The sequence below is a fragment of the Gasterosteus aculeatus genome, chromosome 15, assembly GCF_964276395.1.
Source record: "Gasterosteus aculeatus chromosome 15, fGasAcu3.hap1.1, whole genome shotgun sequence".
Lineage (NCBI taxonomy): Eukaryota > Metazoa > Chordata > Actinopteri > Perciformes > Gasterosteidae > Gasterosteus > Gasterosteus aculeatus.
Genome location: NC_135703.1, coordinates 13877682 through 14021860, shown reverse-complemented (window position 1 = coordinate 14021860; position 144179 = coordinate 13877682). Strand labels below are relative to the sequence as shown.

At 43.4% G+C, this 144179-nt stretch overlaps 1 protein-coding gene and 1 long non-coding RNA gene across 2 annotated transcripts; one reads left to right on the top strand and one right to left on the bottom strand.

Annotated features, from left to right (window-relative positions):
• Positions 1 to 30458: 30458 nt before the first annotated feature.
• LOC120822754 (uncharacterized) lies at positions 30459 to 30957 on the bottom strand. The gene is made up of 2 exons (XR_005712737.2): positions 30920 to 30957; positions 30459 to 30689 (listed from the first exon to the last, which is right to left on the bottom strand). It is a non-coding gene; the product is annotated as an uncharacterized LOC120822754 (long non-coding RNA).
• A 9452-nt stretch (positions 30958 to 40409) lies between these two features.
• lrfn5a (leucine rich repeat and fibronectin type III domain containing 5a) lies at positions 40410 to 115085 on the top strand. The gene is made up of 10 exons (XM_078089806.1): positions 40410 to 41352; positions 75644 to 75751; positions 97756 to 97979; positions 98573 to 98701; positions 98786 to 98966; positions 99358 to 99513; positions 100604 to 100863; positions 102316 to 102783; positions 112841 to 113114; positions 113227 to 115085. Exons 3-10 carry the CDS (start codon positions 97783 to 97785, stop codon positions 114097 to 114099), a joined length of 2538 nt encoding a protein of 845 aa, XP_077945932.1. The 5' UTR covers positions 40410 to 41352; positions 75644 to 75751; positions 97756 to 97782; the 3' UTR covers positions 114100 to 115085.
• Positions 115086 to 144179: the final 29094 nt, after the last annotated feature.

The window sequence follows — 144179 nt, the reverse complement described above, 5'->3', positions numbered from 1 at the left end:
TCACCCGTTTGTGCGTACGCATGGGTCAGAGCTTGTGTGAAGGACCGCACATTTTTCCGTCAAGTTTGCTTTTTATGAATACCAATTATTGCGTAGAGAGGGGCGTACACCTTCTTTTGTGCGTACGCAACATTTATAAATGAGGCCCCAGGTCTAGTGTGTTTGCTGGTGCAATCTTAGCAGTGGATTTTGGGACAGGAGGTGATGCTGTGGGGGAGTCAGTATCAATGGAAAAAGGAGACATGTAAGCAACTTTCATTTTCTTCCATCCACTACTTGTCCTCCAATGGCCCTTTCTTGTTGGATTTGGCTCTTTCTTCACCTAAGCCATCTCCAGTCTTTGGCGAAGGATTTTCAGCAGGGTCTGTTCTTTAGTGGGGAGTGCCATATTTGATTGGTCCAACAGTCCTTTTGTTCTCCATTTCAGAATGTGCTTTCTTATTCTCCTCTCTGTCTATAGGTGTGTTGACATTCTCAACTTTCCTGTAAAATGTCATTAGTTTCAGCCCCTACAGGCACCGTAACTTACAGACTATTGTGCCGTCTAACAGAGCTTATCGAGACAACAGACAGTCGCCACTAGTCGGCAAACCGTCGCCCCCCCCAATGTTGGCAACGCGTTCACGGTCCCAACATGACACGAGGGTCTTAACTCTACTAGCACGTCAAACACTGTGCATTACCTAAGTAATCTATAAGTTATATGCAGGAATTTACGGTAGTTAAGCCGCTACTTTTTTTGACAGTTTGAGACTGCATCTTTTTCAACAATGTGGCTCATTGACGGATTTTTATAGGCTAACTACCTTCCCTGCCGCCAACACATTTAACCTAGTCATATCAGACCAATGAAATTACAGAACAAGTTACAGTGAACCAATAAAACTGTTTTGGCAAACTAACTCACACTTAATTCTTCACATCACCAATGTTTGCGCTTTGTGCACGCACCCTCATCACGGAAAAGACAAAGAAATGCATATGATGCAGCTTTCAAGTAAATTCGTCTGACTGTCAAAGAAGGAAATAGAGCTGCTGCACGTACGCTTGGCATCAATGAATCGATGGTGAGACGGTAGAGACGGCAGCATGAAGAACTGATTTGTTGCAAAAAGACTACAAAAGCATTCAGAGGCAAGAAAAGCAGATGGCCCGAACTTGAACACACAGAGAGTAGATGGCCGAGGTTTTTCTACCGTGCAGATCCTACTGAAAGCTAAAACAATTGCCACCGAAAAGAACATTTTCTTTTGAAGATTTTAGAGGTGGACCATCTTGGTGTTTCAGATTTATGCAACGAAAATTACGGCACGGACGACTGTCAGCAACTCCCTCCCGACATTACAGGTCATTTGGCTTTTATCGAAAGCGACCCACATTGCATTTTTAACCCATGGCTTTTACATTTTGCCCGGGGAGCAATCAGAGGTTAGGTGTCTTGCTCAGGGACATGGAGCAGCCGGGACTCAAACCGCCAACCTTGCAGTTCCTGGCGCTCCCTCTCTACCCTTGCGCCACTTCGAACGATCAGGAGAAAATGTCAGTGAATTCAATCAAAGAAAGATAGGCAAAAATTCAACCAGACGACATCATAAATATGGATGAAGTATGTTTGACGTTTGACCAATACCTCTCACTAGAACTGTTAGCAAAAAAGAAGTGAATTGTCCGTCAGGCCGAAAACAACTGGCCATGACAGAACGCATTTCACTTGTGTTCTGGGCTGCACAGCATCCGGACTAAAGCTTCCACCCATGGTGATTTTTAAGCAGATGACAATGCCAAAAGAAAAATTCCTGAAAGGAATCGGCAACAATCTGAAAGTCAACATGAAAGGGTGGATGATATAAAGCCTAATGATGAAATGGCTGAATGAATGCTATGGGAAGCGAATGGAGGGATTTTCTCACAGAAAAAGGCATTGCTTGTTTTGGTCAGCATGAGGGCCCATACAACGGATTCTGTGAAAGCAGCCATCAAGATGACAAACTCCAATTCCAGCTATGATTCCTGGGGGCACAACAAAGTATTTGCAGCCCCTCAACATTAGTGCCATAACCGTTCATTTAAGGTAGTACTCAGAGTTCAATGGGAGGATGACGAGCGTCGAGAAATCCTTTGAAAAAAAACTGTCCGCATTGTGAAGAGCAACTTTTTTCGAGCCTGCCAGTGGAGCAGTGTCAAGGAATCTATCATCACCAACGTGTTCCAAAAGGCTGGACTGCTGTGTGATGAGGACAGCGCAAGCTCAAGAGCGGATTTGCCTCGGGAGGAAAGTGACATTGAGAGTGCAAACGAAGGAGAGACTGAGTGCAACGAAGCAATTCTGAGGCGGTTTAATTCCGACACTGAAGAGGACTTCAATGGTTTTAGTGCACAGAAGGACGATGGCGATCAATGACTTTTGCTGGTAGGTTCCTACCATAGACAAGTGTGGCTTATTTATGTACAATTTCTTTGAAAATTTAGCAGGCGCAGCCTATATATAGGTGCGCTCTATAGTCTGAGAACAAACGTATACTGTAAATTCCAATCGGTTGAGGCTTATACTAGGTATCCTTTCATTCCTTCTATGACAACCAAGCGTTGTCGGTAACTGACACAACGTAGTCCTATCACAACGCCTATTCAGAGCTGAGAATTTTTTTTGCTAAAATTTAGTTTACCTCAAACCATTTTCTTTTATCCACTCACACCTAAATGTTCTATGATAAGCTATACAGCATTCACTTTCAAAACAACAGGCTGGTGGTTTACTTTTTTGATGGCGCTGTCTGAGTGAAGAAAATCCAACCGTCAGGGTCCTTTGTTCAGATCAGCTGTTCCTCCGTCCGTCGCTCCTCATCACTTGGGCGTCACCATTTGTTGTGTTCAAAATGAAGAAACTCTGGACGAGTTTCAAAAATCAAAAAGTTCTAATCAAAAGGGTGTAATAAAGAATAAAGCGTTGTGCGAGGATTTGCAGGCTTTTACAATCCACAACAAGTCCTTTTGACTACAACGTAGTTAACTGTCTACCGGTTCCACCCACGAATCCCGAGCAGGGGGACATGTAGACAATCGAAAAGGTGTACTGACTATCCTATTATGTCTAACAAAGTTTAGTCTTAGTCTTAAAAGCAGTAAAAGATAGGATAAGAAAATAAAAGGCTGTGTAGGGTTGTATACAATGGCAAGGGAAAAATACCGTAAAATTACATAAATTACATAAACAAGCATAAGATAAATCAAGTTTAAAAGTGAAGGACAGTAATATATAAATGAATAAAATGTTTAAGAAATAAGTGCTAAAAAGTGTAGGGTTGGTGTGGTAGTCCACACCTCTGAGCACATGACGTCTTGACTTTGAATTGGGAGTTTTCCATAGATAAAGTGGTACATTGAGAGATCACACTGAATGCTGCGTTCAATTGAATTTGGCTTTTGAATATCTGTCAATGTAGATTATTGTATTATGGATTACATGCATGCATTAGCTGATCACATTACATTTGATACAATAATATGTATGCATTGTTAATACTCAATTGATTTTGTTTTAGAATTACAGTTTTACACTGGCATTACATAATTCATGGAAAGTGGATAATCAGTTTTTGATATCCTACAGGACTCAGCCACCCCGCTGAGTTTCTCTAACTGACTGAACAGTTGATTCTCAAATTCTCCTCCTTGGTTGTGGTGGATACGAGACGGGAAGCCAAACTTCAGAGCAAAATCAATAAAGATCAGGTTTACAGCAGTTTTTCCTAATTTAGATGTGGTGGCACGACGTGTATTCCCAGGCCGATACTTGATTGTGAAGTGGAAATCGGCCAACTCTGCCATCCACCTGTGGTCGCGTTTAGTTTGGCAGTCGATAGGTGAGCGGGTTGTCATCACTATCGACGGTAAAGGTTGGAGCATCGTACAGGTAGTCGCAGAACTTCAGTGATTGCCCATAGACATCTGCAGCTTGTCGATACAGCCAATGTCGTCACCTGATCTTGAGAAGGAAAGTCACTCTTCTCGAAGCATCGGTTTCACTGTTGCTCTCTGATCCTCTGTAAGGTGGCTTAATCGTTGAGTCACTGGCCGTTCCTCTCTTTAATTAATTACTGTCCCAGCAGCATCGCTCCAGCTCGATGCCCCCCCAGGTTGCACGCTCTGCGCCGTCGTTGGGCTCCCTTGTTTTTCTCCTCCCCCCTGAGCCCCTCGGATTATTATACCTTTTTAAACATAAATTACATCTTTTTTTAACATAAAATAAACAATAATTTCAGGTTACAACCAAATTTTCCATAGGGCTACACAAAGATTGTCTAGTTTTGGGGAAACGGCAAGGTGCGTTCACTATTCTCTTGCAATATTTGTATTGGATTTTAATATTTCCAATGTTTTTTTCATTGTCAGAACCGTTTTCTGGCACCGTATGAGGTGTCCTGATTCCACCCACTCATGAAAATATCAGTTCATACACAACCAGGTCGAAGTCACATTAGAAAACACAGCGGTAATAAAGCATAGCAGAATGGAAGCTTGCCACCTTCATGTAAAATATGATTGTAAGCGAGTAATGCCACATGATATTCAAATGAATGTAATACCTTTTTAGAGTAGGAAGCTGCTATGCTTAATATATTCCGAGGGCATGCTCTAATTAAATGTTTTTCATTAACAGGTTCATACAGAACACTCTTTTCAGTTAATTACAAGAGTTTTGCTCTGATTAAATTATATGCAGTTATTGAGAATGAAGAAAGCTCTGGAATGATTTTCTTGTCTTTTAAGATTGAATGCTCAAAAAAGTGCAGTACGTTTTTCATTACATTGATAATGCTTCACTCAGCATTTTTTCTTCATTTCTAGAATCATTTACTTGAAGGGATTTAGATTATGAATTCCAATTTGGTAGTAATTGCATGCATGACTGGATGATAATGTATTCTTCATATTCCTGACAATGTGGTGGTTTACAGGATAACAATGTCGAGCAAACATTACAGATAACACAATGTTTTCACCACGTAGGGACCTAATTTAATGCCACATTACAGCTTGTAACCTCCTTATTATGTGCTTTATTTTCAGTGTTTCTGAGCCAACAACAATGTTCTGTTTGTAATTTGTATTTATTAAGCTGGCTTGTTGCTGTGCGGTGCCCTTTTCATCCAAAAGTAGAACCATTTTTTCAAAATGTTCAATTAGTTACAATAACATTGTGCTCAAGTAATTGCTCAAATCTGTGAGAGTTAGACATTTATTATATTCTGGAATGGATTATCAATAATACCGTTGTTATTGTCACAGTGTGGGTTTGTGTCCTGTTTTATTTTGTAGTTTCTTGCCTCTTGTGTCCCTGGTGATTGTTTCCACCTGTGTCCAGTCACCTGCACCTTCCCTGTGTATATTAACAATGTGTGTCTCTTGTCGCGTCGTTGATAGTCGTCACCCTGTTGGACTTCCGGATCCCTGTCGGATTTTGTAGTACTTTAGTTTGGAAATCTGCGATTTGAGTTCCTCTTTCCGCCACCCCCATGTGAGTTATTTTCTAAGAAAAACTTATACCCCCCCAAAATAAATTTTTTTCTGGTAACTTGTGATTTCTTTACACCTTGATGACAGCAATCAGAATTTTAAACTAGGCATTTAAGGGATTTTTTGCAACCACACAATTAATTTAATAATTCATCAACAATGAAAATAACTATGTTGCTGCCTCGGTGTGACGTGCACTGAGGATAAATGAAAATCCTCTCCACCAGTTAGCAGCAAAGATCTTTCCTCAACTGAATACAATGCATGGGAGACACACAAATATCAGATTTCCATGTTTTTAGTTGTTCTTGATTTTCTCACTTCTGTAATGGTTAAATTACGCTTTACTGGAGGACTGATTATCTTGATTAACAACTCCTAATATTTGCATAACAATTGTAAATGGAAACGCACACGAATTAATTCTCCTTGTTGTAGACATTTTCTTATGTATCTAACAATACTTCAGGGGTGACCTTTGAACTTTAGTCTCAACAACTCTACTTTGATTCATTTTGACTTTAGCTTTGCAGGTTTTGTAAAGAGATAATCCGTGGCTTCTTCAGTGGTACTATCTTTAATTAAATAGTTCAAGTGAATAAACACTCAAAAGGAACAAGTCATTAAATATTCAGCTAGTGTCTTTGTTTGTGAAAATAATGATCAGTAACCTCTCAGCTGTCTACATGAAAGAAAAAGGATGAAGGAGTTATGGTGATGAGCAACACTGCCTGGATGCTTTTAATCAGTCCTTCAAAATAAGACCGATTCTCTAAAGAAGTCTGGAATCTTGTACATCAGAAAAATAAGGTGCTTTGGCAAATAAAAATGTATTTGTCGTCGTCTTGTTTGGGTTTATTAAAATGGTTTGGTTCTCCAGCTGTTTTGCTGCAGAGCCTTTTACTGAACATCTAATTATAAGCTTGTATCAGATGGTTAGACTGAAAGCTTGAGTCTACTTGATCAGCATTTTCTATTTGTACATCAAAAATATGCTTTGGCCTTGCGCTTGGCTGCGGCAGAAAAGTTGGGTTTTCATCTTATCTTATTTATCAATTACTGTGTGCTTAGTTAACGGTTTTGATAATCTTTAAATCAGAATTTATTTTTATGAAGGGATAATACAACAATTCTGAAACATTTAATAGTTTTTAATTATTGAATAGCATCTAAAAAAATGTGATATTTGGTCCTTTTTTTCTGCTGATCTGATTTGTGGCTCAGAACTTCATAGCTATTTACAACTTATTACGAGTTTAATGGTGTTAATGCATCGATTCACTACGAGTGATGTGAAAGGGTCTTCTGTAGTGACCGACCCACATGGAGTTATTGCTCAACTGTTCAAACTGCTCCCAGCTCTGCAAAGGATTTGAGGTAGTCTTGTTGGTGTAACAGATTAAAGCTTTACCCCTAACTCCTGATTTATCACAATATATACCATGTCTGGGCAACAGTAGAAGGCTATTTTCAGAGAGCACCAAATTTAGTGACTACCTGGCGATCATAATAGCGCATGCGGCCGCTAACGAGCTATTCGCTGAGGAACCGGAGGCTTTAAGGCTGGCGCATGCTTCTGCGTCGTTGCGTCGACGCACTCGTTTCAATTCATGGTTCTAAAAGGCTTGCGTGTGTTGCAGAGCAATTCACCTCCAGAAAAATAGGTGGAGTAACGTGTTTTTGTTGAAAAAAACGTGTGTGGAAGTCGTTGGTTTATTTATCATAGACTTTATTGCCCCGTGCATCGCCACTGCTGCTTTTCATCGCGGACACATTTGTCCCTTATGTTCCTCCACAACTTTGTGCACCTCTCGACCGGCAAACCGGCGATCTCCCTCCGTGAATCCAACCCGCTTCTACAACCGGCCAATGACGGCTTGTATAAGCGGTCATATTTACGCATTTCTTCCGACAAAAGCTCTTCAATCTGATCCGTTCTCTTGTAAACATTTTTCGTTTTAATAATGGCGGTATTGGGCTATGAAAGCTGAAATGTGAGACTCCGTAAATGATGTAGTTAGCAGACCTATCACAGCCTTGTGCGCTGCGGGAGGCTTGCGTTGCTTGCGTCGAAAGCCTAGAAAAATGGGTCGACACACGCAAGGGACACGCAAGGGGGTCTTGCGTCTGCGTCGCTCTGAAAACGCAGAAGCATAAACCTAGGCTTAAGACTAAAAAAAGACACAAATCCATGTATGGGACACGAAAGTTCAACATTGACAAGTAAACGAGTTACCCGTGTTGAACAACAAAGACAACCTCTTTGCTGCACACTGGAAGTAATAAATTACATTTTACAGTTGTATTTAGTTTAATGGGAGGGGATTTTATGAAATAGTGAATGTTTATCATGCTATTAATGAGCATGATTTTATGTTAGAGTTCATTTCTTGCAAAAAGACATTTCTGAAAAGATTATGAAGCACATATGCATCAACATATTTGGCAACAAATACAACTTCAAGAAAGAAACAAAAAAAGAATGCATTCATGACTAAACACAGCAGGTGCAAGTAGCTCGTCAAACAAACCTGAAGGTCTAGTTCCTAGTAATAGTTAATTTTGTCCTCGCTCTCTTCCTCTTAAATCCTGGCTGAATTAACATTGTCTGTTAACAACAATGAGAACACTGCCAATGAGGGAACCAAATATTTAAATAATGTAACATTGCAGCGTTTTTAAATTGCTTTGATGGTTTCAAAAGGGAAATTATGGGACAAACAAAGTTAGAAAACAGCGTTCAAGTGGAGCCAAAGCCAGTTAGAGATGATGAAAGCGCATTCAATATGGTTTGTTAATAGGTTGCAAGGAAACAATTCGTATTTAATGTCTGGAACTTGGTATTTCTCCTGTCGCTTTGCTCACCCCTTTGATCGCCATGTAGGACCTGACCTTCTCACCTCACACACACCACACACACTGTGTCAGAGCTGCTCCTCATCGGTACAGCGGTGCACAACGGCCCGTTTGCACCAGCGTGACCAAAGGGTCCCTCACTTGCTTACGCAAGACGCAAATCATGCACGGCCCGGAGGACCGAGACATGAAAGAAGACAAACTGTGTCGGGCGTCTCGTTTGCTCCTTTCCATTATAGCCGGTTCTCCACGTCGCGCTGTGAAGTTTGTGCCGTGCCCTTGTTCTCGCCTCCTGTATCTGCGCTCGTTAACTCTGTTTTTCTCTCCTTCATCCTCCAAATACAACACCTCCTAATTTAACCTCCACACTCCTTTCCCTAGATCCTCCGCCCTTTCTGGCATTCTCTTTTTACTTTACTAATCTTTACATCAGCTGCCCTGCTCTCATCACCTCTCCCACTGTACTCTCTTCTTCTCCTGCTCCAAAGGATGGTGGTCTTGGTTAATAATTGATTACGGCAGTCACAATGTGCTGACATCGACAATAGCAGGGCCATTAAAAGCTCCTTGTCCGTCCTTTCTTCCTGTTTTTTTAGTTCCCCATTCACTTCGCTGACACATATACAAACTCTTGTTTTCTTACTTCTTTCTTTCTGACGCCCATCTTTCAGTACTCAAAGTACCTGAGAAAGGAAATCAGATGTACCTGAATGCGTGTGGCGGTTTGCTTTGCTGTTTTCGGTAGGGTTACCCCAGTGTTATTATAAGAAAGAGGTTAAAAATGAAGCCTGAACTTTAGTGTCTAAAAAATGCCTCGTTTAATCCCCTACAATCTCTAATATAAGATTTCGAATCCCAACGCGGAAGGCAACGCAAGTGGGGCTCAAACGCAGAGTTTTTGACAAAAACGATACTTTTCATAAATCCAAAATGCCAGGAGGGAACAAACAAAGACACAGAAAAACACAGACGGAAACCGGGACTTACATGACACAGGGACGAGTTTCAGGGTAGACATTTAAGGCAGAACATGCAGTGTTGAACAATCAATGACGCGACAAGGGACAAGAGACACGCATGGCTTAAATACACTGGGAAGTTGCAGGTGATTTGAAACAGGTGGAAACAATCATGGACAGGGCCGACAATCACAGGGGAAGACAGGAAGTGACGTTAACGCAGGAGCACCAGAGGCATGAAACTACAAAATAAAACAAGACGTGAACCCAAACCGTAACACTTTGAGCCTCACTTGCGGTGTTATCACTACAAAACCATAAGAATCACCACAGCAGTATGAGACATTATATTGTTTTCACGGCCAATTAGTACTAAAAAGTTATTAACCGGAATTTAAATTATTAAAATAATTAAAGACACAAATTGGTTATTGCATATTCCTCACGGTGTAATATGCCCCCCCCAAAAAAAAAAATATAATAAATATTTGCAGATTATTCACAGGAAAAACCGAGCCACAGTGTGTGAGCATGAAACAGCTGGATTGTCCCACTCGGCTCCACTTAAAGTAAGGTGTTGCCAGATGTTCTGATATCTTGATACTTGATCACGGAATATTAATAACCTTGGTTCACTTTGAATTGCATCATTCTCACCTTTCGCTAACGTCCCATTCTCCTCTCCCAATCACGCTCCTTCCTCCACGCCTTTTGTTCTTCAGCATTGCCTCCTTCTGGTCCTCCTTCCGGTTGTTTTCCACACGTCAGCAGCACCACACGCAGAGCGGCCCTAAAGCGCACGCGCACACGCACACACGCACATCCTCCACTCACAAGTTCAGGCAGAGGAGTAACAGCACTAATCTGTCACGCTCTGTCTCTCCCATTCATTGCCGGCACCATAATCCAACACACCTCCGATGTGATCAGCCTCCAATTAGAAATCCATCAAGCTCAAGGTGCGTTTAATTGCCTTGTCGGAGCTGCACATCCCAAACCGCCTCCCTTTCTCCCTCCCGACTCGTTACTTGGTCTCCTCCTCCCAGGCAGTAAGGTGTCATTTTGCATTGACAGTGTCGCACTCTTGCCTACGAGAGTGTTATCCATCGAGTATTTGTACTAACCGATACGTTTGGAATGAGCTGATTGAGTGTTGCACAGTGGTATAATTCAAAGCGTTACTTTGTACTTCCTGTGATCAGCCGTACTGACCAAGGTTCTGAATCTTGACCTGCTTTGTCAGGGATGCGTGGGGAAGGCAGGACTCAAAGTCAACGCCAAAAGACTAATAGTCGAAAAGGCAACAAAGCAAAAGGCCAGCAGGCAAAAACACATACAAGTACCGGGGGGAAAAAAGGCAGGCAGGAACAAGGAACATCCAGGACGATAGACAAGGAACATCCGGAACAACAGACAATGACAAACGATGACAGGACAAGGCAGGAGGTGAAGTTACCCAGGGAGACAAGAAGCAGAAAACTACAAAATAAGACGGGAAATAAAACCACACCGTGACATGCTTAAGCACTCTTGGAATTAGGAAGACATTATTTTGTCTTTAACTTTCCGTATCTGTTCCAGAAGCCAAAATCATAACATGTGATTTTGTCTTGCCTAAAAACGAGGACAGTATTACATAAAGCCTGACCACTGTATTAGAACTCATTCAAACTCCTGTTTAATCCCGATCAAATGTCCTCCAGTCCTCAACATTAAGGCTGCGTTTACATTGTGAAGCAGTGCAAAAAAAACGTTTGACTTTCTTTATGAGGTTCTGCAACCTTCAGATGTATGTATGCCAAAGTTCTAGCAAAACAAGCAGAGCGCCGAGCTGGTTGGTCCCATATCTGCCAACATCAATGCCACGATGGAGCTGAAGGACTCGCCTGGGGCTTCACTACCGAGAGACCAAAAGAGAGGGCCGTGCATCGGACGAGCAGGCTTTGATCCAAATTTTTAGGTTGTGTGCACAGAATCAAATCCAACATTCCAACACACATTCAGGAATCAGGAATCAGAAAACATTTATTGCCAAAATATGTCAAACATACAAGGAATTTGTCTTGGCGGTTGGTGCGTGACAGCAGACAGTGTAACAATAGACAACAAGACAGCAGTGTACAAGTAATCAACGTTATCATCCACATTTGCCAATCGGCATTTAGAGGAAAACAATATTTACCATAATTTCATTACAGATGAAAAACCAGACATGAGAGGTTGGTCGAACACAACATGCGACTATTACTTAGTTTATATAAAGCACTCGTGATTTGAAAATGTTCTTGCTGTCGCTCTTCATACTTCGAGAGGAGGAGGCCGAGTAGGGGACTGGTCGGCCTCAAGCAATGCAAACCGAGTCATATCCGTGTCCACGGGAGAGCAGATACTGTGGCTGTATGGAGCGTAAGAATACTACAGGAAGGCTGCTCCATCACCACTTACAAATAAGTCTGACGCTTTCAGTCTGTATGACAAAAAAATGCCCCAGAGACGCATTGGGTTGGCCAAAGTTTTCTGTTATTCTAAGAATGTTGAGGTTTGGTAGTTTTTCTATGTCCTGCGGAAGCTGACTCATCTTGACATCGTCTTCGGAGTCCTTATACTCCGTCTTATAAAACAAAGTATCACAATCATTTTAAAAATAGGTACTGACACTTGTTCTCTGAAACAACGTTAACTCCATTCTAAAAATTTGTTGTGATAAAAAACGATATATGGGAAATTGACAATGTTTTGTGGATAGGCACATAATCAGATAACTACTTGCTGTTGTGGTGAGATGACAGAAGAGAGACAGGTGTACAGACAAGTTAAATCCATTGCCGGAGGTGTAACAGACAGGTCCAGTATATCCAATAACGGCTCTGTTAAGACACTGAAAGCTCATTAGTCATAAAGCCGTTTTAATCTTGACACATGCAACCTTTTGACCCACCTACTGAGACGTATACACATCTTCCTTCTGGACGTGAGGCCACACAGACCCAAAACCTTCTCAATCAGCTCGAGCTCAGAACAAGACGACGGTTGGGGGGAATTTCCTGGGGGGGGAGGGGGGGTTGATGGCTCTGAAAAAGCGGAAGGAAAACACAGAGGGCCACACTTCAATGCAGTCAGTGAGTCAATACTGTGGTTTTTGAAGAGAATAAGCATCAGATTATTATCCGACAAACTTTGGTCACTTTAATGGCAGGTATTAGCAGGATACGAAGGAATGATTTGTTTGAATATTCAATTAATTTTATTTTGTATAGAAGAAAATCACATTTTCTGTCTGTACACATACGACATCCTCTGTCTCAAAACCCACACATCGGCACAGGGAAAAACTCCCCAAAAAACGAAAAAAAACCTTCAAAGAGTGAAAAAAAGGGAAGAAACCTTAGGGAGAACGTCAGAGGGATCTCACTCCCGTGATGGACAGACTACAATGGATGCCATGTTTACAGAATGAACAATGAGCAATTCTTATGACAGAAATTATTCAAGTAATTGTGAGTAGTAAGCCAGGCGCACAGCAGGACCAATGCAGGGACAACCACCATCCACAGAAGCCTGTGGGTAGGGAGAGCACAAATACTTTAGGAGAGGGTAATGTTGGTTTATGATTACTGACAAGGGCGTGTGGCGGAGCCAAATGCAGCACAACGGCACGGAGTGTTTGGTTAACGCTTTTATTGAACACGGCCTCACAGCAGGCGTTCGGGCACAATGAGAGGCAGAGCAGAGTGCGGTCCTCAGGATCGGGGAGGAGATGCTGGGAGACAGCTGGTGCGATCGCTGGGCCGGTCGGGGATCCGGAGCACAAGGGCAGAAGCGCCGGGCAGTCCAAGGGGCAGGCAACAGAAACCCGAGGCGCTCAGGCAGGACTCGTGGTCGGGGACAGAAGGCTGACGTGCTCACCGGGGCGGAGACAGACGAACGGGTCGGGAACAGGCAGGGTCGAAACCGGGAGATCAGTCCAAGGTAGAGTGCTGGAGAGACTTGCATGACGCGAAGAACAATCTGGCAATGACAGGCTGGGTGTGCAGTGCTTATGTAGCGGGGCTGATTGTAAATGCGAAGCAGGTGTGGAAGGCGGTGACTGATTGTGGATGCGGGGCAGGTGTGGACGATCGAGCTGGCAGGTGAGTGTGACAATTACAGTAATATCATTAATATTTCAAATAATAATGATGATTGCAGCAGCAGATGCCAGCAGGGCCATGGCAGGTGCCCGGACCAGAAGGAACTACGATCGACAGAGACCTGCTAGGGGAGAAAGCACAAAAAAAACCCGGAAATAAGCTGAATTAGCCATGTGCATTAATAAAACGTGAATTATTGTAGAATGAGAGCGTGAGAGAGGAGCTCGGTTCGCCTAAGAAGTCCCCCAGCAGTCTAAGCCTATAGCAGCTTAACTAAGGGCTGGTCCGAGCTAACCTGAGCCAGCCCTAACTATAAGCCAAATCAAAGAGGAAAGTTTTAAGCTTTACCTTAAAAGAGCTGACCAAATCTGCCCCCCGGACTGAAAGTCAAGCTCTTTAAGATAAGACGGTGCCTCACCAGCAAGTGCCTTGTAGGTGAGGAGAAGTTCCTTTTAAATTCTATTCCTGATTTAACAGGGAGCCAGTGCAGAGAAGTTAATACAGGAGTAATATGATCCCTTTTCTTAGCTCTTGTTAATACACGTGCTGCAGCATTCTGAATCAACTGTAGAGGCAGCCTGATAATAAAGAATTACAGTAATGCAGTCTGGAAGTAGCAAACGCATGAACAAATTTTTCTGCATCACTTTGAGACAGGAAGTTCCTGACTTTTTATATATTACGTAGAAGGCAGTCCTTGAAGTGTTCTTACATATGTATATGAGAGTTGAAGGTCATATCCTGGTCGAAGAGAACTCCCAGATTCCTGACGGTGCTGCTGGGTACCAGAGCAATTCCATTCATAAAAACTGTATCACGTGACAGCTGGCTTCAAAGGCGCTCTGGGCCAATCAAGATTACTTCTGTTTTTTCTGAGTTTAGCATCAGCAAGTTGCCGGTCATCCAAGTTTTGATGTCTTAGACATTCTTGAAGTCTAACTAGCTGGTCGGTCTCTTCTGGTTTGATCGACAGATACAGTTGAGTATCGTCTGCATAACAAAGGAAGTTCATGCGGTATGCTGATAAGATCGCCCAAAGGAAGCACATAGAGGGTAAATAAAATCGGTCCAAGTACATAACCTGGTGGGACACCGTGACCAACATTTGTGGTCTTCGATTCACAAGCACAAACTGGGATTGATCCGATAAGCTACCAATGTCAGATTTAATTCTACTTATTAATTGCTCACTGCTTTATTGACAAATGTTATGATTGTTGATAAATGTATTTCCAACAGATAATGCGTTCAATATGAGACGACGTGGAGTCTTTGTGTAAACACTTGTACTGTGTTTTGATGTAGTACTCAATCTGCCTTGTGGGGATTCAGTGTGGACACAAATCAATAGGATTTTTCAAGTAAGAAATGAGCTGAAACATGAACAAATAGGCTTTATGCTAAAAGCAGGGACATAATAGTCCCAAAATAGTTCAACCATTTGGTCCCATTCATCCTCATTAACTCAGTTGCCCCCTGAGTGCAGAATGAGGCTGGTCCTGTGGAAACACCATGATATAACAATTAAGAAGTCAGTCCGTTATGCTTCTCCCAGGAGGTCATGGAGTGTGAAACAGTAGCTTTGGCCAAGAATGGATCCTAAACACTGGTACACACAACATTTTTCACTTACGGAAACCGACGTTGATAGAGGTCTGTGCTCTCCAAGTGACCAGCTTGTAGTTGTAATTGAATTGCAGCAAGAGAATTTGCTTGAGGAGGCCACATTAATCCGGTCGCGTTTGGTTTGCTGAAATTTGCAAAACAAATGTGCAATGTTGACCCAATGGATCCTTTAATATATTGAAGCCAGTATGGATGGTGGTGTCAACATATCCATTTATAACACAAGTTCAGGTGAACATACTCCTTTTTTTAACATCGAACAATGATGTTCAGAAGAAATATGGTCTCTAAGTTACTTTTTACCTCTTAATGGCATAAAAAGAAGTCGGAGTAGGGAGGAAACCAATTAAATTCTCAATGAGAACAAAGAGAACCAACAGTGAGTGACAGGGTCAAGGCCGAGGAGACGCTGAGTGGTGAGGCAGAGGGACGGGCGAGAGTGACATTTTACACCGGCATCATGTTCACGAGACAATGCTCCTCGAATCTGCGCTCCGGACATCCCAAAGGCTCTTCTGTGAAATGCATGAGGTTAACTTTGTTAGAAATACACAGGGTTACTGATGAGAGATGCCAGACTAAAAATGTACAGCTCAAGTTCTGCAACGTGAAGCAGTACCTGAGCTAAGTACTAACCTAGGATTACTAAATGCTCTACTGACAGCCCTAATACTCTGATCATAAGCACGAGAAATTCTGTAATAGTCACCATCTTAGTTGATCCTACCAACATCTGCTAGAGCTAAACACAAAGCGTAGCAAAGTCTGATGATAAATAGTGTTTAATGTTTGCGATAGGTGTTGTCCTCTTGGATTGTCCTGTACGATCCTCTGTAGCAATGCATTCAACAGCTGTTGAAATACCAACAGGTCCCCCTCAGTCAACACATCCAAGCTGTCAAGTAGGAGAAAGAGGCCTTAACTAGCAAAACCTTGTAGCTTTCAGTGCCACGGCTTTTCTTTCGTGTCTCTAATTTGTATTCTCTGAATGAGAAGTGAGTGAGGCAGCACTGGAAGACTATTTGAAAAACTAGCATCCGTGTCACTGGGGGAGAGTTACATCATCTTTAATAGAAGGCAGCTTGAACCAGGCTGATGTGGCTTTCCACAGAAACATGCGTTATAAAAATGTGGAAACTCTGCCTGGTCCAAAGTCGGACAATAAAAGGCTGAAATATCTGGGGTCCGTTTTTTTTTTTAATTTGTAAAATAAGGATGCCAGCTCAGAAACAGTCTGGGCCTTAATGTTTTGATTTTCCAAGATTCACGGGAAAGCCACAAACATAATTTATAATACACGGAATTTTACACTGAGTAAGAACAGCGAATACCGTGTAGCAAATAGAGAACGTGATGAACGAGGATAATGATTTTTCCAAGAAACAGCTGCACAAGCACTTTCCTATATTGTTTGCAAGGTGTCAGCTCGGCCATTACCAGTGTGTGAGCAGTTGAAATGTGTTGCACACTTCAGTAATTACACTAAATAACATAGATATTAGTATTACACCTATTACCAGCTGGAGTGTTTAGTGGTAGTTTTATTGTCCACACAGTCGTTAGTCTAGTCAGTGAGTGCACATGGCGACAAAGACGCGTTTAATCGTATAGCTAGTTTTAACAACCACGCAATTCAAAGCACTTTACATAATATATTGAATATATATTTGGCTGACCAACTTCATGGAGACATTTAATGGCAATATATTCACTTATCTGTGCCGGCCATTTTGGAACATAACGAGCAGCCACTAAACAACAAAGGAAGAAAAAAGGCAGAAATTGGCATGCAGAGGCAAATTACTTCTATAAGTACAGGCCAAAGGCCTCATCTCAGTGCTTTGAGGTGAAGATCCTACATAAGAGATAACTGGACTTAATTAACCCTTAAAAAGGATTGGAGGGTGGGGGGTATGGATATTAACTAAAGGGTAAGGAAGATCAAATGTAGTAAACCTAGCAAGAAGCTGAGCTTATATCATATATCGTGAGTGTCATGGGGTGATAGCCAAAACGAAGGTTGAACTCAAAAGCAGGATTCAGAGGATAAGAAAAAGATTTTATTTTGGCAGCAGAGGGATTTAAATAGTTAATTCGGGATCCGTGGCTGGGGAAGACGCTGGAGAGGCAGACAGGCACAGGGGTCCAGGCGGCAGGAGCGATGCAATAGATAGAATCCACGCTGGAGGGAGAGGTAGTGATCCGGCTGACCGGAGGGGTTCTTTTGAAAATCAGTCTTGGGTGAGAGCTGGCCAAGTTACCACTAGGAGGGCAAAACGATCTGGCGAAAACAGGTGCTCCTGCTGTTCCTTAAGAGGGGTTCCTGACGATTGTATATGCAGGACAGGTGTGACAGCAGGCAGCCACCAGACTCCGCCCAGGTAACCGGGGAAACCTGCTCTCCCAGCCTGAAACTCAGAAACCACACCTCCAAAGCCAAGTCAGATCATGACAGGGAGAATATGTTTGTGCTCCAGTTTATCATCTTGTCCTTTAGTTTACAAAGCCAGCTTCACCTCAGGATAAGCTAGAGAAGAACATTATTCTATTATTAAAATTATTCTGAGACACATGTTGAGAAAGAAAATGATAATGATAGAACAGGAAAACTAAACATAATGAAATCAATATTTTGCATGCTGCTGCAAAACTACCGCAATATATATTTCGTGCGGTTTTACAAGAAGAAATAGCACATGAATTACTCTAACTGTGATTGCAATTCATTTAGTTATTACCACTATTCCCCAATGTCAAAATGCATTATAAAAATTACATTTATTTTTACCCAAACAATGGTTAACTAGAGCTAAAGAAGAGATATTTGCAATGATTTATTGCAGTTAATGATGGAATTTTCAAATGCCGATCTTTATGCTCTGTGTCACGGATTGACCAGGGGACCGACTGGAGTAAGTAAAACCGAGTTTATTTGACAACCATCCAACAGAGAGTGGAGCAACCCGACAGGACTTCAACAGGTAAAGAAGTGAAGCTCCTGGCAGTGTGTTCAGTTCTATTGAATATGTCTGTAAGGGTGCATTTGCGTACCATCATCCCTGACGTCTGTGTAGAACATGCAGATGAGCACCTGTCTGCCAAATTTCAAGTCAATCGGTCATCGGTGGCAACAAGTAAGCCAAATGGCAACAGTGCCAAATGTTTAGGGGGCGCTATAGAGCCATGTGTTCATACCCAGATGCGCCACCCCAAAAATATCTACATAGTTGATATTCTGATGGACTCAGGCCCATAATGCGTAGGAATAAGGAACACTAATTCCTCGAAATATGACATGTTCCTCTAAGACCACAATTAAAGTGTCGCAACATGCTGAAAATGCACACAAACACACACCTGCACAAACACACACACATAAACACCCACCAGTATTTTGATATCTAGTAATGACGAACAGCAGTGATTATCCACCGGGGGAATAATCAGTTTCACATCATAAAACATAATACGCACCTGATAGTCACTGCATTTTAAGTTGTGTGTTTTGATCTTGGGCACCACGGTGGTGATCGAGGACACTGTCGCCCATATCAGGAGCCCCTGGGGCTGAAACCGCCCATGTTCTCCCCGGCTTCTTCCCACAGTCCAAAGACTTGCTTCTGGGGGGGTTAGGTTAGTTGGTGGTTCTAAATTGCCTGTAGGTGTGTGGATGTGAGTGTGAATGGTTGTTTGTCTCTCCATGTTAGCTGTGATTAACTCCAGCCCCCCAGCAATCCTGTATGAGGGATAAAAAGGTATAAGAGATGACTGACTGTTTCCATCTTGGCATGGAATGTTTCATAAATACGTTCTACGGAGACTGAGAAAATGCAAAATTTGCGTCTCTGATGCTTGACTGATATCTTCACAAACTTTATTAATTGTTTGATCAGGGTCTCCCTGGACTCATCACATTGACTCATTATCTCCAATATTTCAAATGTGTTGTTGGAATGGAAAGAAAAACAGTGATTGTGGTAGCAACAGAATTTAGATATGGAATAGAGAAAATAGTTTCCATCAAATGACTAAAGGAAAATATACGCAAAATATTACAATCATTTTCATTTTGTATTAAAAAAAAGGAATCTGCAACTTTCAATCACTTTGTGATTAATATCCCTGGATGAATAAACACATTGGTACCGGTGGTAAATATTCAGATGAAAAACAGTCCACTCCATTGGTAATGACAAGCATAGCCCGGTTTGTGGGTCCATGCTGGCTTATCTTTATGAACTAACACACATGGCCCATTCGGTTTCAGCCAATTGGACCTAGGAGGAATTTGCTAATTATCAGGCAGCATTTACCTTGCGGGGATTAAAACAGTTTTAATTACATTTTAAAAATCAGCACTCAAACGCAGAACCAGACAAACACACACTTACACACGCCAGCACTGCTCTACATACTAATGCATCAGACCAGGTTTAATTTGACTCTGAGGCCTGAGGGAATCATTGAGAGTCAGGTTATTCAGCACACATCCTCTTTCATGTGCTCAAAATAATGAAGATGATAATCTAAAACAAATTTCTTCCCTTTGCCCAATGGTTATGGAAGGGTGTGCTTCTGTATATGGGCATGAGGTTTGAGATGGCAAAGGATAGATGGTATTTCTCTCCCCAGATGCTGATTTATATACAGCAAAGCAGAGGCCAACATGTTGGGGTAAGGGCATCCGGGTAAACCTTGCAGCTACGAGTATCGTGCACACATCAAACATTATCCTGAGGGCAAAACAAGCTTGAAAGACTTGCTCCGTCTACCTTACAACAATGTTAAACCACGATAGGCAATCAAAGTGCATTACCATTATGAGGCTGTTATTCCATTCCGTCCAGAGGGAGACTTAAACGTTCCCTCCCGCAGTATAAACAACTTCTCATAAGCACAAATTGCTATTCAGCAATACTTATACTTCAGAGTTATACAGTAAGCTCACGTTGTCCACCTGCTAGTTGCTATGCTGATATTATGCAGTGAAAATGCATACAGGAGAGTGAAACATCTGCTAAATGAAGCTCTTTTGGCCAGTATGCCGTATATTTTTTGCTAACCTATGATTTTGAACGTGTGTTTTGCAAGATGGTTCTTTGTGCCATTAATGAATTATTCATGGTGCAGTAAGAAAGCGACTCTACCACATACCATCACTCCCACACATGTTTTAAGGACACTCTTGAAGGTGCAATGAGTAATGGCTCCCCATATGCTCCAAGAAATATGGGGGGCAGAATCTTCACCTCTACTGTATAAAATCCACATTTACAGTTAGTTGATTTTTGTTTCAAATAATGGTTAACTAAACATTAGGCAGGCAACAATTTGAAGTTTTGAGAGCCATTCAAATTAACGACACTTGATTAAAGTCTTCACGTGATCGCTCAGCATGCTCAGTTTAGACTGCAGGAGAAAGAAAGCAGAGACATTAATCACATTAAAGTGAGTGTATAACAGTTGAGTTTTGTGAGTGAGGGAGAGTGGGAGAGTAAAACCATTGTGCGGTCAGACAGGTTAGTCTTTGTTCTTTGACATCCTGGGTGTCGGGATCTTTTTTCACAAAAGCCATTAGTTATTGTAAGTGACTTTGGATGGAAAGCTTCAGCTAAATGACAAATTAACTGTACATGTAAATGTCACTATAGCAGTCAGGTGAAGTAGTTGTGGTCACAAGGAGGCCGATGGGGTAAAAGGAGCAGAGGTCGATGAAAAACGTATCTTCACAAATGTTTGATTACAACGTAGTAAAAACATTACATCAAGTTATGAGGTATCCTGTGGATTCATTCATGAGGTTCAGATGGAGAACTCTTAAATTGACAACTGTTAATGGCATGTTGTTGCTACCGAAGTGGTGAGACAATCCAAAGGTAGAACATCGCCCCCCGGGTGAAATACTGCATTTTGCAAACTGAAGACAAGATGTACCTTGAGTGCCAGAATACTTTTTTCAAAGAAATCCCAAAAAATGTTTGGTTTCCCCACACATTTCTCCTGATTCCCTTTCTGTCTCTAATCTTTATTTTCTGTGTTTGCTTTCCTGTGTTCTCTCATGTCCATTCGTCATCCCGTCCGCTTGGAGTGGCAGACAAATGAAGCCTGGAGTGTCATGCAAGCGTGAATAATGTAGTGTAATAGTGTTTTCCTTCCCTGTGCAGACACCTGCAGCTGCTAATCTGCACACCAACGCCAAAATGCACCTCGAGGCTAACGCACACAATTATCCAGAGACAATGGAAACAAAGTCCTGAGCAGATTCATAAGCAGCTTTATCTGACTGTGGCACATCTTTCTTCTCCTCTGCAGCGTCCTCTCCCTCTCTCCTACCCTAGATCCCTCTCCAGAGACACGGAGTGGGCTTGAGGTTGTTGCGACACAAAGGAAGATGGAAGACATTGGGGTGAAAGGAGAGTTAGCTTGCTAGACCCAGTAAGGAAATAAAGCAAGAGCCACAAATAGCAAAAGAGAGAAGGATTGGATTTGTTATTTTCCCTTCCCTTCCCTGCCCAGTAACCCGTGGGACTGGAACTCACCCCAGCATCGCAACCCTAGAGACTCTAAAGTCATTGACTGCAAGGGGCTAGGAAATAAAGTGAATGACTGTCCATCTTTTGATCCATATGGCTTCTAGTGTTTGTACTTTTTAACATCTTAACTAAAAAATAAACACATTTTACCAAAAGGAGCCGTATTCTGTAAAAATGTTTACAAAATGTACAATGTACCGTGCAAAAAAAGGTTGCCATGCACTTTTACTGATCGGCCTAGAAATAGAACGGGAGGAGATAGATGCCTGTTGTATACCTATGATGTGCAATATATAATATAATGGGCTCAGAAACTTAAACTATGTACACAAAAGAATAACTATTTCGTTGTGTAGCAATATCAAACTTTTGAACTTGTAAGTGCACATTCACATTCAAAAACTGTTGCGGTTTTCCTTCTACATTCTCAAAAGAGATATATTCCAATAAAAAGAAAACTAACTAAGATAACTTGTATATGATGAGTTGATGTTCATTTAAATCAATTTTGTCTTAATGTTTCCAAATTAAACATCAACCGTTTGGGACATCTGGCATTGAGTTAAATAAAGTCACCTGAAAGCAGCAAATAAGTGATTCAAAGCCACACCTGTTCTGTAGATCATTTACATTTTGAGACACACAGAGAGAAGAATCTAATCATCTGCTGCAATTTCACTAAAACCTTTGCCATTGGATGTTATTCATTAAGGAGATGCATTTTTGTTTCGATCCAATGTGATGCACAGAGAGATAACAAGTCTTTTTCAGGATTCAGTCAACTGAATTAAGAAAAGACATCCGTGTCCTCGTTATTAAGTATTTTATTTCAGCTGTCATTAAATATTACCAAAGTAGGACAGCCATTCAACGAGATAGGATAGCTGTTTGTTTCACTGTGTTCACACAAGCTTCATCTCCCAAGAGAATCAACTGTTGATATCGTCAAGAAAGGTGAAAAAAACCTTGACATACCTGATAGATCTATGATTGTGATGTCGGTCCTTCGAGTCTTCGCACCTCGACACGGTAAGATTCCTCGACATAATTAAAGGTTCAATACACATGATTCACAGCAAAAATTATAATATCAATTAACTGTTTGCAATGTCAGTAATGGCATCCCTAAGCGGAGAATTACGTGTCTCTCCCTCTGTGTGTTTTCTATCTAAGCTACTCTGCGTTGTTTAAATTGCTATGCCTGCAGATTGTGCATTTAAATCTTGGATCTGTAGTAAGAACTGTATTTGGACATTTTTCCAGCGGGAGGATCGGGGCTTCCTCTGCAGGCACCAAAGTCATTTCTGAATCTTATTTTGATTGATTGATTTGTTTGTTTTTTTTCATTTGAGATTTTATGTTTGCTAAAGTTTGTACAGTCATCATTATGTTGAGATTACAGGAGGAGCAGGTGTGGCCAATAGGAGAAACACTATGGTGGATATTCAGTGGGCCGCATGCGCTGCAGCGCGACCCTGCAGCGCGACCCTGCAGCCAGGATTTTTGCCATATAAGCCAGGAAAGCAACTCTGAAATGTAGCAAAGAGGAGCTACACTGACTTTTTTTTTTTTACCCAATACCTCCTCTCCAGTGTCAAGACGCCTGGAAGGACTCACCAAGTTCAATTTGAAGAAATATTACAAAGAAAAGCACTTTGTTTCTAGTAGAACCAATTTAAAGATTGTGCACATTCTTCTGTTTTTTATATTTTAATATATTTCTCTGGCAGGCAACGACTACGGTATCGCCAATGTTTGATCCGGTTGTGCTGAGCTGAGCCCAAAGATTAGGAGCTCAATTTGACACCAATGAACCTTGATGCAATTTGTATCTCGTGCTTTATGTATTTAGCTTCCACTCAAACTTTGCACCTTCATTTAACTGAGAAACTGTTTAAGGGTGGAAGGGGCGGGCATTGCTGTTGGAGAGTGCGATTTTGGATTACTTTGCACTTTGTTAATGGGTCATTCAGTCGCGACGTCTGAAGGCGGGAAAAAATCCCTGCATAAGTAGAAACCTATGACACGAGTTGGAGGAATGGATACACCAAAGAAAAAATATACGATGAAAAAATGAAAATATTTCTATTTAGTGCACTGGACATGATGAGTTTCAAACATTGTGAAAATAGCATGCATTGTTTGTACCATTGCAAATGGTAGACGGACTGCATCGGCATTCAACTTTTAAACACAAAGGAGCTTTATAAATTGCCTCCACCCAGTGGAGTTCAGTGTCTTTCTCAAGGACACATGCAGATAGATGGAGCAGGGCATCTGATTTCCAACTGTGAGCTTTCAATGCCTTGGTTCGACTGCTGTGTGTAGAACTATGAAAAATCTGCCTCGTGTACGTGTTTTTATCGTGTCCAGCTTGCCAACTTGCATGTGTTGTAATAAATATCAACTTTTCTTCTATTAGCCAACATCACACATATTAGTAGTTTTCTGATGTATTCATCTATAATGTGATTTTACTGGTTGTGTGCTGTAAATCAACTTTTGTTTTGTAAAAAGCAGCTGGATGTGGTTTAAATGTTAAAAAATGTTTTGTCTTTAGTTACAGATACGTTACTGCAGCCATGTGTTGTTGGTCACTTACATTCTTATGTCAGACTGTTAAACAAAGTACTTCTTCTCAGTTAAAAGTCCTCCGTCCATGTAAATCCCAAAATCAGAACCTGGTCATGTCTTTTTTTGGCCTCTGCTTTGAAAATGGCGCACCTATGATAAAAAGTGAAATAACTAACTACTTTGTCTATCTATACATTTTAACCCCTGTTAGCGTTTTCATTATGAATAATGGGTTTATATCTTACTGGTAAAGAAATAAATAATATGGCACACAAAAAACAAAAAAACAATCGCCTGAAAAAAAAAAACAGCTAACAGGGTATTCAGCCCCATATAAAACATGGAGATGCCAGGCAAGACATTGGGTTTATTAGTATTTTTATACATAAATGTCATTCTTCTTTCAATTCTTTCAATTATGTACATGACATAAAGTGTATTATGTAACCCAAATGAATGGAAATGAGATATGCAAATAAAATACATAAATCCTGATTACTCGTCCTAAATATTTCTGTGAGTGTTTGTGAAAAAAGACCTTAATAGCAGCCGTTCCTTTATTTTCATGAATATCAGATTATTGGTGCATTCTGTGGTTTTATCTTCATTGCATCTTAAGTGCAGGATAATTCAGTTTAGAACGAGCCTCTTTCCGTCCTCAGGACAAGGACACTCATGGAGAGGACTCAGGTGAAGTATCCTTCTTTTTTACTAATTTTGACTTATTGTGACATGTTAAAATGTTAAAAAAAAACTTTTCACAAAATATGTAGAGCGTGATTTCACAGTTTTCAGTATCAACCAATCAATGTGTCAAATTTGCTCTCCACAAATGCAATTCTCAAATCAGCTGCAACCTTAATAAATTTATACTATCTATAGACCATTTGGAAATATAATGATGGTGCAGAGTCAATGTGAGAGCCAAAAATGGTCTTATTGATTTATTGCCTTTACGCATTAAGTTTGTGTGCGTGTGTCAGTAGCTTAAGTTGTGGCCAAATTTAACTTTTGTTCAATTTGTAAAGTTGAGAAATTTGTGGTCTTAATTTTTTAATTTTAATTTAATTTTTTTTTGGTTACTTTTGCATTTTCTGCAAGCAACATTTGTCGACCGTATTGGTTCGTCCAGCCTGATGAGCAACAAATGTTTTTTATGAAGCCTCACAAGTTTTATTCAAGACCATTACAATATTTCCTTTTTATAATTAATTTAGCTTCAGTGAAGCATTTTCAACAAACTCAAGGGGCCAACGTTAGCTTAATTACAGTTTATACAAATGAGGTATAATGTGACGTGTGTTTTCATCAGCTCTTTTGCGTTCCTGATATCTACAATTGTTAGCATTGTCCAGTGCGTGTCATTGTGTAGTACGTTACAATACCTTGAGGCGCAGCCATTTATGAGTCATGTTTTTGAATCAATTTACAGTCATAGACAAAGACAGAGAAGGGAAAAGAGACCCTGACGTTCTGAGCATAGCAGCCCCACTTTTGTAATGGCGGTCATACATTTTTTATTTTCTAAATGATTTATAGCAAATTTCTTAATGGATAAACTGTTAGAACTTTGCTAAACTCTCATTACAACAAAGGTTAAAATTGGTGCTAAAATCCCCTGCCGGTGTTAGCCATATTTGGCGAGTATGCCCTTTAAAAACCTCTCATATTTGACCTTTAACAACAGTAAAACAGACAGTTAAGGACAGTGGGGACTTTGTGATTCACCAAGCAGAATAACATCTCCCAAATGTGTACAATCTTGGAGGAAAGGAAGATGAAGAAAGCAAAAAATAATTCAGGTTGGATGCTTTAAACACATGTTTTACCCTGGTTGAATATTTGCCTTGGAATGAAAATGGCAGATAGAAAGAAGAGAGGAGAGCAGAACGGAGAAACTTCTTATCGATCACATCTTTATTTAAACCGCCAATAACCTTATTATCAGTAGTCTGAACAGTGATTATTCTCACAAATATATGTGCAAACAATGAAGTCTAAAGGCCCTGATGTAAATGTGGACAGCATACAAGCATTTCATTCTGTTTATATCACATTGTATTTGATAAGTCTGCTCATTCAATTTCGTATGGCGGACCTATGGAGGCAAATCACTGTCAAAATTCAAGAGCGCAAACCAGGTTGATGCGCGCGTGTAAATCAAACATCCGCGAGCAAAAATTCATCTTGCGTGAGATATTTGCTCCCTCGCGAAACGTGAACTTCCTCGCTCGCGGGGTTAGTCTCTGCTTGCGCTCGAAGGTGTTTTCTACACGCTCGCTGTTGTTCTTTCTGACAGTGAGGGGGCGGAGCCAGTGACCATGGTCTCTACATCTGCATGCACTCACACAACTATAGAAGCCAATTCTGCACTAAAGAAAGGGGATAGAAAGTCGAAATTATGAGATAAAACGTGGTCAAAAAACAAACGCCCCGCTTCGGTAATCGTAGTGGGCCGTAGATGACAACCAGCTACAACCATCATTTACCATCATTGCCGGCACATTAAGAGCAATGCGTCCAGCTCCCTGACCGGTCTGTCAGTCTGAATCTGAATATCTTGCCAACTTTACCGAACTATGGAGAAGCCTGCGCATATCGTGTATATCACATATCACATTCACTATAACCTCATTATTTTATTTTTTCAAAAAGTCGATCCGTATTGAAAGTTGGCAAGATATTCACAGATTCAGACTTTTTCCGGTATTTTACAAATACGGACCGGTCGACTTTCTATCCCCTTACATTAGTGCGGAAATGGGGTTCTATAGTTGTGTGAATGCATCACTCCAGCCAATCCAAAGACGGGGTTTGTAACCAATCAGATGTAGATACCATGGTGACTGGCTCCGCCCCCTTACTGTCAAAAAGAAAAACAGCGAGAGCGTAGAAAACACTTTCAAGCGCGAGCAGAGATTCTCCTCGCGAGCGAGGAAGTTCACGTTTCGCGAGGGAGCAAATATCTTGCGCGAGATGAACTTTTGCTCGCGGATGTTTGATTTCCGCGCGCGCATCAACCTGATTTGCGCTCTCAGATTTGACAGTGATTTGCCGCCATACAGACCGTTGGATACGAGCTGAGAGTTGGGTTACAGGTTGTGCTACAGCTGTGTGAAATTTGCACTTAATGTACATTTTAGTTAGAATAACCTTTGTTGTTTTTCATGGGCCTTTTTCCGAACAACTGGGACGTTTTTTTTTTTTTTTTTTCCCTTTCTAATAAAACATTTGCATTGCCATTTATTTGGAGAAATTGAAAGTAACGTATTCTTTTTCACATATTTCAGGGCTAAGGGCTAAATTTGAAAAGGTTTTCAAATTTTGGACATGAAAATGCGAGAAGATGAAAAGGATTGTGGCTGACTGACTCACACAGACGTAATGACAGATATAGTGACAGCATGATCGCACCATGGAAACACTCGTCTTTGAGTGTAGCATGATTGACAGCTGTCAGTGAAGCTGAGCTTTCGCTGCTGTTTAAAGGGCTCGCTGTCATTAATGGTGAGCATCGACAATAAAGGCTATTATTATTCAATCAGTTATTTAGTTTACATTTTCAAGGCTGTTGGAAATCGTTTGTCAGATAACCCTTTGTTGGAAAAGAAATTTGGGTAAGGAAATAGGATAGATAATAGAATTTTTTTTAAATGAATGAAGTTGAAAAATGCTTGAGTTCCATAATCTGCTTTCATCTCTCAGTTCAGGATTCATCCCTAAAATCAAGTCTGCCTGATACGGGATCACCCCCTCTCACGCACAAAGGGTTCTCCAAAGTCTACTCCGCTTTTTCTGCAGAGGCATTGTGAATGTGTGTGTGTACCTGTGACAATCATTTCAGAATCATTGTGTCTCTCTGTTATAGCTTAGGTTTTATACCTATAGCCCAGATCAGGAACACTTTGAATTAACCTTGTTGTCAAGCATGCACTTTCATTTAGAGGCAAGCTGTTGTGTTATTTTCATCACTACACACTCATACAGTGATAGGATGGGGAAGTTTTCACAAAATGTATGAAGTCCAATATACACACTTGAATGTTGCCATAAACATCTGTATGGTCTTTCTAATTGTGTTTTCTTCAACCGTAGGATATTATTTGGAAAGGAAGTACAGTAGTTTTCTTGCGTAGTCAACCTCCAGGAGTCATTTCTGTGAAGTTGCTGGGCAATGGGCTGGGAATGAAGCCACTGCGTCTGGCAAAGAAATGCTCTTAAAGTGTAAGATGCGTTTTTGCACATGGCTGAAAGACCGTCTAATAAGCACTTTTGTTTCATGCTTTGCTACTTTCTCTTCTTTTCATTACTCAGCCCCAATACACCCTCTGACTGCACAAACAGGAGATAAGTGGCACTTAGTTTTTACTTCCAGAATTTCAAAGCTACTGGTTGCCAAGCTAAGAATACATTCTAAATATCATAAACACTGTGGTTTGTAACCTGATTATGTTAAAGGCAGAATAACCCCAACAGCCAATCAAATATTTGACTTCCCCTGACCAGAAAGAACATCATGCTTTTCTTTGGGAGCAGACTGGTAACTCCACTGCACCTGTTAAGTGTCTCCTTAAAGCTTGTACAAGATGGCCTACAGTCAGAGAGGATTTACAACGTGAGAGAGGCAGTCTACCGTTATCCTGTCATGGAGAAAATACAGAATACAACTTGGAAAGGGAGAGGAGAGAGATGAGGAGAATGTCTACTAGTTTAATTTGCTATCTCTCTTATCCCTTAATGACCCCACAGCTTCTCTTATCTCAGTCAGTTCAGTTATGAATATAGATGGACCTTTAATATATAATCCATAAGGCACCGCCTAATGTATTAAACGGCAGATAATGTTCATCCATCCGCCACAGTGATAACCGCAGCGGATCAAACTCCACAGTTACGTATATTTACATTACGGGGCAGTTCTGCTGTGATTAGCAGTGTAACAGAAGCATGATATTGTTTTTCTGACTGTGTTTGAGAACTGTGACAGGTTAGTAACCTTTGCCAAGTGCATCTTTGCATTGATATCTAGTGGTTTGAGTCTGATTTATTCACACAACTCTACAAAGTCACAATGGAGGTTTTTTTTGCTCCCATTGGCCTCTAACATGAGCTCAAGTTCAACAATGATGAGCCGGGTTGTTATTTCTAAAGAGCAGCTGTGCAAGCTCAATTCTTAACAAAACTTCAACCAATGCTGTTCTCCACATCAGGTGTATGCAAATATCCTGGTATTACTGGTAGGCTCAGGCAGTTAACTGATATTTTAGGCAGGGAATGGGGGAAAGGTTCGGTGCAGTACTGGTGGTTGTTTCGGTTCTCATGTGATTCGGATTTGATTAAAAGATTAAGCATGGCGGTAAATGTCAGAGACCAATGACATCTGATGAAATGAGTACCATCCTCCTCAGCTACTTTGGAAGATTATGTTTAGCCGACAACTTTTACGTATTCTTTTTGCTCCTGAAGAGCCGTTTGTCACATTAGTCCCAGACCTAACTAAATGGTTGAATGTGCCTATTTCTAACTTGCTGTGAGAGACGCTCATTTGAAAAGACACTGTGCATGTATGACTGGAAACAAAGTCTGTGTGTTGTTTACATCAGGCTTTAAATGACCTTGTAGCTTCAATAAAGTGGTGAAAGACCGAGTTTAGAAGCATTGTAGTAGCCCTTACGTTGGGAAGAATCCTTAAGGACTACAGCACAACATTTTTGACTTTAAAAAAAGACACTTTCACAGTGATTAGCTGTAAAACGAGAACCATCCCTGGTTTCAACAGTGTTACCTCAGCTTTTTACACGTATTTCAGCATCTTTTATGCAAATGTATCACTGCTTCTTTTGTGCACTATTTTATTTCTGTCAACCACTGTATTCATTTATTTTAAAACAGAAACAAACGCTTTTTTAATACTACTGAGGGTGCTTTGAGATTTGTTTCAGTTTGTCTTTGCTACAGAGGCTGAAGCACAGTTAGCCGACTCACTCCATCCTGTTCTCCCACTCACTGCCTCCTCTGTATCTCGGGCTTACTGCCTCTGTGAAGCGTAGCAAAGACGCAGCAAACCTACGTGAAGACAGAAGCCTTCTGCCCAATCGTGATCGCCACGCTCGGTTGGAGTTTGTTTCACCTTCTTCATTATTGAGGTAAATGCAGGAAAGGTTCAAACTTTGTTGTTTCGAACTTGCATTTCTAGATACTGAATTGACTTCTAAACTTTCCCCACATACAACAGAAGTGTAACGCATCACAAGAGACAGGAGTGAAACCCAAGCGCAGAGCGCAGCTTTATTGTGGAAGTACAGACAAGGGTTAGGCGTGGTCGAGTCCAGTAGGCGGGCAGAGGGTCGAAAGCCAGGAGAGCGGGGATAAACAGAGGCACCGTCAGGGGGTCAGGCGTGGTCGTATCCGGAGTACAGGCGGGTGGTCGAAAGCCGGGATTACGTGGAGTTAGACAGAAGTACCGTTGAGGATCAGGCAGGCAGGAACGAGGTCTGGGACAAACGAGAGGTCAATAACAGGCAAGAACAGGAGATCGGGAAAACGCTCGGAATGTGATGGAACATGCACAAGACTTGGCAAGGAGCTTTGGGGAGTCACAGGCTTAAGTACAGGGCTGGCTCTGATTAGTGACGAGCCCCAGGTGAGTCGGTGGGCTGATCCCAGATGGCACAAACCATTATGGCTCAAAACAGAGGGGTGACTGAGGTCCCGATCTTCGCACCTCAATATTCCGGGGACGGGGAGCGTCTGCCTGTGACAAGAAGTCAGCTACGATTAGGTTGTGTATTGTTTTGCATTGTTTTGTCACACAATGTATTTAATTAACGTGACTTTTAAATCATAAATTATGTTTTCAATCAAACTCAACTAACACCAAACCCAACACTACATCTCGGCCCGTTCACGTACAATTTCATTGAATATTCATTCCTACTGATGATAAAAAAGACAAAGAGAAAAATAAACGTTAGTGGAAAGGTTCTCCTCATTGAGGTAGAATGTTTATTTGCACCACATTATCCCTCCTGGAAACAATGAAGGACGCCCGGCAAGAACTGCAGTAGGCCGTTAAGGATCATGCATTCAATTCAAATTCATTTAGTATTTGTTAAATGATTACCCTCATTCTTCCCCGTATTGTGTGAGGCAGTGATTACTGCCCATTAGCCAAAACAAGCCATGCGGGGAAAGCGGCCGTTTGGAAAGCTTATTTTGTCACCATTTCCCCTTTTTGTGATTTTTGAGTTTGAAAAGGCCTGCTCAGCATCAGAGGGATTTGTTTTGGGAGTTAGTTTTTGTCTTTTTGCCTCAAGTTGTAGCATGAGGGCCACCTCAGGACTACGCTCAGAACGAGATGTGGACGTGGAATATTGGTTGCGTCTGTGATTCCCTATGATGTTATGTGTATATACACATTACGTGTGTACACACCGTCTCCATGAGCAGCTACACCTGAATGTGTGAAGGACTGAGGAACTCCTTATTTAAAGACACAATAATCCAGTCATCCAGGAACTCTCATTCACTCCCCAAATTCTGCTCCCCGTCTACAGAGATCTCCCAGAAGGCATCCTCCCTGGTGTAGCATGTCGAACCACATGCTACTTCACCACGCTCGCTCTTATTGATGCTCCGTCACAAGGTTGATAAAACCTAAAACGTGATGGAACTCGTTTTGAAGATCATGGCTCGAGAATCACACCCTTCCTGTCGTTCCGGGACATATAGAAAATGTCCTTATAAAGCTACATTGTGAAATACAAATCCGTTTTCAAACAAGAAAGCAAACTGGTCATATATTCACGATTCACAATGAAACGCCACATGAAAGAATAACATACAAATGATCTCACCTGTTTGTAATGAAATGTGAAGTAATGACACGTCTTGAAAACGTTGTTTCGTTACTGTTTGCAGCCTTCGCCTGCAATGGTTTATTGTTAAACTTCAATTCCTCCTTGTGCTCGTTGCCCATGTTGTGGCAGTCATGGTCTGTCTATCACACGGTCTGCATACGGCCATCCAAAGACAGATTCTCTCTTTCTTCTGTCTCGTTCCACTCTGGGAATGTGAAAGCTTTGAGGGCTTTCAATGTGTCGGCCTTGCCGCTATGAGCCTCTTTGAAAACCTCCTGAATTCACTTCTCCTATCGCATCGTGGAAGCGCAGTTTATTAGTAATGCCAGCCTCGTTGTTGTTCGGAGCTGAACGAATAAGAGTCTTGCAGGGATGGCTTATCTGTCAGGCTGCAAACACACACATGCACAAACACACTCTGAAGGAACAGACATCCAGCACAATACAGAAACACACAATCAATAAAAAAAAGCCTTGACACAAAACCCAGGAGAGCAAGCATGATGTAAGCACGGACGGTAACGCACCCTTCGACGCACACTTAACACGTGTTAACGACAGCAAACCCATAAACATGCGTGTGCACAAGCCCACTTTGGTCATGCTGATGTGTAAGCAAGTAAAAGAGGGCTTCAGTGTGATCGGGGCCTTGTCTTGTTAGGCGCTGCATGAATAAGAGGCTTGCAGGGAAGGCTTATCTGTTAGGAAGTGCACACACTCCCTCTCACACACACACTCACAGAGACGCAAACTAACACACGCGGCTATACACCTTTTTAGGAGCTTTATCTGAGTCAGAGAAGATAACATTGCGAGAGTAAGGAGCACATCGCACCATGAATGGAACATGCACCCTGCTGTGCAAACCGCCGGAGCCAAAGACACACACGCACAGTCCTTCGGGTTACACAGCAGACGTTCTGACCTGAAGGCCTGTCGCTGGAGAAAAAGCAAACATGATTAACGGCGCCGTCGTCCCGGCAATATGTACGCGCAGAGGAAGGCGAATGGTAGGGGTGACTGATAATGAGAGAAGTGTTTGGGGAGAAATAAATCTCACGGTAGCAATTGTCGTACAAAACTGGAAGCGGCTAAAACTCAATCAGTCGACAGCAATTGGTTACTTTAGAAATGGGCGAGGTAATGTAATCTGGGTTTTCTCATTCTACATTAGAATGTCTGACTTGAAGAAAAAGTATTTTGTGTGTCCTACGTGTTTGATTTGACACGGATGCTTACTTGGTCATATTGTGTCTTCAGACAGTGAGGGGATTTAAATAGTTAGCCCCCCCCCTTCATTTTTGGTCTCCACCGTGTTGGTCTCTACAATTAAAGATCAGATTAATTTAAAACACCCAACAATTGCTAACTTCCAGATTAAAAAAGAAGTCTTGAAGGGTTTGTTGATTTCCAGGCAGCAGCATTAAAGAGCCCGGTTGTAACACTTGGTGGCATCTAGCAGTGAGGTTACATATTGAAATCCATGCCAAATCTTTAGGAGAGCTACGGTGTCCTTAATTAGAGTCAGAGGTTGATTTGTGCATTCTGGCCACAGAAGCTGTAAAACAACCTGCTCATTGTAAGCTAACAAAAACATTACAACAACTTAATTTCATTTGATAACACAATGGAGAATACATATTCCACTCCTAATAACAGATCCACAATACTGCTAGTTGGAATATTTTAGGTCACGTGTCAGCTGTGCTGATCGGTCAATCCAGAAGCATAAAGCTTGTTGTGACAAATATACCAAAAATAAACCGTCAAAACACAGAAATCACAATAGATGAAATAGCATTTGCTGTGTAAAAAAACAAAAATAATTGTGGTTTTTACTTAAAATGAAGGTATTCATATTTAAAGGGAGTGTGGTATAATGAAGGATATTCCCTTCACTGGTGTTGCAAGCGGAAGGTCCTGTCCTGTGTGTGTGTGTGTGTGTGTGTGTGTGTGTGTGTGTGTGTGTGTGTGTGTGTGTGTGTGTGTGTGTGTGTGTGCATGCTTTAGTATGGAGAGAAAATATTTCTCCGCCTTATTATTCCAGAACAGAACTGACGGTGTCAGAGCTGTCAGAACTTTGGCTGCTAATGAACCTCACACTGTATCTGTGGCTGCCTGGAGCACAATAGATGACTCAACGTCATACAAAGGCCGACTTTAGTGTTCAGCAGATCACCAGTCAAGGTTTTCTTTTCATGCGGTTGATTTTATTTTCCTATTGCTGTTAATCCCTACAATTTGAACACATCTGCTATAGTCAGAGTTTATAATGTCGCTTGGAGCAACCGATTAAATGGTCTTGCTTTAGATAGCCTGATGTTACAGTAACAGCAGAGCACAGTGGTGTTTCTGTTCAGCTGCACAGTGCAATTAGCGCCAAGCTGATATTTGATCATTTGGGCGTTTCAGTATAGTGCTCGTCTGATTCATCCATTCACTCTCTGAAAGCACCGCGGCGTTACTGAAGGCATTCTAGCGCTGTCCGTGGTGCTGAACAGCTCTTATCGGGAATGAATCTGCTGCCCCTTGTGATTACAGATGTAAAACGTCACTGCTTCTTTGCACAGCATACGTCTCAATGCGTTTTGGCGTGTTCATCCTAAACAGCTTGAATTGCCTTTCATTTTAGCCGCCATGCTGAACTAAGTTTGAGCTTCACAGAATAAAATAAAGGCAAACGAGGGAACACTCACTAGGTTGGCTTCTATGATATAATGTGTTGGTTTCTTAGTTTTGCATGTTGTTGCCAATTATCTGCGTAACACACACGTTTTCAGTAATCCTACTGTTATGTAATAGCACTAATAGCACATTGTGGCTTTGATAATGCAACTGTGATCAAAGGGCACATTTCACTATGAAATCCAATAAATGTCATTTTCATTTCATCATTTTGCCTAATTCCTCCCACCACTTTTGCAATGAGATGATGTCAGGTGTCGACTTTAATGATGAAAGCCTTTTCATTACATGTCGCTCCGAGTCGATTTCATATCATTCCAGGTGATCATTTCTGTATAACTGTAACAGGATTGTACGAGACCACGGAAAATACTGGCAGCTCAGCAGCCAAAGGCAGAGTCCGTTCCCCAGTTGTCTTAGGTCTTTAATAAAACAACATGTAACATACACCGAGGTCAGTCCAGAGGTCCAACACTAACTCCATAAATACCTTCTTCCGGGCTGCTGGTCGACTTACCGGACTTAACTATTAATTAGCCTGGTGATCTTTTGGAGAAGCCACTCGGTTCTTCTCACACCTCTCTCAGCACGTTCTCCTTGATCAGCCTCCCTACTTGACATTTGTTCCCCTCCACGATGAGCAAATCAGCTCCAGTTGTGTTTTCTCTCCCCACATCTGATGTGAATGCTCTCCCTAAAGGGAGTGGAGCCTAATTACTCTGCCCCTCAAGTCCTTGCACTATAACATTATGGAATGGACATTTTTATTAGATATATAGGTGAATGACAGACACACTTTGATCTCCCAGTTCTTAGAATTTTAATCATCTCAGGTCCTGGTTGTGTCAAATACTGTGTTCATGTGTATTGAATTTGATAATTCCTACTAGTTTGGATAATGGTTGTTAAACAACAAAACTCTTTTTCACAGAATTTATTTCAGAGCAGCATTTTCCCATCCAGTCGGGCTAACCCCCCTCCCTGCCCCCCCAGGCAACTGACGTGCTATAAAACATGTTTGTTGTTGTGGAATGTGTGTAATTGGACACCTCCAAAGCTTAATTTCCTAAATTCATCTTGAGGCAAAGATCATCGCAAAACACAGTGTATGTGCCCTCTATAATATTAAAAGCTGTTTCCCCAAAGCCTCGTATATATCAGAATGCTCTTAGATGTGACTCTAGATTAACGAGCGGCTCCTTCCCGCTTGTAGGAGGCATTAAATACACACTGTGTGTGTGATCTGTCAGTGTCAATCCTCCTCTACCTGTTTTCCTCCACATAAAGTCATCTCAACCAGCTGAAATTTCCCTAATATTCAGTTTCCAGTTTCCATATCTTCCCTTTTTGTAATTGTCTAATGCAGATTTGTATTTTTTTGGATGTCCTAAATTAGATCATCTGTTTTGGTAGATTTAAAAAAAGTAAAACTATAATTTTTAAAACACTTGGAAATGAATCACCATGTTTTCTCACTTGTGTCTCAGTGCTTCTGTAGGAACAACGTTGTAGAATTTTACTCTCGTGATTGGTGTGTTTGAAACTATGATCCTAAAAAACGACCTGACATATGACAAATAGTCCAACTCTGGGTTCTGCTTGTACCCCAGTGGGTATGATAAGTGTTAAATGATTGATTTTAGATGCAAACATCTGTTCAGTCCAGTATTGTTTCCTTTAAAATTTCCTAACAATTACATAATGGAAATGTTATGTTGGGGGCCATTACACCCGCTAAGAGGGGGAAAGGACTGTAAGTAATAATTCCTGGATTTGAGGATTTTAAGTCACTGCTGAGTGTGTACTTTCCCGACCACACATCTGTGTGTGTGAAAGGATTTCAGTCAATATGACCTGCTGCCGTCTGCAATAGTCATAACAGCTAATCAATAGCTTGATCCACAGTGACAGAGAGCTGAAGCTTCAGCAGCTCATGTTGATACTGACGGTGCCTTTGTGTTTCCGTCTCTAGCTTTTGCCTTAGTGGAGTTATGACACAAACACCATCAGGGTTCCGGATTTTATATCTTCAGTGGCAGCCAAGTCTACGAAAGTACCGTCTGACCCAATCAAAAGACAATTTCACAAAATTCTTAGTCAAAATTGCTAAAACTGTAAGACTTATTGTGATGTGATTTAAGACAAAGGATTTTCTAAATAGCAGCAACGTTCAAGCAAATGTTTTGAAATTGTGTGTAGTTCTCGTAGCCTCACAGTGCATCACATCTCCTCTTGATTTGGTGGCTGGATGTCTACCACTCTGAACACTGATCCCAGTCACACCGAGGGGATTTCCACCTAGCCATCCAATTATTTATGTCTTACTGCCATTTCCACCGTGGTCCCCAGATGATCAGATGGTCAATGCACTGATCAGCACCAGTAGAAAGCACTTTTACTGGCTTAGCGTGTCCAAAGCATTGGCCAGTGACTGGCCGCTGACACTGTGCTTGTTAAGAAAAAGGCCCTGCTCATTAATCTTAAAAAATGTAGGTCGGAATGATTTTTGGGCTTATAAAGACAGTTTATCTAAAAAAATTGTAGTTGGAGACAAGATCCCACTGAAAGGATGCTTTTCTACTCAAATTATCTGGAGCGGAATCTTGTGAGACAGATGAATGACATGGGAATCCTCTGGTATCCAGATCCGAACTAGTTTATGAAAATCCCAGAAATACTATTAGTGTATTAGGGTGGCTGTACTGTATAGATCTTTATCTTTGAGTTTCAACATTTGAGCAATAACTTACCTAACACCTTTAACCAGTAACCTCAAAAAAATGTTAATTTACATTTAAAGGATAAATGACAATGTCACAACCTACTGCCACTAAAGTAACATAAGGATACATCCTCTGGAAGCTGAAATGTAGTCAACAGCTTATCACTGAAACACCAAAAAACAGAGTGTCTGTTGATCAATGACTCTATCAAAGCCCCTACAGACAGCCAACTTGATGCCATGGCACTGCAAAACAATATGAAGATGGCATTTATTGCCTCCAGGATTGATTTTATCACTAAATAACAATAATTAGGCCCGGTTAAGCCTTAAATGCTTTACTAATTGTTGATTGTCCAAATATTTGATTGCTCATCGAACAAATAAATAGTGATCTCAGTAGGGAGCTCACCCAAAGGACACCTGACAACATCTCAAGGACGTTAACAGATCAATACACTGATTAGTGGCTACGGAAGCCTAAATGTCAGAATATGCCAGTTTATTGCCATGACCAATCCTTCTCATTGCTGACAGAACGCTGGTGTGAGTGTATGTATGTATATATAAATCTATATATATATATATATATTATATATGTCTGGTCCCGCAAAGCAAGCAACTGCTAACTACCATGTGTATTACCACTGAGTGCAATTTTAGTTAAGATGGCACCATTTATAATGGATGGGTTGTTTTCATTTATTTCTACTGTTGTTTTGAGGCACAGCAGTTGAATTTAACAGCAAAAGAAAGTTTTATGTAAAACATGAGATGAACGCACCAGTGGAACCTCATTCAAAGCTCCACAACACTGTCACAGAGATGAATTTTCTCTTTTTTCTTGATGAAATGCACCTACTTAATCCTATAAACTAACCCGGCAACCTTCACATGAATTATGCATTCCAATTTCCACCTCGCTTCAGGATTTGAGCGGGTCAATTCATCTTGTGTTAACACGGAATCATGTTATGTCAAATTTTGTTGTGCCAATAACTAACAGGCCATTTTATCAGAAAACACTCCATTACCTTTCATTATTATGTAGATGATTCTAAATTATGTCCATCAATGGACATAATTCAACAATCTGTTGAATTCAACCTATCATTTCTGTCATATATATGTATAGATTATACACATTGTACACATGAGATCCATTTTATTCGGTCCATCCTGGGAGAGGATCCCTGCTCTGTTTTTGTTTTTTTCCCTTGTTAAATGGCATTTTTTGGGGGGGACGAGGGGTTTTGGGTCAGAGGATCTTGCATTAGTAAAACCCTTTGAACCATATTTGTGATTTGTGGTTTGGAGCTACACCAAATAATTTAATTGAACTTTATAAGCCTAACAGATAGTTAAAAGGTCAATGAAACTTGTGAAACAATTCAGTTCAGTTTCCCCATATGACAAGAAATAAGTTCACAATCACTAGTGTAAAGACAAGTCAAGACAAGAGAAGTCTTGTATAATTTCTATGTTTATTATTACTAGAAAATGCTTTTGTCCCGGCAGTGTCCTGCTTCCCTTTTCAATCAATTCCTAACACTTGGGTGACATTTGCTTTGCCCGGAAAAACCTCTCCCCACAGAAGCAAAACACTGTAGACCCCCCAGTCTCTGCTGCAACAGAACACCATCAGGCTTATCAGTGCCCTGCAGAAACCCCCATATCTCCAACTTCAACGGCACTGAGAGGTGCTGCGGTCCATCAAATGTTAACAGCTCAATAAACCCCAACTGAACTCGTTAATCTGATATCGGCTGCAACTTTAAAAGTAAAAATTACTTTTATAGTTGTGGACTATAAACCATTGTTTGCATTTATTTCATTCGTTGCCTTGCGTTGTCATTTTCACAAATTGAATGGATTTCTGCCTTTTCTCTCCAATCTGGTTTCTACACTTCAGTAGCTCTGTGTGTTGATAATAAAGTCTGTGTGATGTTGACACATATCTGCTTCTACGCTAGCATACATAAACCAGATATTTGCATTTGAATAACTTTCACCTGAGCTTTTGCTCCGTTCATCCGAACATGCAGAGTGGAGGATGCCAAAGGGCCGGGACGGTTCTCACCAACTTCCATGCAGCAGATTTGAAGATGAGTCAAGTCAGACAGTGTAATCAGAGTGCAGTCCGGAAATAGTTTGTTTTTACTTCAAGATAAAAGCTAACCACTACTAAACTCTATCGGTCTTGTCAAATTGTTCTTTTTTTCTTTTACTGGTGCAATAAAGGGGCAATTTGAAAGAAATCGGTATCTATAACAAGGTGATTCCTGTAATTGATGGCTAAGTTAAACCTATTACTTCATCTAACTGATGCCTGTTAAATTACATTACACCCAAAGGCAATACACAACCAATTGTATAATGCATTTCATCTCTCAGCACCGTATTAATCGTTTAATTTATTAATTTAGGTGCACTGGGGTAAAAAATTACCCAATGGCCCATTTTTACAGCACGCGCCAAAACTGCCCCCACTACCGCATTTTTTATATGGCCCTCCTGTTACCTTCAAATTTACTAACATCTTTTACCATTGGGGTCAATTTGACCCCAGCAATTTAAAACACCTAGAAAATGATCATAATTCTGTTTTATTCCCCAGGTTTATGTATTCGGAGCTTTTTTCTAGCTTGTTGACTACCTAAATAGTGCATTAAATTAAACAAGAAAGACAGCCACCCCCTTTAGCTTCCAACTCCCACAACACCCTTCATCTGGAAATTGATTAAGATGCCACTGATAATGTCCGTTTTTCCCTTCAGCAGATATTGCAATTTAGTGGTGCATACTTTTTTCACATATTTATCTCCACATTAGTTAACATAGGCGTCCATACAGTGAGGCTTTTGGAGCTCCCTTAAAGTATGAGGACCTGCGCAGATCGCGGTACACTTGTTTTATTTTGAAAGGTACACCAGGAAGTCTTATTATTCTGTTCGTTCATACCTGACAATTCCCGTTGCGCTACACGGATTACGGTGCGGGAGAAGCAGCGGGCAAGGCGCACCGAGACGCGGGACCGTGCCGGTAAAATCTCGGCGTGAATGACAGGACGCTTCACTGTGACGCTAAAAGGACTCTTTGTCTTCTGAACAACTATTCATGTGTTGTCTCCCCGAGTCTCCTCTGAATTTTTTCAGTGTAGACGCACCGAGCCGAGTTAACTGAGGGTGAGCGACGGGGAGAGAGAGAGAGAGCGAGAGAGAGCGAGAGAGAGCGCGCGGGAGAGAAAGCGACCGGTAAAACCCAAAACCCGCTCAATGTGCAACGGTCTCCGACGGGCCGGGAGAGGCGCCACTGTGGATTTTTGGGGATTGTTTTAACAAACGCGTAAAATAGTTTCCTGGTTTAAATGGACTTTCGCTCCTTACTGCGTGGGATATATTGTGCGGTCGTGGAATTCTTCATTTCACCTGCACGAGGACAGGGTGAGGAGGAGGAGGGAGAGAGGGAGTGAGGAGGCACTGCCGAGAAGAGGAGGAGAAGAAGAACAACGTTCGAAGGTGGGATCTTTTTGAATTTTTTTGTTTCTCTCGGATGGGATTCCGCCCTCACCCCGCGGATGGGGGGATGAAACCGGGGAGAAAAGACGGGGTGCGAGAGAAAGAGTGCGGAGGATGTAGCCGTCGGGCGCTGTGAGAATGCAAAACGGACGCACCCCTCTGGAAGACAGCGTTGAACTATAAACCCACACGGAATTTACAGGCACCCGAGGGAGAGCGTGCACATTGGGCTCGAATCCTCTCCCGTGGAACCTATGCGCGTGCGTGTGGAGTTACAACTGTAATCACCGCTGGCGGTCAAACGATGCCATTTGGAAAGATAATTGCGCACTGACGCCCCGGCGAACGAAGGGACCGTGACATCCCCAAACAGGTGAAGTTTAAACTCTTTATTATTTGTTTTAGACGTGCGTAATGACTGCTCAGTTCCCTGCGCCCCCCCTCCCTCCCTCCCCACCCCCGCCCGGTCTATCTTTGCCTCCCTGAAGTCTTTCTTTCCTTCTGCGTCTGTGGGGCAGAGGACTGGTTATGGTGGCTGTTTAGGGGTTGAAAAAAACACAGTTATTCCTGTATTCTATCCAGACTTCCCTCTTGTCTGGATGCTGAAGGGAACTCACTGTTGTGTGTGTGCCGGGGGGGGGGGGGGTGTAGGGTATGTTCGGATAGCGGGAAGGTGCCGCTGTCTAATTGGGAAAAGCAGCCCCCAGAACAGCGCGAGGTGAAATCGGGGCCCGGTGTGTCCCCGTGGGGTGCGCGTGCGTCTGAGCACGTGGTCGGTGGACCCAGACGTAGGCCAGTTGCAGTAGGCATAATATCAGAGTGAATACACTCACGCGGATGCGTGTGCCGCCGCGCGCACGCACGCACGCACGCAGAAGAGCGTATTGGTGCAGACGGACCGAAAGACAAGTTGCGTGCGCGCGCGACGTGTCTTCGCCCCGCGGGGCCACTTCACGCAGGTTTTAATTTGAGCGGACGTTTAGTGTTTAGGGTGAGCGAGGGAGGGGGGCAAAGTGTGTGCGTGTGTGTCCCAACTGGGTCCACCCCCCAATCCCCCACACTTAAAAAGAAATAAGTATATTTATAGTTGCATTAAAATTGGACCAATGACAGAACCGTTTGCTCACGCGTGATGTTTGTTTACAACATTTAGTCCGCTGTTAAGTGTCGCAGTGTGAACACACACCGAACAAAGGGGCAACTGCACCATTGTATCATATTCATTCCGAATCAGGACAAAGCAAACAAAACAACTACATCAATAGCCTGAAACACTGCAACAAAGTTTAATAAACTCCAGTTACGTCACTTTAAAGGAGCAATAAGAAGAAAGAGGACACACGCACAGGCTCAGAGGCAGATTGCATCATATCCCATTTACAATTAACCATACACAGCGGCTAAATTATTTAAAATTAAAATTTTTAAGTAAGACCACGACTGATCATCACAGGTAGGGGAATTTGAAATGACTTAAACACAGTAAACCACGTAAAGAACAAATGTGTACGCATTTATTAAATTGTACATTTTAAATTTTTAATGTTAATCTTGCAAAGGGTTGTTTTATAATCCATGTCTCTATTTTGTGTAAAAACCCGATTGTTTTTTTACAAATTATATTTAATATGAATTATTACTCTAAAACCACCATTACATGTTTCATCTCGCGCCCCACTAGGGGTGACTGCGCCCCACTTTGGGAACCCCTGGTGTAGTGTGATTGCACAGTTCAGACGCAATTGTGGGGGGAAAAAAAATAGATCACCTGCTCAATATAAGATACCTACATACCTAGTTTGCATAAGGGGCGTGGTCTCACGCGTCGACAGGTGCGTGAGCCCGTGCACATCCTGAAACACAACGCTCGCTACGTGACACCAGCCTGCAGGACGCGCTTCAGGTTGTGTCGCCAGTCACTCCCCGCGCCGACTGACACGTGAATGCGGGTAATTTGCTATCGCTGATGATGTGCACGCTCACGTGTTGCTGTGAAACGCACCACTCATAATATGTTCTTCTCATTGCACAATTGCATATAACGATTTGTGTTGTTTTCACTTTCATTTACCAAAGTCATGTTTCGTTGGTCTTTGCTGGTGAATAAATGGTAAACACACAAAGCATCTGCTATTTCTATATTAGCCCTGGACGCCTATTACAGCTATATTTGAGCAAACATACCATAAGCTATATTAAGCAAATGTTCGAAGGCTGGATACTGCCGTCAGCCCGCTTAATGGAATTGTATGAATCCAGTAATGGAACCGTTTCAGAAAAAACAGAAGAAGAATTTGGCAGGACTCCTTGGTTTGGACTTGTGTTCTTCATGGGGCAGACGTTACACAACAACATAGCGGGCTTCACAGACTTGGCTCAGAGGCTGGAAAACGCAAAATAAGCGTTTGGTGCAAGTGATATGAATGTTGTTAGCTTGATAGTTCTGCCTCTGATCTGACCTCGCTGTGCGGAGTCCAGTGACGACTCTGCATTATCTGGGCCCTGTGACAAGCGTCGTAGAGCCGTAGTACGGTTTCAGACAGTGACCTTGACTTCCACGCCATCGACACGTATTCTGTTGACACAGTCTCTTCTCGAGGGTTTTATGGGCAGTAAACCAAAAGTATTGATTTTTACAAATGACCAGTTCAATCCCGCCTTTACCAATGAGGCTCTGCAGAGGGGCAGTGCATGTTGGGTATTTGTCTTTTTCTCTCAGGTTCGATATTCTGCAGGACCAGAGCTGGATTACAGTAGCTCACATTGATCAATATATTTGTGCTCGAGGGTCCAATCACGCTGCCGCTGACGGCCCGCCGAGGCATTATGCAAATGTGCCACCGGCGTGTGAAAAAAAAAAGAGTGTGGGTGGCCGAGTGAGGGAGAGGAAATGGTGATTTTCTGTCCATTTTGGCTGTTTGGCCGCCTATTTAGAGAAGTGGTTTCCTATGCAGTTTTTACAATATCCACTTGGTTTCTTCTAGGTTTCATTTGCTGTAGAGCAGTATGGTACTTCTGCCATGCTGTTAATGATACATAACTCTTTATTCCATAGGTGAAACAATACCTCTGCTAACCTCTATTGGATCCCTTAGCTCTCATTATTTCGTTTGTCTCTTTCACCTCAACAACTGTCCAAAAGAAAGCGAGATATGTTAGCTGTTATCAGGCAGCAGTGCAGGGGAGTAAACAGGCTGTAAAGACTGCTTTTTATTCTTTACAGGGGCAGGGGGGATTTATATATTTGCCCTCTTTTTTATCTCTTTCTGCTTAGCTACATGACATGAGCTGCAGGATCCTGCAGAGTGGCTGGTGGAGCTCTAATTCAATTCATTCTCCTGCTCAGAAACAGACAGACAGACAGACCGAGAGAGGAGAGCACAGATGTTGTGGAACATTTCCTATTAACTGCAGAGAGGTGGGCCTTAGAGGAAGCTGACCCGCCGCTGTGACATCTGGATTGATTCTGCGGGTCACTGAAATGGTGTGTGAGCGTGTGTTCTTTATCAACAAGAACAAAATGTCTTGGAAATGCCTTTGATTGGTGAGCCCGAAGAGAGAAGGTCTTCTCCAATGCTGCACAGATGATTGGCAAGTCGGTTGAGAACACAATTAAAGAAAAAGTCCAAACTGTTCCCTTGGAGAGAGATTGCAGAGGCTTTGTGAGTAATTTGGTATATTATGGCATTAATGTAATGTGGAGTTGTGGAGCACTAAAAGAACGTTGGGTTCCTTTCTCTCATTTTGTTTTGGTAGATTCTGTACACAGCACAATACGTTTAGTGAACAAGTATTGTTTACATGTTGTACTATCTTGTCATTTGCAAGTGTCTTCCTCATCTCAGTGTTGATTGTAAAAATACAGGTTTTTTCCACTCAAGCTAGCACTGCATTCCTTGACATATTGTACGATCACTGCTATTCATTTTTACTTGGAATTTACTTTTGATGTTCCGGCAAAAGGGCATTATCACAGGTATTTATTCAATTTGGCAACACGTTCAGAATAAAATGTTTAATTTCACCTGCGAGCCCGGAGCAGGTCTGCTTTAATTCCAGCAGCCCAAAACGACTGCTGTCACTCCTGTTTGCACCTTGTGAAATGCAGCTGCCAAAACAAGCTGTGTACAAGCTGTATGTGAGCCTCCGTGCACGGATCAGGTGTTTACAGGTAAGCTTAGCCTCATCTGTTATTTCTACAACGGGATACAGCTCAAAGTTGGCCCATAAAATACAATTATCAACGTGATGTCTCTTTTTGGCTCCTTGGACGTCATCCAGAGTTCTAATTCACATTGATGGCGTTTTTTTCTTTACAAGAGCAATAATGCACTAATGCACAAATTCCACGTTTGTGCATTATTACTTTTACGCCCTTGAAATAGCATGACAATATAAATAGCAATACTACTTTGCTGCTCTACGGCGTTGGCGCTCTGATGAAACACAGTGACTCTAATTAAATAGCCGTTAAGCTTTGCCAGGGCAGGATTTAGTCTTTGGCTTGCTGGTAGCTCTAGTTAAGTTCCTGCTTAAAATCCATTACCGAGTCATTAATTACATGGGAGTAGATTGGCGTGCCATTGTTGCTCAGTGTTTGCGTGGCATCTTCTTGCTAATGCATCTCATTAGCCGTGTAACTGCAGCGGCAAGTAGTCCATAAATAAACACATAATACATGAAATTTGTGCTGTTATGCCAACATCAGATGTGGAATTATTATATTTTTTTGGTTTCATTCTCACCGTCCTCGCTTCTTTTCTGTGTAAGTTAAACCACCCCCCCCACCCCTTCACAAGCTAACCCCGCTGACCCTCATGTCTTAGAAATCCCCCCGTGACGTGTGTCACACTGTAGATTGCGTGTGCGTGAGCGAGGGGGAGGGACGGATGTGAGGCGTATAACGAGCTGCGTTCAGGACAGGAAAGTGTAATAGGATGCAGACGTGCTCCTGGCTCATTGCCCACGATCCCACCGCCTCCGTCTGTCTGTACGTTACGTGTTAATAATGGAGCCTATTCGGAGCTGATCACTACACTGCCAACGTCAGCCTTTGTCTCAGAAAGTACTTAAAAACCAACGCTTCCCATTGCCATCCCGTGTAGGCTTTATGCGCAGCTCATTAGGAGAGCACTCCCATTGGTTCTCTTCACCACTGACGTACAGAGAGTTCCTTCACACAGGAGGGATTTATAGTGTTAAATCAAGAAAGTGGCACCGTAAACGTGCTATAAAACATTTACGAGACAAAGGCACGTAAAATGTGTGTTTTGTGGGACGGCATTGCTGCTCTTCAGAAGGTTGGATGAACCTCATCCCACTGTCACACAGTGTGATAATGTCAGCCCCAGGGCGGTAAATACATTCAGTATAATGGTACTAATTCATGTCATAAAGGAACAGTGAAGACCGTAAAGAAAAGGTGTGCATGTAGCCTCGTTCATTCCATCCTTCTTCAGTCTGCGGTTGTATTCGTGCCTTTCTTATGAATTTATGACCTCAATTTCTGTCCCTCCCCGGCTCAAATACGATGGGCCTAATACTCTAATAGTAAACTGTATTTTATGGCAACTGCTTATTGTACAGACACATACTTTATGTGGAAATAAAAAAAAGGATTTATTTACTGTAAATGAAAGTCGCTCCTTATTAAAATAAGTTTTCCTTTAATAACGTGAGTAATCTGAGCGCACAAATTCACTTCAATTGAGACATGAACAGCCAGTGTGATACGAAAGTCGATCAAAAGGTGCATGCCAGTATTTACCATTTTGTAATTTTCCTTTAAACAAAAAAACACACTAAAAGAGTGATGAAAATGAACTTGGATTGCATTACATTTCTGCTCCCATGTTACCCAGCCCTTTTATTGTAGCCTACCAGATGGCCGGACTTATACCCATAATCTAATTCAAGCTCAGATCAATTTGGTTAACTTGACTAACAGTCCACTGCGCTGGTTGAGACAGGACGCACGCTGGCTCAAAAGTAACTGGATTTCAAATACAGGGGATAGAAATCCTGCAAACTCAGATCTCTGAATGAAACCCTTTTTAAATATGAAACCGTTATCATCTATTGAGCGCATGGCAGAAACTTTTAACACCAGATTTTTCAAGATGTTTCCCTTTTTGTACATTAAAAATATACTTATAGATGTACAATGCAAATAAAATAGCTTCTGTTGAAAACATGTTGTCATGTTGACCGCTCTACAATGCTGTTACAGCCTCGGGTACAGACTTCAGGACCCTGGACAGCTACACACAGCAGCGACACCTTGAGGGACACAATGCAGGACCTTGGACAGCTACCACAAGCCGGTGAAGCTTGAAATAGAAGAGACAGCGTGCGTGAACAACAAGATATTCCAGGTTCATGGACAGCCACCACATGAAGGGACAGCTTGAACGCCTGTAACTACAAAGGTGTTTCTCCTACCATTGTAACACCCCCCCCCCCACCCCCCCTCTTACCTCCTCCACGAAAAGACTTTCTCTCCCACGCACGGCAGTTCTGCACGGACACGTGCGCAGATATCTGTGTGTGTGTGTGTGTACGCGCTCCAGCGGAGTGACAACTACTCCCCGACTACTGCGCCCCCCCCCCCCCCCTCTTCCCTCCATGGAATAGTATATTTGCTTAATTATAACCGTATCACCGTAACGCGGCGAAGGAAAGACCAACATATTTCAGGAGAAGATACTGAACATGTTACACCAGCTCTAGTGGTTTGGATATCTGTGTTAAGTGAAGCGTGTGGGAATCGGAGCATGTGGTGAAGGTCGCTGAAAGGCTGCAGCCTGAATTGATGTCAGTATTTTGCTCTGCGACGCCGTTGCAGCTTGAAATAGACATTTCTGGAACACGCGCGCTTAAAGGCAATAAAGGCAGTATGTGGCAACAGCTTTGACACATTTTAGCTGCACAAAGTAGTTGCAGTGTGAATTGACATGTTAAAAGTTACAGCGTGCAGACGTTTCAGGAGCAGGAGGACGGGTATGGGGGGCGCCGCGCGTTGCCGCAGTAACCAGCTCCATATCACAGACAGCTCTGACTGGATACGTCTTTCCCAGCAATTCAATTTCATCCGTGCTGTAACTATAACTGTCATTTTGAGACATTCTCGAATGTCATGTTGCTGACTTAAACTAAATGACTAACAATAATATGTATTGATAATGTGAGAATCAATACACACGATCCCAACAAAGCAAGCATGCCATTCCTTTTTCTTTCTTCTGAAATGCATGGAGATATGTTTCTCTTGCAGTTTTCACCGTTTATGAAATTATATTTTGACAAAAAAAGAATTTATTTATCGTGTTTCGTATTTCACTATTTATGACTCAGACTCCAGATTTCACTGCTTATAAATCAGAGGCTTTCTAATGGGATGAAGTGTGTGGAGTTGTAATCAGGACGATCAGGTCATATGTGATGAACACGTTTTTTTTTGGGCAGCACAGGGACAGAGTAAAACTGACTAGATTAAATGGTGCATTTAATTAAGGAGGTTGGGATCAGAAAGTCACAAATCAGTTTTGGTCCGCGTCAACAGTAGCTACATTTAGCCTAGCTTGTTAGTGCGCGCCATCTGCTCACACACAGATTAACGCTGCACAGCAGGCGCTAGCTGCGGCTACTCTCTGGTTCAGAACTGTGCAGACCGCTTCTCATTAGATCTTACTTCAACAGAAAGGGGCAGAGTCTGATGATCCAAACTGATGTTCACATTGATCGTCTGCCGGGTTTCTGTTGTCAATTAATCCATTTAAAAGAGAGACACCGCATGCTGATGTGAAAAACTTTTTATTTCACCTTTGCTTCTACTCTCCACGTAAGAGAGGGTGTGTGTGTCGTTAAACGAACCATATGTCAATGCTAAGAAGACTGTATGTTAAGATGGAAATACATCATAAATCCACTCAGTTTCAAATTAGTTAAAGCCTAAATGGCACCATTTACTCATTTGTTCTTCAACCTATGAAATTAACAAAAAACGTTTTTCATATCATTAACACAGATTTAATCTATAGTTCTCCATCAAAGACACAGTCTACGCTGGGATTTAGCCATGTGCTTCACACAATCACTGCTTACAACGTAGGTAGCCTTTACAGCAAATACTACAAAGAGCAGCCAGACGATTGTAGCAGCATTATTTGAGTTGACTGATTATAAGAGGAATCGTTATTCGGGACATATCTCCAAATGAAAAAGTGCCATATTACCGTGAAAGACTGGATGAGGCCAGAGATGAAGTACTTTTAAACAGCACTTGAAATGACTTGAATGTAATGATCCTGGTGGCAACAGTTTCCTTGGAAATGCAATATTTTTGTGGCGCGCTATTACTGCCAAGCCCTGGGAGCTGAGTCCCTATGCATGATGCCTAAGGGTAGACCCCCCCGATTCCACCCAGCACACCCTCAGCCACACAAACGTATCATGATGCCATTTTTTTGTGTTATCCTCAAAGCAGACCTTCTGGGAAGGAATCCTAAGGACAGCTAATAGTTTTATTATCAGAAGCATAACGTATCACATATCACAGGCGGTGCTAAGGGGCTTCTTAGGCCTTTGCAGTAATCCATCCATATTTAATCCGCTGGTCCACGATGACCAGATAACAGTCATTTGCTTCATGTGGTCCAGAGTAAATGGAGAGCTTGAGCTTTGGCCTCTTTTTTTAATTATATGACATTGGTCCTTGAAATGTATTGAAGCTGTATTCAAGACTATTTTTCAAAACAAATTAAAACAAAATGTGTGTTTTCCTTAAACAGTGTATTTGAAAATGTATAATTAAAAGGTACCCAGTGGTATTTTTCTTTTTTTAATAGCTGAATGACTGAATTACATATAAACTTTGTACTTAATATTTGCCAAGCCTGCCGACTCTTCAAATTAAGCATGGAACACGCTAACATGTGAATGTTTATTAAAATAAAAACCATTCAGCCGAGAACACTGGGTTTTAGGCCTGTAATGAGGAAGACCATTCGGTTTCATGAGCTTATAGTAATGAGACCTTTTTCCGTAGAATACCAGCAATAATCGTGAAGAGATGAGCAAATTACAATTAGTCACTGTAATTACTCCTTAATAGTTTCAATAAGAGCCATGTGAACGAACCATGAGGACAAACAGATTACTTCATTGTATTTTATGATATCCAATATTGAATTGAATATTTCTCCAAAATGCATGTAGTTGATTTAATGCAAAACACCAAGTTACCATTGTTTCATTAAACCGATTAGAAACATTTCACACAGACTGTGTGTGTGTGTGTGTGTGTGTGTGTGTATTAACACACTAGGGGCTGTTTGTATCTGCTATGAGCTAATTGTTCAGAGTCAGTTGTTTAATCTAAGCTATGTTTGCATCTTTCCATGTGCTCCATCTGTACACATACTGAACACTGTTTTTATCTGATGAGCCTCCCCCACATTACAACGATGGGGTTCAGCGTGGCCCTTAAAGCCTGATATCTTGACTTATGATCCACTTATCCAGCGGTATCTGCACGTTGTGCGTTGCTGTGCAGAAATGCGTGAGAAGGCCTGTGGCGATATGCAATATATTGACATATCGCACAATATAGGAAAATGAGTGCGACCAACCAAAATGTGATAACGTGACAGCCTGAGCACGCAGAGATGAATAGATGAGACGCAGAGAGCAGGAGGAGGGTGGATTCGCAAAAGACAAACACTACCAGAGCTTCTCTCTGAGCGCCCGCAGACTGCAGATACCAAAATATCTACTTAGGTAGGCAAGTTTCTACACGGACACACACACACACACACACAACTCTGAGAGTGGGCCGATAAAAGGATGTAAAACTTAACCGCAGCTGCCCTCTGAGAACTCAACCATTTCCCAGCACCTTGCTGGCCCCTTTACAAGAGTGATATATCCACACATGCATATGAACAGATCCACTTGATGGTGTGTAACATCAGAACTCTATATTAAAACTGATGATCACTTATCTGGAACATTTTAGGAGATGTTTTATGGAGGAAAGGAATTGAGCTCTGTGCCTGGATCACAGCTGAGTGGCTGGGTCACAGCAGGGTAAATAGCGACTTAACAGCATCTTGAATCCTCTTTTTGTTGACCCCAAGGGGTTTAACTTCCCACTTTGATGCAGGGATGTCGAGGTGCTCAGCATCGGTGGGTCAGTAGTGTGGTAACAGCTTGACATGTCTGACTAAAGTGGATGGTAAAGAAGCACTTTCCAGCCATATTGTAAAGTTACTGTTCAAGGCCGTCGTATGAAACATTTCCTAGTGCAAAAAAAAAAAAAGCATAGTTTGTGTCAATAGGACAAACATGGAATATAAGTACCATATGTAATAGATTAAGTGGGACTGACACTGACCCACCAGAAGGTGTTACAAAGCCGTGAAAAACCAAAGAGGAGCCCGTTTCAGAGTCTTCAGGAGAGTCCGAATGAGCGAGAATATTCCAGAGTAAATGGGCCTGTCCTTATAATAGCCAAACTGAAAAAAGTTCCACCATGCATTAGTGGAAGAGGCAAAGCCATCACAAATACATTATGTGGAAACCACCAAGATAATATTGAAGTGCAGCAGTGCATTTAGCATTGCTTTATGTGTTGGCGTGTCGGTGCCAGAGAAGTGGCTGCTTGGCAGAGCTGAATGCACAGCAGCCCGTGTCAGGCGGAGCCCTGTGCTGGGGCCTTTTTGCAAGGTGTGGGCTTTCAGTGCAGGTATATAGTGCACCACGCAGTGAGTCACAGCCTGTGACCCAGTTGAGCTTTGTTGCTCAGCATGGCCTCATTCTGACTGTGCAGTTAAACAAAGATGATGCCAGTGCAGCTGTTTCCATCAGACACATCACGCCAAAACATACCGGAGCAGTGGAGACACAACTTGCCAGATTTAAAGCACGCTGGATATTATTCGGCTGTTAAAGGGAAACCTGCCACTCCCGAGGCTAGCGATGTGTGTGAATGCTTTTAGTCATCTGAGGCAGCACAACTAACAAGAAATAATTAACACTGAGGCTTGGAAGGAGAACCTGAGGATCGTGGTGCACTAAGCTTGTTAGCAGAGCTTTGGCTCAAAGGAAGTAAGAGTATCCAGGCAGGGTTCGTTCCTTTGTGTGTGTGTGTGTGTGTGTGTGTGGGTGGTAAAGGGAAAGAGTGTGTGTGCCCTTTTTTCCTTCTTTTCCTTTGGAAACAGATGGCAGGTAACTCTTTCAGTTTGGACATGTCGGTGTTCTGAAGGTTACACTATCTTTAATCTGCCTTGTTTGAATGGCACTAATCTTGTTTAATCTGATACGCGGCCGGTTGCAGGCACACGCTTCACTAACGACTGATTGGGACTAAAACATGGAGGTAGGAGTGCAAGCCTCTGAACAGCTTCCATACAGGTCTCAGTCCTAAAAGACTACCAGGGGTGCAGCACCATTGATATGCACTGTTGGTGGCAGATTTACATCTATTAGTCAATTATACAACACCCAGACCACATCTGGTTGCAAAGGCGTTTCATTGCATTGCATTTCGAGCTATTTTGTCAGCCAAAGTAGCGTCTCATTTTATTGCGTTTGTATGACAGGAAATAGGTTTTTGCCTGAATCGTCTGATACAATACAATATTAACACTTTTATCAAATCAATCATCGGTAGAATGGAAGAATAATAGAAGAATAATACATCTGTATGGAATACATCGATAGAGAAAGATATATATATATATATATATATATATAATTTTAATGCTTGTTAAAGTCACCAGAAGCCATAATGCACTTCACTTTTATTTTCATGGAGCCAAACACAATAAAATATCCACTAAGCAAGTCAGTGTGTGTGATGGATTAGAAGTTAGTATTTAAGTTGATAATCGATTAATCGGCCCATTATTTCTATGATTAATTGATGAATCGGATGAAAAACCAGCATTAAAAGCTTTAATTTCCAACCCTTTTCTAAAACAGTCGACAAACAGGTTGCTCCTCGAACACAATGATTATTTATAAAAAATAAAGAAAAATACAAATCAGGATTTAACAGGATTCGTTTTAACGTCAGAAATTGTTCTCTATACTACACTCAGACGCACAAACTCAAACACACTCCGAAACACACACACACATGTTCACTTGAAGCTTTTTCATTCAATAAAACTATTATTATCATTGTAGTGCAAGTTAAGTAAACACCACATAACCTGCTATGAGATGAATTTAAAATGGCATTTGTAAATAAATGCATTAGAGGCTTCTTAGTTAGCCGCGCTGGTTTAATGGATCACAGTGTTTCCCTCTACAGGAATAACATCAACTACCGTAAACTGTGAAACTCATTGAGTGACGAAATAATCGCGTGACACAACTACTCGATAATGACATTCGTTGTCTTACACTTAGTAACCGATTTTTGTTGATTTCATCGATTCGTGGTTGCAGCCCTAAATATATATATATATATATATATATATATAGAGAGAGAGAAGTTGGCAACAACATTCAGGTTGCCTGACGGCTGTGATTCCGATCAGCAGAACAGAAACAAACTCAACCTTTCATTTGGTGGTCTCGATGAGAGGGGCGGGCCCTTGGTGCACCTGGTAAGCTCCATAGGTATGTGGAATGCTACCTTTGCTTATTCAGCATCCCATTCTTGGGAAAGACTGGAGAGGCAGATGGATCCTTGTTGTTTGATAAAACCACATCTAAAGACAACAGAAATGACTCTGTGGCGTGAGTTGGAAGCTGCGGGGAAATCCATTCACCAAAGTCTGATTCTAAGCTGCTCTTGATGCCTTTAGCTCATTTGGACTGTTAGAACCGACTATGCAGCCGCTTGCTGCTGTACAAATGATCCAAAGTTAGCTAGGAAGTAGCTGTTATTTTTCCTCCCTGTGGCTGTGCTCCGGTATTTGGACCTTGACCAGTTCTGCCAATCATGGCGATATCAAAGGAGTATTTGGGTGCATATTTCATTTTGTTTGATTCAAATCCATTCGTGGTTGAAGCGGTTGTGCCTTTGATGTGTTGACTCTGTTCCATTTCCCTTTGGAGCCGGTTGCCTTTGAGATGGTCCTTGGCGAAATAGGAAATGACAAACATGATAATTGGGAAGATAAATGTGTGAAGAAATAGCAACAAGCAATGTTGGCAAGTAAGATATTACTCCGACGCATTAAACCAAGTGCATGTGGCGTTTGCAGTCACCTCTCCAAACATCGCTTTGAAGTGTGAACCTGCACTGCCCCTCTGGAGGCTCCGTGCTCCCATCGGACCTCGCAAAATAACACCGGCACACATGCACGCCGTGTGGATTCTATTCAACTTAAGTAGAGCTTTCATCAAAGGGACAAAACCCATAGTGGCACAAGCAGACCACAAACCACGGCCTGCTGTGGTAGGCTCACGCTCCTGTCAATCAGGAAATCCTTAATATGTTTTCATCATGTCAAACTGCAATTATTTTGCCAATACCATGATGTATTTACAATGATTAGTTACCTTTCTATATATATATATCTATTTTGGAACCTGATTTTGAAGTAATTGTTTAACATATATATATATATATATATATATATATATATATATTAGATATAAATAAATCTGGTTCTAGAATAGATCATGAATTCAGTATAAGTAGTAAGCGTCCTGTTTGTTACTCCAGTTGATGTTGTGAATTTAAAGGTGATTGAGTGACGAAGACAGAAAGAGGAAGAGAAGACATCAGTATTCCGGAGAGAGGGATTGCAGTGCCAAACTCTAATGATCTCTCATCTTCAATAACACCCACTCATACACACATGGCATTGTTTTCAAGGGTTGCGTTGAATACTGATACAAATGGTCATTTGAGATGCACATATTTTACTCAGACGAACCAACAAAAAATACTAAATGAAACACATTAATGTACTTTCACGCAACAGATTTGAAAGGGTTTTGCGTGGGCACACATCAACAAAAGAGACACACACACACACACACATGCATATTATCGTAGATCATTTGCATTGATTTGTTCCATGCAAAGTGCTAAATAAACTGATGCAGCGACAATACTTTGTGACCATGTGTTTGAGCAGAGTGAAAGTGGAGGAATCTGGAATAAGTTGTCCTTCACTCACCTGCACAAATAATGCATACGCATGCACACTATCCCAAGTGCCTGGGGGGGGGGGGGGACAAAGAGCCTCCTTGAAAAATAGCCATGAATAATTCACTCCATCAGATAAGAGGACACAGTGAATGAGTGAGTGATGGCGATCCAGCACAGGTGTTGCGTGGGTTGACAGGGACAGCAGGGTACGACATTAGCAGTAAGGTTTGGATAAGAAAACGCAGACTCCACACGGTGTACAAACATGAATGAATAATCCTCAACCACCATCCACATACACACATGTTACTTATCTGCTGACATCCAGGTGCTTTTGGTATTTTCCTGACTTTAGCACGGGGAATGGGGGGGGTTCTACCTGGTGATTGCACTCAAAGCTGTACTGAAGTACAGTATGAAGGCCTTTAAACAGCAGGATTACATAAGTAATGTTACAAATAGTACAACAAATCACTTGCACATTGACTTATTACATGATCTGCATTTAGTGTATTTTTACAATCTTTGCCTTTTCGTATCTTGTAGTTTTCTTCACAGGTTTCTTTACATTTCATTTCTATAATCCTTTTAAGTAAATGCTGTTGACTTAATAATACATCAACGCTCGTCTCGTAAACTAAATGGTTTGTTTTTGACGGGAAACTAAAAGGTGGATTAAGTAGTGCACAAGTTGCATATTCATTCACGTAGACACAGGTTGTTCTACCCAGGCTGTGAACGGTACCAGTAGAAGGTGGCAGCATAGTCCTCTTGTACTACTAGTGACAATCACCAGCAGAAAAATGAACGAGATAAATCGGATTAAAGGAACAACAACTGCAGGGAAAACTTTGCAATCTCATCTGCTATTCAATTGCAGAGATAAGAATGAGCGACTGGCAGGCAGCCTGAAAGGGGAAAATACTGGAGTGATTGCGCGGCCAGATTGAATTCCATCATTTATTCAATAGTCCAGGAGAAGATAGAGAAAGGCAAGCAGGTAAAGTGAGAGTGGGAGTGAAAGGGCCTACGAGGCTTTGAAAGACCCCGTAAGAAGTTCATTATCAGGTTTTCTAATCTCCTCCCTTCCATTTCATCCTTCAATCACCGGCCTCGGAGCCGGCAGCCCGCCGCTTGGGGAGGCGGAGCCTGGGACAGAGACGAGGTCACCTGAACTCACTTGTGCCACTTCTGTCCCCTGTTACACTCCACACGGTTCCTGCTGGGCTGACATGAAGTCAACCAAGATGGAGCACAACATTTCACAGCAGCATAAAGGAAACATTGTTAAACCGTTTGTTCTCAGTCAGAGTGAAGCATTATGCTTCAAATGTGTCATATGACACTAGAAATATGTGATCATTATTTATAGAAATCATTTCCTATTGTAACACGGCGTGTTACAATTACATTGTTACATACGTGAAGAAAGAAAATCTTGTGCTTGCTGCTTAATCTTTGAAATATTCAAGTAGGCTGAGATATTGTGGCAGTTAAAGTTGAATTTTAAGCGACCAGTGTGAAAAATAAGGGAAGAAGCCGAGATCGATTGAAGCGAAACGGGCGGAGGAGTGAAATAGTGTTAATAAATGTTAATAAGAGGCGGATGTACCCGTTGAAGTGTATGAACTGAGTGTTAGTCTAAGTGTTATATTCTATACTTCATACAACGTCATCTCAAGCTGTTTATTCTATTCAAACACTTCGACCAATCAAATGCTAAAAAAAAAACACGTTTCAATATCCATTGTTCTTTTCAAATAGCTTTGGATAAGAGGGTGCTGGAGCCCCAGGGGGACACGGCACGGTCCCCGCTGAGTTACTGTATGTCCCCGCGGTTTTAATTTGTCTCCAAACCAGTGGTTAAACCAGCCACATGCTACTGGTTTACACACACACGCACACACTGGGTATGATGGGGGTACATGAGCGGAGGAACGGATGGACACAGGGACAGAGGACAACAAGACGAACAGTGAGAGGAGACGGTGAAAAGGAGACACGGGGCTCAGAGGGAGAGCGGGAGGTGCTACTGTGGAGAGTCTGATAGGATGGAAGAAAGGGGCGGAGGGAGAGGAGGTGGAGGGATACTCACGTGGGACGGGTCGGATATGTGGAGAGCAAGGTCTGGGAGGAGGAGGAGGAGGAGGAGAGGACACATAGAGGTGGTCAGAAGGGGAATGACACAAGGAGGAGCTTATAATGATGATACTGTAAGATGACTTTATTAATAGGACATTCTGGGTTTCACTTAACAATTGATTACATCCACAGTTCGAACAGCTGCCCGCCTTCACCTTTGCTCCGTCACAAGAGGACATGCTTTGTTCTTTGGCGCTTCGTGGTCCACCGCGTTCCTCCTCAGCATGTTAAAGTGAAAGAAACCATTTAACTTTCTGGCTGTTTTAGATTTTCTCCATTTGATTTTTGACTGTTTCCTTGTTCGTCCTCTGTACCCACGTTTCACTCTGCCGATTGATTGCTGCAATTGTCATAAATTCTACTTAGAAGAATGTTGTCCCATGGTAACAAGCTATTTGATTGCTTCATTTGCCTTTTGGCAAACAGCTTTGTCTTCCCCCTCCTTCCCTCCCCTGATGCCCCGTTCATCCCTCGCATTGTCTCTCCAGCATCTTCTTTCATCCATCCTCGTTTTACTCTTGGATCAGTAACACTCACCACTACAATGTCATATTTGTCTCAATTCCAAAGACATTACACACACACACACACACACACACACACACACACACACACACACACACACACACATATACATTAACCAGAGTGTTTAAATGCTGCTTGTATCACTCAATTCACTTCACAGTGGGCAAGCTGGGAGCAACTTCACAGCCAATTCTCTAAATACCCCTGCTGTGTGTATGCATGTGTGTGTGTGTGTGTGTGTGTTTTGTGCGTATGACTGTTTGCTAATGGGAATAGTGCAGTGGGTTAACTCTTCTTTTGGATTATAATGGCGGCCCTGGCGAGGCCGACAGAGAGAGTGAAGGACAGGGTGTGCTAGTGCTTTTCTCTATAGATATTAGCTCACACGGGGGGAGGAAAGCTTCAGACAGAGCGAGTAAAAGCCCCCAGGCCCGACTTTGAAGTAGCTCTACTTTTCTTTATACAACACACAGACAGATTCACACACACATGAGGCAATCCGTTCGATCCCTTGTAAGAATAAATGATTTGTTAAACCCGCCGTGATTCCGGCTGGGGAATCTGACTAGACGCTTTCCTGTGATTCCCATGGTCAAGTGTGGGCACACGCACACGCATGTGCATCTGACAGGTCTCACCATAACATCCGCGCACACGCAGGCGAGTAGAGGCGTGATGGAGATGTTTGGACAGGAGATGGAGAGAATCGGCCCATGACGCAAATCCAGGCAAACAAACCACTCAAACGCAGAACGACACAAAGCGAAGATGCAAGCGACCGGCCATTAGTCTCCTCAATGAAGAGACCTTTGTTGACTTTATTAAAAGGAAATGCAAATGCTGTTTCATTTGGAACATGTCTGGTGCTTTTATTTACCATTGAAGACATGCAAGATAACTTTCCACAGCTGCATCCTTGTTTCATTCTCATCCATTTAAAACCGTTATAATGAAATATTCCACTTAGCACATTACTTGCACTAGTGCAGGTTGCTGTTGGAAGGACACAGTTTGAAAATAATGACCAGTAATCATGTCTGAGAAAATAACTCTGAGGTCATCACCTTGTTCTTGCCTTTGCTTTACTTACAGATTACATGCTCAACACAAAATGCCGTGTCACACACTCATGGGTAGCGTGTGTCATACAATATATATAAGTAGGTGGAGTACTGAAAAATATATATACATATAAATATACCCCGTATGCCAACTTTAGTGCGTAAACTCTCCTAGTCAGATACATTGACACGAATGTGAGGTTTCAGATTGCATCCTGTGAGTCACCTTCCCCAGTGAGACAACAGCTGTCTGGCCCTGTTGCACTGAATTATTTAAGACTACGTGCACACCTCATTATACCACTCAATTCTTTATATTCCAGTTAATTAATGCTGACTACAACAACTCTTGAAACAAATTGTAAAAATGTAATTGCAAAGATGCAAATACTTCAATGAACACATTGGAGTATTAATCAGAGCTTATTCTCGTTCCCACGACCTCCAACGTTGATGCTTTTTACCACTGCGGAGCGTCTGGTACCTCGAAGCCCCATCAGCAAACACAGGAGAGGCACTGGGTTCTCATGTGACTACAAATATATATTGTCATTAGTTTTAGACTCCCACAGTTAAAGATGTTGAAGACGCTGTTGAGTTAGTTTTGAAGACAAGAAGGCCGATTTGTTCCTTCGGCCATTTTTCAAACCGTTGAAGGCTCTTTGTGTTCTATTGATTTACCTCAATCTCATTTGGTTCCATTATGCTTCCGCCGATAAAGGCCCCACTTCCCACAAGATGCCGGGTTCTACCAACGGCAAACAGAACCGAGCATCCGCTCGTCGCCGGACCGCAACTTTAGTTTGACAGTTCATCTGTGTGAGAAAGGTGTGCATGCCGAGATGAGCCTCACACCCACTTACAGACATTCCTCCGATCAGATCACCTGACCGAGTGAGAGGCGCAGCAGCACTTAATGTTCTCTTTAACAGTCACCGTTTGCCTCCAAATGGCACTTGTGTGACCTGCCGAGGATCATGATGTGTATTTATTCCTTAAATAAACCCGCACAGCGTTATTTCTGCTTCTTTTGCGTCTCAGTGGTTTTTGTCGTCCCTCCCCGCAGTGAAAGATTGTGTGTAAAGTTGACAGGTGGTCATTACCACCATAATCACCCGTAACGACACACTGGGAGAAGTGGGAACCAAACACCGCTTCTCTCTTCTTCTCTGCGTCTGTCTACCTCTCTAATTTGACCTGGCAGCAATCAATCAGCACGCAGCCGATTCACCCGCGATGGCAAACTGCGTGTGCGCGGGATCAGTCCGAGGCGCCGCCTGGCAGCCCGGGTTTTCCAGCTGCGTGCCGGCGCCTGTTCCAACGTGTGTGTTGAGGTGTACGCGTGAGGAGTCAGGAGGGAAGCGGGTGAGACATGTGGCGAAGTGGTGGGCAGCAGCGTGACAGCATGTTGCAGGGAAGAGGAGCACACACACACACACACACACACACACACTTAACAACCTGTCACTGCTGCATTAGAAGCTTTTAGCACTTCGTGGAGGAGCAGTGGTCCTTGGGACCGTGAAAAGACACATGGCACGCAGACAAACACATACACACCCTCTGGGAAGCAGATGGGAAACATTTCCGTGATCCAATGTTGTTTCTGGTTTGAGGATGTGGGCCGTGTAGTGACAGAAGGATCTGTGCTGCAGAGGCATCGGAGGGGGAGGTTAGAAAACCTCTTCAAGTCTTCAATGTGAGGCCGCTCTGTGAGGCTCCCACTCCTGCTCCACTACGCGCACCAGCTCCCCGTGAGGTGAGCACCCGCCGAACATAGAGGTGACAACTTATTTTCATCTGTTGATGCTTTTCTTTCTCATAGTATGAAGATAAAACGATGGTGACAATAAGCAGTAGGACTATCCCGTACTCTCGCTGTGATCGCTGAGAGAGGAATACAAACCAAGTTGTATCGATAAGCAATGGTCACACTGCCGATCTCCAATTGGAATCTTATTTTTTGTAAATGATCGCTGGCGGCTCTCTACTGCTCTTTACTGTTAATCATCTTTTGCTAACTCATGGTCTCAGGTCGAAGAGGGGAGGTGTTATCATGTTTGGGACGATTAACAGTTTGCTGGTGAAACCCGATGTGTCTGAAACAAGATGACTGTTCTCACTCTGCGTCATAAATCGCCTTCAACACGCTGCTTCTTTTCTTTCTCGTTTTTTTTTCTTCTCTCTTGTTCTGCATGATCTGCTTCGTAATTACAATCCATCCGCATCCAGGATGCATCAACGCAGAAACCCGCGAGGCCCGGAGACCCGCTGCTCTCTGCATGGTTTGGAGAGATGTATTTTTCACACTGGACACATTTTGACCTCCTTGCAGTTGGGAGCTTAAACGACATGAAACGGAAAGAAAACGCTGAGGAAAGCAATCTTGCTGCTGACGTCAAGCAAGCAGCACAACAGGTGAGAGGCAGGGAGCGCTCGGGTCCGTGCGTGTGCATGTCAGGCTTAGAAACCGGGATTGCGTGGCCGTGTGCATAAACGGTGCTCCATGTGGGAGAATGCTTGTCGGCAATGAGCGATTGTCTTTTGGCCAGTGGGAAGGAAAGAGAGGGAGGAAGGTGTCTGTGCTTGTGTGTGCGCTCAGTTATTGAAGGAGCTGCGAGGAAACACGCTCTCATTTCAGCAGACGGGGGGGGGGGATCCGCTCACTGAGAAACAGTGTGGTTTGAGGTTCAAAGGGGGACGTGCTTGTCTGCATCAGCTCATTTACGCTCAGACATCAGGACTGAAGCGGCTGTCAGCTGCTTATTTAGAATTGTGCAGGTATGATGCCTGATGTTTCATCCAGCAGTTTAAAATAAGCGTTAGTTTGATGTGCAATTTGACTAGGAATGGTGTGTGTGTGTGTGTGTGTGTGTGTGCACGTGCCTCCATGAGAGCCTGCACAAATTAGCAATTAGTTGTACGGTGTAATGTGTCCGAACTGAGCGCTCAATTAGAAGCAGGTAATTTCATTTATCATCCTCATGAAACTTACCTCAGGTGCAAGCACCAGGAAGTGTGTGTGTGTGTGTGTGTGTGTGTGTGTGTGTGCTGACATTACTAACTGACATTACCTGTTATTCATCTGGTCAAGTCACGTAGTCTCTAACTCTGAGGACATGGGAGGGGGTCATTGTTTTGGCAGAGCTGGGGAGGGTTTGTAGTTTGGGATCTTTGTGTGTGTGTTTGTGTGTGTGTGTGTGTGTGTGTGTGTGCTCCTAACCAGCTACAGCATAAAGAATAGAAGCTATTCATTTAAACCCCCTAATTAAATGAAGTAGTCTTCTTGTTGCATATTGCAATATGTTGAGAGTAAATGTATAGATGGTAAAAGGCAGAGAGGTCAGCAATATCTGAACTTTTTAGACTTAAGGGAGAAACGTAGGGAAGACATCAGTATGATTGTTGTTGCTTTGTTAGCACAGCGAGGAAGCCTCCAGTGAAGCTGTGTTGACAAATTTCAATACAGTGGGAGAGACCCCCCCCCCCCCCCCAAAAGGGGGAAACAACTACCCTTGTCCTCTTGTGTCTTGATGGATCATTTCTCTTACAGCCCCAGGAGGATTCTGAGCAGCGTTGACGACTTTTGGAACCAACATTACATCCCCGCATGGAGAGAATGCGTGCAACGCGACCACCGCTCGAGGTGGATTCACAACACTTATTCACATGTCGGCGCCGTGCGTATCGGCCGGTATCTTTACAAAGAATGAAAGAACAGAGAAAGGCCGTGACCTCGCTGCTGTGCACACACAGCCAATCGACTCATAGTCAGACAATTACTGGCCTTTTCAGTCCCTGGGTTTCTTTCTCTTCCTGCCCTAGTGAGTGTCTCCCTCGGCCCCTGTGTTTAATCACTCGCACCTCCCCAGTGTCCTTAAACCATGTGGGTCCCTTTCCCCCCCCGGGGGCCGTTTGTCTGGTTTGTTTAGCTGCGCCTCTGGACTCTGCTTCCGTAAGCCTTTTTTCCTTCATTAAAACGGTTTCCTTTGAATCTACCTGCCTACTCTGCATGTGGGTCCTTCCTCTGCTGCCTATAACAATAACAATTTAAAATAGACGCCAGCAAATGTCCGTCAGTGTGTTTACATGATGGTATATTTTGAATCTTTCCTTAGTCGGACTATGCTGTCTTGCCGTCTTTCGGGGGCAGGTGCTATTATCCCAATATACATGGCAGTGAATAAATCAAATCATTGGCCGAAAGTCATGAAAGCTGTCATATCCGTTACGATAGGTGGTGCTGTTTTCATTACAACTAGTTGCGATGCAGCCATTTCCGCAACATCAACATTACGAGAAAGATGGCGAGCGGAGAGCGAGGTGAAGCTACATTCCTCTACTATGTGTGCATGATGTTAATAGGAGCACAGCGAAGGCGAATGGCGCTATCGGCTGATTTGATAACGGAGAGAAGACGCCGTCGGGATCTCAAGCATGCGCAAAGACGCAAAGTCCAGTTCCTCATCCGATTCACCGTTACATGGCGCAATAGTCGAACCATCAACTGGATCGGATCGAGTTATCCAGGGGTGTTAGTCGGATCGTAGTTGGACCGCACGTAGTCAGACAAAGGTGTTTACATGAAACGGATAAGTCGATTTCACTCCGACTAAGCCAGTTATTGGAATCACGCTGTGTGAGACAAAGACGTACACAGACAGAATGGACGGACCACAAGCCACAAGCGCATTGCCTCTTTAAAAGGCAGGCGCGGCCCCCGTCTCCCTCGCGGGCCGTCCGCGCACGCCTCCCTGCCGCCGCGAGACTTGAGAGGCGAGGGTAGAGCGAGTGTAATGTCATCTCCGAAAGCGAGGGAGGTAAAGGCTGCGACCTGTGTAGCGCTCACACAGCCCCACACAATGTCCGTTAGCCATGTAAGTACATCAGCGCCTGGCAGGCCGCCCGGCGCTGCCCAACCCCGTATAATACCAGCCGCTCGTCCCAGAAGACACACGGCCACACGGCCCAGATGTGCCGCAGCCAACGCAGACAGGGACGTCTTTAGAGTGGGAGTGTCGGACGGTTTATGACTTTTTTGGTAAAGAAAACAGTCCGATTGTGTTTGGTTCAGTTACTTTACCGCTGAGATACAGAAAAGAGTGTTTGATAAATGATCCCCATGAATCTTAAGAGATGCGTGTGTATGTACATGCATGCGTTAGATGAATGAAGCTGAATATGTACGCTGTATACTGTATGTATGGCTCCTTTATTCAGATAAGGCACAATGAGCTGACGGAAGATTCTGAATGTGTATCAGGTAGTTGGTTGATGCCTTAGTTGATCAGATGCTCAGAGGTCAAATTATTGATATGGTATGATAAGATACATCTCAATTACTTTTTCTCATGTGTATTTTCTCAATTGAAAAATTGGTACATTTTATTTAAAAAAGGATCCATATGAGGTGGTTAGTTGATAAGATAATCTACGTTCTCACATTTGGTACTTTGGCACAATTGTAGGTTTAATTATCTGCCATAGTCATTTTTCATTTGAAACGGGATGATGCATTCATCCGTTCTGGCAATCTGTGGAAGTTGTGAGTTTTCTGGTAACTGGGCCCCTCAGGTGCAATTGCATAATGTATTATTTTATGACACATGTACAGTGTAAAAGTGTCAAGTGAAAAGTGAACACAGTGTGTCCCCCTTCGTGGAGAAGCTTGAGTGGACAAGAAAAAGAAGTAGGTTAGCTATTATTCATAGGGTCACTAACGCCATGGCAACCAGATGGTGGGTGTTCAATCATGATCTTATGCAATACATATATAGGTGTTGTGGGCCTGCATTTATATGCATTTTTCAGAGCATGGAGTCTAGAGCAATCTCCCAGAGAGTTTTTCATACCAAGGTTCATGAAGCGCATGATGGGGGCTTAAAGGTGGGCCACAGAACACAGGAATACCGTCGCCTGCACAAAATCAGCATTCAAAGCCGTTTTTCTTTTGGAAACGCATGATTTATACACATGCATTCAAATGACCAACTACAGGAAAGTAGACACGTGTGTATCGGTCCAGCGGTGTAAGTGTATGTTTGCGTGTCTGTATACATAATGTGTAAATAAGCAGGAGGAGCACCGGCAGTTCAGTGGGTTGGAATCCTCCAGGACCGTAAGGGAAATATTGTGCAGTAGCCAGTGAACCCTGGGAGGCTCCTGACGAAAAGGATTCTCTTTACTGCTTCATATCCAGTGAGCTTTGTATTCAACTTTTAGGTGTAATAAGTCACTTTACTGCGTTGATCTCTTGATTTAGAACAAACTTTTAGCCGTTTGTTTTCCCTCAAAGCCTCGCAGTTGATTCAGCACTGAACATACAAGTCCTATATGGATGTTAATTAGTTCACCCGCTCAGGCTGAAGAGGCCACTGATTTCACACCCGACGGGTTCAAAACTCGACTTCCATGAGCCACTCTCGCAAATCCAGCTTCAGTTTGTACTCACAAACAAGTGGTACCCCTCCTCACACACACTGTAGCAGTGCATTGTGGCCGTGTAGTCGACCACTTTCCAATGCTCGCAGTGGAGAGAAAACAAAACGCACTAATTCCCAATGAGATCTGGTCGGCTGCTAATAAATCACAGAATTAACATCGAACCAATGAGTCAGCGCACGAGGAGCAGACACATCAGCAATCATAAGCACATTTCTTTTGTTTCCATTAGGCTCTTATTGGCTGGGACTTTTTACTTCATCGTTTGTTTGAACTAAATTGGAAGAATATTACCAACTGAACAAATTATATTTTGGCCAAAACAAAAGCAACAACACTCAATCTTTAAGAGTTAGTAATATTATGACTTCATTGATTAGGATCACGATCAGGGCCTGAACAGACACGTAGGACGGAGCCTGTTCCGTTACGGCTCAGCAGTTTGCTATTAACAGATTGTATTAAATTGCCTTCTGATTTGGTCACATCATGTTCAATAACGTTATTTCTAACAAGTCTAACGTTTGCTACAGGAATTTATTGGCATTGTGTTTTAGGTTTGAAATGACTGGTACCAATGGCCTTCTTAATGTCTTATGCTGCCTTCCCTGTAAATTGTATTAATTTCTTTACTGTGTGTTATTTCTTTAAGCTTGGTCTGACAGGACCGAAAGGCCCTTTCAACATTTTAAGGGAATGGGTCATCCTTCATGTATGAACATGATAAATGAGTTCATGGCTTCATTCTTTAGTTTCAAGTCTGCTTCAACACAACTTGTACATTTGTCTCCTTTTGGATTGAAATGGATCATAAAGCTGAGTAGGCTTTGGGACGGGGGTTCCTTGTGAGCGTGTTTCCCTACCGTCTCCAGGTTCCTCCTCTGCTCTTTGAATGAGGTCGTCTCCATTCATTGGTTGCAATTGTTTGTCATTATAATCCAAGACGGCGAAGCCCAAAACGCCAAACTTTTAAAACGGCGTCACCAAACCAATGTGTGTTGCCAGGATGAATATTTCCTTATATCTTATTCATAGAGAATGGTTATGGGCACCATATTACCCAATTTCTGTTTTTTGTCCATTTCTGTTAAGGTACAGATCAACATTTTAACCGCTGCTGGCAGATGTTCCCTAGTTGCTAGGCAACAAGACTGTTTTCATTGTCTGCCGCTCAAAGTGATTTCTCTATGGCTCTCAATTATTTGTTTCTTCTCCAAGAAACAGTGTTGCATCATTTGTCCGCTCTTGTCCTCAGGCACCAAGTATTTGGTTGCTAAACATTCTGTGCAACGTTTCATTCACCACTTTCTTGCGCGTGTGTGTGTGTGTGTGTGTGTCTGCTGACTTTCCATCTTTTATCTCTGCATCAACTCTTCATCCTTGAAAACCTCTTTTGCTCTTTGGTTCTGTATGCAGACTCGGCTGAAATACCAACACTACACAGTGTACCAGATACTTACACACACACAGACTCACACAAGCCAAAACACACTGCTGCGGAATATGTTGTGGCCTATTTCTCAAAATAATAGGATGTACTGTGTGTGTGTGTGTGTGTCTGCGTACTCGTCTGATGTCCTTTGAAGTCCACTGACAATTTGTTGGGAGACACATAATTATGCTCACTCTCACACACACACACGGTCCGTGCACGTGTGTGCGGGCCGGCCGGTTTCATGGGGCTGCAGTTCAAAGGCGTTTGTGTCTCTGAGGCCGACCGTGTTTCTCCTCCAACTATTTGATGTTTCTTCAAGTTCAGCAGAAATGTTTTTGTGTGTATCCGGCGGAGTCTCAGGACAAAAGGACTCTGTTCAGAGAGTTCATGTGTTTCATTAAAGCGTTAGGAAACATCAAATCAGGAATAGGATGTTAATTAGGAATGTTTCTTTGCCACCATCCCCAAATGCTCCTGTTCTTTATTTCTAAGTTCAGTTTCTCGTTTGGAAGGGTTTCGTCTCAGCGGGACACAATGTGTCTCATAAGTGTGTAATAACTCTGTAACAGTACAGAGACTTTCAGTAATAATGGCATTAATGCAGATCCGTGGTTAGATTGTGTGGAAGCTAATCTCATATAAAAACCACCTCTCGAATAATAGATATTTACCCGTACCATGGTATTATACAACATACGCTCTCCTTTTCTGTATGCAAACACATTTAGACTGTATAAAAAAACACATTCAATGTATGTGCTGAACACGATTTTTAAGCTCCTTCTTATTATCGTCTGCATTTAATTATTTCTGTGGACGAACCATCTGTTTGGTCGTGCTGTGAAAATATATTAATCCTGACATATCACCCCAAATTTGGCTCAATGGAGTTAACAGTCTGGAACAAATAACGTTATTATTCAGAGTGGATTACACTTAGGCATCAACGGACCACCTGTTTCCCAAAATCAAAATGGCATAAATCCCAAGTGAAACAAATAATTGAAACTTTCTTTTTACGGCAGCGGATTAAGCCCGTGTTTACTCGACGAGAGAACTAAACCGAAAACACTCACACACAGCTGTCGGGTCGGCTGTCTGGCATCACCGTGTTTAAAAGTCACGGCAGAATAAGCTCTTCAGAGTCTGAATTGCAGGTAAATTTTCAGGCTACCTGCTAAAAAAAAAGCTGTGGTTGTGACCGCGCAATAATTGCTGGATTCTTCCAGGCTTGGAATGAGAATTTAAAGGCCGGCGATAAGTTACTGTCTGAAAGAGACAAAAGGGTCAGATACCCACGGTCAGACCAAAAGACCCGAGGTAACGTTCTCGCCTCACTTTTAGATGTGTCGCATAGGCTTGTTACAAAGAAAATCACACGGAATACAGTGCAGGCGCCACGAAAATGTGACGTTTTTCATTTCAGTCATTTGCAGATCTTCTACAATCTTCTACTACAAGTTTCATATAATGAGCCCCCTCTGGTTTGCAGCTAAAACAATCTCAATGTCAAACACTTTGCACAAAAACAAAGCCATCGGAACAACTGATACAAAGAGTGAACGTTGTGTCATATGTATTTATTAACAAATATAAATTACATATTTTTTTGTCAGCTGTGAAATGGAGCTGATGGGAACCATGTCACATTGTTTCGCCGTTCTATTGGATTTTTGTCATTTCTTCCTGGCTAATATAGTTTTTATTGGAAAAACACTTGTGTGTGTGTTGAGGGATCCAAAGCAATTAGGAAATCATCATATGTTCAAGTGAAGCGCGCACATAGTCATGTCTGGTCTGAAAGGCGTGGGAGCGATTTAAAGGAGCGACGCAGGGAGTTTGAGTGTCTTGCGATTCTGCTGAGTGGGCGGTTATTGTTCCAAAATGGTGAATGTCAATTAGAGACGTAGCTTTGAAAATCACAGGTCTCAGCACTTGGCCAAGAAACAGTTGAGTTACTGACCAACGATGCGCCGCCCTGTCACCGATCACCGAGGTCTTTCTCCTCATCTGAGTGTAATGTGCCTGCATGTCTGCCAGAGGGTCAGAACACTTTGAAACATCCAAAATCAACAAGTTGTCTTTGTCTTTTTTTGTGTGTTGCAACAGCCCAAAATTTAAAACCCGTTTAATGGACCCCACTGGGGATGCTTTCCCCCACCATGACAAGATGTTTCCTTAGCTAATGAGTAAAGGAAAAAGATGAATCAGAGGTCTAACAGTCACTCTAGAGAGTTTGGATTTATCATCTACTTCATTTTTAGCTCCAACATACAAATTCAAGTGTAATGAGGGCAGTATGCAGTACATGCCGGAAAGGCAGAAAGATGACATGGACAGCCAGTAATTGATATGATATGCAACAGCTTTGGCTTATGTTTACGACATGCTGCCGCCAAATTTTGAAGGCCGAACTCTGCTCTGATTCACAGAAAACACAAGCCTTGAACCTGCGAGTAATCAGGGAGACGGCTCAGGTATCACTGAGCGGATATGAAAGGCATGTCCATAAATATAGGACTGTCCCTAATGCGTCGTGTGTTAAATTAACCATGCATTCCCTGTGCTTCTTCCTGTCGGGCCCTTTGTGTTCTAATTCAAGCAATACAAAAACATCGGAATATTTCCCGGCCGACGACCGTAAAGGTGAAGCGGCGGTTTGTTGTGTTCAACTTGTTCTTCAGAGGAACTCTGTCAGCCTCTAAAACCAGCACGGTGGCCTTTTGCAGTGTGTCTTTTCCGCTGCTCTCCGATAGCGTGAAAGGAGCTTAAGTGGGGCTAAATTGCTGTCATCAGGATTTTAGAGGGAGTCCTTTTTCGACTCAACTCTCAACTTTGTTGCGTGCGTCAATGCTGACTGTCCATGTGTGAGTGGTGCTACACTTCCTAATCCTGTGTGCTCATTTTTTATTTCTTCTTTCGGTTTTAGTTACTTTAGTTATTAGTTACACTGCCAGACCTGACCTACTTATACGTTCAAAACTGAGTGTTGACCATGATCATCCTGCTGACATCCGTCCCACATTATAAGTTAAATGTAAATTAAATGTGCTCTTCATGTGAATACAACATCTTTCCACCAACCAACGCATTAACATTAAAAATACAGCCGAGGCAGCAAAGATGTGGTTCATGAGCCAGTGCACATTATGTCTCTTTACCTCCATCCTTTGTTTTAAAACCCCCTTTTTATTGTGTTACACCATTGTTCATTTATCTCTGTTGCAAATAAACGACACTGAAAAGCATTTGCTGACGCACTGGTTTAGACATTTACACCCAGAACAGGTAACTTAAGTGTTGTAACTCCCTCTGAGCAAATTGGATCTCCCATTAGGAAGATTCACTGATGAGAACTGCATTGGAGAAGGACTCATCCATGAAGGAGCCTGAATGTTATGCAGCACGAATCCTTACTGCAGTTTAACATCTTGACACATGCAACACAAAGAAGGTTTTGATCCTCCTCCTTAGCGCAACTAAGGGGGTGGATAGCTACGGGTGCACTAACGGATGATGGCCAGGGAGAGGGAGCCGGGTGGGCAGAGATGGATGGATGGAGAGGAGGAGGAGGAAAGGAGGGGTGGGCAGCAGTCAAAGAGATGGAGGGATGAGGTGGAGATGAGTGACAAACGCGGAGATGAAAGACGTCCAGGCTGCAGAGAACGCCGCCACAAACACACACACACACACACACACACACACACACGGAATGTGTGGCTTAGATATTTACACACAGCTACGTCATATGAAAGTTTTTGCTGAGGGCCGTGTCCTTACCGGTATGACTTTCACAAATACGTTTCAGAAGTATACATTTAAAGCTTTTCTGAGGTTTTAGAATGAAGCTTGACTTTGACTTTGCCATCATATTCTAAGACATCATCGGCCTAAAAAGATTCAAACCTACAATTGTTGGTACAGTGGTGACACAGAAGGTAAATCCTGATGCTGCCAAACTGCTCAGTTAAGACTGCGTCACATGACCTTGATATGCTAGAGGTTGGACCGCAAACCGCTATTTGACCCCAGAAAAATGTTTTTTTTAAGCAATATATATACATTTTTTAAATCACCTATTTTTTGGGGTATGTAATTGAAACTAAATTACTTTACAATGCACTGGAGTTATTGTTGAAAACAATCCTGCGCCACCACTAGAATATTATTCTATAATAAATAAAAAAATAATAATTTAAGTCACCTTATATGTACCTTTAATTTAAAATAAATACTGCGTTTAAACTAAATTAATTAACATTAAACAACAAGCTCACCGACTCCGGCAACCCGATTCTAGCCCCCGACTCTAATAATTGATAATAGTGATAGTGATATAATGTCCTTGTCCTGTGATGTCCTGTCCTTGCTCCGAAATGGTGGAACGAGCTCTCTGAAGACACCAGGACCGCAGAGAGCCTTCACATCTTCTGCCGCAAACTAAAGACACACCTCTTCAGACTCTACCTCGACTAAAAGACTAACAAACTGTAGCACTTAAATTGTACTTGTAACGTCACTCATCTATAGCAAATTGTAAATTGGCTTATTTGAGGAAATTGCACTTTCTTGTTTCTTGTTCTTCTGAGTTTGTATCCTATGGTTGAATGCACTTATTGTAAGTCGCTTTGGTAATGTAATGTAATGTAATGTGATAATTCAGTTGCTTCCTGGAAAAGAGCAATACAAGTGCAAATGGTAAGATTACCACACAATAGGGCCATGGTCATGCAAAGGTTCAGTCAGTTAGAGCTTCCCTTTGTTCTTGGTTAGGAGCAGTACGGCACACACCTGCCTGCCGTGTTGACCTCATCAGGGAACACTGGTTGTCATTTTTCTGCACTGCATATTTCATCCCCGGTCTGCTTGAAGAAAGAACCAACACGGACAAAGAGCAGCAGGACGGAGCTGCTCTGAGGCTTCTTGCACTCTCAGAGGAGCTTCTGGAGACCCATTCAGTGGCCAAAGATAACTTTCCCCAATAGAAATCAGTCCAAGTTTTGTTCCATGCCTTTTCCCTGATGGATGTTTTCGGGTAGAGTTCTGTATTCAGAAAGCCGAGCTATTTCAAACGTACCCAATCCTTTATGCAATATTTTACACTTGTACTGGGGTTTTTTTTGTATTCATGAGCTTTGAAATGAATAGAAGGAGCAGCCATTAATCCTCTCTTGACGGTCTTGGATAGAACAGAAAGCTTAAGCCTTGAATCTGCGGTGCAGTGCTGCGCACAAACAAACTATCGCACACACTCACACACATATACTGACGCTATTCTCTGTTCTCCTCCTACTTACTGGCCCGTTTCAATAATTCAGAGGAGTAAGTTGCTGGCTGGCAATGGGCTCCATCCATGTACTCAGTCAGCCGTTACACACACAAAAACTCCCCCCTCACGCCCACACAGGCACACAGGCACGTAAGGATAGCGTTGACTATTCTTGGCACTTTTAACTCTACACACCAAACAAGCTTCACAGATCAGAGGTTTCTCTCTGAATCTCTGATTCAACATACAACATGTTTTGCATCTGCATGTAAGCACGTGCGTTGGCAGAAGGTCCGAGGTTAGAACACAGGATCTGATGGCCGTGTGCTTTCTTTAGTGAGAGAAGCTTTCCTGCATGGCTCTGACAGGATTTACAGTGTGTGTGGGATCTATCATTCCAGGGTATCAGGTGCAACAGGTCAGCCTTAGGACTGAAATTTAACATTTGATTAAAACCCACAGTTCAAGGTAGTTAAGTAGTTATACGTGTGACTATTTTTTAGGTATTTGAAGTTTAAAGGTTTTGCAATCCAATCCTGCAAACCACATTTAACTTGTTACTTCTATTAAATATAGTATTCTCTCAATATCTTATAATGAGCCTCTCACAAAGCCTCTCAGGCGCTCCCTGACCCACCTAATGGGATGCATTCACACCAGGGACTGTTAACAAGTCTCCGAATGGCTAGAAAATATTCTAATGGCTGAAATCTGAAAGTACAAACAGTGAAACCAAACTTAAAAAGACATGGGTTCAGCAACGTGATCTCCAAAACCTGTTACAAATATACAAATTCGTAACAATACATACGAACTGGCGGCCCCTTGAGTGAACAAGTGATTTTTTGAGGGGGTTAGGGTTCGTATTCTTTAGTTAGTATTACAATTTAACATTGATTTCTCGTTAAAAATGCAATCATAACACGTTTATTTTACATCGTTAGACTTCACAAAGTGTGGATACGGGGCGCAGGTCCCCGTTCACTTTGAATAGGGTGACGTCATCAGTTGCAGTCCGTATTTATTTAGTATCTATCACTACGAATTTGTATCTTCAAGATTTTCTTATACATTTTTACGAACAGGTTTTGGAGATCAGGCTGGGATTCAGATACAAAAGAACAGAGATATGTGCAGGAGGGAGACTTTTAAAACCGTTATCTTTTCCAGCACAGACAGACAGTAGCTCATCCACAAGAACGGAGCTCAGGGGATTACAGGTTGGTCATCGTTTAAACACTTTCCTCATCGGCCCCTGGAATACTTCCCTAATCACGCGGAAAAGGCCTATTGACTGAAGAATAAAACAAGTGGTTGCACCGTGGTCTGTGGTGTTACTATGAACCGGGAGATTTCATGCTGTGAACTGTGCAATAACAAAAGAAAAAAACTGTATTCATGCAGACCTCCCGCAGACGTGCAGCCTAGTTTTGTCTTTTCCTAGTTCACAGTTACGTAAAATATTGAATAATTGAAAGTAATTATTTTCAGTAGACATTTTTCATTCGACCGGGTTGTGATTCCGGCTTCATGTGGGGATTCAGCTTTCATCACCATCATCAGGGACCCGTGTCACGTTACGCCACTGTGGCGTGTCTCCCCAGGTACCCGGGCTGATTAAAGGATACACACAACCTCTCAAAGTCCCCAATGGAGTCCCCCCCGGGACGCAGGCTCATTAGACCACACCGGTTGTTTTTTGCCAAAAGGGGATCTACCAGACACCAACCAGATGACCCGTAGTTTCTGTAATGATGTTGACTGATACAACTTTAATGCTTGGTGTTATTCTGGATTTCATCAAAGTTTAATGCTGCTGCTGCAGTAATTGTCAGCTCACTGAAACACAAGTTTGATGATGCTCTTTTGATCACCCAGACTCGCAACAAAAAGGATATTTCAAGATTTGAAGCCTTTTTAGATTCTCTCCTGATTCTGCTGTGCTGTGCGCTTGGCTGTGTTCAATACTGTGGCCCAAGCAATATTTCACCTTCTAGACAATAATCTCCCCTGAATGGAGATTAGGTGGGTAACTTTTATTTGTTTGTTTGTGTCTGTAAACAGCTGCCACAACAAAGTATGGAGCGGCGTTACATAAGGGCCTTGGACTAGTTTCTGCTGTGCAGGCAAGTTGGTGGAATAATTTCCCCTTTGTTGTCGGAGTCGTGTCTCGTTCAGGGTCATTTTAGTAGGACGGGATTTAACATATGGAAAGATTGAATGAAAAAATGAATATTTGGGAAAGAAAACAGGCAGAATTAAAGATTGAATCAATCATTTAGTATTTAGTGTTTTCCTTATGGTTGAGCTGCATGTTCAAAGACCACGCACGGACGTTTTTGAGGGCGTCTGTTTACGGAGAGTTACTTAAGGAGATTATTAGCTGGCTGATTTAAGGCAGGAAAGACCCTCACATTTGACTCATAGGCAAAGCACTGCGGAGGCCTCTCGTCCCAGTGCCCAGTGACGGTCACGCTCATGGCCTTGCCTGCAGTTCAGGGTGTCGTCTCACATATTAACACCGGTCAATCACTTTTAGTGCTCCTGGCAGATTCCCTGTTGAAGGCGTTAGGTTTTACCACCCGGAAATTTGAGTTATCGCTTTTCCGTATTGCCAAGGTCATATTGAGGGAGGGGAATTAATACACTGCATACCTTATCCATGGTGTAGTTGATCCTGATATCCATCCAGCATACATTTTAATGTCAGATTGTTGACATATGACATTAAAACATTAAACAGATCAAAGATGTGTTGTCTGTTATTTTGTATCTGGACTGTATTCGCGTTAATTGCCGTGTCATACCTCCGTCCAGGGGGGTTAAGCGTGCTCACGTGTTTATGCTGCTCTCATTATGGGCTGACTGTGTGTGTGAGATCCTGCTGAAACTGGACACCACCACACTATTGATATGAGGTCCATGTCTTTAGCCCCATCCTCCACCTCCCACCGTTGCCCCCATCACGCCCCACTCTTTACTTAGTTTTCATCCCCTTCCTGCTAACCCTCCCCTCCGTCTTACTCTTTGCCCTGGTTCTGATCCTCCCCTCCTCCTCCTCCTCCTCCTCCCATCCCTCGCTCCCTGCCTGCATCCTGCTGGCTCAGCTGGTACAGAAGCAGCCTTTGTTTCAGCTGTGTCCTCTCTCCTTTGAAGGAGAAAAGCCTGAAAAAATGGGTAGGAGGAAGGGTCGAGAGGAAAGACGTGAAGCATGGACGGGATAGCAAAGGAGAAAAATCCAAAGGAGAAAACCACAAAAAACAAAGATGTGGTTGGTGGATGAAAAGAAAAAGGGGAAAACGATCGAGGGAGAAAGGAAGGAAGGAAGGAAGATGGTTATCTTTGGATCAATGGGAAGAGTTGTTCAAGTCAGTGACATCCAGTAGCAAAAGCATGTGAGGCCTGTGTGTGTGTGTGTGTGTGTGTGTGTGTGTGTGTAGCACACCTCCAGTTGGCTCAATAGTGCACATTGACTGCGTTCTCCTTTGTTCTCCGTTAAAGGGCAACAGTTTATTCAAAATGCCGCTGCTTTGAACCCGGTCAATGCCGGAGCGGCCTCCAGGCTCCACGTTCTCTGTGTGCTGGAGCCCCAGGAAGCGTCAACCGTAAAATCACTAGCAGTGCACTGTATTCCAGTATTGAACGCCCTCCTGTTCCTCTTTGTTTCCTGCTCTGCAGTGATCGACAGACAGACGATTTTGGACCTCTACCCCCGGCCATGATGTTATAGCGGTGGTAACATGTGAAACCTGCATCGGAGTCTTATCTGCTTTTACATCTCTAAAGGTGAGTTCTCTTTCCTGTGGGGTCTTTTCTTTTTGTTGGTTTGTTCATTGAAAGTTTTACATGTTGGGAAATGCACTGATCTGGTTGGGACCCCTATTGGTACCACACTCGTGTCATTTGCCATGCTGCAGCCACCTAGCTTAGCATAAACAGCAAACTTGGCTCTGTTCAGAGTCAACAAAGCAGCCTACCATGACCTTAAATGTGTTTCAATGGAGAGAAACCGGCATCAATATGAACAGTGCCTGTAGGATAAACCAGGGGTCGAACAAGGCCTTTCCCCTGAAATCACAACTCACAGCAGCAGAGAGAACAGTTTTTAAAAGTGCACCAATGCGATTGGTTTACAGAAACTGTGCCAAAGTCTGGTTGGCTGGTTCTAAACGAGCCCGCCCCCATTCAGGGATACCACAGGCAACCTGTGAAACGCACGGGTTCTTCAGCCTGACTGAATTTACTCTTTAGCCTCATTACATTACATTACATTACAGGTCATTGAGCTGACGCTTTTATCCAAAGCGACTTACATTACACTTCAAACCCATGACTTTTACATTTGGCCCAGGGAGCAATTAGGTGTTAGGTGTCTTGTTCAGGGACACTTCGACTTGAGACATGGGGCAGCCAGGACTCGAACCCCCAACTTGCGCGTCCCAGCACACCCGCTCTACCTAATAATAATAAAAGATAAAGTTTTTCTAAAGGAAGTTTACTTGATCGACCCAACCAAGATGTGTGCAAGTTACTGACCTACTGTCTTTGTTTGTAGAGACATAAGTGGGGAATCAAACTCTTCGACCCTCAACATATGCTTTTATATATATTATATTACAGTTTGTTCCTCTTGGGGCAAAGCTCTTCCAGAGATTTGAGTCACAGTAGCTAAAGAATGTGGGCTCGCTCTAGAACAAAGGCAGCGTTTGCTTCCTTAGTAGCAACGCTACCTTTGATTAGGCCTGGCAGAGGTCTGGTGGAAACCATGTTAGTGTGTTTGGCTCTGTAGTGGAAAGCCGAGCAGTGATATTTGGTGGCTGGAGTCGCCACGTGTTCCCCCTGCAGAGGGAGCCAGGCGGGCCCAGTATCTGCGTGAGCCGGGCTCTGCTGTGGAAATCCTGCTGGTCCATTTCAGTGAGAATCTTGAGGTCTAACTAAGGGCATAATGTCTATAAAACCTTCACATCTACTGCTTGCTCTCCCTTTTCATCATCTCTTTACTCTCCACACATGTTTCCAGGAGGGATCATGGTAGCGTGTCATATTCACATAGGCTTCCTCTGTCAGAAATCCACCTTCAACCTCCGGACTCCCCGAGACATCGATGCTGATCTGCCATCGCTCTCTTGACCCTTGGGCTGCTCTCCCTTTCCTCCCTTCAGCTGGCTGTTAGATGTACATGTCTGACCTTGATGCTCCCTTTAGGGATGCGGCTGACTGCTGAATTCTACCAGAGGAAAGGGAAAGGGGAGTAAGTGGGAATACAAGAAGATAATCTTACAGATCTAAACTGGAAATTAGAGGGTGGGCGAATGAAGAGAGTTAAGTATCTATTCATCACATTAATGCCAGTGAAATGACATACATGTGTGGGCGAGCTAAACATTGACAACAATGCATCTGGCAAACGTGAAATCTACTCTGACTTCTGGTCTTTGACTAAACATCTCAGACGTATGCATACATACAGGTCTGTTGAATTATATTTATAGAAAGCAGCTCTTATTAACTCATGAAGCACATCAACATCTCGACCTCCTCATTTCATTGCATGTAAATAAATCCTAAAATCCTTCCCTGGCTTCAGGTTCTTAGATGCTAGGATTTGCCTCTCCTTTGTCATACCAGAGTACATTTTTTGAGTATTTGATGTCTGACATAACATGCAATGCATCAATGCCTTTTCTCTGTGGTTTTGAGTTATTAAAATCCAACCCCGGCAATGTTACCATGGACACAGGGGCGGTTCTAGGATTCAAAGATATACATATATATATATATATATATATATATATATATATATATATATATATATATATATACGCATATATATATATAGCATACATGTGTTTATTTCCTTTTTAGCATCTGTCAGTCATGTGCTTGCTTCAGTGTGAGAGCGAGTGAGCGATGCGGAGACAAACTGGGAGAGAGATGAGGGACCAAACAACAGCTTGGGCTTATTCTATCTTTTTAATGAACAATTTGCCACACGTTGCAATGCTTTGGGGTTCACTCAGAGGCCTCCGTGCCCGCGGGAGAACTCAACCCGCAACCCGAGAACAACTTGAACTAATGCTCTCTTTAGGACTAGATTACCCCTGAGGGTGTATGTGTGTGTGTGTTTGTGCTGAAGTCTTCCATAGCTCAGCAAAACAGATCAAAGTCAAAGTCAAGTCCCCCTCTGTCCCCTTCTCACTTTGATGAATGGATGGGTGGATGGACGGAGAGGATAAAAAGGGAGAAGATGGAGACAGGGATGAATGAGTGACTGAGTACAAGGAGTTCAGAATGGATTGACGGGTGAAGGGAGTACGTGAAGTGGGAGTAGATGAAGGAAAGGGCGAGTGGATAGACCTGACCTATCCTCACCCTCTTCACAGGTTTAGTTAGTTTTCCCTGCTTCAATATTTAAATCCACCAGAGATCTGTCCTATTGCTCTTTTAATATCTTTCATACTCGCCTTTTTTGCTCTTTCCCACATTTTCCCTTTTCCATCTTCATCCCATATTCCACTCACCTTCACTTTTGTACTTTTTTGGGGGGTTTTACCACCAAATATAATTTCTCTTCTCCTCTCATTTCCACTCTCCTCCCTCTCTGGCAGCCTTGAGTGTGCATGTGTGTGTAGCTCGCCAGGCTGTGTCTCCCTCCCTCCCTCCCTCCCTCTCTCTCTCCCTGAGAGTTGAAAGACTGCCCTCATCCCCGGGGGCAGTTTGGCATGTGAAAGCTACCCAGGGCCAAACAGGCCCGGGTCACCAAACTAACCTCCTCCACCTGCTTTGCCTGTGGCCCCCTGGGATAATAGGTGTGAGGAGCGCTGGGGAGGAAGAGGGGAGATAAAAGGGGATAAAACAAATGAAAGAAGTGAATTCATACGAATGCATAAGACACCCCCAAGGGGGGGAGCCAGTGGTGCTTAAAACCTCCTGTTCCTTTCCCTCTGTTGCTTCATATGCCGTTGTTAGTCACGCTGATCGACCCCAAAGTGTTCTTTTTATAATCATTTGGTCGGTAAAAAAACACCTGCACGGCACGGATATCTGACACAAATACACCAAATAATGCAATTTAGCACAATGTGTCCATAGAGACGAGGACACTGAAAAATGCTGCTCGAGGTTTGTCCAAAAAATACTTTTTACAAGAATCTTTGCCCAAAGTATCTCAAAACCCCTTCCAGCTGTGCCGCACACGGCCCAGTCCTCCATACAGGGAGTCTGTACATGTACAACAATGACCAAGCACCGTGTGCAGTGAGATAAGGTCAGCTGGGCCATAGGTAAATGTCCAAAATTATTCTTATTTAGTAATAATTTGCCGTTGTTGGACGCTCATAATACGGGTTGGCTCAGCAATGAAATGCTCTCCCATGCCAGTGCCTGGTAGGTGGTAGGTGGCGCTTCGCTTAGGACAGGAATTCAACGCGAGGGAGACGAGACGAACCCAGCCATGGAGTATCCAAAAAAGGAACATTGCACACTGAACGGAGCCCTTCACCGAGTTCTAGGTTGATGTTGATTTACTGTAACGTAATTTGCTTACATCAATTACACTTTTTTTCCACGATAGCTTAAACCCCCAGAACAAACCAAAGTACCTCTGTTGCCTGAACCTACACAAGCCGTTTCCGATGAGGGTGGAAGTTCAATATGACCCCTCCGTTGGGATATCATGGGCAGAACATAACATGTGTCTCAAGAAATGCACAGCTAAGTTGCATCAGATAAAAGAGGAGCCGTGTGCAGAGGCTGCACTGAGTCTTGCTGCAGACACAGAGAGGCTCCACTGATCAATGCTTCCTCCATGTTCACGCTGTAGCAGCAGGTCACACGATCATTAATATCCTGCGCTCTTGTGTTGTGCTAAGTGCAGGGCTTATCCCCCTCACACACACACACACACACACACACACACACACACACACAGAGCAGACAGAGACAGGGAGAGATGATGTTGTTTGTTCCCATTACAAATGGGTCGGTATCGCGAGAATCAGTCGTCCAAAGGTTGAAATGTATGGAAAAAAATGAATTTAACAGCTTAGTATTATATTCAGTATATGTGATGGCGTTCAGGCTTCAGGGACTCTATTTAACTATTTAGTTGCGTAATCAATTTAGTTTAAAGTTTATTTAATTATGAAGGAAAATAAAGCTTGTTTAATCCCGTTTTTCTAAATTGGGGATTTGTCAACATCATAAAATATGACCTCGATTGAAGCTCTGGTTGTTAAAAAATAATTACTTTTAAATACCTGTCCCTAATGACAGTATTAACAACCACAGTATTGCAGAAGTGGAACACAAAGAGAGGGCAATGGGGCGCTGCCCCCCCTGGATTATAATGAATCTCAATATTTGTGTTTTTGAAAAATGAAATATATATATATATAAATAAAATATTTGTAAGATATGATATCTGGGAAAAAGATATGCTTTTCTTGCACGTCCTGTCTTCATGCGTGTTCTGGCTGCACAGAAGGCGGGTCTAAGAAGCACTGATTCAATAAAAAATATGTGACATACGATTTAGCCAATGAGAGCCGGTACTGCGCGTTCTCGTCAAGGCTGGTATCGACAGGCGGATGACATTCTGGAGGAAGTAAAGAGCACGGATTTAATCGTCATTCGAGCTGAAGAGACTACTGCCATTTATACAGTACATGTTATATAATACGAGTATTATTTGGTTTATATATAATTATAATATACTGAAATGCCTGTGAGGGTGACAAAAATAAGATTGTCAACGTGTTATTTACTGCTTCTTTTGTGTCGGAATGAATATGACATATTTAACTCCAAAGAAGTAATTGCATTGAATCAACATAGGATGTTTGCTGAAATTGATTTGATTGTAGAACATTTTCCACCAGCCGCCTCTAGTAACCACTTTACTATTGAAATAACCCTTTTGCAGATATTCACTCTTCACGTGTAGTGTATGCTGTTATATATCTATATATCTATAACAGAAGCGTCTCACTGCCGCTCTATTAGGGCAGTTTCTTCTGGTTTAGGACATTTCAAGATGCAATAGTATTTCAAAAAAACACCCCTCGGGGTTCTTTTTTTTGTGTGTCGGTAGGAAGCAAGTTTTGTCTCTATCACCTCGCACACAGTCCTATCATTTGTGACTTCCTCTCTGAAAATCCCCCCATCTCTGCGTTGTTCCCTGACCCCGGGCTGCGGCAGCAAATGGAGTGTGTAAAACAGGATGTGAGGGTAGCCATACTTGTTTATTTTAGACCGAGGGCCCACAGCCTGGCTAGAGACCACGGAAGGATGAATATAACAAAATATACAGAGACATTGAGGCCCGGGACATAGACGCAGGCTGTTTTGTTTTTAACCATTTTCTTTGCGTTTGTTTTTTGCTTATGATGACATTTTGAAAACATTTTTTAACCGATTAGAAAATATTGATGGAACGGCTCCAGTAACGTCCAAATATTGTGATGTTGATCAAAATCAAGCAGCAAAGGGGAAAGCAATCACTTAATGACATTGCATTGCGTGTAGTGGCAAGATGCTGATTACACACAATTAGTCTCTACTGATGAGTTAAACATCAAAGCAATATTGTAGACATTGCTCACATAGCTATCTATCCATTGTTTTGTCATGTCGTGTTCCCTGTAAGACACATTTTATTTGTTATATTAACTCCGACTGTCATGTAATCAGTGTCAGGCAAAGTAACCTGCTCTGTCTGAGTGGGTGGATTATTAGAGAACTGTGAGCGGATGAATGAAAGTATTCCAAGCTGTGTTGTGCTTTCACACCATTGACTAAAGGCAATTCTTATTTTACACACAAATATTTTGTGCAAAATTCCATCCCTCAAACTATTATTTCCGGTTTCTGAAACATTGAACATTTTATTTTGTGGCGACAGCCACGCCAAAAACTCTGTACTGCCATATAGTTATGGTTGAGATATTTCTGTTAAGATCAATATTCTGGATGTCACGAGATCCAAAAAAACACATCTTCAGAACACGGACAGAATTTCTTTGAGATTACACAACATGAAAACAACCTACAACAAATCCCAATGCTAAATACTAAACCAGATGAATCCACTCAATGCGTTTTCTCAGTTCTATGAATTCTGTATTTTTTATAGTTAAACATTATGGTTTTAATAGCGATTCAAAGTCAACTACAGCGTTAACGAAAGTAAAGCAAGCCTTCGTAGCTAACGTTAGTTAAATAGCTAATCAGAGCTAGCTAACGTGACGGGCTCCTGACCCAGACAGTTAAATCATTTCAAGATAATTAACACCGTAGGCGATGGTGTGTTGCTCGGTTAAGGTTTTCGCTCACTTTGATAAAGTCAGCACAATCATCGGCGTTGGCAGTTCGTTGTCGGCAAGTTCGAATCCCTCGAGAGGCTTGCAAAAAATGAGGGTGGTTCTTTTGTTGTCTTCCTCCACCCCAAGCCAATCTATCTTCCATTTTTCAATGGTCGATGGGTCAAATCAAAACATTTATTGGGAAGTGGACAGGGTTACTACGGCTAAAAAAATTTCGCCCCTCTCCTCGTGATATTGGGGGCAAAATGATATTTCTTTGGGGCAATTTGGCCCTTATCCCTTGTGTATTTCCGACACTGAGAAAGACAGTAAATGAAGACTTTATGTGTGTGTTCAAAAACACAGATAAAATAGCGGCAACGCTTGTATCTTGCATGTAATATCTCGAAGTAAGTTCTCCCACACACTTAGTTCGGTGTCGAGAGAACACGTTGAACTCTTCCCCGTCTGCACATTTTCAAAGTTCACTTTCTCTCTCACATCCAGCTCCGCTTCTTCTCGCATCTCCGCCTCGGTCTCCGTTGGTATTTCCGTCTCCACTGTTGCGACTTTACTTCCCTATGCTTCCTGCAGCGTCGTATCCATCACTTCTTCTTCTCTGTTGTCTTAACCGGTCTGACAACGTGCTGCTGGTGATCCATATGCATCTCCTTCAGCGTGACTCAACGTCTTTCAGGCTGTTCCCTCACATCGCTCGTACTTCTGCCCACAGAACGTAATGCGCTCTAGTTCCTGTAGAAGCAGTTTGATTGTGAGCCAGGTGGTGAAGGGCGGCCTCTTAGTGAGCCAGGAGACAAAGTACATAGAGTCAACGTACATGGACTTTCACTTTGTCTCCTTGGTGGAACCAACTGCAACAGACAGTAAAAGACTAATTTAACATTCATGCAAAGTCAACACATAATTAAGAGCCCAACGTCAACATAACCAAGAGGTTTCGTTGCCTAAGTTCTTCAGTAGCCCTGATGGTCTCTGGACAGTTCTTTATGGCAGTATGGATACTATAAACCTTTATATTGTAGTTATTTCTGAGCAAACTAAAGTAGACTCCATACTGTGCTATATTCACAAAATGTGCATTAGCTCAAGAGATCTTTTTAAGAATATAGTACTTGCATAGTAGGAGCAGAGTTGAAACATGTACACTGCGTTCCAAATTGTGTTTGAGACGACTCACACACAAGTCATATCAAGGTCAAAAGGTCTTTGAAACAATGACACACAGACTCTATGGCCTGGAAAAGGACAATAAACTGAACAGTTTGATTGATTATATATTTTTGGTTTTGGCAGCAAGTGATCTATCTAAAGACCGGTGTGTCAGGACACGGCTTTGTCTGAACGTGTTCTGTGGATATGCAGCCATAAGAGGATTTGGCTTTGTTTGCAATGTGTTTGCTTTATTCCCTGTTGTGCTTTTTAATTTAGCTGTTTCATTAATGCACGTCTCCACATTTGGGTTCCGTCAGCTGCCCCCGTTTCCCTCTAAAAGCAAAGTGTTGAGTGAGACAGCTCGCAGATGCTGTCCTTCCTTCCCCTGAGGGCGAAGCTTTTTTACCAACTCGATGCTATTTGCTGCTCTCGCTCTCTGTTGTGCCCTTTTCCCTCCTGTTCTTCCTGATACGTGGATCTATTGCTTTTTTCCCCTCTCCATCTCCCTCGTCTTTCTCTCTACCCCTTTTTTTTTATTGCGCATATTGCTTTTACATCACAAGGTTTCACTCACTTTTTTTTCTCCTTTTTCTCATTTCTCACCCTCTGAATTTCTGAACGTCTTGGATGTGAATGCGTCTATTTTCCCATCCGTCTATATTCTTCCCTCCCTCTCGTTGTGATGGTAAAAATAGCTTATGTAGCACATCCTGAACCGCTAACACGAAGGAGTGGAGCTGCGTTGTTCTTTGGTCGGGACGTCTTTTCTTGTGGAGAGTAAAAGGATAACAGAGGTGTTGTACGAGTTCATTTTCTGGCCCTTCTGCTCTATTTAGGCCTGCATTTTGCCAGGCGTGCTAAATGAAAAAAAACAAAAAGTTTTAAAACGAGTGTCGTCGAGTATAAAGTGTGGAATCGCTCCACAGGCGATGGAAGCCCTCCAATCGGTTCCTCTGCTGTGCCCCTGCTTCAGCTTCTCCACGGCTGCCGAGCTGGACGAGACTCACCAGTGGCATATGTTCCACTCAGGCCCGGTGGGCTGCATTGATAAATGCTTGAGCAGCAGAAGTTTGGTGTGTTGACGGATCTCCTTTCAGCCCAAACCTTTTGTTGTGGCGTTTGATTTATTTTCCCTGGTTTTATAGCTCAACAGCCATGCAGCAGCTGTTCATGCATCTGCTGCGTACACTAGATGTTACAGATTCCTCCCATCCATTCCTGTGCCTGATATCGACTATCGGTTGTAAGTACGCACATGCAGGGCCTGTTTTCGTCATCGTGCCTTCAATGTCTATGAAGCAGCTGCAGACGATACTAAATGGTGGTCTCTATATTGGCTGAACTCAGACCATGGAAGTAAGGGTTCAATTCTTCATTTTAATGATGTTCTCCTTTAAAAGGAATAAATCACACATTTTGTATGACAGGGAGCACAAAAGCAGACGTGCTTTAAATAAATAGATATGGGGGCTTTCTGCCCCACGGCATCCCTGATACGTGCTCCTTATCCGTCAGTTTTTCTTTTCTTTTCATCCATCTGTCTCATTATGTCTGTTAAATGCTGATGCATGTGGAACATTTCACACAGGAAGTGCAGTGTGATTGTCCAAATATGGACGTAGAGGACTTTAGTCATAGGAGAGATATGCTGTCAAATGTCTCCACATGAAATGTGCTGCCCACGCCTTCTTAATGAGCATTTCTGTGCGTGTGTGTTTCTACAGAATTGTCTACACAACAAACTGACTATTTGTCAGCAGCAAAGGAATGCTTTACATTCAAGCAGATAAACAGCCTTATAGTATAATGATGGGAATCGGCTTAAATGTTAAATGTACTATACAAAATGAAAGACGTTACCTTCATCATTTGGCTCAATGTATCCCTTTTTACTCCTCGCAAAGCAGCGCTATTATTACGCTGCACTGCGACTGACCTGTGAATTGTCACATTGCGCTCACAGTGCACCTCTCTTCTGGTAAACAAGTTTAAATGATGTAGAGGGTGGTGAGAGCCAAGAGATGAAATGTCAGCTTCGTTGGTAATTGGAGTTATTCTCACACTGTTTTCCAAGCCCGGAGCTTCATGTGGGGCCCAGGTATGATGCTGAGGGGAGAAAAATACCAAGCATTTACTGCACAGCAATTACTGTGAGGCTTTGGTCAGGATTGTTTGCTAAACACTTTGATTTGATCTCTCTTTTAGCTGAGAGACTAAAAGGAAACAAAATGGTTTAAGCAGGCAAGTTGATCTCACTTAAGAAAATATATACTTTTTGTCAAGTATACTTCAAATGTATTTACTTACTTTTCTTAGTTTACTTCAATTCTTTTATTGATTCGTGGGAACATGATAAAGTCAATGCATGGCAGAATTATAGAAGTATCTCCTAAGTAGTAACCACCCGAGGTCAACCATGGCGGCCCCCAGGGGGCTCGGATGCTAGAGGAAGGTGCAGTCGATTCGCTGAAGCAGCCTGAACTGATTGGACGGGCCTGGGAGGCGGAGCTTCAGTGGGATCTCGGACGCTGAATCGAGAGAGTGTGTCACTGATTGACGCGGGTCTCTTCTTTGTGAGCGTCAGCGGCTCCGTCTCCAGTTCGCTCCTGGTGCATCTGTGGAGCAGAACCTCTGTGAGCATGACCATGATCAGTGGTCACGTAGCTTCCTTCAGTAAAAGCACTTTCATTGTTATTTGAACTCAAACAACGATCTGCTCCTGAATCTAACTAAGTAGTTTTGTTGCCTACACCATTACTTCGTTGTTGTCCGTCAACACTGGAGGGTACTTTCAAAAGGCTGTGTTCATATTACAGGCAGAAATGGGCAAGTGTTTCTTAGGAAAATGCGTGACAATAAGGAGGAACATATAGTGAGATATCATATAACGCATTGTGTGGCTGTCTGTTGTCCCTCAGCGGTGAAAGTGTGTAGAGATGTGGCCCCACATTGCTTCCTGTGGGAATGCAATAAGAACATGCGGCATCTCACACGCTGCTGTCTGACATCCGTGTGGTGAGCACTCGCTGTGCATTCAGCACCTTGGAGAGCGCTTCCCTGCCAGTAGGTAGTCTGTTAAGCCTCCGTTGTAGCAGTCATGTGGCACATGGATCCTTTGCATCACGGGTCCGTGGTCACACCACTGCAGACTGACTGTTGCATTACTTTTAGACAGGCACAATTTATTGAGCACAAAGTGTTGGAATCTTGCAGAGAATCGATTGTCTCATTAACTTTGAGGTTGACGGGATGAATAGTGAGCTCCAGTTGTCGACAGCTTTCATCCACACTGCTAATTCAAGACTTGATCCTCTCTCCTTCTTTTCTTTCTCTCTGCTTGATGTCAGCACAGCTGATAATTACAATTGGTCGCTGTGTTGAACCAAACATTTTCTTACTGACAGGAGCCCCGTGTTTTCTATTTTTGAAATCCAGGTAATGGAGTATTGTTGCGTATTATCAAGGAAAATGACAGAACTATGTTGAAGAACTGCTATGATTTCCTTTTTCTATCCTTTGCTTCATGCAGGAGCATTTCATGTGAGGTGACAATCGGCTTTTGAATGTTAAATGTAGATCAGTCTCACTGATGCAGGTATTCTTCTGTAAAGACTAACACACACACACACACACATGGAAGCTATTTGTGTATGTTGCAAACAAGCACACACACAAACTGGTGGTGATCTATTTTTAACCCAGATACTGTTTATTAACCAGAGGCGACAAAACACATGCACGCATGACAACTCATGTGCACACACACACATGCATACACAGGCTGATGATGACATAACACCTGGTTGAAACACATGTTCCATGTGTGAGTGTGTTACCGCATCACATCCAGGTATTAGCATTTACCCAATTAACTGAATACTAGCCAGTGTCCCATCCGTTAGCTGGTAGTCGAATACGCTCTCCAAATAACTGAGCAATGGGTAGCAGGCGGGCATTGAACATTCCCCCCTCTGTGTTAACACCACTGGCCCACACACGCCGCCACTTGTTGAGAGGCATGAGAGAGGGGTCAGTGGGCCTCCAATGACAGGGTTGTAAGAATGGAAGAAATGGTGTGAGCCAGAGGGTTCTCAGGCATGCAGACAAAAAAAGAACACACCCAAAATGTTACGCAGTTTGCTGCTGCAGAATGGCAGAGTAGCTGTTGTCAGACACAGACACAAAGACACACAAACGCAAACACATGTGACGAAACTCACATGATTGTCACGGCGCTGAGAAAAGGGTATGTGCTGCTGACCCAGAAATAGACACTGGTGAAGTTAGCTGAACAGGAAACGATAACAATGCATAAATAAATGAAAGGGATGACTCATTGATAACTTGGATATCAATTGAAATGCTTTACCTATATTTATTTGGAAACTCCACCAGAACCCCCCTGTTTAAAAAATAACTAATTCTCTCTCAGGTTTTGAATTACAGGGCAGATTTGGGAGTTTCCTGGAATGAATAATAAATGTCTCAATCTTTTATTTTATATGAAATAGTCGTACTGCGAGAGAGCAGTGTGGCTTTTTACATTATTGCTGCCTTTAGTTTGTATAACTTCATTAATTAAGATAATAATTAAGATCTCGCCGAGATCTGACTATTGATCTAAACTATGGATCTAAACAATGTGTTTGGACTGCCCCCCCCCCCCTTAAACCCACCCGGGGGGTTGAAGGTAAATTACCGCCAGTTAATTGCAAAGCAGTAACTATAGATTACATGTGGTCATCATCGAGTTGTGCAAACGGGAAGAAGACATCCGTGTAACGGTGAGAGAGCAATTACACAAAAATACACCACATTACCACCACTGATTGGCTTTCAATGGATGCTATTGGAAAGCTTTGTGGTATTTTTGATCTTAAGAGATGTGCATTTTCTTTGTAGAAAGAACCAAACAACCACAGCAGCAACACCAGAGCCGCATCCGTCTGCGTACACAGCGCATTGTTAATTGGCTAATTAGTCAATATTTCCATGTGTGTAGTCGTTTGCTATGAAGCAATCCTCTGACGATGTGGATGTCCCATGTCACCGAACCGGCTGATAGTCGGCTGTCAGCTGTGAAATGTAATGAGTGCAGTATGGAGAAAATAATGGTGCCATTTGCAAAAAGCAAATGAGATATAACCCCATTCTAATTAGCCAAACCCCCGTTTTGTTTTTTTACGCCTGTAACATCTCCAGCGGAGATCTCTAATAGGTGCCATTAGCGAGGACGGAACGGGGCTTCCAGCAGCACACACACGGGGGAAGGTGAACGAACGGCATCGACGGTGATCTGAGCGATAATGTAGTTTGACTGTGGTTCCACAGCAGCAAACACAGGTGTTCACAGACGTAGCTGCACCGCTCGGGGGGGATGGGGGGGGGCTGTTCTGGAATCCATCGGAGGATGATTACAGTCAAATGACTCTCTATGTGAATCAGGAATGTCTTCTTTGAATCAGAGTTGAATTGATAAAGTCTGAAATAACTGGATTACTGCCTTCGCCATTGAATTCAATATCTGTTTGGATCGGCTTTGTGGAGGAAAACCTTGTCAGTCGAAAATAGAACAATCGAGCAATTTGCATTTCAGGTAACATAGAGAATGAAAGGGTCTGCTGGGGATTGTCTCGTATGCTTGTTAGACACAGCAGCTCTTTGATTGCTTCTGCGCCTCCGCGGGAAAAGAAAAAAAATCCCACCGCCAACATGCGAGAGGAGAAGAATCCGCTCCCCCTTTAGAAATATCCGCTCTGTGAAAACGTGGTTTCCCATCCAGGTTTCCACGCAGTTGTATTCTTAATTGTTTGGAAGATGAAAGACGAACGCTTCCTGGTCGTCCTTCCCTCTGTAGTGTCTGACTTCGTCTCTGGCGCGCACACTTTGTTCCGTTCCTGCACAGTTGGAGAGAAGATGAGAGATAGACAGGCGCGCAGATGAGAGAGACGCACACCACTCTCAGACCGCACACACACCAACACACGCGTGAAATCCACAAACGGGTCATTACGAGCTAATGCCATAATATGTTTGCCGTGCCCTCCCACAATGCCTTGCTGCGTGTGCCAACACCGCTAACTGATCCGCATGTATACAAACAGGAACAAGGTCTTTGCTCGTGTGCGTGCAGATGTGTTTTGTGTATTTTTATGTAAGCACGCAGCCTCCTCTTGCCTCGAGGGCGAAACTGTTTGTCATCCTCCCACCTCTCTCTCTCTCTCTCTCTCTCTCTCTCTCTCTTTCTTCATCCCTTCAAATCAAATGTGCTTTATTGCCACAATGAAGACATTTTTGGGCTAACACAACTGTGGCGACCAACACAAAAACCGAAGGAGAATTCCAAGCGCATTCCAACAACGGTACAGGCTGCAGGTTTGGTTGCTCACACAGCGTGACGCGTGTCAGAGGCTTAGTCGCCCGGAAACAGTCACTGGAGGACAAAAAGGCCACCAGTGAGTAAATGAATGCATGTGAGAGCAGCCAGAAGTACTTTGCAAAAAATGCAAATTACTGTTTGCATGTTTTAAAAATAAAGATTAGCATGTATTGTTTAGTTTTAAGTCCCCCCTACATATAGGTAGTATAGGAATGATACTGATGTCCAATATGGGGATGCTTTGAGCTGTTGCAGTTACCACGCGTAGGTAGTCTCACTCTGCAAAACTAAAGATGCCCAATCAGGGCAACAACTCACCAATTCACTGTGATGAATCGAGTCCCACATGAAGAGGCAAAGGTATCAATTGTTCCTTAAACAATCAATGCCAGGACTCATTTTTATCAGGCTGAGGGTTGTATCTATGTGAGGACAATACACTCTAATGGAAGCAATGTCTTCTCTTGTTCCTGTCTCTTTCCATCTCCATTTTTCTGTCTCATGTTATTTTGCTCTGCTGTAAAATACTGTATTTTAGTCCATTAGTATCATATATTCTAATATAAAACAGCAATATTTATGCCTCTTCCCAAATGATTAATATGTTCTTCACCCTACAGAGCCCATTACAAATGAAATAAATCTCAGTATCTTATCTTGCTTGTCTTTTAGTAATTGTTCTCATATTATTTTTGTCTTCTCAGTTAGGCCAACGCACTTTTACATCAGCTTTTTATATTTATCAAATTTCCATGAATTTCCGTTATTTTAACTGTGGGTTTTTGTCTTGAGAAGTATGGAACATTGTAACTATTAAATATTTATACTGCTTTAGGCTGTCGTCCCTTAGTCATTATTTTACCCTCAGTTTGTTCCCACAAGGACTTTATATAGAAGACGTGGTTCTTTTAGCCAACGCAGAATATATGAGAAGACAAAAGAAACTAATTTGAAATCTGAAATTGTTAAGGACCACATTTATTATTAAGAATTTAGTAAATGCTTCACATACACAAGTCTGCTGTATCGGTCGCACCAACACTCTGGCGGACCTCTGCTGGGTGATGAGTCACTAAATGACGCCACGGACTCCTTGTTCGTAATACGGCAAATTACAGGGCCTTCATCAGTCATACATGTCCGCTCAATCCCCAATGTGTCACATCATTGGATGAGCCAGTGACTTAACAGACATTTAAATGATTACTCCTCTGAGCCATAGCAACTTCAATTGAATGACATAATGGAAAACTATTGTTTTTGCTCTGTAGGATGGGAGGAAGTAATGCATTCAGAATGTGAGGTAATTACCTCTGACATGCAAGACATTGCTGGTGTTGTTACACAAGCAGAGAAACAGACTTGTTTCACGTATTTATCCAAATATCCAATGCATGAATGTATGCGCATTGCGCTTTACTCAGCATTTATGACGAGGTGAAAGGAAAAGCGTGTTTTTCAACCACAGAAAAGATTAAAGGGATTTCTTCAGTACGGAACGTTCCTCCCTCTGCTTCACGCTTCTGGAGGAGGAGCGTATCCAGCCGCTGTGGTACTTTGGGTGACACCGTGAAACAGATGTCTGTATCAGCTCTGGTGACTGAAGGAAAGAAGACATCCTGCCGTAGATGTGAGGGAGGAACACGCTGCGGCTGCTTCGCTGCAGCGTTGTGGAAGACGCTCTTGTGGCGTACAACTGACCCCCCTCAAGGCGCGTTCACACCGATGTGGTTTGCGGGAGTCATTTCCACCCTGGAATGGTTGGTTTGGGCCTCTGGAATCACAGTCAGAGGCGTCTGAGAGGCCGATGCGTCAGTGCATGTACACACATTCAAGATTCTGCCTCCTATAGAGAACTTGACCATTCAAGCGTTTTTTTGATGATTTTGTTCAATAAAGATGACAGATGAAGAAAACAAACAATGTCTGTGTGAATTGTGCTCGTGTGCTGATTAACTGATTAAAACATTAAGCAGGAACTACTGTACCTCTTCAAGTCCTCCTTTCTGCTTTAGTCAATGCAGGAGTGCCTGACGTCTTTCTGTGCTACAGGTTGAGAAAGTCAGTGGGAATCAGAAATAAACGGATAAACGTGGATTGGCCCGGATTCTTACCAGAATGTCCAGTGACCTTTTGTGCGATCACAGTACCACTGTGTCTTGCCTCGCATTTTCTCTTAAAGGACACGCTAATTGCAGAGAAATCCAAACCAAAAAAGACAAGATACTCCCATTTTCGAAAGGATTTGGCGTGTTGCACCGTGCAATCGGGTGAACATGTCTGCTTTTGAACGCAACCAGCTGCAAAGTAGATGCCAAGCAGACACGGAGGCGGTTAACCTTTCAGAAAGTGTTGCATAGGATCCATGGACGGCCTGTGGAGCCGCACCTATGCATGGGATTAATGTGGATCCTTTACCAGCCCTGCATTAAACATGCCACAGCCGTGTGCAAGTGCAGTGCCTGTTTCTGAAGAACCGCTCAAACACACAACTTCCAACTCAACACTGCGCTTCCCATTAGGCCACAACATGGCGGCATCCGATGCCTCTATCTAACAAGCTGGCGTTCTTTGCCCATGGAACACAACTTTTTTTAAACCTCGAGTTCAATACAATCTCGTTGTGTTCGTCCAACCAAAGAAGCCGCCCCCCCGTTGAAAAGAGCACCGAGGTGCTTCTGCACTTTGAACACAGTCCCCATGGGACAAAGCCGTTGAATGGGATCCATGCTCAAAACCCAATATGATATTGACTAAATGACATTTAATATTATTAATGATAACAATCCTTAATCCCTCATAGAACAAAGGATGATCGAACGGGACAAATCAAATTTCAGCATGAAGAAGGTGCACACTTGGATTGTGATATTAGTGTTATGGCAGAGAGACGGTCTTGAGAGCACAATTCTATCTCCTAGCCAGTAATGAATGCTTCCAAAAGAAACAGTATTGTGATGTAATGGTGTGGAAATAGCCTTGTAGACCAGATATTAGAGTGTGCAGCCATGAATCAGGCACTTAAAGCACTGCTGTTAGGCTCTCACTGCCAACATCTCCTATTGCAAATCTCTCTCCTCTTTCTCTACCAGCCAAACTCATGACGCGTATGATTGTGTTTATAACTGGATCTAAAATCAATACTCAAGTGGTCTATGCGTGTGCATTAAACATGCATCTGTGTGTGCGGGTCCATCTGTGTGTTCTCTCATTCCCGTGCTATCGGACTGACCTTGGCAGTGACCGTCTCGTATTCCTGGCAGCTCACGTCCTCATCCAGCTGGCCGTTTCTGCCTTTGATTGGTTTGATTTGATCCATTAAGTCCATTTGGGTCCCGAAAAGGAGATTGCGATGGAGGCTGCGAAGCAGGTTAAAGGAGGATTTCTTAGCCTGGATGCAAAACAAAACATCCATGAGCAAAATGAGTCTCGGGTCAATTTGAGCAAAGTGGATTGATTGGAATGGATGTTAAACTCCTCCCCTGGGCGGCAAATTGAAAAGTCTCTAATGTGGATGGAGCTGAAGTAAGATTGATACCGAAGGGGGTGTTTTACAGCTGGGTCGGCTTCCTCTTGCTGCTCGGTGTACAACTTGAAACTCAGATTCAGGTCAAACAGGTTGAACTCTCTCATTACGACCCGTTCAGGCAGATTAAAAAGCAGCCGACATCAGCAACTGCTGAGGGCGTCACGTCACTGAATCCATCGTCGACTGCCTCAATAATGTGCCTTAATTGGTTTGCCAACCTGGATTTCTTGAACAGGATGAATGCGTGCCGGGCATTTGACCGTCAGCCATAACTCTATCATTTATCTTTTACACTCGCCTCCTCTCTTCCTGTCCAGCATGAAAGAAAACGCTTTCAGTTGAGCTGGAAGATGCAGGCAATCCCCGGTGTGTTTCTTTTATTAAAACGGAAATGTGTTTTTTGTGGTGATTACATTAGACATGGCAGAGTTAGTCGAAAGTAAAGAATCTTTGTCAAAACCACGACATTTTGAATTTGAAGTGACTGAAAAAAGGATGCAATGTTTACACACTGCGCGAGTTGCTACAATCTCATTCAAAGGCTCTCGTTGTGTAGTTGGATGTTTCTAACCTCACAAAAGTAACCCTTTTGGTGAGACTAGTAACAAACATGGTCATGTGATGGTTCACATCCTTACAGATATCTGCATATGAACAACATCGGCGGGATTCTGATTTCCATTTGTAGTATTTATATTTCCAACACTGTAAAGCTTTGAAAAAAGTCTGCATTTTTTACCAATTTACCAGGCCAAATTAAATAAAATGCCCAAGCTAGACATGAGAAACTGGCTGATGTCATCACTCTTTCTAAATCAATCTTTTTAAATTTAGTTTATATATATTCCTTTTTTTTTTGTTTGTGTCATTGAGAGTGTAGGAATGTTTTATTTGCAATCATCTACATTCACAAAGGCGTGTTCAGAGTCTGTGGAGCTTGGCTGTGTGTGGTTGTGTGTGTGTGTGTGTGTGTGTGTGTGTGTGTGTGTGTGTTCAGCCTTGCTCAGTGCAGTGCACCAATAGAATACAGGATGCCTGTGATGTGTTTAAGCAGTCGCTGACCCCTGTTGTGGGCAAAGCCATCAGCTCCAGCACAAGGTCCACTCCTGTGGACACACAGGAAACACAGGACGGCAGCCGGTTAGATAAGTTTGCGTTTTTGTTATGCATTACATGCTGGTGCAAACAACAAAAGGTACCAGCTTGGAGGCACAGCAAAGCATGTTGACTATTAATCCACTGGAGAAAATGAAATACAGCAGCTTAAATGTTTTCCAATAAAAAGAGCAATGTGCTTGCTTGGAAATCAAATCTGCGGCGCCAGTGTACCAAACGTGAAGTATGAATATACTGAGGAGGTATTTTCCCCAGTGTCCAAAATGCTTTGCACTTCATGTTACCTCATTGATGACTCAATGTGTGGGGAGAATTCAAATGGCTATAATGGAAGCTGGTGCTTCAATCACATCACAGGAGTTTACTTACGTGGTTGTAGATTTCCATCACATACAATTGTATTTCTCTGACAACTGTAGAGAACTAAGTGGTACTTTCTAACTTAGTAGCAGTGAGTTCTCAATCCATGACTGATTTGTCAGTTTGTAGATGTTTATGATAAATAACAGTGAGAAACACATCTGCCAAAATACACATACAATCAACAATCCAATACACTATAACATCTATCTAGCATATTAATCTGCATGCTACATTCCATTGGAAATGAGTAAATGCACCGTGTTAAATGAAATGACATGGAAATGCACTCTGATAATATTCTAATCTGCTGCCGCCTTTATCTGATGAATCAATTATTGATGTACACCACCCTCTAAAGAAAAAGCATATTCTTAAATGTGGCCAGTAATTAAGCAGTTGTCCACAGCATCTCCACCTTTCAGGTGTGTGCATTGGGAGCTGTTTGAACAACATCGCTCTCCTTAACAAGGGCCCTGCGCTCCCAAACCCTCCTGCGCGTGAAGTGTTTTCCTAACTCTGACATGATGAATCTATTTCAGCAACACGAGGACCATCGTAAACTACTTGACGCTCCTCAACTGACACCTCAGCAAACCCCTGGATGACACATTAGGATGACGGAGTGATGAACGTGTTGTTGTTGTTGGTAGTTTGAAAGGCTTCTGTTGGGCTGTGAGTTGTGATCATGATTAGGAACTACCTTAATCTAGTCTTAGTCTTAGTCTCAAATGCGGCCCCGTATCACCTCAGCTACGCCGGCCTCTAATGGCATTACGGGTTAAAGAGATTACACGATGACGGCCAAGGCATCCCCGCCTTGAACCTTAAAACGCACCTAAGCCAATGATGGCCCGCGTAGACTTAAACGTAAGGGTTGTAAAGCACTGATTAGCTCCCAGATGTAAATAGCACATGGGGAACCACGTCGTTTCACTGGATCTGTCCTTCAAACTGCCACAGAAGGCACCCGACCACCGAGCACCGGCTAATTGGATGTATATTAAGTGTGAATGATCGGAGGAATCGACGATCACAGCTTCAGGAGGGTTTGAATGTGTGAAAACTGCCAACTGTTTATCCCTGTGAGGGTGGGATGCAGGCAGAGGCTTGATGGGAAACCCGTCAGGGAAGCGGGACGTCTGCACAGTCGTATTTTACTCAACAGAGAATAGTCTGTCCTCCTCGCCCATGATCCCTTTGGTTGATTCACCGCTCCATTTGATCCTCAGCGTCACCTGCAGCTGCAGCGAGGCTGTGACTGATGTGATTAACTTATTTTAGGGGGAGGAGTTTGTGAGGAAATTGAGCTAAATCCCAGTGTAAACCTCTATATTTCATATGAAAATTGATATTCAGCCTATGCATCCTTCTCCATAAGCGGGACAGTGTGTCGCGTCATCGCCCCTCCTTCCGAACCTCCTCTCGCTGAATAAAATGCTCCTCACAGCTCAGCCCTTATTTTAATTAGCTCCCCATCTTTTTTTCCTCTCCCCCTCTGATAGTTCTCCCTTAATTCCTTTGTAGTTCTCCGTCTCACTCACTCACTCGCTCTCATTACTTTACAGTCATTTTGCAGATTAATTAATGAGCTGATATCTACTTCTCTGGCACAAGGGGCGAGCTTTCACTCTCTCTCTGTAGCATATGAGTCATCCGGCGCTCGATTTAGCGGCCGCTCCGTCTTCCTGCTCTGCTTCCTCTGCAGTAAAATAGGGAGAGAAAAGGAAGACAGGTATCGCATGACCTCCGATGTCGCCACATATCTCTGCTCAGTAATTATGTTGAGAAATGGAAGGAACGTACCGTCGGCCGACCACACAATTATAGTAGAGAGAGGTGAATGGCTTCTGTGGGCAGGTAGCTGATTCAATGCGGATAAGCAGCAGTAATATCAACCTGCCGTAGAGTCACGTCTACGACATCATTCAGAGAGCAACGCGAAAGGTGGGAGTCACTGAAACCGTCCTCCTGCCCGTCCTTGTATTGCCCCGGCATCTAAAGATAGGGGCTTTCATTCTCTATATGTGTGTAAATACCGTAAGTCCCGTGAAAAGAGAGAAATGAAGAAAAAAAGACCTGAATTGAAGGCGCTCTCTGCAAAATGAGTTATCACACGTCAGAAGGGTTCATTCAAGCACAACCTGAACTGCTTCCACCCTCACCGGCCTGTTCACGTATTAATGTTCATACTTCTGATCCCTTTAATCCTCACTCACCCATGTCCTTCAAACCCCAATGAAGGTTGACATTAATGAGCATTTTCCTCTCCCGGCCCCTCTCTAAACCATTCATAATTAACTACAAGCACTGCTGCTTCCTAATATTGACTGAATGTGCGCGTTTGTGTGTGTGTGTGTGTGTGTGTGTGTGTGGGCAATGCAGAACGGATGAGCAGTGAATTACTCTAATAAACATCTCCTGTGGTTCGATTAGGGACGGATAAGGGTCGGCGGTGAATCAACTCTCCGGGGCCTTTGGGTTCCTTCCGTCATGTCCGATCACTTGGATTCTGAACTTCAGCAGATTGTGACTCGCTCCAGTTCCATGGATACGTCCGTCGGCCGTGTCCACACTGCACTCGTCTCTCAGTCCAGCTCTCTGTATTCAGAGGGCCATTCTGTTTTGTTGATGCAGTGGACGATACGGAGGATATTAGCTCAGTGTTCCCAGTGGTGAGAATGCAGTGTGCACAGTGGGCAGCGCACCGGACCTCCTTGCACTACGTACAGACTGAATTTATTTTAAAAGCATGTCAATAAGTGTAACTTGGTTGAGTTGAGTGAAGAAATGTCAGCTGTCTTGCTTTTTCTTTCCATTATGGTCATTGGATACATGCACAAGTTCCGCCCCGAAGCAACAAAGACGTGTGATGTCTCCATTTCCTTTAAAGTCTCCATTTCCGTCTCGCTTTTGTCTCCGTCCGTCTCAGGTGTCGCGTCCGGGTGGGGTGGTAACCATGGAGAGGCTGTTGCTGTGTCTGATGCTAGCGGTTGCCATGGCGGTGAGGGCACAAATCTGCCCAAAGCGCTGCGTGTGTCAGATCCTGTCACCCAACCTGGCGACCCTTTGCGCCAAGAAAGGTCTCCTGTTTGTACCGCCGAACATCGACCGGCACACCGTGGAGCTGCGACTGGCCGACAACTTCGTCACAAGGTAACGGTCCCCCGTCTCACACGCCCATTGAAGGGATCCTTCCCCTGCAACTGACTCCAACTCTGGCTTTCTTACGCGTCTCCACGGGGAGCGACGAGTCCAAAAAGGTCAAGGTTCAATAAGAGCACAACCCTTTTTCAATTTTTCACACTTATCTTCTTGTTGTTCCAGAATGCACATCTTTTTCCCCTCAAAGCAGGAAACAGACACACAGATGTATGAGGTTGTGATGCGAGAAACGCCCGGAGCGTCTCAGGCAAAGATTAATAAGTTGTTACATTTTCGGACAGCGCAGGGTGCATTTTTTAGACAATACGCACATTATCCGCCGGCACTGGAATGAAATAAAACTTAGTGGGCGTGAAGAGAAAACAGAGTCTGCAGAGTAAGTCGATGCAGCCGCTCGGGGCCGTCCCCTGATTGCACCGCAGTGTGGAGCAGGACTCGGGTTTCAGAGATTTTCACATTCACAAAACGTTATGTGTTTTTTAAGAAACAAAGTAAATCCACAAATTGAATCCTGCACCACCAGCAGAGGACACATGGTGATATCCCCCTGCTCTTATCAGAAGGTTGCTTATCTGTGTCCACAGTGTGAAGAGGAAAGATTTTGCAAACATGACACGGCTGGTGGACCTAACACTATCCAGAAACACCATCTCCTACATCACACCTCAGGCCTTTACCGATTTGGAAAACCTCAGAGCTCTACACCTCAACAGGTATGCATGAATACAGCAGGCTTTTTCATACGGCCATTGCCTGAAATCCCCTTAATAAATGCAGTTTTTCTCTCTCCCTCTCAGCAACCGGCTGACGAGGATAGGCAACGATACGTTCAGCGGGATGTCCAAGCTTCACCACCTGATTCTGAACAACAACCAGTTGGTGCTGATCCACCAGGGAGCGTTCAACGACCTGCTGGCGCTGGAAGAATTGGACCTGAGTTACAATAACCTGGACACTATTCCTTGGGAGGCCATCCAGGTCAGGATGTCCTTAAAGTGCCGTAGCTTTACCGACCAGTCCCCAGCACAGTCAAATGGCCATCAAATCTCTTTTGGGATATTTTGTTTAAGATTGAAATAAAGGAATCTTTAGGATTAAAAACAGGCACTTATGTCTATGGTGTCCCTACAACTCAAACCACGCAATGACTTTGTTCTTTTCAGTTCATCTTTGCATTTTGAGTAAATACCGTATTTCAACTTCAACACTATCATCACTGCTGTACTGTTTACGTGACGGTAGCATTAACGAGGACAGCGCAGCCTGGGAGACATAAAACCGTTATTCGTATGGCCACATTCTCCGTGTCTTCCACTTACTGCTTTCAAAACAATAATGAAATCCTGTGTTTTCTCTGTTGTTCCTGCAGAGAATGATTAGCCTCCATACGCTGAGTTTAGATCACAACATGTTGGACTATATTCCAGAGGGAACATTTTCCCTGCTACAGAAACTCAACCGGCTGGACGTCACCTCCAATAAACTCCAAAAGCTGCCACCGGACCCACTTTTTCAACGAGCACAGGTACGCTCAGAGGTCTCTTTTCCCACTCCGTCAAAAAACTGCTCTACAATTCTCAAACCTGACCAGGCCCTCACACACTGTCACGGTGTGGGTTTGTGTCCCGCTTTGTAGATTCCTGCCTCTTGTGTCCCTGGTTTAGCTTCACTTCCTGTCCTGTCTGCCGTGTCCCTGATTGTCTCCTCCTGTGTCCAATCACCTGCACCTTCCCAGTGTCTTTAAGCCTCGTGTGTCTCGTGTCCCTTGTCGCGTCGTTGAATGTCGTCACCCTGTTTGTGAGTTCTGGATCCCCGTCGACTTTTGATCAAAGTACTTTTGCCTGGAAATCTGCCATTGAGTTCTTCTTCCGCCACGCTGACGTGACACACGCTGATGTATGAGTCACAACACATACATGTAGTTGTTTAGTAGTTGTCCTTCGTATGCACTGATAATCAATAACAAGATAATCATTTGTTCATGTTTTTAAAAAAAAAAGCTTTTTTTAACCTAGATATAACAATGTACAAACTGTCAAATGTCTTGAAGCATTTATTGAACAGACATTTGGTATAATGGAATAGCGCCTCATGCCCATGAAGTAAAAAATAAACATGACCTCTCCCGGATCCCGTAACCCTTTGGAGCTGTGATTCTCTTCCTGTATTTTATCACTTTCCTTTCTTTATCTGTTCATGGGGGGAGAAATAGGGCAAGCTACAAAACACTCAACGGGCATAAACTGGTTGCACTAGCGGATAAGTATGAATATGTGGATAAGATTGTACAGCGAGGTTTTAGGGCCACTGGGGCGGAGTGGAGAGCCTGGTCGTTCTTCAATCAGAGGGTTAGCTCTTTGATTACTGTCACCGCTGATCTGCATGTCGTGTCCTCGGGCCCTTAAACGTTGCCCCCCCGTTGCCGTGACAACAGTGTCTGGTGTGAATTTCATCGCTGATTTATGGTGACTCTGGTCATCAGTGTATGAATGGGTGCGAATGCATGAATCATAGCTTATAAGTTAAAGCACTCTGAGCCTTAAGAAGACTAGAAATGAAGACATTTACTCCAAAATAACAATTTGCTTAACTTTTATTGCGTTTCACACTACCAGGTCCTGGCCACGTCGGGTATCATGACCTCCACCTCGTTTGCCTTGTCCTTCGGGGGGAACCCTCTCCACTGTAACTGCGAGCTACTGTGGCTGCGGAGACTGAACAGAGAGGACGACCTGGAGACGTGCGCATCCCCCCTGCAGCTCTCTGGCCGATACTTCTGGTCCGTCCCCGAGGAGGAGTTTATCTGCGAACCGCCTCTCATCACCCGATACTCCCATGAGATGAGGGTGCTTGAAGGGCAGAGAGTTACGCTCAGGTACCAACGTCCGTTTTTACCTGAGCTGCAAACAAATATTCTGAATGTGCAAAAACACACACACACATACGTTGTGTTTTAGTTTATAGATGCATTATGTTTACCAGCAGCACGAGAACACAAACAAAATACCCAACGGTTCAATCGAGCACGAGACAAGGACATTCCACTCAAATCCTAAGGAGGTTGCAACTAAATCAAGAGCAGGTCTGAGAGATGATGATTACCTCATTTGCATATATATTGGTCACACGCTTCCAATCATGATAGATATTATGTTTTCAAATTTGGAGTAAGGGGCAAAAAAAACGACCATGGAAATGAATGTGATGCTATTATTCACTTTCCTTTCATGTATCTGTATAGAAGGTGTACATGTAGATTATCAGAGGGTCAACCTTCCTCACATTGATCAACTTATGCATTGTCCACTTGCATGATGCATTCAACAAACCAACGTCTGTCATGTTTGAACAATGTGTGCCTGCAGGAAAGTCCCTTTTATCACTTACTTTTACATTTCATCACAAATAAGAAATGTCATTTTTGCTCGCTTACAGTTTTGAAAACTAAGAACTTTTTTTGAAGCATCAATTTCAATTATGTGACTCACTTATACAAACAATCACTGTAGGATGAATACAAGGACATTTCTTCTACAGCTCCCCAGTATTTGTTTTACCTGATTAATGTTTGTTCTGGAGCGATCCGTGTCATAGTCGTCATAAGGCATTAAATCCATAATCGTTGAACTGTTTCCTTTCCTTTTATTGCATTGCTGCTGCATAAATGAACCACATTTACATTTACAAAGGAGCTAGTAGTTCACACTCAGTCAGTTGGCAGAAACTTGACTGTGTGGTTGTGTATGATTCTATTATTCAGCTTTCTTAAATGTGATATGTGCGTTTTTTCTTAATCCTCTATGACAGATAACTCAACATTTGGGGGTTTTGTGACTTTTGGAGAGAAGAAACTACATTTTAAAAACTCGTCTTAAACATTTTTGAAAGTAAGCAGCCCCAAAATCTATTTTCTAATAGATTCAATGTCCAAAACAACAGAAAACTGTACTTCGTAATCATTGAAAAGATGAGGCTCATAATTGAAAAAAGAGTAATTTATTCACTGCAGAACTGCTTCCCCATTATTCACCAGCGTCTCGCCTCATTCCCTTGCACCTTAATCTTTGTCCCTGTAAGTACTTGTAAGAATTGATTTGCTCCCCATTATGTAAATACAACTGAGTAATTCACAGGCTTTAACATAAATTCCACCTCAAATGAATGCGCTGCGCGCGCACAGTGGACGGTTTTAGACCTCTTCCCCTTCCCGGTGAATCACCAGCCAGAAGGTCCAGCCAATCCAGAGCCGTTCACAACGCAAAGCTCGGCCGCCACCGTGCATTTGACCGCACGCTGTCTTATGACTGATATGCTCCTCTCCCTCCAGGTGTAAGGCGAGAGGTGACCCAGAACCAGCCATCCACTGGATCTCTCCTGAGGGCAAACTGGTGTCTAACTCCTCCAGAACGTTGGTCTACAGCAACGGCACGCTGGACATCCTCATCAGTACCGTCAAAGACACGGGCTCCTTCACTTGCATCTCCTCCAACCCCGCCGGCGAAGCCCACCAAACCATCGACCTGCTCATCATCAAACTCCCCCACATCTCCAACAACACCAACAACATCCAGGAGCCCGACCCGGGCTCGTCGGACATCTCCACTTCCACCCGAGGCGGAGTCAACGGGAGCAACGTGACGGGCGACGTGAAAGGCGGCGTGGATAAGAGGGTGGTGACGGCCGAGGCCACGTCCTCAACGGCGCTGATAAAGTTCAACTTCCAGAGGACGGTTCCAGGCATTCGGATGTTCCAGATCCAGTACAACGGGAGCCAAGATGACTCGCTGGTCTACAGGTAAGACTGACAGCCCGGCTCGAGTCGCACGGTCTGCAGAACGGAAGATCCGCCGTGATAATCATCCACCTCCACATTGGCCCTGAGTCACGCCTGTACGGTTTAGATTACAGTAGATTACATGCAATTTTAATGATCTGGTTTGGATCTCTAGGATTACGCAACAGGCTGCTGCCAGGGCGCTTCAATCCTTTGAATGGAAGACAGGCTTCAAGTGCAGCGTATGACACCAACCCGGATGGACGGGCAAACAGAAATGTGTCCGGGGCTAGTAAATCTTACAATGTGCGAATGTCCCAGTTGGAGTCAGATTTGCATTACTTCGTAAACACTGTAAATGTTCCCCCGGTCAGGAAGGGAAATAATGCTATCAGATAAGATGTGCAGACTATTTCTCACGCGTTATTGCATTAGCGCACATACAGATCATATCAGGGCACATTAGATGAACACAAAGAGGAAACAGGGATGGACAGCAAAGCGGGCAGACTAACTGCCGAGTGAAAAAGTCCACGATCCAGGCAGTGATTGTTATTTGAGCTAAATATTTACTTTGGTGAAAAGGGGGAGAAGGAATTAACATTTTACTTTGAAAATCAGCCAGTAATATCGTTGCTAATCCCTATAAATACTTCATCCGTACGCATCCTCGTGGAGAGCACTGAGGACCGTTCAGGGTCACGGTGATGACAGTACTCTGCTGTCAGGTTCTGCCATCAGCTTTGAATTTGTGATCCCTGATCTGTCTTTATCTCTCTGGGACTACACCAATATGCGATTAACACACGCAGACAACTCCTAGAAGAGTCGGCTGGTATTATCTGCCTTGAATATTACTCCCCAATCTGTGTACATCATTCATCAGCACTTAAACCGATTCAGAGAAAGCGTCATCAATGGGCTGATGGGATTCATATCTGTCGGTCTCACAAAGTTACAGCGTCATTGCTTTTCATATGAAGATAAAGAGTCTTTCTCTGTCTGTCCTCTCTTTCATGCTCAAAAGCACACGAAGCCTTTATGAATTTGTGAGACTGCCGGCCTACCAAGAAGGCTGCGTGTATACTCACAGCCTTTAAAATGCTCATTTGGAGATGATTACACTGGAGAGCAGAGGAGCCGGGTCACGGCGGCGGGGGCGATTAGACGACCTTTCCCCCGCCCACCGCGGTCCCGCTGCACTCTGGGACATCGCTCAAAAGTACTTCTTTCTTTGCGTCTCGTCTCGTGGCATAACCCCCACATTAAGCAGTGGAGTCATCTGTGTGTCTCCGTGCTATCTGGCTGCTCTCTCGTCTTTAGATAGCAAATTGATTTCCATTCAGCACCTCGGCCGGCACAAAGCAGCTACCCATTGATTGTTTTGTTTTTTTCATTACCCAAAACACGGAGAAGAAAGACAGGAGGGGTTGGAGAGGGATAAAGAGAATATAAAAGAGCGAGACCGGGGAAGGACAAGTGGAAAACAAAAGGAGCAGAGTTGATGAGAGAGAACGAAGATGGATCCAACCGTCACAGAAAGGCTCCTTTCAGGTTCAATGAAAGCTTGTTGATTTACTCATATTGACATTTGCTCCCCTCCACACCTGCTCAACATAACGCTGTCGGGTTTGTTTTGTATCCTCCCTACTTTGAGCGAGCGTTTAGTAACAGCAAGCTTTAACGGGCAAATCCCCTCCGGTCATTTCAACCTCCTCAGCATGCGATGTTTGCCCATATTAAATGTAGTAGTCGTAATAAACATTTCTGTATTGATTCAACTCTCTATTCAGGTAGAATCGTGATGAATGTGCGCGTTTGAGACGTCGGCCTATTGTTTGATTGGTTAATTTGATGTTGCAGTATACTCTTACTCTTCATCGTTCTGCCCCAATCCAGTCCTTCAAATTAAGTTAGAGATTTAGTTATTTCTGCTTCACGTTGGTTATCATTTTACGAGGAACCATTTGTCAACCCATAATTTGCTTGTTTTGTTGAGCAGTCTTAAAGGCCCTAAAACACTGAACAACAACCTTAATTAATTGCACCGTAGAGTGAAGAGCTTGAATGCTTTGCCACCAGAATAAACATGTTTCTCACTAGTTGTCGAGTGCTCCTTGGGGGCCTGTTCTTCACGTTCATTTGCCTGCTTGAATGCAAACTGTAAATAACTGGATTCAGCTGTTAACCCCCTTCTATCACGGGATGGTCAAGGGAAGGCTTATGATGGCGTGACCTTTTACACATGTTACATCTCTGGCCGGTTTTGGCCTTTTAACGTTGCTGATTTTATTGAACAATCATCACGTCGATGGTGATAGTAAATCACCATAAAACGGCCACAAAGTAGAAAAGTCTCATTTTAGACCTATGAGCTAATAATCACCCTTAATTAAGGATTAAAAGATATTTATGTCTTCAGCAGAGTAATAAAGATACTAAACAACATAGTATTTAACATAAATGGAACATTAAAGTAATAGGACATTTCATATCAGTGATAAGGTACCAACATTCGCCTTGTATCATGACTTTAATTGGACCTTTAAGCGCTTCTTTCAAAGCAGTAGCATTTCATTCCTTATCACGATAGAAGTATAAAATACAACCCAGTTATGTCTTTTTCGCTCAACCCATTCAAACATTGGGAACCACTGGTCTAAATGGTATTCTAAACCAGGAGGTATCTAACGATAATGATGCTGATCATAATGACACAGAGTAATATGAAGGGCAATTAAGTGGCTGAATACAAGGCATTGAACACTGGAGTGTGTATTGTGTTTATCTGTGTCTAATGGCCTTTACAGTATCTGGATCAGATAGAAGAGATTTGGAACATGATTCAAGCCACACTAAGACACGTTGCCCATCTTCTGGCTTCATGTTCTTCGTCTGTCACAGTCCTCGTCCTCTCCGCCTGTTCCGTTCATTCAGCGGCTGTTTTCTGCTCCAGCAGACTCATCCAGCTACAGGGGCTGGTTGCCATTTGCCAGAAAAAAAATACACATGAAGCAAATTGTGGGGAAAGCTCCTTTATTAGGCTACACAACAGGGGATGTGGGATGAATGCAGGCCTTTAAGACCCCCCCCCCCCTCGTCTCTTAAGCTACGGCGTTGTTTATCCTTCTCTTTGTTCCCTGCAGCTCACGAATAACACCTTCCTGCCGTAATGTTTCAATTCACATTTTATTGCACCGTACACAATATTGTGTGCCTAACGTAAGATTGTGATTGTAAGTAGTCTGAGAGGTTTTAAACATGGGGGGGGGGCACTATAACAGCAATAAGGATGACTCTAAAGGGAAGGGGGAGTGGTAAAAGGAAGCAATGAGGGTAGTAGGGAAACAAACGGATCATAAAGGACATTATAATACAGCTAGATGAAATCGAGCAATCTGATTGGTTGAGAGTGAATCAGTAAACACTCAAAATGGGCCGAGCAGATGGAGGTCTACACCTGGACACAGATGGAGGTGAAAGGAATCCCGCTCTTCTCGGATGGACGTGTTCTCTGACACGAGCTCAGCGGTCCTGAGATCCTCGTAGAGCCACAACATTTTCCCTCAAAGAAGCAAAGCTTGGCTGGTTAATAGTATTCCCCCCCCAGCTAAGAGATGCCACTGATTTTAACCATCATCGACTGTGCCTTTTAAAAAAAGCTTGTTTTATTGGAAACTATAATGTTATGACAGTAATTAAACTGCTCCGTGTTATATTGTGTCTCATGTTCCAACCATTTTAAACAGTGGATGCATGGCTTGGCCACTAGCCAGGTGGCTACGATTTACCTTTTTCGAATGCTCTTCTCCCAGTCCAACTCTTAGCAGGATTTAATGGGAAAAAATGGACATGGGGGGGGGACAGCAAAGCACACCTGGCCAGGGCTCAACATCCCTGTTCCACCTGTCGCTACGAGCGCTGTGGCTGCTTGTTAACCATCAGCACAGGAATCAGTGGCCTTATGCATGTAAACCAGAGATAAGGAGCGATCTCCTGAAACGTCTCTGTCTGCCGTAGAGACTCAGGCCTATTAGCATGGCACAGTGCCATCTGCTGTGTAAGACACTATAGCGTCCAGGTCAACAGTAATGGGACGGGATTTGAGCTTCCATTAATCCTCTTCTCTTTAAAGCTAAATACCAGTTCCTCTTAAACGGTTTGATTTTACTAGAAGAACGCCTTGGAGTGAGGTGGGGTTCGTTAAATTGTTGACATGATTAGGATCACTATCTAAAAATAGTGCAAGACAGAAAGGAGTATTTAGGATTAGAGTCAAATGTTCTTTAGTCCGGAGCTGCAGGATTGTGTCAGACAGAATTCTGTAGTTTAGTTAAGTTGATGCTTGGCACATTTATGCCAAATCCGAAACACTCGTTTATAACAATGTTAACTGATAGTAACAACATAATCATTATGTACAGAATCAAACTGTGGCCGTGGTAAAGCAGCGTCGTCCTGCAGTCAGACGCTCCGTGGTTCTGTCCCCGGTTCAGGATTCCATGTCAATGTGTCCTTGGGCGGGACACTTAACCCCAAATATTTCTATAAGAACCCAAATAAGCATTTGGAAGCAAATATTCAGTAACCAATTTTAACCTCCACTGACTATAAACTCATCACTCACACAACCTTCTCAGAGTTTGTATCATTTTCCATAATTTAGTCTATTACATTACATATTAGCGTGAGAGCATGTGGATTGTACATGTTTATAAAGTGCCATGTAAAGAAATGTTTTTTAAAACCCATTACTCCTTCTGCATGTTTTCTTTTGCTCGGCTTATGTGACAAAGTTCTTCATGTTCCAGGCTATTTAATTTAGACGTGTTTGAATCGCAGTATCATGGGAGGCTTTAGCCAGAAGCTCTGAATAACATTTTCTGAAATAATTGGACAACCTATTTTTATTCTATCCGTGACCCACATTTTGGTCGCATCCCTGTTTGGACAACTCTGCATTGCTATTTTTAAATGCTTCCTCAACGTTATCTCTTTCATCTGTTGAAACACACTATTGAAAGTAGGTAGTTTTAACAAAGGAACCCACTGATATTCGCTCCAACATTATACAGCTCAACCAGCTTAATTATCAGCTTGGTGTGGGATGTTATTTTATAAAATAAGAAGATATTACAATACAACGAAGATGTTGTTTTTTTACAAATACATTTCCCCAGATATGAGGGTGGAACCATCTGACGACAGCGTCTATGTAGCAGTTGTTGTTCTTCAGCTTTCAGAAATATCACCAGTGGTTTTCTCATGGAAATGTTTACCTCCAAATCCTTCTCTATTCTAAGCATGTTGAGTCCATGTTGGCTTGAAGACTCATTCCATTCTTAATGAAAAGCAGTTGACAAAAAAACATTTTATGTTGTCGTATTTCTGCAAATACGAGCTATAACGAGTCAATTATTTATCCTTAATATTCTCCGTTGTATGGATCTTTGTCCCAATCTCAAACTATTCCATTGAGTCAGTCAGAATCATTCAGTAAACTGCCAAAGGGACACAATGATGTAATATGGGTAACACACATTTATTGATGTGAGTCTCAACAACACACACCAAAATCTAGATTTTATTAAGTGCAAAAACAAGATTCCCCTTCAGCCACAGAAAACCACTAATACGAAGCCCAGAGCAGTGAATACAATTGAAAAGCGTTGGACGTTGCTGTCACAAACGGTCTGACTGGGTTCTGCTGCTGGGGGAGCCACTGACTCATTAGAAGCCTTATCGCGCGGCTCCAGCTCGACCTGGAAGCCCTCGCCTTGTCTGTTCAATCATTATCTGGAATGCCCCCCCCCCCTCCACTCCTGGAATAATTCATGTTTGAGAACTGCAGGCTTCGCCCAATATTTAATCAAGGGAATTGGCCTGAAAATGGTACAATCTGGTATCATAGTTCGCTGTTCTGCGCATGGACGCCATCATTTGTCTACACTCAAAAAGTAGAGGGAGCAACTCCTGGAGGCCCGAGTGGTCTTCTTGGCTTTGCAGTGAGGGAAGCTAAAGTCCATCAGCACGCACACAAACGCTCACGTCCGCGCACGTGAAGGTGTACCAGCATGCGCCGGTGTATCGGTGCCGAACGTTGGCAGGACGCAGCGACGGCCGCTGGAGGAGACGATTACTGTAATGGAACACGCACATGAACCAACACACCTACACACACACACACACACATACATTAGTACACAAATGCATACTCATTGAGGGGTTCGCACAGAGACACTTTCTCCTGTGTAATGAAGGCGTAATGAAACCTACACACACACACACACAGGCGCCCTGGGCTGAGAGCTTGGCAGAGCAGAGTAGATAGATTAGTGTAATAGTCTCGGCCAAGGCAATCATCTGCTCACTGTAGGGCTTCAAATACTGGCAGCAAGATCCCGCTCAGACACAAAGAAATGAAGCACAATGACTGAGTCAGTTTAGATGATTTCACAAACCCGACGCCCCACACGTCCGGGGAACAATCGGCTGCGAGGCCAGAGGAAAATCCACTGGTTTGCATGACATTTTTTATTTTATTTCTATACACATTATCGATCTCACGATGCTGCATTGTATCTATGAATTATGAATGACGCAGCTCAGCTTACACGTTGATTATGAACACCGGCTATGCGGCGAGTGTTATTGGCCGCAGCGTCCGATGCATTCTGCTGAGAGACTCATTTGGGCCGTGTCCAGGACAGGAGGAGTCATGTAGCTAATGGTTTCTTGGAAGCGTATGTGCCTGAGAGCAGAGAATGTGATCTACTCGCGCGGATATGCAGGGAAGTGGCAAACAAACCCTCAAGCAAGGGACGTAAATGCTGCTTCTTCAGTGGATTTTCAACCCATTCTGGGATTTTGGAAAATGTTGCACAAGGGATTGACCGTGCTGTTTAAAATCATAAAAGTCTGCCGTCACGGTAAACAAAGCACACTAATAGACACCCAGGTGACCTATGTTTAGGTGGAAGGGGGCTGCTGTGTACCTCGTGTAGAAGCAGTTCACAAGACAATAATGCACAATAATAACACTATGTGGACATGTTAGGTAACAGTCTCCCTCTTTCAACCATTAACTGGAGACCGGACGAGGGACGGAGGGGTCCGAGGGGTCCGAGAGGTTGTGATTCTCTGCCCGTTAGAGAGGTTCAGGTAGATTTCAAGTGGCGTTAATGAGAGAATATTATCTTAAATGTTCATTCTTCGCGCGCACACGCTTTTATATCAGACTGTTCTTTATTTGATTCGACAGGCAGATTTTTGTCTACATAAAGACATCGATACAACGGTTGGCTGCTGCAATTTAAATGGAACTAAATCACTGCGTAAGTTACAGATTAATGCGACGTTCCGGAACTTTGCATTATAAATGATCTCTAAATGGACCTTGTTGAATTTGAATTGATTACCCGTGTACTTGGTGAAGGCATGTTCCAAAGAGTATTAATGGGCTGGTAAAAACTGAGCCCTGTTGTAGAGCGTGATAACGTTTAGGCCTGCAAGAAAAAGAAAAACGAGATATATAAAACCAACCCGTTATTCAACAGAAAGATATCGATGCTTAAGCTAAATACAGCCACCGCACATCTGTACACACAAATGAAGCTCAAGGCCAAAGCAATAATAGGGGAATGAGTCTCTGTCAGTATTCAGCCAGTAAGTATTCATGTAAATATGTTTCTAAAGGTGCTTTTGAGTATTGAACACACTTACGGAAATGTATTTGGTACAAAAGCCTGTGTTGGTAGTGACGCTTCAAGACGCCTCCTGCTTTGCTCAGGTGTGATTGGCCCATTCTTCCACACAAACAGTCCTCAAACCTTAAAGGTTCAGTGGGCTTCTTGTAAGAACCCTGTTTTTTTAGTTCTTTCCTTTCATTTGGATTCAAGTCAGTTGATCTCTGAAACTAATGGAGTCTCCTCGGCTGTGTTTGGGATTATTGTCTCGTTGAAATGTCCACCTTCGTTTCCTCTTCATCATCCTGCTAGATGGCACCAGATTTTTATTAAGAATATCTCGGTACAGTTACATGAAGTTTGCTGAAAAACAGCCCTGCACACTGCATGACGTTCCCACCTCCAAACCTCACTGTTGTTCTGGTGTTTTTGGGCTGATGTGCCCTTTGACCTCCAAACATGGTGAGCATTACGACATCCCAATAGCTCAATTTGGCTCTCATCTGACCAGACTAAATCCTCCCAGTATTTCACAGGCTTGTCTAAATGTTGCAGTAAACATGCGTTTCCGTCAGTAATGAAGTCTTGCTTGGTGCATGCAGGCCATGGTGGTTCAGCGCATTACTTTTTTCTGCTAATTGCAGGTCTTTGTGAAGGTCTCCACAGGGGGTCTTTGGCTCTTCGACATCTCCTCTCATAATTCCTTTGACCCCTCTGTCAGAAACCCTGCGAGGAGCACCTAACCCTCGCAATCCTTCTGTAACCAATGCCGTCAGTATGTTTGACGGCGCTTTGCTTTTGTTTCTTGTGGGACACCTTGGTAATGAGACACCTTGTTATAGGTCATCGGTTGGGTCTGAACCAGCTGATGTTCATTTGCACGAGAAGGGGCATCAATAGATTTCTGCTCATGTCGCACCTCATTTTCATTCATGTTCAATACTTTTTCTGCTGAATGTATGAGTTAGCTGGATTGTTACCGACATCTGGTCAAAATGTCAACACCACCTTTAGAACCATATTTACTAAGAAAAAGTGTGACGTGTTCGCGCTGTACGTACATGCATACAAATGTAGCTGCTTGTCTTTCAGCTTGTTTTTTCCAGCGACATTCGCTCCGATCATTAACCCGCAGACTTGAATGTCACGTTATGTCTCCCAACACCACAACAAGAGCACTGTGAGTGTGTGTAGGACCAAGGTTCACCACCCTCGTGATGAGAACATCACAGGAAGCAAAGAGGAGAACAGTCCTGGTCACCCAGCGTTCAGATGCCCCGATTAGTATTCATGGGCTCACGTAGATGCTCACACACACCGACACACACACACACCGACACACATTCATTCCACTATGGGCATACCAAAGACCTACCACTACATTCATTGCCTAGCTCCTAATAGGAACCACCAAACTGCACCGTGAGTAACCTTCACTCATCTCAAGCTCTAAACCAGATGCTTAACCCGAGCAGAACAGCCCTCCACTCCTCTCAGCGCGCGCAAGGCGGCCGGCTGTGAACCAGCCGCCCTCTTTGCTTTTAATTATGAATTGCATTAGCATTTTAACGAGGGAACCCAGGAAGGCTGACAAGCCCTTTTTATGGAAACCAGCACAAATGTGCAAATCATCTCGTAGAGGTGTGAAGTGTCCACCGGCAGATAACCAACTTCCCTCCAAGTGGCAAAGCACCTTTTGTGGAAAGCAATATCCGGATTCATTTATGATAAACGATGTAATTGTTCTGTGGTCTTAGTGAATTCAGCACCCAGCTGTACAGAGTGCAGCTTCGTGCATTAACTCCTCTTCTCTGTTGGGCATTTCGTGTATATACCCTTCAACACTTGAATGCCTCATTACTTCTGGTGGAAGGTGTAAATGTTGAGCAAACAGCATGTGTTTATGCTAATCTCAGATGCAGACTTCACCCTGACTGTATTTACCTCATTTACCTTTACCTTTGTATTACCCAACAGGTAATACAAAAAAATGTAGGATGCTAAAGCTGTTTAAGAATGACGTCTTGAAATGTAGTCTAATTGCATGTTTGTGAAAGGTGTCGTAGGAGTATTATCGCCCAACCCAACATTTTGGAGTATTTTGGCTTATTTTTTAAGCCCCTAACTTCACTATTTCAGTTCAGGTTGTTGTTTTATTACAGCGAAAACACCACTATACATCCGCCGTAGGAACAAACGGCAGGTGAGAAAAGTTCCATATGTCCCACTTGGTTGGAGGACTCCATGGGTCCACATGGGAGACCCATTTGACTGCTGCATTCCTCATTGCACACTGTTCTCCCTCAAAGGGTCTCTCCCCCGTTGATGCTGTCACTGATTACATTGTGCTCCCCGTCTGTCCCTACCTCTCCCGACTCTCTCCTCTACCACAGAATGATACCGCCATCCAGCAAGAATTTTCTGGTCAACAATCTTGCAGCAGGCACCCAGTATGACCTCTGCGTTCTGGCCATCTACGATGACGTCATCACCTCTCTGACAGCGACGCGAGTCGTTGGCTGCGTGCAGTTCACCACCGAGTCGGAGTACATGAGGTGTCATTTCATGCAGTCTCAGTTCCTCGGCGGGACAATGATCATCATCATCGGAGGGATAATCGTAGCTTCGGTGCTAGTTTTCATCATCATTCTGATGATACGGTACAAGGTGGGTCTCTCTCTCTCTCTCTTTTCTTCCTGAGGCACGAACGAATAAGCTTGACAGCCGCTCCCACAACACGTGTCGACACCTCAAAGTTTCCGTCTGTCTCCCTCCTCAGGTCTGTAACCCCGGCGATGGTGGGAAAGGCGTTTCACTGTCGATGACCAACGTTCACTCCCAGACCAACGGGCAGCAGTCACAGGGCTGCACCGTGACGCCCAGCTCCTCTAAACACGCCGCCATCGGATTAGACGACCTATCCGCAGGCGCAAAGAAACGGAGCGGGGCGGCAGGAGGAGGAGGAGAGGTGTGCAAGGATACGATAACTCAGTCGTCCGACTCGTCCCTGCCTGACTGCTCCACGACCACGTCGGTCCTCAGCCAGCCGTGGGGGGCCAGAAGTCCAGCGGACGAGGAGAGAGCTCGAGCCGGCGTCACGTCGCCCAACGGCGCCACCGGTTCACTGACCAAGACAAAGCGCAAGGCCGAAAACCTCGCCTCCCCCTCCCCTCGGCCTCCTTCCTCCTCCTTATCCACGGCCTCCTCTGCTCTCCTCCCCTCGACCCCTCTGGAGAACCTCAACACCAACCGCAACAACTCCACCTCGCTTAACCAAAGCCCATCTTCCTTCTCCCCTCCCACTTTCTCCTGCCCCGGCGCCTCCCAGAGCCCCTCCACCTCCAACCGATTTAGAGAGACCCCCATCCTGCGCAGGGCTCCCCGCGCCGGCTCCTCCGCCTCCGCCAAGTACCAGACTCTCCCTGTGGAGGAGGCAGGGAGGAACAGGGCGAGGAGGAGGTACTCGCTCAGTGAAGGAGGCTCAAAGACTCACTTGTCCCACAAGGGGGCGGGCGGAGCATCCAAAATAGGGCGCACAGTGCGGAACAAAAGGAGCCAATCAATGAGCGGCATTCTGCTCCAGAAAGACGGGGACGGAGACTCAGAAAAAGGGCGGTGCGATTCGGACTGGATCTTAGAAAGCACGGTTTGAACTGGAACGAGGCAGCGAAGCACACGATCAACTTTGAGTCAGTCGTATTTGTTCATCTTTTGAATGTGTGAGGTTTTGTGTGTTACTTTGAATTTCCCTAGATGTGTGCGCGTGACGGCTGATGTGTGTTTGTGTGTTGTTGAGATTTTGGATGTGGGTTTCTTTGATGTGTGTGCGTTGGAACCTGTGTCTATACATGCTTGAAAGGGGGGTCGGATCGTGTGTTCCTGGGTGAAAGTGAAGGACATATTTTTATTTTTCAGTCTGTTTTTTAAAATTATTTTCATGATTTTTCTCTGCAACACTTTGTTTACGGTTGTCGTTTTTTCACCCAAACCGTTTCCAGTGGTTCAGTCAGCGAGTGGAGAGCTCGCCTTGTCTCGTAGCGTTGAGTTGTCTCGTTGGTTCCACTTTATAGCACAAAACAAGACAATGGGCTCGCCACATCATTTCCCGATTCACACTCACCGTGTCTGAAAATACCACAAAAAGGGAAATATTACAGGAAAAAAAAAAGAGGAATGAAAAATCTATCGAAAAACTGCAAAGCACACCGTTCTCACGCTCACACGCCCACAGGACCACAGCAAGAGAATAGCAGTCGGTGCCTTCTTTTGCACTTACGAACCCTCTGACAGATAATATCTCCCGTTTTAGGACTCGACTGTGCTCCCCGAGCGAGGAACTGGGACCAGAGAGAGTTCACACAAAGCCTTTCTTACCTACGGAGGAATAAAGGCGTCTCTTGACACAAACTGAGACAGAAAGCAACAGACAAATGAAGACTTTAACAGACCTCTTATGAAATTGATATTTTTTAAACAGAAGAATGAAAAAAAAAAAAAAACTAAAAGCCGTGTGAGCTTTGCACTGACATTGGTATAATACAGCCTGTGTGGGTCACAAGCTCCCGCAAAGATTCTGTACAGAAAAAGACAACATGTACTGTGTTGTTATGTTGTGTAAAATAAAAAGGGATCAAATGAGTTGAAATGTGAAACGTGTGTTTTATGGACAAAGTGCCTGTGATGTTGTTTACTCGATATTTGCATATTAAACACACGTTGTCTCCAGCATCAGTCCAGTCAAACTGCTAATAATGGTTGTGACGATTTTCAGACCGCCGCATAATTTCTCTCCAAAAAAAAGTAATCAGTACTGGAAATCAGGACAGACGGTTGGTAGTTTTCAATTAGAAGAAAGATTTATTTTTATTCATCTTTTTGTGTCTACACACTGTCTGGCTTTTAAACTAGTGGAGAGAATCTCGTTTCCAAACATCCCACTTTCTGCTGCCTGCAAAACACTTTGGAGAGCGTGACGAATCCTACGAGGCCTTGACAGTGAACGCCAAGTATCAAGTCCCATCGGATGTGTTATTGGCAAAAAATGAGCTACTTTGAATGTACATTACACATTTGGTATTTGATTTATTCAGTTTTTTCATCAGAAGGAATCACAGGGCCGAAGATGTGGGGTCCACACTGCTTAACATAAAATGATGCTACCATTGACCAGCACCTCCAGATACAAGGCACCCTGGGGGCCACGGCCAGAAAGGGGGAGTCACTGTTAGTTAACATCAACGCAGGGAACCGATTCGATTTGGAATCAAATCTCGGATATTTGTTTGACATAAAACATTTGTGGCAGGCAATTGCAAAATGGATGTTCTAACGGTTTCAGGCGGTGCTGTTTTAATGAAGTAAATTGAACTGACTGAACTGATCATTACTGAGTTTTCCGAGCATATTTTAAAGTTTTTTTCCTGCGGTGGCAGCACCTCAATTATTAATAAAAAAGTCAATGAAACGTAAGTGCCTTATCCTGACGAAGTTATTTAATGAAAGTAACGGAAATACGAACTTGAACTCCTGTGGGAATGAAACCAAAATGACCCCCACCTACCGCACTAAGATTGCATTCAGGTTTTCTGCCTGGTTTTGAATTCCAATGGCTGATGATGCCCACAGACATCAGGTCAATATTTAAACGGCAACCCGAGTGGCTCAACAGTCATCTGATCGGCTGAGAGGGGAAACAATTGTCCACTTTGCCTCAGCAGCAGGTCTGTCCGACACAACCAGATGAGGGAGCGCGCAGTGATACCGTCCTGACCATGTCAATAATGTGCTGCTTCATGCCCCCTCTCCTGACCCTCCATGTGTTTCTTAAGTCGTTAATGCTCAATGGTAATAGGCTTTGGAGCTCCGACTGCCGCCTTCATCTTCCCTCAATATTATTCATGTGTTTTGGGGACTTTGCAGTCTTCTGAATAAGGTTTCAAATGAATATATGAAGCTTTGTTGGGGACTCCAGAGTCAAATGATCCATGAGCAGAACCAGGGGGACACCACTGATCCAGTAGAAGGTTGAGTGATACGTAGACCATTAGAAAGAAGGATTAAACAAATGAGATGTGAAGGAAGAGAAGAGGACGGTCCAGAGTTTGCTTCTATTTGAATGTTCGCATTGAAGACTTAATGTGAGATCTGCAATAGTCTGTTGAATACTTTAAAGGGTATTTAAAGTCCAATCATTTTTAGTGCTGGAATCAAGGAATTGTAGTTATCATACTGATATTTTCAAGACTTCAAGACAATTCTTTGAGTCGTGCTATAGTGGCAATTTTACACAATATTAACTTTTTCACACATTTTAATAAATACGACTATTTCAACATGCTATCAATTCACTGTTTCATGACACATTATAAGACTATTTTCAGTTCATGACATTTTGTAGTATACACCATGACTTTATATTTCTTTATATTAGAAATCTTTTCATGACTTATAAATACCACTTTACTATGACTTATTTGGACATTGGCAAACTATGACTATGACTATGACTTTTTTTCCTGACTTTTACTGTCTTTATCTGAAATATTACAGTATGTCATTTTTATGACTATTATTGAGAAACCGTGCCATGACTTTTTCCAACGTATTTTTCTACTAATTCTTTATCATCTTGTCATACATGGAGCTGGAAAGTATTTTAATGGCATATAAAAAAAATGTACTTCCACCATTTTAAACAGACTTGACAATGTCCTCATTTGCTTTTACGTTTTGGACTCTTCTATAGCTTTAGTCAACACTTTTTTTGACAGAAATAATTTCAAAGGGTCTGGCTACAAAGGACCGACCTCTTCGGCTGGAGTCCCGAGTCTGAGACTCATCGGATCATTTCATCATCGGTGATCATCCCGGCAGCGGTCGGCCTTCGTCTCAGCTGGACCATGACGATTCACCTCACGCTTCACGTGTCAGGTGTCAAACCAGCCAAGGAGAATCCGCTGTCTGGTTTCCCGCCTGTTTTTACCCGACACCGGTTAATCATCAGCCCCAAGACTACTTAAGCCCCAACCGTTCACCCAACCTTCATCAGACAATCAACCACCAGTTTGTGTTACCCAGTATTTCCTGAATTGTTTTAATGTGCACAAGTTCCATTCCCCTCCTGCCTGTTCCACTGCAATGTTAGACTTTTTGTTGTTCATGCTGTTATTGTTGCCAAGTTTTTTTCTTTTGTCTGTTTTCGAGTCCAGTTTTCTGTTTTGTGTTAAAAGAATAACTTAGTAAGGTTATAAAGTCTGCAATAACTAATCTTGGCTGTGTGGTCCCTCGAGTCGATTATCTTATTCTTTACACTGTTCCTTTGGGGACTGTGGTCTTGTTGTAAAATGACCTGAATGTGTGTATGTGCCTGTTTCAATGTCTTTTCCTTAATTGCATTCATTTCATTAATAATAAATGCTTCCTGTTTTATTTTGTATTTTCCCTGGGTTAACTTCACTTCCTGCCCTGGTGTGTTTTCTCCGCCCTTTCTGTCTGCATTGTCCCCGCTTGTTTCCTTCTGTGTCCTCCCCAGTGTATTTAAGCCATTTGTGTCCCTTGTCTCCTTGTTGGTTCATTTTTGGTGAGTCTTTGGTTGTCTTAGTCCCTGTTCGCCCTCAGGTGTTTATTTCGTGCTACGTCTGCGTTTTCAGTTTCCTGTTCTCGAAGCCTTGGCATTTATGTGGCATTAAATGTCAGACTGAGGGAATAAAAGGGAGGTTAGAATCACAGGCCTAATGTGGATCAATGGATTGTTCTGGAGGGTAAAATAGCACAAACATGTTTGTGTGCTTTAGGAGCACAATTATTGTGCCGCTCTTCCTGTACTCATGAAGCCAGAAGGAATCTTTAATGAGAGTTTCTGCATGTGTCGGCCAACTGTGAGGATGCGTTTGTGCACAAGAGAAAGAGCGTCAGCAAGTTAATGTGTGTGTGTGTGTGTGTGTGAGAATTAGTTGGAACGTCTGTATGTCAACGTCTAATGAGTGAAGCAAACATCACTTTGACATCCCTTCATAGGAAAATAATAAGATACTTTTTTGAACGGGATCCTATTAAATAAGTGTAATAAGTTTTCGACATTCGTTTTGCGATGAGCAAACGGGGCTGTACATCTTGTTTTGCTCTGGCAAGCGTTAGAAGTATGAGGCAGACTTCAGGAAAAATGAACTAATCTAAAAATGTCACCCATGCTGCAAAACCTTACATTAAACATCTTCAGAAACCTTGATGTGTCTTTTTTTTCTTATTTTATCTGCATGCATTTTATGACAGAGAAGAAGCCACTAAATCATCATCAGAATAAAAAATACGGTCTTGGAGATGAAACGTCATCTATTATCTAACATCCTCTTTAATCTATACCAGGGGAAAGAAATACTGCTGCTGTATGGAAAGTCCAACATTAATTCAATGGATTTGGGGGAGATTACGAAGAAAGAGGTGGTGAGGTGTGTGTGTGTGTATATATATAGAGCAGAATCAAATTCGATATTCAGGATCACCTCGCCTGAGAAATCTCAAGGTAACATTGGGATAGCTCGCCAACTTAATCATGGAGGTTTACTATGCATGTCCTCATATCAGAATACGTTTTACAATCACTGTAGAAAAAGGGAAACCACATCAAGGTCCCCATAAACTGCCTTATTTCAGAGGAGATACTATGGATGTTCTTGCTTTGCTGTACATGTATGACTCCATTAGGTTTGTATTAGTTAATTTAGTATTTGTAACACCGTTTTCATGACAAGTTCAATATTCCTCAAATAAATACAGTAAAACAAGCAGATAATACAGATTCCCATAATGTGTTCAACCTTATTCAAACACTAATGTATTGGAAATGTTAAAAACCCCAAATATAAATACGTATTTCTTGGTTTTTATGTATTTCACTGCCAGGATTGGTTCTTTTGAAGCTGTTCTGTTGTGCCCCTGAAAACAAATACACACTGTTGCTCTGTATTGTCCCGACCTCTTGCAGTCGAATTTCTAACCAGTTAGTCACACAGCCTTAAAGTCATGGACGGAGCATGAGTGGTGTGGAGTGAGAGAGCGCACTCCTTCCTGCTGGGTGGAGGATGTCACATTTGGTGACGGTGCTCAGCGCCAAATACACTTTAGAGGCTTCGAGGTTTGTTTTAGTATTTGGGTAAAGGGATGATGGGAGGAGGGAGGTGTTCGTACAAACCCTGTGCCACTCCTCCATCCATTTCTTCACCCCTCTTTTCCAAAAATCCTCAAGTGAACTCTCTACTGCAGCACCGGAGGACAAGACTCAAATAATACACGCTGTCCAATTGTTCAGACATTGTTTTTGCCTTATTTGTCTTATCAAGAAGGTGTGGAAGGGATGCAAATAAGAGAAGCACCGAGGCACGGAAAAGGAAGGATGCGAACGGGACGAAGGAAAGAAGTAAAAAGGTTGTAATTCATATTCATTGACGGGTGAAAGAACTTGAGCGAAACGTCTGGGCTGCTAAGAAAGATAATTTCCAACACATTGGCCTAAGTGTCGTCAACACAGGCAGATGTCAAAGATAGATAGTTATCGGCGCCCTGTTGCTCATGCAGGTCAGAACTGTGGGATGACTGTGGGTGAGTGGGGAACACGGTCGTCCTCCAATCAGAGGCTTGTCGGTTTGATCCCAGGCTCTGCTAAACCCCCATGTCAATGTGTCCTTGGGCAAGACACTTAACCCAACATGGCTCCTGTAGCTGCGACTACAGTGTGTGGATGTTAGTTACTGATGGCAGGTGTCACTCTGTGTGGTTCTCCTGTCATCAGTGTGTGTATGGGTGAATGTCATGTAGTGTTAAAGCGCTTTGAGTGGTCAGAAGACTAGAAAAGCGCTATACAAGTACAGTCCATTTACCCTTTAACTGAAATTGGCTAGTGTTGTTGCTTATTTAAGATGTAGCAATGAGTTTTAACACCCCAAAGATTACGATCAAAAGCAATCATCATTTTGAGAACCCACTTCTGAGAACGTTATTTATTCATCTTTATGTGGATCCATTTTGATTTAGACATTTTGGACGTTTGATAACCAGCTAGCCTGGCTATATAAACATACAAATACACGTATTTACGTCGGTGAAGTCACAGAGGCCAACTTAGCCATGGAGGCCAACTCAGGCACAGAGGAGCAAGGTAGCGCTATCCACTGAGTGTCCACCAAGTCCCTGGGGCTCTGGTGGACAATTGAACATGTCTCGGCAATCCCTAAAGTCTTGAGACACCTAGATTAGAAAAAGAAAGTTGCGGGCCATCTATTACCAATCGGCTTAAATATAACAGCCAAAACATTCCTCACTGATCAATTCATGGAGGTTCTCCAGTATCATACATCTCTCACAGTTTTAGCTGTAATTGCACTGTGAATAAACTACTCCCATCATAATTATTATAATGCTTCGTATTGTAAGGGCAATAATTAATGTTTAGATAAGTGAAATCACCTTTAATTATTGCTTAGAATTAGCTAATGCGCTCGCATTTTCTATAGTGGTAACAAGACTGCTTTGAAAACCTTTATATTACTCGGATGAGGGTTTTGTTGATTATTAGTAGTTGGTGTTGGTCGTTGTACCCTCAGACTTTGACAGTTTACATTCTGCCAAAGAGCCTCTGGATGACTGTGAGAAACATTATGGTTGACTGTATAATCCCAAAGAGAGAAACTGTACGTCATGCGGATCAATGAGTAGTCGCTATCGCCGAACCCCTCGTTCCTTTAGCCTGCTTGTGTGTGTCCCCCATCGGATGTTTAGTGGAGGTAAACAGACGAGAGGTGGGAGTGGAGAGTTTGGTGAGTTTGATATAAACTACCATTGGGGTCGAAGAACCCTCTTTTCTTCTAATCTATTCGAATCAAGCATCATTTTCTCAAAACAAGGCAGAGCAAAAGTGTTTCTCAAATGATCCTTGGCAGATCCGCAGATGTTGAAGAATTCAAGGTCCTCCAAACGAATCGTCAGAAAAGTGAGAAGGTGAAAACTTGGTGGGAGAGAAATGGGAGAACACACTGTATTGTGAGTTGAATAAAGCGTGAAAGGGGGAGATGAATCAATTGGGAGGGGGGGGGGGCACAGAAGGCAAAATATCAGAAGTTGAAGTCAACGCAGGCGGTCTCTCTCCCTTTCTATTTCAAAAGCTCTCTATCCTGCAGTCATTTCCTAAGCTCCCCTCCCAGTCCGCCTGCACACACATTCCCTGCATCCCAGTAGTGCAGGCAGTGTTTTCCAATTCAGCCGTGCACTCCAATCCCTCCCAGTGGATGGATGAGAGTGACTGGTAAGTGGGAAGATGTTTAAATAGAAAGAGCACCCGGGGGAGGGGAGGGGAGGGGCTACACTGATGATTCAAAGGGAGAAGGATAGAGGAGGGAAGAAAGACGCATGAATACATGTATTTTTTAAGAAGAGGGGAGTGTCGAGCAGCGAGTGATGGATAGGAGAAGAGGAGAGATAAAAGAGAAATTCATGTTTTTTTAAACGTGGCAAAAGGGAGGGAGGGAAGGAGACGAGGGGAGTTAAAAGAAAGGAGGGATCAAATTGTTCTTCACTGGCCACAGGTTACATTCAGGGCCCTGAGGAGGTTAAATGTTCCACCAACAGAGATGAAAAGAAACACATGAGTAGCAAAATAAAAGAAATATATAGAAAAGGAGATTTTAGTTTTCTTTGTGGAAACATTGGACTTTAATTTCATTGATAATTTTATAATGCGATTCGTAATATTAGTAACACATGTACCCACACTCATATGGGTAAATATGGATAAATATACCACACGCATACAAGCACAAATAGTGGGTTCAGCTGTTGGTCAGCTGCTGATAAGCAATGTGTTTGCTGAGTATTAGTGATGCTTCCTCTGCCAAGGTTTAGCTTTCTTCAGCTTCCTTCTCTTCTGTGTGTGTGTGTGTGCGCGCTCGTGTGTGTGTGTGTGTGTGTGTGTGTGTGTGTGTGTGTGTGTGTGTGTGTGCGTGTGTGCGTGTTCCCGCATGTATCTCGGCGCTGTTTTTTTTCTTCGTTTTTTTCTGTTGCCAACAGCAGTAATTATTTCACCATCAACACACATGCACACACACAATCACACAAATGAGTGCACACCACTATTAAATACATGACCTGGTTTGAAGCATCATACTGGTGCACCTTTCATGCAGCTAATAAATCCTACCAAGAGTCTAAATCTCTCCGCTGTATTTAACAAAAAGCTCCTACTGCTGCTGAAAGATTAACTTACCTCACAGTCAGAGACTCCCATTATTTTCCCAAATCCGGGGAAGAGCTCATCCCCCCCGCTGCTCTGTCCTGACATCACAAATCATGCCGAACAGAAGAATAGAGCAGCTTTCCTGACTTGGCTGGGCTCATAGGGTTTTTTGCAAGTTTCATGCAAGTCACATACATCTTGTGAGAGTAAATTAAGAATTTATAATAAATAAACATTAAAGCTGAATATTCATAGTTTTAACAAAACTGAGGCTAACTAGAGGCAGGCTTCTGTTTAATTAACTCATTCCCTGATTTTTTTAATGTATCAGGCAGGTTTTAAAATCAGCACCGCAACCAAAATACCAAAAAGAAACCTTTTTCAAGCTAATGTGCAGTGGAAGAAAATGTATTGGTACCAGCGTGTCTGGATGGTCCGAGCTGCTCGTGTCGCAGCTCGACGCCACTTCTAAAAGGTTTCGCTTATAAAAGCTTACCGCTGCTTTTAGTGTGAGAGTACGAAACTGGTCCCAAATGTACTGTACATATCACAGTGACAGCATCATTCACAAAACACTGCTGAAGCCTGAAGGAACATTTGGGCTTTGAAGAATAAAATGCTCATTGGAATCAAAAGAAGCGTTATTTGGGCGAACCAATTAAGCTCTACGTCACACTTACAAAACATTACATCCAAACTAGTTGATTTCCACTGTCGCTGTTTTCGACCTCCTTTCATAATCAGCTTTTTGTGCTCTCAACTAATGTGCAGCACCTGTAATGACTGAAAGCGGCTTTTAGGAACGATTCTGGTTTCTTCCCGCCTCTCGGCGTGTCCATCCACTTCAGCAGTTGCCTTCCTCTCTGAATTACAAGCTGCGCACGCTGCATGCCTCTATTTGTTTTGAGTGGTGTAAATAAAATGTTTGTCTTGCGTATTTGTCGGTGCAGTAAGCCTTCCTGAGCTCACGCTTTTCAGGTGGCATCAGGAATATGACTTAGAGCGGCGTGCCGGATAAGAGGATTAAAAATGAGGGATTACAGTAATGTTGATTATTATGTGGATTATGGAAACTCCATATGAAATCAGGAAAATAAAAGGAAAAGAATGAATAGGTTAGAAGTGTTTCGTGAAATATGTGAGATTATTTTGTGCCTTCAATAACTGATGGAGGCAAAACAAATGAAGCAACATTTGATTGTTGTGTTATCTCACTCATTTCCGCCGCAAACTGTGTTAAAAATGTTTTCTGTTTCATTTTGTGTATCCAGTATTCATTTAGTGTGTGAGTGGCGAGAGAGAGTTGTCGTGTGTGATGGTGTAGTTACAAAAAAAAGTCTGGAAGCAGTCCAATCAAAATATCATAGACCAACATAACAACATTTTTAGGTATTTTTCAAGTGTGGAACTCTCTGTTTTACTTACTTTCATTTAAAAATCTGTGAATAACCGTGTAACAAATGACGTTACATGTGGCAAGAAAACCGACAAAATATATTTTGTCAGATGAGCAGAAGTCACGAGTCAACATGCAGCTGACCAGGCAGTCACCTGTACACCTATTTGTGTACCGTATACCTCCACCATTGTTCAGACTTGGACTTGTAAATGCAGAAACCCACTAAAATGCTTTGGGAAGTTGTCAGTGCTTCACGTTGGGACTTCAGACAGAAATTCCATTGATACGGTTGGATTAATCGGGCAAATGGAAGAGGCGTCACTTGACTTGTATGTTTTTGGTTTCATTACGAGGAAGAAAAAAGAAGAAAAAAAGAAGCATTTACTTGGAATCCCCAGCTAAAGAAATGTTGTAGTTGTGTAGTAGATGAAGAAGGAGGATCTCATGAGCAGCACTAGGAAGTTGGTCAGATGTTCATGGTTTAGAAGTAAGGTTGTGTGCTCTGATGTATAGTGAAACCCCGCCTACCACATCTCATAAAGACATCTGGACACAGACCGATGCTCGTTCTACTGCATGCAGGTGCATTAGCGCCGCCTGAGGCATCTACTAAAAACGTTTTGACTTTATCACCCTTTTACTACATCAGAAAGCAGCGACTGCCCCGAATGTTACGCTGAACAGATCAATATTCATCTCACATCATTCTCTCTCCTTCTTACTGTCCCCGGCCTTGACTGCTGTGACACAGCAACACTTGCTGTAAATTACAACGTGGCAGCCAATCAAACACGAGCAGAGACCCTGGAGTGGCAGCGATAACAAGTTGGCTTTCAAAGAGTGTGTGTGCGTGTGTGTGTGTGTGTGTGTGTTTCAGTGCCAGCGTCGGCTTGTCTGGATACTTCCATTCTGAAGTTTTGTTGAGCAGAGACCTTTGACTTGAGATTGATCTGTTCCAACTTCTGATGGCCGGCAGCTTCTTCCTGTTTCCTCCTCTCCTCCCTCTCCACCTCTTCTCATCCTCGTCCCCTTTAAATCATCTGCTAACGTTTTTCAGATCAACTCCTCTGCACCGCTTAGGTTTTATGATTTATGATTGTTATTAAAGGAAAGCTGGATTCCGTGGCAGGTGACAATTTCAAATCTTGAAGCGGTACGGCTCTCAGGTGTTCTGTTATCTCTACTGAGTCAACACAGCTTTAGCCTGTCATCTGTGTCGTATTTTTTTCAGTGTGCAAAAAAACAAAAGATCAACTCCAAATCCTGTGCATGTGACGGATACATTACAATTTCATTTGTTCGAATCAATTTAATTTCTCCTCGATTTCAATAGCTTATTTTTTTCAGAACTTTCTGCCGATGCAACATATTTCAATATCTGAGCTCTCTGTGGATATGAAAATAAAGTTGCAGGCTAAAATAATCAGAATAAAGTCATCATCTAATGAAAACAAAGTCTCATGGAAGGTCCTCATTCAGGCAGGCTGACGGGCACAAAACCCCTTTTTGGTGTCTCTGCCGGTGAGAGAAAAGTTAAGTCAGTGGCTTTTGCAATGCTCTTCATTGGAGGTAAAAACTACCCATCTGATTAGTCGTCGTGTGGCTTATTGATCGCAGAACGTTTCTCCTGACGCCCTCCATGAAGTACAGCTCAATTTTTTCAATCAGAAGCATTTTGGAGAAGGGAGACAGGCGTAAACATTTCAGAGGTTCCTGTGAGCATCAACCTTGAAGGGAGTTGACAGCTTTCTCTTTCTCACTGCAAACCATATTTTGAATCCCTCCTTCAGCACCTGTTTGCAGCTGCAATCTGAAGTGGAAACATGAAACAACATCTTTACCCAATGTAACAAAGCTGGACTCAAACACAGCAATTCCATTGTGCCGGCTAAATAGGTTGGTGCTCATCTTTCATTGAATAAAGCTGAGCAGATAGGGATTTGGTTTTACTGCCTCCTCTTTTGCTTTCGTTCTCTTCTTATTGACCTCCAAACACACATTAATTGTTATTTTCTTTTAGCCTTATCTTCCAATCTTCTCAGCGTCAATTCTTTTCTACAGTGCAGATAAATGAATGCAACAGATCTCATTTTCTTTTCCTTTACTCGTATTGTTACATTTTAGAGTCAACCAAATGTTGCTTCCTTAAATGTAAAACGTGTTATTTTCCCATGTAGATTGATTGAATATTAATACACAGCAGGTGAAAGGTATTATGACTTATGTATTTCTTTTGGGCTTTTCTAGTATTCTGAACCCCCTGTGCACTAAAAGTCATTCACTCTTTCCCCCCTATTTATACACAGGTGCTACCACGCCAAGGCGCACCTGCCCATCAAGACCCTAACTAATAATTCAAACCCATCTATACATTATTCAAACCTCTATACACCCCATTTGAATCCTCACTTTCCGTTGCCGGTGAAAGACTTTGGATTAAGAGGGTTAAAAGACAGACAGTCCGTCTGTCCAATCAGAAGGGTCCGTCCTCTGCTTCCTGCTATAAGGCCCTACCCTTTCCGTAGGAAGTTAATGGCGTTGTGTTTCCTATTTGCCTTTGTGTTTTGCACTTCAGGGCCACCGTACATAGCTCATGTTTTCTCTCCCTTTGGACGTCTCGATGTATCTCCAAGGGTCCGTTCACACCAGTAATGCGAATTTCCCCGTTGTGTTACTCGCGGGAGTTTACTCGGTGGTAAATTTGTGGTCATTGGCATAGGAGAGGGGGCTTGGCCACCAACCATCAACCATCGAAGAAAGACGCACTATTTTGCGGTTGCTCAGTACTTGTTTCTGGAAGTCACAGGTCTCCCGGGAAACTAAACCATTGGCTTCATAACACCTTACAAAGGAACCCCTTGGGTATCATGGAGGAGTAATTAATGCGTCAACCACACCTCGCCTTTATTCTTGCTAAAACAGGCAACTACTAGTTTTCTGGCAGAGCCTTGTGTTCATTGATAAAACATACACATTAAAGAGCTGCATTTCCCTCAAGTCATTAGCTTGCCCCTATACCTGTTTAATTTTTCTCTCTCCCATGCCTCTTTTTATGAACCTTGGTGTTGTATTAGTTTTGCACAAGTACCCTTAAAGTAATGAGGACTTTCTAGCTTTCTAGTGTTAATTCACCATCTAACTTCTTTCTTCTTTGTGCTGCTCTTCTTCTAAAACCAACCATCTCAAGGTTATATAGGAGGTGAAAATCCCATTGTACCATGTGTTTTTGTGTCAGGTCTTAGAAATCTCCAGCAGTTAAAGTGTTTTGTATAATATTGGATGGAAGAAAAAAAGTCTACCTCTTGCATGGATGCACTGAATTAAAGCCCATATTAAATGTGTATACTGTAATTAGTCAATTACCGGTGTCAATTAATCTTCTTCATTATCCCATCTGTAGGTTCCGACTGGTTCAGCCGGGCTTGGTTTCATCTGGATATCTTTATAGTAAGATGAGTTAACAGGAAATGAAAGCATGATGTTGACGCTTCGGCGATGGATTTCTTTCTGTGGGGATACGGGACAGGGTCACAAGGGGGAGCCACAGTAATTCTGGAGGTAGCGGGTGGGACTCTTGTTCTCTCTTCTGTGGTCTAATCAGATTGATGCAGGGCAGCTGGGAGGAGTGCACTCATCGCTGGCAGCTGCTGCAAGTCTTCAGGGAGCAGTTAAAGAGGGACATCTTTCAGAGGTTCGGCGCCGAGGGATTGCCGAGTACAGCCTTCCAGACACGCGGTTTCCTGGGTCCGGAGACTTCAGTGGCTTCCATTCCTACGTCACGAGGGAGACACGGGACGCCGCCGACGACGGCGGTGCATTGCCGGAAGGCCTGAGTATTTGAGTTGTCGTTTGGAAAGAGAGACAATAAATACGCATTTTGTGTTTATACTTTACCTGGTTCCGGTGTTTGCTTTTGGATCCCTCTCACGAGCCGTGATAGAATCCCTCGGCCATACAACATGGATCCAGCAAACCCGGCATCCGTGCAGGAGGCTCTCAGCGCCCAGGGAGCGATGGTGGGGAGGCACGAGCAGATGCTGGTGCTGATGATGGAGTCCTTGGAGAGGCTGAATCGACGGATGGACCGGCCTGGGACGTCGGGGGCTGCGGCATCGGGAGGTCCGGATCCTCCAGGGAGAGAGGAGGACCAGGGTCCGACCAACGCCGGCAACGACCGGGAGCCGCGGGTTCCACTGCCAGAACCGTATGCAGGGGAAGCCGGGGGGTGCGGCCGCTTCTTACTGAACTGCGAGCTCGTGTTCGACCTGCAGCCCCGCAGTTATACCACCGACAGAGCCAAGATAGCCTTTTGTATGAATTTGTTTCGGGGAAGGGCGGCCCAGTGGGCGACCGCGTTGTGGGGGGGTCAGTCCTCGGCGTTGAGCTCTTTCGCGGGTTTTTCTGAGGAACTGCGACGTGTGTTCGACCACCCGGTGCGGGGGCAGGATGCTTTGAATAGGCTGCTGTCGCTGCGGCAGGGGTCTGAATCAGTGGCGGACTTTGCTATCTCGTTCCGGATCCTTGCCGCCGAGAGCGGTGCCAACGAACACACGCTAAGGACCATTTTTGCGCGGAACCTGTCGGAGACCCTGAAAGACGAGCTGCTCTCTCGCGACGCCACCACCACTTTGGAGCAGCTTATTTCGTTGGCAATTACGATGGATAATCGCATTCAGGAACGTGAACGCGAGCGGGGGAGGCGGCCGTCGCGTCCGCAGTTCACGGGGGGGGAGGTTTCGAGCCCGGTTGGGTCGGGGGGGGAGTTTTCGGGAGGCGCGGGCGAGCCGATGCAGTTGGGGCGGGCTCGGTTGACTCCGTCCGAACGCGAACGGCGGTTTAGTCGTCGACTGTGTTTGTATTGCGGACGCGCGGGACATTATGCTAGGAACTGTCCGGAGTCCCCAAACGGGGCTCCTCACCAGGCGAAGAGGACCTCCTGGTGAGTAACGCAGCGTCCTCTACTATCCCATCCCGTATTTCCATTCCGGCCATTCTACTGTTTCATTCCCATAATCACTCGACCACCGCCCTCGTGGACTCCGGTTCTGATGCTAATTTTATGGACGAGGGACTAGCCGCACGGTTGCGAGTACCGTTAGAGACGCTCGAGAGCGCCAGGGCAGTTAACGCGCTAGATGGTCGACTGATCAGCCGGGTCACGCATCGCACAGGCCCCCTCACGCTCCGTATATCGGGAAACCATTCAGAAACCATTCAGTTGCTAATTATTCCGTCTCCGGCGAGTCCGATCGTGCTGGGTCTCCCGTGGTTAAAACTTCATAACCCCATGGTGGATTGGACAACTATGGCCATCGCGGGCTGGAGCGTGGGGTGTCATGCCCGGTGTCTGCGGGCTGCGGGGGGAACACCAGCGACGTCAGTGGTACCATCACTTCCTCCAGACTTATCCACGGTTCCGTCAGTCTACCATGACCTTGCGCAGGTGTTTAGTAAGGACAAGGCTTGTACTCTGCCACCGCACCGACCTTTCGATTGTGCGATAGACTTGCTCCCGGGGGCTCCGCTGCCCACTAGCCGTCTTTTCAACATCTCCCGCCCGGAACGGTTAGCAATGGAAAAATACGTTCGGGAGTGCCTGGACGCGGGTTTCATCCGTCCTTCGTCCGCCCCGTTAGGCGCAGGGTTCTTTTTCGTTGAGAAAAAGGACCACTCACTGCGTCCGTGCATTGACTATCGGGGCTTGAATCGAATCACGATAAAGAATAAGACTCCATTGCCGTTAATCGACCCGTCATTCGAACCCCTCTCTCAGGCGCAGTTTTTTACCAAGCTGGATCTCCGAAACGCCTATCATTTGGTTCGTATCCGCGAAGGTGATGAATGGAAGACGGCCTTTAACACGCCCATGGGGCAATTCGAGTATCGGGTCATGCCGTTTGGGTTGACAAATGCCCCGGCCGTCTTCCAGTCATTAATGAATAATCTGTTTCGGGATATCACCAGTAGCTTCGCTTTCATTTATCTGGACGATATCCTGATTTTCTCCCGGTCCCTCACCGAGCACCAGCAACAGGTGCGACTGGTGCTGCGGCGACTTTTGGAAAACAGGCTATACGTTAAACCCGAGAAGTGCGAATTTCACGTGGCGTCGGTTCGTTTCCTCGGGTTCGTGATTGCGCGGGGGCAGGTGGAACCGGATCCTGATAAGATTCGAGCGGTAGCAGACTGGCCGATCCCGGGCACGCGGAAGGACTTACAGCGGTTCCTGGGGTTCGCAAATTTTTATCGCCGGTTTGTGAGGGACTTCAGTAGAGTGGCCGCACCTCTCACCGCGCTAACATCCACCAAGGCATCCTTCTGCTGGACGCCAGAAGCACAGGGGGCGTTTAGTAAATTGAGGTCTCTCTTCACCAGCGCCCCTATTCTTAGGCACCCTGATTCCGCTCGGCAGTTTGTGGTGGAAGTGGATGCGTCGGAAGCAGGGGTCGGGGCCGTTCTGTCTCAGCGAGATCCGTCAACGCAGAAGTTACATCCATGTGCTTTCTTCTCCAAACGGTTGAGTCCGGCGGAGAAGAATTATGACGTCGGGAATCGGGAGCTGCTGGCAGTGGTCCTCGCGCTACAGGAATGGCGGCATTGGTTGGAGGGTAGCCTGCAGCCCTTCTGGATTTGGACGGATCACAAGAATCTGGCGTACATCCAGGCAGCTCGGAGGCTGAATTCCCGACAAGCACGGTGGGCCTTGTTCCTCAGCCGTTTCCAGTTTACGTTGTCCTATCGCCCGGGAAGCAAGAACGGCAAGCCGGACGCCCTTTCCAGGATCTTCCCGCCGCCGGCATCACCGGATTCCACGCCCATACTTCCGTCCGAGTGTATTGTAGGTGCGGCAACTTGGGAGATTGAGTCGGTGGTGCAGGAGGCGCAGCGGGGGGAGTCGGTGCCAGAGGGGGGACCAGCGGACCGCCTGTTCGTGCCACGGACGGTCAGATCGCAGGTACTTCAGTGGGGCCATTCATCGAAGCTGACGTGTCATCCGGGGGCGAGACGGACGGCTCTCTTCATTCGTCAGCGGTTTTGGTGGCCGGGACTGGATCGAGACACGAGGGCGTTTGTGGCGGCGTGCCCCGAATGTGCCAGAGGTAAGGCCTCGCACCAGGCCTCGGCGGGCCTGCTGCAACCATTGCCTGTCCCGGGCAGGCCGTGGTCCCACATCGGGGTGGACTTTGTTACGGGCTTGCCTCCATCCGACGGGAACACAACCATTCTGACCATAGTGGACCGTTTTTCCAAAGCGGTTCATTATGTTCCCCTCACCAAACTGCCTTCTGCGTTGGAGACCGCCGAGCTGTTGGTCTTGCATGTGTTCCGGATTCACGGGATCCCTATGGACATTGTATCCGACAGAGGACCGCAGTTTGCGTCTAAGGTATGGGGTGCGTTTTGCAGGGCTGTGGGGGCAAGGGCCAGTTTATCTTCAGGGTATCATCCACAGTCCAACGGACAGACTGAGCGGGCAAATCAAGACCTGGTGTCGGCGTTGCGGTGCATCGCGGCGCGGCATCCGGTGTCATGGAGCAAGTTCCTGCCGTGGGTGGAGTATGCCCACAATTCCCTGTCACGTTCTGCTACGGGGATGTCGCCATTTATGGTCTGTTTCGGTTTTCAGCCCCCGTTGTTTCAGATCCAGGAGGCAGCAGTGGCAGTCCCGTCCGTCGATGACCATCTCCGGCGGATTCAGGAGGTGTGGGACTCGGCGCGGGCAGCTATCACCCGGTCGGGGGAGATCAACAAGAAGATGGCTGACCGACATCGCGTCCCCGCACCGGCGTACAGGGTAGGACAGCAGGTGTGGTTGTCCGCGAAGGACCTCCCCCTGGCAACGGAGGGCCGCAAGATGAACCCAAGGTACGTCGGACCATACCCTATCGAACAGATCGTCAACCCTTCGGCGGTTCGTCTGACCCTGCCGGCGGCCCTGAAGGTACATCCGACGTTTCACGTCTCGCTGTTGAAACCGGTGGGGGAGAGCGAATTCAGCCCTCCGGCCAATGCTCCCCCGGCTCCCCTGGTCATCGAGGGGCATCCAGCACACAGGGTTTCCCGGATACTGGACGTCCGGCGTCGGGGGCGGGGGTTTCAATATCTGGTGGACTGGGAGGGGTATGGACCGGAGGAACGATCTTGGCTGCCCCGCCGGCAGATTTTTGGCTCCACATTATTCCGGGAGTTCTATCGGGACAATCCGGGTAAGCCCGGGCGGCCGCCAGGAGGCGCCCGTTGAGGGGGGGGTACTGTGGGGATACGGGACAGGGTCACAAGGGGGAGCCACAGTAATTCTGGAGGTAGCGGGTGGGACTCTTGTTCTCTCTTCTGTGGTCTAATCAGATTGATGCAGGGCAGCTGGGAGGAGTGCACTCATCGCTGGCAGCTGCTGCAAGTCTTCAGGGAGCAGTTAAAGAGGGACATCTTTCAGAGGTTCGGCGCCGAGGGATTGCCGAGTACAGCCTTCCAGACACGCGTTTTCCTGGGTCCGGAGACTTCAGTGGCTTCCATTCCTACGTCACGAGGGAGACACGGGACGCCGCCGACGACGGCGGTGCATTGCCGGAAGGCCTGAGTATTTGAGTTGTCGTTTGGAAAGAGAGACAATAAATACGCATTTTGTGTTTATACTTTACCTGGTTCCGGTGTTTGCTTTTGGATCCCTCTCACGAGCCGTGATACTTTCATCCTTCCCACACTCACTTTCTGACTTTGTAGCGACCAATTCTCCTGTGGACTGGGCTGGTGTAGCCCAATCATGCACAGGAAGAAACCCTTCATCATCCTGTCATCTGGTCCTTTGAGGTACAGGATGCAAAGGCCCGAACCTCAAATGTTTTCTCTCAGGAGACCGAAGGAAATTTGATAAGTGACTCATAGCCCTGCCGCAGTAAAACACGCCATGGAGTACACGACCGGCGTGGTCAGGCCTCGGACCGCATGAACCATCCTGTCAGATTAGCATCAGTGCTGCAGGTTTACTTTAGATTTCAGATGTGAAACACTAAACTATTATTTGTTCGTCTTTTTCTACAAGATGATAGACGTTTCTGTTGAATAGTATCAACATTATCTGCATGATTTAGAAATCAATGAAAACGTAGCTGAGATTTAGATAATTGTTTCTAAAGTTGCAAAAATGATGGTGTGAAAGCAACTTTATTATAGTGAAATATTCATACCTCGCACAATCTATTCTAGATTAATTCTTTCCCTTTGAACTTTAAGACCTTTCAAACCCGAACAAAGTGGATATTTATCTCTTAAATGCTTTTTTAAACCATTAATTTTTATGCTTGTGTATTTGGTTGGATATTTGGTTGTTCTAGTATCTCTGTTTCGGCTTTCTTTGACAACTAAATCCGTTCGCTGTTCTGTTTTTCAGACAGAAGAGAAATTACAGTCAAAATTTTGACGGAGGCCTGTCAATGCTGCCAAGATATCTTGACCAAAGACGGAGTTCAGTCATTTTTCATTTAATTCCTAATAACCTTCAAATGTCAGCCTTCAAACCCCTTTTCTATTTCTGCTCCTAAAGCAATAGAACAAGATGTAGCGAAGAGATAAAAAGAAAAGCAACACGACAACCATAGAGAGAAAAATGCAATTTGAGTTGGAACAAAAAAAAAAAAAAGAAAAAGGCAGAGATGTACAGAAAAGATACATATGCACTTAACCACCGTATCAAAAAGAAGTGGAGAGGGAACAAAAGTCTTGAAAAATAATTTACTCCCTGTATTTGAAGCCAAGGTGCATTATGCTCCTTGAAAAGAGAGGAGCTAAAAAACAACAAATGAATCAGGCGACTTGCCATTTCCTGTAAAAGCAACGGTTTTGAATGACTGAATTTTGGATAAAAGCTCTGGATCCTTTGGAAGTGATAAAAGCACACAGTTAGATAAGAGAGGACATTTGGAAAGCAAAGACAGTTCCAGTATTCCAGTCCATTGACCACGACTGACACGGTGGGCCAATATGGTAATTTAGCCCACTACGGGGGTCCCCTAAATGAGGGGAGGAGGGATGAAGTAATTTTGGGAGAGATATAAAAATTAATTTACATTACATTACATTACATTTATTGTGTTTTTATCTGATATATTGTGCAGCACTAATAAAATTGTCAAATATATCTGTCCAAAAAGGAAACGATATACCTGTCCAACCAACAACACATCATGAACCGCTCTCCAGCTATGATGAACCTTGGATCAATGCTGCAGCTAACCTTGTCACTGGAGAACAAGGATTAGGACCGAGGGGACTGGTGGACACCGGTTCGATCAATGACATGTCGGGTGGACCTTTAAGGATGAGGGCAGCTTTAGACAAATGCCAGATGGATTGATGATTCGCAGAATCTCAAATGGACCAATGAACCGGGGGAACAACTTCAGTGATTCCGTTCTTAGCGGGATTTCGTTGGCCGACAGCCACACCCTTTCACCGACCTGGTTCCCAGATAGGATGAGCTGAAGTGGCTTAGTTCGGTGGGTGGCCTGGATGGCAAAAAGCTGCCATCCAGGGCGTTGACCACTAGCAGGCCAACTAGCACCTGGGCTTTGGCTACAAACTCTGAGGCCGCGCCAAAGTCAACCAATGCAGAGAGAGAGAGAGAGAGTGTGGGAGTGCAACAATAGGGAAGCAGGCAAGAACAGTCTTGGTAAGGGGTTGGGAGAGGAAGAGGGTTCGCTTACATTACAGGTCATTTTAGCTAATATGCATTGCATTCTTAACCCATGGCTATTGACATTTTTGCTAAGGGAGCAATTAGGGGTTAGATGTCTTGCTCAGGGACACTTTGACATGGGACATGGAGCAGACGGGGTTCAAACCCCCAACCTTGCGGTTCCCAGCGAACCCTCTACCCCTGCGCCACGATGACCCTGCTAATGGCAAGCTCCCGCGTTTGGGCGAACTGGGCAGGAGGAAACAGACTATCCCAGTCGGCCAACTTACAGGCGCTCCCCTGCTCCTCGCCGTCTTTCCTCTTGAGGCGAGAGATGAGTGCGACCAAGCTGCATGGGCTCGACCTCCGAGGTGATAGAGGGGGACCGGCTGGAAGGCGGAGGACCTTTGCGCTTGATGCGACCGGCTGACGCAGGGGCATGAGGGTGGAAGCTGGATGAAGATGACATACCGGACGATGCCCCCTGGGATCCGTTGTTCTGCTCCCGTCGTCTCTCCCGCATCAGATTATCCAGCCCGATTGTGAGTTTTATTAGCTCCTCCAACAAACCGGGAGGATTTCAGCTAGCCAGTTCATCCTTCACAGCTCCAGACAGTCCATGAAGAAAAATTGCTGTGGGCGCCGTTTCTTCCCACCCAGACTCAGCGGCAAGGATGTAGAAATCTACAGAGGGCTCTGCCACACTCGTAGAGCCTCCTGCGCCCTGTCGTAGGCACAGGAGGCTCTGGGCTGCGTCCTCGAAGTCCACTGGATGGTCGAAAACCCTCCATAGATCCTCCACGAAGGTCAAATAATCCACATAGTTGGGCTGATTGATGCTCAACGTATTCGTGTCCCAGTCCAAAGCCCTTCCTTGTAGTAATCCAACCACGTACGACACCTTGGACTGGTCCGAGGCGAATGTCTGGAGCTGGCGGTCGAACACCTGCCGGCACTGGAACAGGAAGCCCCGACACCTCCCCAGTGTACCATCATAGGGATCCGGAGCCGGCATGGGTGACTCCCGGATTGGAGAGAGGTGCCAGTGTCGGAGCAGGCGGATCTTCAGGCTAGATCCTGCACTAGGCAGCCAATCTGAAACACCTCCGCAGCCACGGCGACGTGATCTGGATGATGATTTTTTTCTATGTTGTCAATAAATGATGATTATGATATCAATGTCTTACTTTTCAATCAAAGACAGAAGTAGGCTTGCTGGTTGTGGATTTGACTGGTGAATATTTTATTGACTATTCACTGTGGGTCAATATATGTTATATTTTTTGTCTTTAAGTGCATTCTTTTTTTCCTATCAAAATCCCTCTGCCTTGCAACTAGCTATGAATAGCAAATGCCAGCATTTGCTGTTTTTTCTCTTCTGTAGTTTTTGGATTATACCTGTTATTACCCGATTTATTTATTTTAATGAAGTAGAAAAGTCAAATATTTTCTTCTGAAATTAAATCAGCGTCACTAAAATACAAGTAACATGAAATTGTACTTATGTTTAAACCTTGAGTTACTTGGTTATATACCAGTACTGTCTATGCAGCTATGGACCTCTGCGTTTCAGCAATGTCCCTGATCATCTGCTGTTGTTCTTCCAGCAGCGTGCTGTGTGCAACCAGCGTAGCTGATCCGGTGGTCGCTGGATCCATATTGGTCAGTCCGTTCTGTCACGGGAGAACAAAAATTAGGACCTAAATGCAGGAGCCAGTGTAGGGTTACCAACTTTATACTTTGCCCCAAAGAGACAATTCACGGAGTCCCGTGGCTCGACGTCGGAGGCAGGCAGGTCACGGTGTGAGTCCCATGGCTCACACCGTGACCTGTGGGGTGGAGTACTGGAACTTTACAGACGGAGAGAAAGAAAGTCAGTGACGCACAAGGTTAGGCAGAAGAACTCACAAACCAAACAGTGGTGACTACCGGGGAAGAAGACGAAATGGACTGACAGCCCAAGCCAGCAGCAGCACAGTCATTAACAAGTCCTCATCTGCGTCAGCTGTGTCCTGCTCGGCAGTGTGGCAATGGGCGGGAAAACACCGACAACGAGCACATGGCAAAATGAAACAAACAGGATGACAGACACATGAGGGAAGGAGACTTTGTGGGAAAAACCGAGGCAAAAGTCAGAAAGGGTCAGACAAGGATCCTGACCAACCTGAGCTTTTAAACCGCTACTTTCTCATTGCATCAATTATTTGCAAAGGCTGTAATGTGTCTTTTCACTCTCATCACTCCGCAGCTTTTTCCAGCTAAAATGTATGTAATGTATTGTTTGAAAAACTCCAAATAATGTCATGTCAAGAAGGGGGGTTTTGACAAAACAAGGCTATGTCTGTATCATTTGTACAATAAATTGACATGTCAAGTATGACATGTCAGATGAGATAAGATCAGGATATAAAATCTGTGTGACATGCATGTCCGGTGTCCAGAAGGCCACTACATGTATCATCATGATCAGATGTATGTCTCAGGATAAAGAACACGACGGTCCTTGTACAATGACATCACTGTGCGTGCGCAAAACCTTCCTGTTTGTCATACCTTTTTCCAGTATATATGTGGGGGCTGGAAAAGAAGACCTTCAAGCAGGGTTGGCACGTGACTTGTATGTGTGTCAACTCTGTCTCCTGTTTGCAAACATTAAATGTCCAGTTTTTGATGATTTTATATGTATGTATAATTACACTGTATGCTACATGCCTGTAGCTTGATACCGGGACAAATTATACAGTGGTTGGAGAACACAGTGGAGCATTTAGCAGCTAGACAACAATACATATGTACAGTATATTTGTCAGGAGGTGGTAATGATTAAAATTGAGTCAAAAGACTGTGTGACAGCCATCTGGTTGCCAAAGACACGACTCCTGTGAAATGTTGATGTTGAGCCATAGCAAGTTTTTAATGCAATAATAAGTGAATGGCCTTATCTGTCTGCCTTTATGGATTTGTATTTGCCTCTTAGTGGTAAATATTTAAAATTTAATTTCAACAACGGAAACAAACTAAACTCTTCAGAGGAGGTATTCCAGGGTAATAAAAAAAAAAAAAAAATATATATATATATATATATATATATATATATATATATATATATATATATATATATATATATATATATATATATATATATACCGTGGTGTAAGTTTTAGAGAGTTACAACCACAGGGGTAGAAAGAAAAAGTGAGATTAAGAGGGAGATGGTAGAAGCTATCGGTAAGTCATACTCTCTGCCGACGGACTACATTGACCTCTGTGTCTATCTCTCTCTGCCCCATGCGACTTTTATCTGGATTAGTGCCAAAAGTGATTGACTGGTCCCCTAATCCAATTTGGGGGGGGGGCGGACAATCCTCGACTTAACACTGGATAATTGATAGTATAGAGCGCAGTACCTTTAGTGTTGGACTAGTGGCACGACGCATGTTTGTGTGTGTATGCATGGGAAGAGGGACTCGGCAGACATTTACTTAAGGAGATGTGGTATCTGTGTGTGATAAATAAGATATTTGTGTGGGCCAGTAAGGATGCGGGTGAACTTTTACTCTGTACTGGTGCTTGCAGGTATTTGCATATCTTTGTTCCAGTGTCTGCGTATGTGTCTGTTTGTAGTAAATGGACAACTTGTTGCATGACACCTGGGTATCAATCACTTTCACATCTCAGCCCACCTGTAACCATATGGTGGTCTTATCACGGCGATGTGATCTGGATGATGATTTTTTCTATGTTGTCAATAAATGATGATTATTATATCAATAAGTCTTACTTTTCAATCAAGGACAGAAGTAGGCTTGCTGGTTGTGGATTTGACTGGTGAATATTTTATTGACTATTCACTGTGGGTCAATATATGTCATATTTTTTGTCTTGAAGTTCTTTTTTCTATCAATTTCCCTCTGCCTAGCAACTTGCTATGAATAACAAAATGCCAGCATTTTCTTTTTTTTCTCTTTTTCATTTTGGGATTAAACCTGTTATTACTCAATAGTCAATTTATTTATTTTAATGAAGTAGAAAAGACAAATATCTTCTTCTGAAATTAAATGAGCATCACTAATATACAAGTAATATGAAATTATACTTATGTTTAAACCTTGAGTTACTTGGTTACATACCAGTACTTTCTATGTATATATACACTAAGGTAAATGCTTAAGGTGAAGAGACATCTGACTGTGGAGATTGGTGGACCTGTAGAGAAGTAGAAACCAAGAGAGTGGAGTAATTTAAGGTAATTTAATACATTACCAAATATTCATACACACACATTAGATTAAAACATTTCGAAGAGTTAATTTTCCTGTAATGTGTAAATGTTACTTGAGCTGTTTGTGGAGAGAAACCCACAACCTTTTTATGTGCCCTGCTGGGACATCAGTCTTTATCATGTGGCTCAGCTGATGACTCTTATCCGGGGTTGGAAGATAATCAACTCGTATTTGTTTTCATCACTCTACCAACCGATTAGGTCTGGCTACAAATACTGGTAACTACCAGCCAAGAGACTGAACAATACAGACGTGAGGGTTTTGTGCAGATGACAGATGGTTCAATTTGTGATGGAAATATATCAAAGTCAAAAACTGGCTCGGTTTAAATCCTGGAGATTAAATTGGAGTGAGGGGATTATTGCATCTTCTAGCAGGTTACCACTGTTGAAGCTATAGTCAGGGCAACTCGTTTTCTCTTTAAAGGGATGTTGAAATGGATCAAAAAGGTTGCAAACCCCGGACTGTGGGTCGAAAGCACATCAGTATATTTTCGCATATAGAATAGAGAGCCGGCGGGGAGGAAACAATGAGTTGACTAGTCTATAGTAAGTGACGATTTTTTACATTTATTGTTTTGCAATGCTGGATGGCCACTAATATTAAAAGATGTCAGGGCTCCTCCAAGAAAAATAAGCCTAAGAATTCACTGTTTCCTGTTTTACTTTGACCCACACAATTTCTCCCTCTTGTTCCCGGTGTCTTTATTACCCTTCCAGGTGTGCTGGGTGCTGCTGTCCTTCCCTACTGTGTCCACCTGTGTCTCTTTGACTCCTTGTGTCTTTAAGTGATGCTCTGTGTTGTTGTTTTTTTGCCAGTTTGTCTTGTACCGTTCGTCAAGCGTGCCAGCACCTTTTTGTTCCTCGTCCAGTTTGTTTTTTGGAACCACTTCTCTGCTCGACCCTTTTGTAGCTTTTGCCTTACATCAATTTTGGGTACCGAACCTTGACTGTTCGCCACATCCAAGAATAAAATCCATCTGTAACATCGGATTCCCCAAGTTGTCTACTTGAGTACTCCAGTTGATGTCCTTGACAAAAAAAAACCACACTAGTTTTCTGTAGCCTCCAATGGCGTATCAGACAAAAAGGCTTACCAATGTTCAGCAGTCATTAAGGTTACTTGTTGTCCCCGAGGGACGTCTGACCCCCGGGTATGAGCTCAATTAATGAACAATGCAGACTTTCTAGCTGAATGGAAAAACCAACACTCGATTGTATTCAGAGAAGACAATAGGGAGTTTCACCGCCAGTGTTCATATTGTTGTTGTTTCCCCCATGAGCAATTAATATGGATGATGTGTTTGTGTTTTAATGAGTGTGACTCATGGATCATGATGCTGAATAGACCAAATTCATCAACTAATGGTTGAATTCCCCCCAAAATGTCATTGAAATAAAATGCACATAATGTTTTAATGAATAATGTACCCATTCATGTACACAAAGCCCATTTTTTAAACTATTTATGGTAAATGGAAAACATTAAACAGCGTGTAATTAAGCTTGCTTCTTTTTCTCATGGTGGCAACCTCACTATTTTCAATTCAGCATATTTACACAATACCAGATAATGGAAATGGAACAAATTTCTGACTGGTCATTACACCCATTACACCCAGGCCCCCTGCTGTATTCCTGCCAATTAGCTGGTAAAGAAATGTGTGCTGCACTTTAGTTTGTTTGTTTGAGTGTCCTCTCCTTCGCTGGGGCACAGCACCACTTTTGAATGATAAATACTACATTATGCATTGTTCTGTTTTTGTAAAAAAGGTATATTTAAAGAAGTTGGAAGCTGAACCAAACTTCACCAATGTTGTCTCAAAGAGTCGCAAATGAATGAATGCATCTGAGCAATGATTTTAAACCACAAATGCATTCCTATAGATAGTGTAATTTGATGTGTGTGCCATAACAGAACGCCCTAGGAAAGGGCTTGTGGCCTACAGGACCATATAGTCCATAAATGAAACTGGATTTAGATTTGTTATGTTTTAACCGATTTAACCGAAGAAACAAACATTTTGTATCCAATTTTACATCAATCTGCGATTGGCTGGCGACCAATCCAGGGTGTACCCTGTCTATCGCCCGAAGTTGGCTGGGATGGACTCCAGCCCCCCCGCGACCCTGTGTGCAGGATAAGCGGTTTGACAATGGATGGATGGATGGATGGATTTTACATCAATCATTTTTCCTCAGCTGGTATACATTGAAAAAAAAATTCTTTCTTTTCCTTGGAATTATTAGCGGTGAACCACCGAGGTTGTAGTCCCATCCGTGTGAGAATATTTGACAAATTTAAAGAGATCAACATGTCAATAGCTGCACGAGACGTAAAAATGGATTAGTCCGGTGAAACACACAACCAATGTTTAAGCAACACTGAGATATGATCTTAATCAGTTAGTTTTGGGAGGTGAATCAGAAGCATGCATTATCGATGCAGCGGTTACTCTGCGGCTACAGAGAGTCCCTGCTTGCATGTGTAAATCTGTTATCCTACTGACATCAGGTCTAAGGGGCCAGCAGACTCCCCACAATGACATTGATTCATCCTGAACCACACCAATCAAAGAGGTGCACATTCGCTCGACGGTTTCACAGCTCAGTTTCCGCGGGGTTGGGACATGGAGAAGCATGAAGAAATCATCATGTAGTATGTAGTCCGAACAATGCAGCCATCTGATGTTCAGAGTGTTTCTTCACCGTCGGGCAATGTTGAGGGCTCTTCATCACTACTCTTTGCTCCCTGGAAGGACGCCATGCAGGGTACCCTTGGGGGCACCCATCGCATTTCTTTGCAGATTGGGTCACCATACAGGTCATGTGATCCCAATAGTGGCATTCAGTTGCACGTGTGCTACATTATTGAAAGTGAGGTGTTTTCTTGAAGTTAATGTTTAATGAACTGTAATACACACATCTAATTCAATTTGCAACCATTGATTTGGTTATGAGGGGAAAATACAGTACAACAATTGAGGTAATTGCTAAAAATCTATTTTCATTCGGGATGCTTCATAAAACGTTAATCAGCATTTATTTGGGAGAAAATGTAATACTGCCTGAATCGAATTTTTTGAACGTAGTAGGTCCAGCAATGCCACTCATTCCCAGTGAAAGATCTCGCCATCTGCACAACAAATTGCCACACATTTTTACAGTCATGCATTATTATTAGCAATAAAAATGTATAGCAAAGTGGCGTGTGCTATGTCTACATACCTGGGCACATGTTCCTGTTTTGCATAGTACCATGGTGTAATACTTTACTATTTGCTGCGCCCTACTGATGTTTACTTCCTCAGTATTGTTGCAATCTTTGTTAGTATTGTTAACGGAATCGACGCTGGCCAAGCCATCCCCACATTGAACCCATGAGACATCCAAATTTGGACATTTTTACCGTACATCACAGACCTCAACATAGGCTAATTTTATTTTATCAACTCAGTCAAAATGTGCTACAGAACATACAATTATACATTGTTCTAAAAGATACTGCAGCAGACAAAGTGGGAGTTCACATTCATTAATTGTAGTAGAACACTCCTGCATTGGTCCATGGAGCAAACTCAACTTTTCAAATTTGACATCATTGGTAATGCCATTATTCACAGTATAGTTCGTAGACACATTGTTTTGTGCTAAAATGGTATCAAAGCAGTATATAATTGATCAAATCGCCAGAACAATAATAATCAAAGGAAAACATAATCCCTTTTTGCACAGTATTCCACAATGGCCCATATATATATTTTATCGCAAACACACAACTCGATCTGTTCTTCAGTGAGCACATGTGAATATAAACAATTGTCACAGCATGAAAACACAAACATACGCTCACGGTCACTTTGTTCATCAGCATTAAACCGTATGGGGGATCTAAACACGTACATGCACATATATGTAGAAACACAGCTTCCTTTCAGTGAGCAAAGAACCTTTCCGTGCATAATGGGTCTTGGTCACATCTGAATAATTGATGAGAGAAAATGGATTTGGGAATACATTGTGAATTCTCCTCTGAGCGAAATAAATCTTCCCGAAACAAGACTGTGCTGAAGAATGTGTGCAGGAGGAAGGACATCAGGGATGGAGAGAGAGTGTGTGTGTGTGTGTGTCCGTGTAAGGTTTAATGTTAATTAAATCAATATTGACTTTTACCTGAAGCAGCCTGATGTTGCCCTTCATGCTTCCTGTCTCCCAACCTAATCCACACCTCTTCCTCTTTATCTTCTATGTTTTATTCATCCTCTCTCTTCCTCCTTCTCTCCCTTCTTCTTTTCTTAACCATCTCTGATCATCTTTTGTTCTCTGTAGCTCAATTCTAATGCAGGATATGAATCCTGCTATCATAGCGATCCCATCCGTCCGCCCTAACCGTGAAGCTAACGTACCATGTGTTATTCAATGTTAATATTATCCTCTAAGCGATCCAAAGCCAATTCATACAATGTATACGATATCTAGTTAACTGAAGGTAGAATAAATTCACTTCGTTCATATGGAGCATTATTAGTCAAATGTATTAACCCTAAAGTGCACAGAAAATGATAAACCGCCCCTGATTTTTTCATACGTAGCTCATCCTTAAATGCTGAGCAGCAGCAATATTTGTTTTGCCTAAAACAAAGAATCTCACTGATGCAGAGGTTAAAATGCAGTGGTCTGTCCAACCAGTTTATGAAACTGACACAAAAAAGACACCTTGTAAGGAACATAATGATGAGTAAATATAGTGTTTAGGTGCACAGTTCTGCAGCTGTGAATAGAGACTGCATTCATATAGTTAATTATGAGTGTTTACATTGACTTGACTCCCTCTTCAGCTTCACTGGGTTTTATGGTTTACCGACCGGAGAACTGGGTTCACCCGCTGCTTATCTCACTGGACCGACTGTAAATAATCGCACAGTGATAGTTAACCGCAACAAGCAGTGATTTGTGGTTGATTGTCACTTTTGCTCTGAGCTGCGCCCAGGAATAGCAATATTTGTAATGGCAATTTGGCAGAGCATAGTATTTGCATACAAGCCAGAGACACCTGGTTGCCTGTTATTGAGTTGGTTGACTGACAGGCAGCAGTCTTGTCTGTCAAGTGTTTGCTGGCCTGAAGCCTCGTGCTCTGCGTCCTGTCAGTCAGGGAG

Bases quoted from the DNA above. Each gene is read 5' to 3' on its own strand.
- lrfn5a (XM_078089806.1), top strand. From the start codon at position 97,783: ATGGAGAGGCTGTTGCTGTGTCTGATGCTAGCGGTTGCCATGGCGGTG. The intron at 98,702-98,785 runs GTATGCATGAAT...TCTCCCTCTCAG, and splicing joins AGAGCTCTACACCTCAACAG to CAACCGGCTGACGAGGATAG. The intron at 102,784-112,840 runs GTAAGACTGACA...CCTCTACCACAG, and splicing joins GATGACTCGCTGGTCTACAG to AATGATACCGCCATCCAGCA.